At 43.8% G+C, this 144,179-nt stretch overlaps 1 protein-coding gene across 2 annotated transcripts; it reads left to right on the top strand.

Moving 5' to 3' along the window:
• Positions 1 to 53,168: 53,168 nt before the first annotated feature.
• CACUL1 (CDK2 associated cullin domain 1) lies at positions 53,169 to 118,305 on the top strand. Of its 2 annotated transcripts, XM_047759876.1 has the most exons (9): positions 53,171 to 53,813; positions 71,331 to 71,457; positions 72,308 to 72,410; positions 92,000 to 92,095; positions 94,319 to 94,421; positions 97,371 to 97,460; positions 104,817 to 104,955; positions 112,844 to 112,887; positions 113,309 to 118,305. In XM_047759876.1, exons 1-9 carry the CDS (start codon positions 53,447 to 53,449, stop codon positions 113,347 to 113,349), a joined length of 1,110 nt encoding a protein of 369 aa, XP_047615832.1. In that variant the 5' UTR covers positions 53,171 to 53,446; the 3' UTR covers positions 113,350 to 118,305. The 2 variants fall into 2 exon arrangements, with proteins under 2 accessions (XP_047615834.1, XP_047615832.1); XM_047759878.1 differs by lacking the exons at positions 104,817 to 104,955; positions 112,844 to 112,887; positions 113,309 to 118,305 and adding an exon at positions 97,737 to 97,935 and having other exon boundaries at positions 53,169 to 53,813.
• Positions 118,306 to 144,179: the final 25,874 nt, after the last annotated feature.

Raw genomic sequence — 144,179 nt, 5'->3', positions numbered from 1 at the left:
ACAGGCCGTTGTTGCTTGCTGCCCAGCTTGGCCTCCACATTCTAGGAAAGGGGGTGTCCATAGCAGGTCTCCAAGGTCAGCAGCCACACTTGGGGGGTGGGGGGTCTGTCTCTGTCCTCCTGGGAACCTATCATTCAGGAGTTCCCACTGTGGGGCAGTGGGATTGGAGGTGTCTCTGTGGCACTAGGACACAGGCTCAATCTCCAGCCTGGCACGGTGGATTAAAAGGATCGGTGTTGCTGTACCTTTGGCATGGATCTGATCCCTGGCCCGGGGAACTCCATGTGCCTTGGGGCAGCCAAAAAATCTATAGCTCAAACACATCACTTGAGGGCCCGCACCACTGGCATATGGAAGTTCCCGGGCCAGGGATTGAACCCATGCCGCAGCAGTAACCAGAGCCAGGTTCTTAACCTGCTATGCTACTAAGGGAACTCCTGACCTCAGCTGTTTTGCTTTCCATCTCATAGAGGAAGGTGTTTCAGGGCTGACAGGAGGGTTCCACTGTGATCAGAGACCTGGCTGCTTCTGTCTTTCGGCTTCACCATTGCTAGAGAGTAGCTTTCATCCTCAAGTCTGCCTCTGCTCCAAAGTGATTGTTGGGGCGCCAGCCATCACACCTATATTCCAAGCAGGAATCTCCTCCAAAGAGGAAGAAGGAAGAGCAAAAATGTGCATCTCAGCTTTCTGTTCTTTGTGGCTATCATACCCAGTAACCTCTGCTCATATTTCATTGACCAGCACTTAGTCACTCAGGGGCAAGTGAGGTTGAGAAATGTAGTTTCTAGCCGGGCACATTGCGGCCCTGAATTAAACAAGAGTTCTGTTTCTAAGGAAGAACGGGAGAATAAATCCTGATAGGGAACCAGCAATTTCTGCCTCTCATAGCATGGCAGTCAAGGCCTTGAGTAAACTTTCAGAGCCAGTGAGTTCATCTCTTGCTGCCTTGCACGCCTGGCTCACGCATCAGAGGACGTGGAAAGTCGGTATTTGGCTCTGTAAGGCTTGCGGGCTCTGACTTGGATAACCAGCACCTGAGCCAAACCCGAGCATCCTGCCTCCCTGCTCAGCATTCCTGCCGCTTCCAGGGCAGCACTTGGAAACCCGCATGAAGGGCAGAGATGCTAAGGGCTCCTATTCTGTTCCCCAGTGAGTAGGGCTGTCTCCACGGATGCTGTGGGTGCCTTTGTGATTCATCCTTTCGGCTGGGCAACCTCACAAATCACATATCGGGTCTAATTTTTAAAGCTGTTTTCATGACTGGTTTTCCACTGAATCCCCTAGAGCTAACAATATATAATCAGTTTTCCTTAACAAATGACCTCCTTTAACTTCATTAGTTCATAATTAATTTGCTAGCATGTAGCAAGATAATTAACACTCCTGATTAGAGACAGGCAAAAGAAGGAACCTCTGGTTTTTTTTTTCTTGGCTAAGGCAAATATTGATTAAAATCCGAGCTGTTTTCTAATTTTCCTTACAATTTAATTCATTGAAGGTGGTGGTTGGTGATTTGTAGGTTTTGTTTAAAACATTAAAGTGGAGGCGAGATGAATGGGTCTTGCCACAGCATTTTATTACCTACTCAGGCTTTGGATACTTTTGCTTTCTTTTCCTCTGATATAAAGACATGAAACCAGAGCATCAAGTGGCGGTTGAATTATGTTTAATGGATGCTTAAATAGCTGGAGAGACTTAGCTTGTCAGGAGGGGAAGAGGAGCGGAGGGGAGGGGAGGGCTGGGTGGGGAGAATGGAGAGGGCCGCAGGGCCCAAGACTGACCATCCGGATCACGAGCACAGTCTTCTTGAGTGGTCTGGTCCTTGTAGTTTATGACGCCCTTTCACTCCTGGATCTCACTTGTCCCCACACAGCTGTAGGATGGGGATGGCGAGGAGGGTCGCACCTCCAGAGGCCTCAGCATCCCTGATCCATAAACAGGCCCAGAGAAGTGAGGCCTGTTAAGCAAGTGGTCCCGAACCTGGAATTGCTCCCTCTGCAGGCCAAACCTGAGTCTTCCTCTCCTTGGTGAAGATGGCTGCAACTATTGGCTGATTCTGGGGTCTTTTTCTGTGTTTGTTTTTATTTTTTTTTTAATTTTTATTTTGCTTTCTCAGGGCCACGCCTGTGGCATATGGAAGTTCCCAGCCTAGGGGTCGAATTAGAGCTGCAGCTGCCAGCCTATGCCACAGCCACAGCAATGCAGGATCCTTGACCCACTGAGTGAGGCCAGGGATCAAACCTGCATTCTCATGGATACTAGTTGGGTTCCTCACCCACTAAGCCACAACAGGAACTCCTATCTGGGCTTTTTATATTTTGGCTGCACCTGCGCATTATCAGAGAGTTAAGCCTGGTGCTAGGCCACCAGCTTCATGGAGCTCACACTCTCAAGCCCCTGCACTCTGTGCCCTGGTGGGTTCCACTCCCACCAGGCCCTGCATCAGGGCTCACTAACCTCTGTCTCAAGCTTACTCCCAGCCTGGCCCTGTGCTGCTCGTGTTTTATGCACTATTTAATCCTTACAACCTGGTGAAATGGGTGTTATTGTTATCTCCGTTTTTACTGACGAGGAAATTGGGGCTTAGAGAGGGAGTAACTACTCCAAAGTCACAAGGCTGTAGTGGCAGATTTGGTTGGAGTCCTGGCTGGATGGTTCCTGGGCTCTTAAGACAGAATCCCAGATTCCCCAGGAAGAGAAATGCTTGGATCGGGACGTCCCCTACCCAAGGTCTGCTTGCTTGGCCTGCCCCAGCCAGGGTTTCCTGGGACAGGGCGGGGGAAGGGAGAAAGTGCAGTGCGGGTGTGGCTTGGGAACGCCTGGATGTGAGTGGCTCCGGTGGGGAGGGCGGGCGGCATAGGAAGGAAGCGAGGAATCTCCTCGCTAGGTCTTGTCAGGCGGGCAGACCCTGCCAAGGAAAACAGGGGTGCTCTCACTTTGGTCCCTTGCACCCTTTTGGTGTGTGTATGCTTTTTTAGGGCTGCACCTGCAGCATATGAAAGTTCCCAGGCTAGGGGTCAAATCTGAGCTACAGCTGAGGGCCTATGCCAGAGCCACAGCCATGCCAGATCTGAGCCAGATCTGCAACCTACACCGAAGCTCATGGCAACGCTGGATCCTTCACCCACTGAGTGAGGCCAGGGATCAAACCTGCATCCTCATGGATACTAGTTAGGTTCCTAACCGTTCCGCTGAGCCACGACAGGAATTTCTGTACCCTCCCAATCTTAAACAAAGAACTCCCTCAGGGCTTTGGGCTCCTCTTCTGAGTCTCTGGAGGTGGAGCCTTTCCCTGGGGGCAGAGTGGGTGTGCTCAGAGGCGCTAGGGTTTGGGGCTCAGGCCATGGCCCTTGCATGGGAAGGCAGCTTTCTGAGCAGCCCCTCCCCCCAGCCCAAGAAGCACAGCAAAACTTGGGGGGAGGAAAGCTTGGGGCAGGAGGTGGGCAGTGCAGGGGTAGCTAGATCCTGTCCCCACCCCAGGCTGGGGCCATGAATAGCACGCTAAGGGAATCCGGCCAGAACCCAGCCCACAGCGAGGTGAGAACCGGAATGGCAGCTAATTCTAAAGGCTGTGATTTATAATTTATCCCCAGCTCCTTCTAGAAAGGACTGGCGGCTGCCTTCCAGGGGATTTGTAAATGTGGGTTTTGCTTTGATGAAGCTAAGGGGATTTCAGGTGGCCCCTCGGGTTAGTTTTTACTGAATTAAGACCATCTGTGAGACCAGTCCCTGTGCGTTAACTTCTCTGTGCTCATGGCACTGCTGTGGAGTCAGAATGGTTATCTCCCTGTGACAGATGGGGAAACTGAGGCTCAGAGGGTGAAGCATCTTGCCTAAGGTCTCACACCTGGGGAAGGCAGGATTCCAACCCAGGTCTGTTTGATTTGGGCGGCATCCAAGACTGTTTCGTGGAAGCAGATAGTGATACAATTTAAAAGCCAACCGAAATCTCTTGCCTGCAGCCATTTGAGGCATGCCCCAGGTCTGCACGTTACCTAGAGGGTTCTAGCCACCCACTGAACACTGGCCCCATATTTCCCCGGGACCATTTCCACCCAAAACACGGGTCTTGGCTAGTCCTGAAAGCGCTGTCTCTTGTTATGTAGAATAAGGAGAGAGGGGGTGAGATTTGGCAGTTTGTACACTTCTTGTACCCACAGGCCCAGCCCTAAGGAGAGCTCCCACCCACCTCTGCATTCAGAGTCAACTGTAGAGATTGAGGTCCTTAAGAACATAGCTCTGGGAGTTCCCTTCGTGGCTCAGTGGTTAACGAATCCGACTAGGAACCATGAGGTTTCGGGTTCAATCCCTGGCCTTGCTTAGTGGGTTAAGGATCTGGTGTTGCTGTGAGCTGTGTTGTAAGGCCAGTGGCTAAGAAAAAGAACGTAGCTCTGAAGTCAGGTTGCCTGGTTCTGAGGATGGCTCTGCCATCGCAAAACACCCCAGTCTGAGCAGCTTAAACAACAGAAATGTGTTCTCCCCCAGTTCTGGAGGCTGGTTGTCCAAGATCAAGTGTTAGCAGGATTGGTCTCTTCTCAGGCCTCCGTCCTTGGCCTGCAGAGGGCCAGCTTCTCCCTGTGTCCATGTGGTCTTTTCTCAACGAATCCCTGCTCTCCCCTCCTCTTCTAAGGACATCAGTCCTGTTGGGTTCGTGCTCTACCCAGGTGACCTCATTGTACTTTGTTTATCCCTTTAAAGGGGCTCTCTCCAAATACAGTCACATGTAGGCTCCAGAGTATGAATTTTGGAGGACACCCTTCCGGTCATCATAGGTGGACATAGGCGTGTGCCTCCCTAAGCCTTAATTTCTTCATCTGCAGCATGAGGTTCATAAAGCACCCGTTCCCTGGGTTTTTGAGGGGTTCCATGAGGTGCAGCCTGGGGACAGTGATGGGATTATAGTAAGTGCTCAGCCTGTTGGGTATCTCCCCCTCACCATCAGCTTCATCATCACCATCCCCGCTCCTTCATCTGCGTCCGCCTAGAGGTCCGCTGGTTTCAGACCTCTGGGCTCTGCTTGTCATTTGTGGTTCAAGGTTGGATCAGAGCTGCAAGGATCTTGACCTTTGATACTAACTGCTGATTTTACAAAGGAGGAAACTGAGGCCAAGCTAGTGGTTCATCTGAAATCAGAATGTTGGTAGCCTGTCACCTGGCTTGGTGTTCTTGAACCATTTCAGTGACCAGGATGGGCCAGGAGAAGAAAACCCCAGCAACACCACCCTGTTGGGGCCACCCACGGAGTAAGTGGACAATTCAGTTAGTTATACCCCCTCAGTATCTTAAGGACTGCTTGCCTCATGTCTTAACAGAGTACCAGCTACGTAGCGAATGAATAAAAGCCATTAATTACCAATCCCTACTTATGGGTTCCCAGCTCAGCCCCTCTCTATAAACCCCGCATCCCAGCTCCTGGTGTGATGACATCAAATCCTTCCAAGGGCGGCCTAACATTTCCTTGCTTCATCCCATCCAGGCATCTGTGTCTCCCTGGGAATTTGGATAGAAGTATTCATAAGCCACCAGGCCTCAGTCAGAAGGGCATGGTGACTCACTTGTTTTGACAGTATAGTATCTCTAGTTAAAAATAATGCAGAAGCTAAAAACCAAAAATCCCAATAAGGCCTGGTAGCTCGGCTGGTTTCCAACCCAACATCCACTCCCACCATCTTCCCTCCAACAGAATCCCAGCTGTGCTCAGGCCTGGGGTGCTGTGTACTCAGTGGGGGTCAGCCTGGAGCCCAGCTCTCGCCTCTTTGCTTTAGGGCTGAGCATGTGACCCTGTTCTGACCAGTGGGACTTAGGGAAGTTTCCTGAGGACTTGATTTGGATGAGAAGCCTCCTTGCCCCATCATTGGGTCTTGGGAGATAACTGTTTGGAGAAGAGATGCCTGGCAGCTGTCTTGCATCCAGGAAGGGGAGATGAATACTTTAGACTCTCAGAGGATGTGACCTGGAGCCCAGATATCACAGAGCCATGAGCCCATCCTGGAATCACCTATGCCCAGGTTTCTCCTTATGTATTGTTTAAGCCAGGCTTCCTTAGGTGTTACTTGCAGCCGAAACCATCCCAACTGAAGCTGGGTTGGTGGCAACACCCATGGCCAGGTGTAGTGAAGGGAAAACCTCCATTCCCTCTCGGGGATGGAGGTGGTTGTAAGGATGCTAGATACAGTTCTCAGTCTTGCTGTCTCGACTGGTGGTCAGGTGGTCCTCTCACACCTCCCCCTTCCTGTTCCTCCCTTCCCTACCTTTGTGCTCCCTGCTCATTGGCTTCCCAGGGCTGTTTCTCCACTGCCATCCACACATCCTATTTCTGGACTTCACTTTTACATGCAGATCCAATAAGCAGCTACTGAAGAGGACACATGTTCCAGACCATAGATGCCCTACCCTGGACCCCTCCCCATACAGGGTCTGATTTCCGGGCACCTGAGCAGGCATGGCTGTTACTGCATTTCACAGGTGGGAAGGTGTTGCTGAGTGAGCCGAGCGGCTGGCTCCGAGGTCCTGCAGCCAGGTGTCTAACCCAGACTTCTGGCATTGCCCCCCAAGGCCTCTTTCTGCTGGTTTCCCCCTGTAAGACAGGGTGGGGCTGGCAACGTAATCACGAAGGCTTGGGTCCCAGCGTGAGGCTAAGCAGCTTCAGCTATGGCTGGGCTTGGGCTCTGGGGCCACCAACATGCGTTTGTCTGATGGATTCAGGGATTTGCTGGGAGAGAGGTCACCTGAGGGAGAGGGAATCAGGAAGACAGAATCAGCCCAGTGCTGACCGTGACACAGGGGAGGGGTTATGGGGACCAGGGCAAGCCTGAGCACAGCTGGGGAATCAGCAATCCCTGAGGCGGGGGCATAGCCACCAAGGGTGAGGAGATATTGAGATGCAGCTTGGGGGCCTGTGGGACCAAGAAGGACCCTGGGTGGGAAGAGAGGCCTCGGCATGGCACGGGTGGCAGGCCAGGGCTGGGAAGAGACTGACACACAGGGTCTGTCCCCAGCTAAGGGAGCTGTGCACAAGGGCTGTGTGAGCCTCACCCTACACCTTCGTAATTTGCCTTGGAGGAAAGCCAGAGGTGGCCGCTCCAGCTGGATTCCTCGTCCAGGAACCTGTAGTCCACAGGTGGCCTGCTGCCTGCTTTTGTGTGGCCTGTGAACCAGGAATGGTGTTTACATTTTTAAGTGGTTCAATTGTAAATATTTTTACAGGTACCTACACAATACACTCAATTTTGCCTCTTGGGCTGACTCTAAAGCCTGAACTATTTACTTACTATCCAGGTCTTTTTTTATTTTATTTTATTTATTTTATTTAATTTTTTCTTTTTAGGGCTTCACCCACGGCATATGGAGATTCCCAGGCTAGGGGTTGAATTGGAGCTATAGCCACTGGCCTACACCACAGCCACAGCAACGCGGGATCCTTAACCCACTGAGCGAGGCCAGGGATTGAACCTGCAACCTCATGGTTCCTAGGTGGATTTGTTTCTGCTGCGCCACGATGGGAACTCCTACTATCCAGGTCTTTACAAAGTCAGCTGGCCCCTGGAGTGGTCTGTCTTTAGAGTCCAGCCTTGGGGGCCGTCGGCTGCCAGTGGAGAGACCTGGCCTTTTCAGAGTCTTGGCCCTGGGATGCTGGCCGTCCTTGGCCTTGGGCTCAGTGTACCCATGTGCCCTCCATGTTTTTTTCTGAGGCCCCCCCCAAGCACAGAGGGGTAGGTGTGGGACAGGGTACCAAGCCCTAAGAGCAAAGCCCATGGCTCCATCCTTCCACCAAAGCCTCTCCAGGGCCATCTGCAAGAGGAAGCTTCTGGAGGCTGCTCTTCCTGGGGGCAGGTGTGTTCCCGCCAACTGAGCAGCATCTTGCTGATAAAACCTAATGAGCTGCATTTAACAACACCTTCCTGCCATGTGGCTTCCTCCCGGGGCTGCCCATCTGTTGGCCCCGGGAGGCCACTCTCCAAGCAGCTGAAACCCTCCCTCGTCATAGAATCAGGAGAGAGCTCGGGTCCCCGGGGGCCAGGCCTAGCACATGGGCCAGCAAATCTCTGTGCTTAGCCTGTGCCAGCTCCTGGCCACCCTCCAGGCTCTCAACGACACTGCCAGATGGTGGCTAACGGAGGGTGAAAATCTCCCTTGGAAGGTCTGGGCACGGAGCAGTGGGGGGAGGCCAGCCAAACAGAAGGCCCCCTGACTGCGGCCGTGGGGAGGGCTCCAGGTGTGGCTTGCCTATGCCCAGGCAAAGTCGCTTTTATTCCTGACCCCTTGCCAGCTGCCCTTGCTTTCCTCTCCTTGTCACTGGACCCAGGGACCTGCCAGTGGGACACCTACACATTGCAAAGGACAAGCGAAGCAAGGTGTCGGAAGATGTGTGCAGTCCACGGCTGGGCCAGGGTGTTCCGGGAGGGCACTGCTCTGTGGCCTCTTACCTCCTGGTGTCAAGGGCTGGGAACATCACACATCTAGGAATTCTGCAGCTCATCCCCACCCCCCCGCCCCCAGCAGCAGGCTGGGCTGTTTAGGTGAAACAGTTTGACCTAACCTCTCAGGGCTGTGACCGCCATTCACTTCATCCTCTGATGGCTTCAAGCATCGGGCTAGAGAGGTCAGTTCACAAACTAGTCCAGTCCCCGCTCTGGGCCCTTGTCTTCTCCCTCCAGATTCACCCCCAGTCCCTTTTGGCTGGAGGACCAGGTGGGTGAGACCAGATGACAGAACAGGGCTGAGTGAGGATAGATCCAGCTCCACATGATGGAAAAAATATCATCGTAAAAAATTCCAAGCCAGAGTTCCCATTGTGGCTCATTGGAAACGAACCTGACTAGTATCCATGAGGATGTGGGTTCAATCCCTGGCCTCACTCAGTGGGTTAAGGATCTGGCATTGCCATGAGCTGTGGTGTAGATCACAGATGCAGGTCAGATCTGGTGTTGCTGTGGCTGTGGTGTAGGCTCGTAGCTGTAGCTCTGATTCGATTCCTTGATTGGGAACCTCCATATGCCACAGCTGTGGCCCTAAAAAAAAAAAAAAAAAAATCCAAGCTGATGTTAGGATGCCTGTCTTCCTGGGGGAGTGAGAGGCATCCTTCCCAACTGCGTGAGGATAAGGATAAGGACAGATACCACATGGGGACGGAGAAAGGCAGAGACCGCAGGTGATGGTATGGTCCTCTGAGAAGGTGCTGTGGGGGACCTGCGAAGGGATTCTGGGCTGTTTGGAGCTGGAGAAAGCTGGGCTCCTTTGCGTGATGAGGGGGAGGGGGCAGTTTTTGTTTTGTTTTTTCAAGTTGCAGGAGAACAAGCAACAGAAGGTGCTGACACCCAGGCTGGTGACATGGCTGAGGTTCTATTTGCGAGCAAGCCTGTCTAAGATTGAAACTTGTTTTGTGAGTCCCTCTGCCTTTACTGTTTCCAAACCCCCAGGGTGAACTGCTGCCCTCTTAAGGCCTGAGTGGGTCTGTGCCCCTGTGGCTTCGAGGGGGTGGGGGCACTTGGGCACAAAGAACCAGCCACAGAATGTAGTGTAGAAGACAAACATTTGAGGAAGGCAGGGACTAGAGCCCAGCGACCATGGGGATATAAGGCTTTAGGGGTCTGGGGCTGGGATGGGGGAGAGGGTTTGGGGCCATGCTGTCTGGATTTTAGGGGCAGAGGGAGCCCCAATGACACCTTGGTTATATCAAAACAGTGAGTGGGTGACAGTTTTGCTCTGCTGGATGCTGACCCCCTTTTTCTGGCCGCTTTCCAGCCAATCCCACCATCTCCCCCCCCCCTAGCTTTTGAAGCCCAGAGATGAGTTCACAGCCCAGGTCTCTGCTTGAATGGGCACCAGCCCTCCCTTCTGGGCTTGAGGGAGGAGCTGGGGCTTTTAAATGTTTCTTTTATTCTGCTTGTTTTATTTCAATGTTTGGGGAGTGAATGGCAGGATTTAAAAACCCAAAGTCTTTTAGCTTTAAGGCAATAGGGGCAGAAATCAGGCTTGGGTGAGCTCCAGCCTCTCGTAGACCCAGGACCCCTGCAGAGGAGGAAATGGTTCTGGAAAAAGACCTTCCCCAGGGAGCCTGAAAGCACTGTCAGCCTGGGCCTGAAAGTGAGGTGGGGGTCAGAGAGGCTGGCTGTGGCCGTGGGGTTCTTAGCTACTGGAGGCTTGGTGCTTTCTGTCTGTGGAAGGTCCTTCCTGACCAGGATGTCAAGAGCTGAAGAAGGTGTAGCCAGAGGCACCCCTGCAGTGATGTCAGAACCTGGGTTCTTGTTCATGGAGCTGCAGAATGAACTTCTAGAACACACAGGCATCAAGCAAGCAAAGTCTTTATTACAAGAAAGCAAACAGCTCCCAGGACAGCTGGGAGGGGGAAGAAGAGCACCCCCCCCCCGTCCTATAGGGGTTTTTATCCCTTGAAGATGGTGAATATCAATGTGGGGTCAAGAAAGATGTGATTTTGTCCCATTGGCCTTGTCCAGTTACTTGTATCAGTCCTTGTCCAGTAGGGGCCTTAGAGGTGGAAATGTCCCGTAAGTTTTGTGGTTTCTTTGCCCTGCTCTTCCTTAGACTGACAGTCACCACTGCTCTCATTCCTCTTCTATCAGTTGAGCAGTGGGTTAGAGATTGACGTCCATCTGGGCGAGGCTCACTCCCTGTAGTAAACAAGGCCTTGTGGGGATGTTACTCCCTGGAGCCCTTAAGCCACAAATGTTCATCAATGGCCCTATCAAAGAAGGCATGGAAGTCCATGCTCCTACACGGACTACCTGAGTTCGTATTCTGCCTCAGAGGGAGCCAGGCCTGTTGGGGAGCCCAGGCTGCACTCCTCTGGGGAGGCAGGGTGAGGGCGAACTATGCTGAACAGGGTGGGGCACAGGCTATATTTTCTAGAGATGGCCCCACAAACACACACCTTACCCCACGCTCTTCTTACTGTGTGATGCCGACCCTCTGTTACATAGTGTGACCTGTGTGCTCCTCCACTGAACCCAGGCAGACACTGGTAACTGCCTCTGCCCATCGAGGGTGGTGGAGTGACTTCTGAGGCTAAGTCATAAAAGGTAATCCAGCTTCTGCCTGGTTCTCTCTCTTGGGACGTGAAGAGCCGAGCCCTGAGCCTCCAGGTCAGAGATTGATATTTATTTATTTTCTTTTTAGGGCCACACCCAAGGCCTATGGAAGTTCCCAGGCTAGGGGTCAAATTGGAGCTGCAGCTGCCAGCCTACACCACAGCCACAGCAACACCAGATCCAGGCCACATCTGCAACCTACATCGTAGCGCTCGGCAATGCTGGATCCTTAACCCACTGAGTGAGGCCAGGGATCAAATCTGAGTCCTCATGGATACTAGTCAGGTTCCTAACCTGCTGAGCCACAATGGGAACGCCTCTGAGACGTTAGTGGTGCTGAAGCTGCCATGCTGGAGAGGCCACATGGAGATACTGTATCCGGTCAGAAAAGCCTGAGCTGCTGCAGGAGCCCAGCCCAGTCAGTCATGAGAGAGAGGGTCGTTTGATGTCTCCAGCCCCAGCCTTTAAATTGCTGTCACCCAACAGAGCAACATGAGCCATTCCTGCTGAGTCCTGCCAAGACTACAGCTTCATGTGCAAAAGAAATATGTTGCTATATTCAGCCATGAAATTTTGAGGTGTTTGTTATGCAGCCATACTGACTGATACAGGGGTAGGAGGAGAGTATTCCCACTACCAAGCAGCCATTTCACCAGCTATTTCACTGGCATGAACTCACTCAATTCTTGCAACAGAAGAGCAGGCACCACGGCTAAGCCCTGCTTTAGATGTAGACACCGAGAGACCTCAGAAATCAGTAACGCCACCAAAGACACACCCCTGTGGGAGATGACCAGGACTGGAGCCCAGGGCTGACACAGAGCCTAAGCTTTTATCCATGGTGGTGCCTCTGTGTTCTGGAATTCTCACCCCAGCTCTGTTATGAGCTGACCTACCAGCCTGGGACAAACCCTGTCCCCTCATCTCTGGAAGAAAAGACCCCCAGCCCGGACCTTGTACCTCTGGCCTTGCCCGACCCCTTTCTTTTGACGTGTGAGGCTGGCTTATGTGGGCCTCCAAACTTAGGCCTCTTGAGGCCAGGGGAGCTGGACACATAAGTATGTATGGGAGCGGGGACAGCAACAGGGCCAAGGGGGGAAAGCCTGTGCTCTGGAGCAAAGAGATTTTGTGTGTGTGTGTTGGGGGGGGTGATAGGAAATATTAGCGTCTTTTTCTATTTTCATCCTTTGCCATGTATAAGCACTGCTCTAAGGGCTTTACAAGTATTCATTTAATTGTCATAACAGCGCTATGAGGTAGATACTATCCCCCTGTGTGCTGTACAGAAACGGAGACCAAGGCATAGAGTGGCTACTGAATTTGCTGAAATTATCTGGCTGGTGAGGGCTGGGACTGGGATTTGAACCTCAGCAATTTGGCAAAAGAATCCCACGTGACAGGTCATGAAAACTGCTCCCTGAGGCCTGACACTACTCACTGTCCCCTCAGGGTGGTGACTGCACCTGTCAGAGGGCGGGGAGGAGAGCAGGCAGGATGGGGCAGAGTGAGAAGCAAGCTGTGATTCGGCTTCACAGGAAACCTCTGCTGACTCGCGGGGAGTTCTGGGCTGGGATGACCCTCGAGGGCTGTTCCAATTTGGGGTGAGAGGGCCAGACCTTTATGCCCCCATGTCCACTGGCCATTGGATGTGAACTGTATGGGTGAGGAGGTGTCACCCTGGGGAGGCACTAGTTTCAGCTGAGCCCCCCCACCCTCCAGGATGCTGCCCGCTGAGAGCGGTCCTGGATTCTGATTCGTCCTTTCTTTCTCAAGAGGAATGTCACAGCCTCCCTCACAGGGTGGGCGGGGGTGGGGGGGCAGGACCTCTGTGAGAAGGTGCTCTTTGAAGAGAGGTGATCAGAAGGGCTGCAGGCCTGGAGCAGACGAGGGGAGGGGCTGGTGGTGGCAGAGGCTTAAGCCGTGGCAGGGAGCAAGTCATTCAAGGGCCTTGCAGCCAAGGATGTGGCCTTTCCTCCCGAGTGAGAGGGAGTTCTGAGCAGAGGAGGACACAATCTGACTTCAGATCGAGGGCTGGCCCTCACGGCTCCTGGGAGGACAGGCAGCGGGAGGCAAAAAGGAAGTCCAGCCAAGAGCCTACACTTGGTGGGTAGGATGAGTTGGACCCGAGGTGTGGCAGAAGACAGGGCTCTGGACCAAGATTTGGCCTCACTCACTTGGAAGAATGGACTTGGCCATTACGAGATGGGGACCCACAGAGAGGGGAGTTTGGATTGGGGGCGGAATCGGCTAAAGTTTCACCCCCTTACCTTCCCAGGACTCCATCCCTTCCGTGGGTGCTCCTGGGGGCCATACTCAGCGGAGCTCCCGCAGCTGAGACTCTGGAGGCTCCTGGAAGGTGGGACCGTGTCTGTTTCTATATTGTAGTGACTGTGGGATGGGTGCAAGGATAAACGGATTCGGGAAGGTCCGGGTGGAAGTGACGCTTGGCCCAGCTCAGGATGAGGCAGTAGCATCTTCTGGGCTTCCTGACTTCAGCTGGTGGGGGTGGGACGGGGAGAGTGAGTTCTCAGAGGTGCTGGTCTGACCAGGTCTATGCAGCGTTTTCTTTCCTCTTTGCTCTATCGTCCCTTGATCAAATCTCCTGGAGAAGGAACACAGGGAGACAGGGCTGCCACTGCGAGGAGTGAATCCAGCCCCCAGGTTCTCTCTGTGAGCAGCCTGCTTGCACACACAACGAGGGGAAAGAGGTCTGAATGGTCCCCTGAGAGAGCATTCCCATCTGAACAGGCTCACAGTCTCCACGGCGCCCGTTGCCATGGCAAACAGCCATTTACAGAGAGCCAAGCAGATCTTTCCAGAACCCCTGCCCCACTGGTTACCCTGTGATCAGCACAGTGAACAGGCTCCGCTTTGAAGATGCCAAGTCTCTAACCTGAATGGGAGCTCGGTGTGTGCCCTCCCCTTTGGTGGGCATGCGCCCTTGCTGCTTTGTACCTGGCAAAAGCTTTCCCTTCACCCGCTGTTCTGGGAGAAGGAAGCGTGATGCTCAGATGCTCACAGCCCCTTGGCCTTAGAAAAGAGCGTTCCTGTCTGTGCTGATGAGGCTGGATCCTTCGTCTGAGCTGTTGTTGAAGGCCAGTCCTGAGCTAGGTTTCCTTCTGGACCTCGCGTGTCACCATACCAAACACTCAGGAGCAACTGACTGGTCAGAGATTGAGGCTGGGTTATTGTTTTGTGGGGCCATCCAGAAGGTCTCGCTTTTGGGGGGCTACTGGGTGGATGGAAGGAGGTATAGTACATCAAGTGTTTAGCACAGGGCCTGGCCCAGGGAGGAGCAAAATGCATGCTGGCCTTGTTTCTTATTCTCATTCCCCTCCATGCACTCGCCTCTGCGCTCTCTTTCCCCCCAAAGTACTCCAGAAACTTAAAAGAAATCCTAGAGAGCTTCCTGTAAGTAAGCGATGTTCATACAACCAAAGCAGGATGTATGTGTTTTCCATTAAAATGATGAACCCTATTTCTAGAGTATCTACTGTGTGCCAGGCATGGTCTATATTCTTATTGCAACCCTTTAAAGTTGTTTTTTTGTTTTTCGTTTTTTTTGGGGGGGGGCCGCACCTGCGGCATATGGAGGTTCCTAGGCTAGGGGTCGAATTGGAGCTATATCTGCTGGCCTACGCCACAGCCACAGCAATGCAGGATCTGAGCTGCGTCTCCAACCTACACCACAGCTCACAGCAATGCTGGATCCTTAACCCACTGAGCGAGGCCAGGGTTCAAACCTGTGTCCTCGAGGATGCTAGTCGGATTTGTTAACCTATGAGCCATGACGGGAACTCCCCTTTAAAGTTTTATCATCCCTGTTTTTCAGAAGAGGAAATTTAGATGTGACTGAGAGAAATTAAGTAACTTTCCCAAGATCACACAGGTTATTTGAACTTGGGAAGGTTGATTCCAGAGTTTGGGCATTTAACCCACATGTGATACTTTTTTGCTATCATATTTGTGATTGTATTTGCTTTGGGCCTCTTCTCAGCTGCCTTCATCCCATCCTCCTGCTCTGGTTCCCCTGAGCAGCAGTGCCTGCCTTCGATAGATGGGCACTTCTTGCCTCTGCTCCCTTTCGGCTCCTCTCTGCCCTCAGTAAGGCAACGGCCACTTATCCAGCCACTGGACCACACCTTCCAGTCCACTGGATGAAGATGGAAAGAGAAGGGAATGAAAGGAGATGAGCTCAAGTGTGAGCTGGACCGGGGCTGCAGCCATGGGGTTGACAGGCTCATGGGCAGGGAGAAAGTCCCAGGGCCAAGGCGAATGGGGCAGGTGTGGTCACCCTTCAGCTTCCCAGAGCTTGGTGGCAAGCTCTGGGAAGTCTGGGAAGCACGCTCCAGCCTCTAGGGAAGGGGCTGGAAAAATTCAAGCTGAGCCTTAGATCCCCAGCTCAGCAGACTAAGGGGAACCGGAGCTGGGCTTGAGGTTTGTGGGGCGATGGACCTCTGGGAAGGCCAGCTGAGGTAGGAACCTTGTTCCCCAGGCTGGGCCAGCCCATGGTTCCTGTGCAGGCTTCTGACCCCCAGGGGGACCTGGCTAGGCCCATGTGCCGTAGAGCTTCACCCCCCAGGTACTGGCATTACTTAGGTTGTCAAGACCTTTGCTGCCCATCCGGATGGTCTCAGACCTGGGTAGTGCCAGGTCTGCAGGTGGGCACAGGTGTTCCAGCTTGGGGAGTGAGGAGGAAAAAAAATCAAAGTGAGAAAAGGTGAAGATGGTACCTCTCAGACCCCATCTCTCCTGGTTGCACAGAGCATCCCCTCCCCAACTCACCATCCAGAGCCCCACACTCCCAAGACCTTCTCTCTCTCTCTCTCTCTCTCTTTTTTTAAATCTTTTGTCTTTTAAGGGCCACACCCACGGCATATGGAAGTTCCCGGGCTAGGGATTGAATCGGAGCTACAGCTGCTGGCCTACACTACAGCTATAGCAACATGGGATCCAAGCCTCATCTTTGACCTACGCCACAGCTCATGGCAGTGCTGGATCCTTAAGCCACTGAGCGAGGTCAGGGATTGAACCCACATTCTCATGGTTCCTAGTTGAGTTTGTTAACCACTGAGCCATGAAGGGAACTCCCCCAAGATCTTCTCTTCAGGCACACTTAGGGATGGTGGCACTTAGGAAAGAAGAACCTGATAACTTAAAAAAAAATTTATTATAGTTGATTTACAATGTTCTGTCAATTTCTGCAGTATAGCAAAGTGACCCAGTCATACATATACACACATTCTTTTTCTCATATTCTCTGTCTGTAAGTCTGTTTCATTTCTGCAAATAGGCTCCTCTGTGCCATATTTTAGATTCCACATATAAATGTATCATATAAGAACCTGATAACTGGATTGCAGGACTTTATACTAAAGTGTTAATGACTACTTCTTTTTAGAGAAAGGGCCTAAGAACCTCAAAGAAGCCCCTCCTTGGTGTTGACTCAGTAGGGGGATACCGTACATGCCCTGATCGCTTCCTGAGTGCTTGTCCTATAGTTCTGACCTGTTGTGAATTCACTTGGCTCTCCCAGACTGAGAGTCTGGCCATGGACAAAACCCCAGGGACAGAAGAGGGAGGCTACTCCTCAGTGGCTGTCTGGCTCCCATGGGTGGCATTCATTATCCCGAAACCCACAGCTGGGTGTCAGCCATGCCATCCTTTGCCCACAGCCGTGAATGCCTCTCCGCTCTGCCAGCTTCATGCTACCTCATGACTGCTGCCACCTGCTCAAGAAGATGGAGGCCTGGAGTTCCCATCATGGCTCAGTGGTAATGAACCCGACTAGTATCCATGAGGACATGGGTTCAATCCCTGGTCTCGCTCAGTGGGTTAAGGACCTGGCGTTGCTATGGCTGTAGTGAAGTCCGGCAGCTATAGCTCCTATTCAACTCTTGGCCCAGGAACTTCCATATGCTGGAGGTGAGGCCCCAAAAAGACAAAAGAAAAAAAAAAAAAGGATGGAGGCCTGTGGTCATCCAGGCAGGTGTGTGAAGTGGAGGCACAGACTGGGGGTGACAAAGCAAAGGTGGCCCTTGCAGACGGGCTGGAGCTGGTTTGGGGCTCTGGGAAGGATGGATGCCCCAACCCAGCCCGCTGGTAGGTTGCAGCTGCTGCTCTGACCTCCTTGCCTTTTCCTCTTCACCCCGTTCCTGGAAACCTCTCCCCTTGGGGCCACCAGACATGTGGTGCACGGGCGCCTGGGACTGTCCTGTAGCTCTTCTGCTCCCACTCCCTGCCCTCCATGGGTGCCAGGGGAGGCTCCCAAGTCTCTGCTGAGTCCTGTGCTGACTCTGCCTTCTGTCATTTTTTATTTTTTAGCCACACCTGCAGCATGTGGAAGTTCCTGGACCAGGAATCAAACCCACGCCACAGCAGTGACCTGAGCCACTGCAGTGACAATGCCAGATCCTTAACCCACTGCACTGTAAGGGAACTCTGCCTTCGGTCTTTAGCCTGATGCTATCATCATGATTTCCATCCCGGCTGTTACCAAGGAAGGAAGAGGAGGTAGAGAAAGTGGAGGGGGAGGAGGAGGAAGGGGGGGGGGTTAAGGAAGAAGAGAAGGAGGGGTCATTGGCTCACAGGGGACACTCCCTCCTGTGGAACTGTGGAACTAGAGTGACCAACCATTTCAGTTTGCCTGGGATCAAAGAGGTTCCTGGGAGGTGGAACTTGGAGTTTTTAAACTTAGAAAGTCCTTGGCAAGCTGGCACCAGTTGGTCACCCTCTGTGGAAAGCCAGGGTTGAATAGGGCCGGAGGCAGTACCTGGCTGTTCTGGAACAGAACCTGCCTCCCCTGCTCTCCCGAGCCTCTCTGGGAATGCAGCTTTGCAGTCACTTGGCCGCGTGAACCTGGGTGTGGCTCCTGGGAATGAAGTCTCTGTTTGCCTCTGCACTCAGAGTTCCTCTGGTGAATTCCATGTTCCAAGAACTGGTATGCTTGGAACCTTGGCAATGCCCTGAGAACCAGATGTCTGCATTTCTCTGGCACCATCCCATTCCTTGGGTCCCAGAGCCTATCCCTGAGAGCTGAAGGTCCAAACCAGAGAAGCAGATGCACTGTCAGGTTCAAGGGTGGGGCGGGAAGCGAAGAGGTCAAGGACTTCTAAGAGCAGGAGACAAAGCCAGTCAGGAGTTGAGAAGATCCAGAAGGAATACTGTTGATCCTGTGGTCCACGAGAGGGTGGGCTTTGTTAGAGGACAAGAATAAATGGGCAGACAGCCCTCGCCAGACATCACATGTCACCCCCTCACACTGGGCAACATGGTTGGACTTCCGGAAGGCACGCAGTCTGAGCGACGATGGCGAATGTTGGCTGCGTGCCAGCACTGTGCTCGACCACGCGTAGGTAGGCTGCAGAACTGAATTCCATGAATGCAAGCTTCATGAGGCAGAGAGCCTGCTCATCCTTTTCATTCCTGTTTTCTGAGCACCAGATAACACTAGCGGACACTTACTGAGTGCTTATTATGTGCCAGGCATTGTTCTAAGACATTTTAAAAGGCAGCTTTAGTGAGATATAATCCATATACCGTACAATTCACCAATTTAAATGTACAGTGGCTCTTAGTATATTCACAGAGTTGTGCAACCATTACCACCGTCAATTTTAGAACATTTTCACTACCCTAAAAAGAAACCGCGCACCCCCTAGCCGTCCCTCCTCATTCTCCCTCCCCCGCCAAGGCATCTACTAATCCACTTTCTGTCTCTTTAGATTCCTCTGTTCTGGACATGGCATATAAATGGAATCATGTAATATCTGATTTTTCATGACTGGATTCTTCCACTTAGCATAATGTTCTCAAGGCTGATCCTTATTGTAGTATCTGTCAGGACTTCATTCCTCTCTATTGCTGGATAATCTTCTATTGTGTGGATATATCACATTTTATTTATCCATTCATCAGATGGACATTTGGGTTTTTTCTCCTTTTTGGCTGTTATGAACATGTGTGGTTTTGTGTTCTCATTCCTTGTTCTCAGAAACTGCTATATATACATAATTTAATCCTTAAAACCCTACAAGATAGGTAATATTATCCCTAAGGCTCAGAGAGGTTAATTACCTTGCCCAAGGTTACACAGCTTGCCAGTGTTGGAGCTGAGACAGGTAGAGGCAGTCTTGCCCCAGAGCCTGAGCCCACAACCACTCTGCTCTATGACCGGGAAGAATGCCTGGCACATCCAATAAGTATTTACGGAATGAATGGCTAAGTTAGACTGGGGCTGTGCTCTCCAGAGACTCATAATGTGGTTGCCTTCTTGCAGACAGCTCCTAATTAATCTCTGCAATACTCTCGGGGTTGGCAATAGGGAGAGGAGGACGTTGGCAGGAGTCAGCTGTTAAAAAGTTGAATGTGGTTGCTGCCAATTTTGTATAGGGTCCCTTTTGGCCGGGGCTGAGGCTGCAGATTCCCAAGGGAGAGAAGAGCCAGCATAGGGGCCTAGAAGTCTCAAGAAGTTACAGAAAACTTCCTCTTTAGAGAGGCAAACAGGAAATCTGCTTTTTTGGTGGTTGTTTTTTTTTTAAGTGAGTGATACTGAAGTTCATTTGTGTGCCTGAGGTCCCAGACTGCCTGTTCCATGTTACCTGTCACCAGATGACCAGGAGGGCTGATTCTGGGGTGGGCAGCTGAGCTGAATCCTCTAGAACAGCCACTAGCAGGCAAATGCAGAAGTGCAAAGCCAGAGAGGTGGACATCCTCATCCCAGCTCCGGGTGAGCCGGGAGCTGATTCTTAGTGACAAAGACCCTGGCAGACCACGTTCCACGGAGCCCCGTCCTGCTACCCTGCTGCATCCTCAGCAAGGCCAGCACCAAGGACCTTGCTCACCAAGCTCCTTTCTGCCTTTTGTACCAGCACCCACTCTTGGCTGTCCTCCACCTCTCCTGCCACTACAGCATTCTGGGTCCCAGCCTCTTCTCTCTTCCTGCACAAGCCCAATTGTCTTGTGATCCCAATGTTTGCTCAAGCTGTTTGTTCTGTCTGGAATGGCCCCCCTGGATTATTCAAGTTCCAGATAAATTCCTGCCTCCTCCGGGAAGCGTTCCCAGTCACTCTGGCCATAAAGAATCTTTCCCTCCCTCCATGAAGCCTGCTACTGCCCCCCCCCAGCACTTCTCCCTGGTCTGCAGTGGGGAGAATTATTTATGTTTGTCTTCTTCCTGGGGGGCAGGGGTGAAATTGCATTTGTGTCTGCTCTTTCCCCAGGCCCAGCATAGTGTCAGCTCATAGTAGGTGTTCAGTAGATGAGTTGCTGGACTGAGCTGGCCACCTCCAGTGAAGAGTTTGCCCTCATGTGGCCCACGTTCACAGACGGCCAGGTGTCCTCATGCCTGTTTTGTCTAATTCTGGCACAAGGACACATCCCCCTGTGGGGAACGTGGTTTATTCTAGACTCAATGATAAAGGAAAAGCATACCATGAAAGAAAATGCTACAAATATTTGATTGGAATTTTTACGATAGAAGGTAAAATGAGAAAAAGAATATGAGAAAAAGAATTTTGCTGTACAGCAAAAAAAAAAAAATTGACAGAACATTGTAAATCAACTATGCTTTAAAAGAATTAAAGAAAACTTTTGGAAGTCACTGCTTTTTATTTTGGTAATTTTTATTTATTTATTTATTTATTTTTTGCTCCACCCATGGCATGTGGAAGTTCCTGGGGCAGGGATTGAACCTGAGCCACAGCAGTGACAATGCCGAGTCACTCATTGCCAGGCCACTAGGGAACTCCTGGTTGGAATTTAAAAACATTTTTTAACCTCTCAGAATTAGGGCCACTGCTATCCAGCATGATGGCTTGTGAAAATCAGAAAAAAGGACTCCTTTTTTTTCTGGATAAATACAACCTTGTGCCAGGGCACATAGCTGGATTTCATTCCTCACTTATCCGCTTGGCCAGGTGCCCTTGTTGCAGTGCACAATCTGCCCAACCGTAGAGAGCCATTTGGGCCAAAACTACTTATATGTGTATGTCTTTTGTGCCACTTATATACAGTTACTTTCATACATGTGTTCACATTTATAAAAGCAAAGGACTGCCTACATACAGTATTTCCTGTTCACTTACTCTTCAAGTTATACAACTTGTCCTATCTTCGAGACATCCCTAGAAAAACTGAGAAAGCTGGGCTATGAGGCTAACTATGAAAATAGCTTGCAGGGTGGTGCTCTACGTCTTAGATTTGCATTCGTATCTCCTTTCTTCAGCAGTTCTCCTGCCATTTTAGCTCTGGAGCCATTCTTCATCTTGTTTCCTAGTTATTTGTTAATCTTTTCTTCCTTCTACTGGATTGTCAACTCTCTGAAGACAAGAACCATCTGTCTTATTTGTCTCTTTATTTCCAGCAAATAGCACAGAGACCTGAGGGAGTTTGCTGGTTGCGCTTTGATAGAAAACGAAAAGAACTTCTGGGATCATTATTGTCATAATACGGAAGATTTTTTTTTTTCTTTTTCTTTTTTTTTTTTAGGGCTGTACCTATAGCATATGAAAGTTCCCAGGCTAGGGGTTGAATAAAACCTGTAGCTGCCTGTCTGCACCACAGCCATAGCAATGCCAGATCCAGGCCACGTCTGCAACCTACACCACAGCTCACGGTAGTGCCGGATCCTTAACTCACTGAGTGGGGCCAGGGATTGAACCCATGTCCTCATGGATACTAGTTGTGTTCATTACCACGGAGCCACAACAGGGGCTCCCTAGAAGAATTGATGCATTTTCCTCAGGTACTTGCATCTCTGGACTCTTGCAGCCTTTGGGGCATAAGCAACCCTTGGCTGACGGACTTGCTTCACTTTCTTCTTCCTTCCAGTGGCTGATGGGAAGAGCCTTGCTTGCGGATGATGGAAGATGATTAAGTATCAGATCTTCCTTAGGACTGAGTCATGGCTTCTCAAAAGGATTGCATTCAGGGGCATCTAGGTTCCAGCTTTTTCTGTGAACAGGGGCTCTGGATGTTTTCTTTAGTTGGTTCCTTTCCAGCTTCTCCAAGGAGCTCAGGCTGAGCTTTGGGGTTAGCCAGATGAGAGGAGAGGTCAGGGGTGGGAAGAAAGAAGTAGAACCCACAGTGTCTGTCTGTGTGACAGGCATCTGGGCAGCGGCACAAGCAGTGGGAAGCAATGGACACGTCCTTTTAATCAAGGAATGGGAGCGTTCCCGTCGTGGCACAGCGGAAACGAATCCGACTAGGAACCATGAGGTTGCGGGTTCGATCCCTGGCCTTGCTCAGTGGGTTAAGGATCTGGCATTGCTGTGAGCTGTGGTGTAGCTCACAGACAAGTCTCGGATCCCGTGTTGCTGTCTCTGTGGCGAAGGCCAGCAGCAACAGCTCCGATTGGACTCCTAGCCTGGGAACCTCCATATGCCATGAGTGTGGTCCTAAAAAAAGACACACACACAAAAAAAGTGAAGGCGTAATTAAGGAACGAGTCTGGGATCCACATACGAAAGCCATGGAACCGGGCTCAGTTTGTCACATGATGGAGCCACATCGGTCCAGATGTTTCCCCAAAGACGAGAGAGGTGTTTATTTCCCTGATGTTGGAAATCTGGTGATTGTTTTATGTTGGAAAAGCAATAACTGCTCCGGTACACTCCCTGATTTCCTGAAGACTTTGATTGTTTTTAGGATATTATGAGAAGAGTAAGAGCCCACGCCGGCTCCTTCTAAGCTTTGTTTTATGCCACAGACCCCGAGGTCACGTGTTTCCGCCTCTCCCCCAATAGAACGTCGCCCGTTTTGGCTTAATGCCTTTGCTCTTGACATTGTCCCTCTCTCGCCCTCTTCCTCCCACCTCCCAGTCAGGAATAAAGCCCACCTCTTCAGGAAACGGAGTGCTGGCTCCCAGAGTGGGGAGATGAATTTGCAACACACAGATAAACATCACGTAGGGGTTTCAGGTGAGAACCGCTTTGAAAAGTGACTCTCTCCTTAAACTCTGCCAGGAGGACTGTGACCCGTGTTGCCTTTCTCAGACTTCTGGACCATTTCCTCTCAGGCCTCACCTTCCTCTTCTCTAAAGCAGGCAGGAACTCACTGCCATGGGAGTTCCACTGTGGCTCAGCGGGAACAAACCCAGCTAGTGTCCATGAGGATGCGGGTTCCATCCCTGGCCTCCATCAGCGGGTCAGGGATCTGGCATTGCTGTGTGCTGTGGTGTAGGTTTCAGATTTGGCTCGGAACCCTTGTTGCAGTGGCTGTGGTGTGGCCCAGCAGCTCTAGCTCCAATGTGACTTCTAGACTGGGAACTTCATATGCCGAGGGTGTGGCCCTAAAAAGACCAGGGAAAAAAAAAAAAGGAACTCAATGTCACATACAGCTGTGCTACTCAAAATGCAGTTCTGGGACCGGCCTTGTAAGAAATGCACACACATCTCAGGCACCTCCCCAGAACTGCTGCATCAGAGCCTGTGTTTTAACAGCACCCCCAGATGATTCATTGTACACAGAAGGTTAAGAAGAGCTCTTCTGAAGCCCCTTCTGGCTATAAAGCTTTATGATTCCCTAGGAAGGTATCCAGTAACAACAGCCAAAATATATGGAGCCTTCACCTTGTGCCAGGGCCTCTCCCAGGAGTTCGGCTCCTTCCCGGCACGAGCTGGAGGCAGGGGCAGTCAGGATGCTTATTTTACAGGAGAGGAAGCCAAGTCTTGGCTCAGAGAAGCTGGGCTCCTCGTCTGAGGTCACCCAGCTAATTGAAGACAGGTGAATCCAAAATCTGCTGGGCCTGGAATTCCTGTTGTGGCTCAGTGGTTAACGAACCTGACCAGCATCCGTGAGGACGCATGTTCCATCCCTGGCCTTGCTCAGTGGGTTAAGGATCCTGTGTTGCTGTGGCTGTGGCGTTGCCCAGCGGCTGCAGCTCTGATTGGACCCCTAGCCTGGGAACCTCCATATGCTGCATGTGTGGCCCTAAAAAAAAAAAAAAGACAAAATTGGGTGGGCCTGACTTCAACCACCCCTCGTGCAGCATCGCCCCAGGGGTCAGGCAGAGCTTCAGAGAGGAATTGATAGTTGAATTGTGCATTGCCGGATGAGGAGGACTTTGCCGGGGAATGAGTGAGAGAGGGATTCCAGGGGACAAAAAGAGCAAGGGCAGCGGCTCCGGGGCAGGGGAAAGCTTGACAAGTCCGGAGAGTGGCCTGAAGTCTTATATTAACAAAATGAACAATAATTTGGCCTGAGCTAGTTTCTGCCGAGCACAGCACGGGAAAGTTTCCCAAATTATCAGCAAGTTTAGTTGAAATCTAATGACATTTTAATGTGTTTTCTAAAGGTGCTGTCTACTGAAGTAGAATCTGTCATACTGAGCAAATGTATCACATGCTTATTGTGCTGGAGAAAGAACATTCTTGTGGGCTGAATTTGCTCTTTATAATTCAGCTGCCACGGCTTTAAATGTGTCAGGTTCACCCTGGCCACGTTGCAGTATGAGCCCCTGGGAGTCTCTCTTTGGAAGGAGGGACCATCACCAAGGAAACCGAATGCTTGTGGAAATTCATCCTGCATTTACCTGTCAGCCCAAGGTTCTGAAGTTGTCCTCAAGGGGTCCTCACATCCCTGGGCAGATGTGACAGTCGTCACGTAGTGAGGTCAGAAGCCCTTTCATAACATATAGCAGCCATGGTGAAACCCCTTAAAGTCAAATTTTGGAGGCAGCTCTAGGAGCCAACATTTTTTAAGCCCATCTTTAAAGGTTTTGTGAGAGGATGAATCACTTGATAAAAACATAAGAAAAAAGGAAGATCCACACATGTGTTTTTTTTAACTTGGATTTTCCTTTTTTAAATTTTATGGCCATCCTTGTGGCATATGTAAGTTCCCGGAATCTGAGCCTCATCAGCGGCAAATCCAGATGCTTTCACCCACTGCAATGGGCCAGGGATCGTACCTGCACCTCTGCAGTGACCCATGCTGCTGCAGTTGGACCCTTAACCCACTGTGCTACATCGGGAACTCTTGGATTTTCCTTTTCTGAGGAAGCATCTGGATCAGAAGGGACTGAGTTGTAAGGAGGAGAAACGGTAGGGAAATGAGGCCTAAATAACAAGGACACGCGACAAGTAGCCACGAGTTAGGGCAGCACCAAGGCTTGCGATGGGATGGCTCCTTGGTGACATCTGTGATGCAGGCTCCTTCCAATCTGTCCTCTTCAACATGTTGGTTTGTCCTGTTGGCAGCTCCCCTCATGGTCCCAGGTTTAAGGCTTTAAAGGCATAAAAATAGGTAGGGTCATCTCAGGAGTTTCTCATAGAGGAGAGAAGGCTTCTGGAAAGCCCCCACCAGCCTTCTCACATTTCTTTGGCCATAACTGTGTTATATGCTCTCTCCTAAATCAGTCACCAGCAAACTACAGTTGGCTTAGATTAATTGAGACTTGCCCCTTGAGGTTGAAGAGGACACCTTTTCTGAGCGCTGATCTTGGCTGGGCAGAAAGTGAACTCCTATAAAATCAAATCAAAGCTCTGCAGGACTTTGCCTGTGGTGCAGTGGGTTAGGGCTCCAGTGTTGGTTCTGCAGTGGCTCAGGTTGTTGCTGTGGCGCAGGTTTGATCCCTGGCCTGGGAACTTCCAGTGCCACAGGCATGGTCAAAAAAAAAAAAAAAAAAAGAAAAAGAAAAAAAAAGAAAGAAAGAAATCAAAGCTCTGCCAGAGGGAATGGATTTAGGTAGCAACCATTAGAATTTGCTATTAATAATCACATAGTCATGGTAATGAAAAATTTCTTGAAATTCTAAAATCAAGGGATGAAAGAGTCAACGATTGGTATGAAAGTGCTGCATAACAAACAATCACAAAGTTTCAGAGGCATCAGAAATATTTTTTAACTGATTGTGAGTCAGCTAGTGGTTGTCTCAGCTAGAGTGTGTTTGGCTGGGGGTAGCTCAATGCCACCTGACTCTCATCCTCTTCTTTTGATCAGCAGACTCTATTGAGCATGTTCTTCTCACAGAGGTGACAGAGGGGAAAGTGCCCAAGCCCGGGAGAGCAAGCCTCTGCTTGCATCATATCTGTTAATATCCCATTGGCCAAAGCAGGTCACATGGCCAAATTCAACCTCATGGGGCTGCACCCATTTGGTAGGAGGTGCTGCAGAGTCAAATGGCTGAGGAAGGGCGACAAAATGATGCAATCTACCACGAGAAGAAAAAAAAAAGTTGTCAAAAGAAAATTACAGGCAACGTTAACAACATTCTTGTTTTTTTTTTTTTTGGTCTTTTTGTCTCTTTTTTGTTGTTGTTGTTGCTATTTCTTGGGCTGCTCCCACGGCATATGGAGGTTTCCAGGCCAGGGTTCGAATCGGAGCTGTAGCCACCGGCCTACGCCAGAACCACAGCAACGTGGGATCCGAGCCACGTCTGCGACCTACACCACCACAGCTCACGGCAACACCGGATCGTCAACCCACTGAGCAAGGGCAGGGACTGAACCCGCAACCTCATGGTTCCTAGTTGGATTCGTTAACCACTGCGTCACGACGGGAACGCCACATTCTTGTTTTTAAACTGCATTTGAGGAGTTCCCTGGTGGCTTAGTGGTTAAGGATCTTGCATTGCCACTGCTGTGGCTTGGGTCACTGCTGTGGCATGGGTTTGATCCATGGCTGTGGAACTTTTGCATGCCGAGGGTGTGGCCAAAAACAAAAAGGAAAACAAGCATGCAATTTAAAGATACAAAGTATTTCTTTAGACTATAAAAGATTTGGGAGAGGAGTTCTCAGTGGTTAACGAATCCAACTAGGAACCATGAGGTTGTAGGTTCGATCCCTGGCCTTGCTCAATGGGTTAAGGATCCGGTGTTGCCGTGAGCTGTGGTGTAGGTCACAGACGCGGATCGGATCCCACGTTGCTGTGGCTCTGATTAGACCCCTAGCCTGGGAATCTCCATATGCCGCGGGAATGGCCCCAGAAAAGACAAAAAGACCAAAAAAAAAAAAAAAAGATTTGGGGGACATTCAGGTGAATAAACCGAAAAGCATGTTTTTCTGGTGATTGACACCCCTATCTGTGGTTGTATTAACATCACCTATCAGGGTATCAGTTTCTGAAGAGCTAACTGCTCCCGTTGCTCCCTCTCCCTCGCTTAAAAAGCAAAACCTATAAACAAACTTATGGTTGCCAAGTAAGAAAGGGTGGGGGAGGAATAAATTAGGAGTTTGGGATTAACATACACACACTGTACTGTATAAAATCGATAACCAACAAGGACCTACTGTATGGCATAGAGAAGGAACTAGACTCAATATTTTGTAACAACCTATAAGGGAAAAGAATCTGAAAAAAATAGGTATGTATGTATGTATCACTGAATAGCTTTGCTGTATTTCCTTTTTTAAAATTTTTAAGTGAGAACTGCAACTTTTTAAATTTAAATTTTGATTTATTTATTTAGCTGTATTCCTGAAACTAACACAACATTCTAAATGAACTATACTTAAAAAAAAAAAAAAAAAAGCAAGAGTTCCCATTGTGGCTCAGCCATAATGAACCTGACCAGTATCCATGAGAATGCAGGTTTGATCCCTGGCCCCACTCAGTGGGTTAAGGATCCAGCGCTTCCTTGAGCTGTGGCGTAGGTCGCAGAGGCAGCTCGGATCCTGCGTTTCTCTGGCCCTGGTGTAGGCCAGCAGGTTCAGCTCCAATTTGACCCCTAGCCTGGGAACTTCCACATGCTATGGGTGTGGGCCTTAAAAAAAAAAAAAAAATCAAGAAGCAAAACCTCTGTAGTCCATACTGAGGAAATAAAAGAAGTCCACTTAAATGAAAACAAAGAAAACAAGCTGTTTATTTAGAGCCAAACTCAAAGGCAGGCAGGGGAGTGGGGAAGCTTCCCAGTGAAGAAAGAAAACTTCAGGTCTGCCCTGATTGGAAAATGTTGCTCCGGGAAGCTGGGGGCCGGTAACTAGAAAGGGGGGGATTCCGTGGCACTGGTTTAACCGAGCAGGGGCAGGGGAGCAGGGGCAAATAACAGGGAAGCTGGGAGGCAATGACCCCATCCTGACCTTCACCGGCAGGTTCCTGCAGAGGCGGCGATGTGGCTTTCTGGGCAGCCTGCTGCAGAGGTTGTGGTCAGAGTTTACGGTCCTCTTTGATCTGAACTTTGTCCGTTTGTGTCTCTCAAGACCCCTCGGAGAAAGTCCCACTCCTCAGCGTGGGGTAAAGAGCCCTTCACTTTCCCCAAGACATCTCCCGACACCCGTGATGCCCAGTGTCCCCACCCCTCATCCCCACCCTCTGTGAGACACACGGCTCCAGCCTCAGCAACCCAGCCTCTGCCGAGCCTCCACCCCGTCCTCCCAGAACCCAGCACGTCTTCCTCGGGCCACATCTCCACCGCTTTACTCCTGTGCAGGGAGGTCCCCTCAAGAGCCCCCACCCCACCCCGTACATTTTCTCCAGCTTTTCTTCCACCTCATCTGGCTCTTCCCCACACAGAATGACTTGTTTCCTCTTCTGTGTCCTCCAAATAATTTGCATAAATATTTATTAGGATGGGGATTATGCAAAAGGCCTGGGAGCCCTCCGACTCCTCCCCTATGCAGTGAATACCTCCAAGGCAAGCACTGGGCTCTAAGTTTGCCCAGAATAGGACTTTGCTGAGAGTGGGCTCATGGAAAGGAGGGAGGAAAGGTGGAGAGCAAGCGAGGGAAGGTCACAGGTAGGGTTGACAGATAAAATGCAGGATCCTCGGGTAAACTTAAATTTCAGATAATTAAAAAATATATTGCATGTTTAGTATTAATTAATTTATTTATTTTGCTTTTTAGGGCACATCCGCGGCATATGGAGGTCCAGTCAGAGCTATAGCTGCCAGCCTATGCCACAGCCACAGCAACATCCGATCTGAGCTGAGTCTGTGACCTACACCACAGCTCATGGCAACAGCGCATTCTTAACCCACTGAGCGAGCCCAGGGATTGAACCCATAACCTCACGGTTCCTAGTCAGATTTGTTTCCACTGTGCTATGACGGGAACTCCAGATATTGCATTTTTAGTAGATTTTAAAATATCACATGAGACACACTAAAAAACTACTCATTGTCTATCCAAAATACAAATTCGGCTGGCCATCCTGCATCCCTATTTGCTAAATACAGCAACCCTAATAGTAGAGCCACTACCTAGTTAAGCTTGAAGGTGCATTGGCTGGGAGGCCAAGAGGCCGTCTCCCCCCTCCATTCCCTTCTCTGTTGGCAAGAGCACTGCCCTGGGGCTTTGCTATTGTGCCTGCTGATAAAACCCCAGTGGCTGGCTCCTTTCTCGGAAATGAGACACCAGGCTGGTAGTTCTCGAGAGAATGCCTGGAAAAGCCTGAGAGGAGAAAAAGTGCATAGAAATGGTGGTGGAAACACAGCAAGAAGGAGCCTTAATGGTCCTTAAAGGGCAAGAAATTGCTTTTCCAAGTTGCAGGCATTTCCTTCACATCAGAAGACACGGGTTAAGTATGAACGACGAGGCGTACGTGCTGCTTTGCCGGGGGAAACGTTCTGTGAAGAAGCATTGTGTTCCCAGAAGCTCTGCGGGGCCTTGAGGGACGGAGAGACGGAAGCTGGTCCACACGGTGCCCTGAGTCTCCTCCTGGGCCCCACTGCACCGGGCAGAACTCTGGGGGAGGATGTGTACCTTGGGTTTAATGATGACCTTCCAAACCTGCACAAGGGGACCTTATTTGGAAACGGGGTCTTTGCAGATGTCATTAAGGGCTTGAGATGAGATCATCCTGAATTATCTGGGCACTGGCCCCACATCTGACGCAAGATGTCCTAGTAAAGGACACACTGAGGAGCAGACACACGGAGGAAAAGGCCCTGTGATGACACCGCAGAGTGACCTCGCAGAGTGACGCCAGCCGCGGAGGCTGACAACCCTGCAAGGAGGAGGAGTCAAGGGATCATTCTGCCTGGAGCCTCTAGAGACAGCAGGGCCCTGTCCACACCTTGCTTTCTGATTCCAACCCTCCCGAATTTTTGAGACAGTACATTTCTGCTGTTTTAAGCCATCGTGTTTGGGCATAAGGCATTGTTTTAAATCTTAATATTGTGTGTGAACCCTCCTATTTGTCTCTGACAAAGAAAACCAGTGGTCTCCAAGTGGGGCACTCAACACAATGGCAAATGGGCAAAAATGAAACATTGGGAATGAAAAAAAGAACACAGTTATCCTTTCTGAACCTTTTCAGGTTCAGATTGGCAGCAGGCGCTTCCCTCCGTGGGTATGTCAGAAGGTCCTGTGTCACCCATGGCACAGGTCGGTCCTTCAAGGGCTCCGCAGGGAGGGGCCAATGGAGGGAACCTCACCCGTGTGTATTTCCTCCCTGGGGAATGTGGGCCATTACGGTCAACATGCACTTGGATAAGTGGATTACAAATCACATCATTTAGTTTTAGCTCATCTCTACGAAATAGAAAAATGGTTTTAGTAGAGAGATTGAGGATTAAAGGTAATACCACTAGTACAAGACTGGGTAAAAAACAGGAAATGAGCTGATGGGGCTAGGATGAACTGTGTTAGCACAATGTCAGGGAAAAACGAGGTCTGCTAAGTCATCAGTCCCCTTGCCCCTAAAACAAAAACTACCAAGAAACTTGAAAGGTGGATTTATACTGACTGTATTAATGATGAAACTCACCCTTCGGGTATATTGTGCCTGGGATATTGGTTATTAATAGTATGGAGTCATGAAAACTAACACTCAAAATATTACTTTTCGCCTTTAATTCATCTAAATTTTCTGCTTAATGGAATGTGTGTATAATGAATACATAAATATGCATATATTAGAGAGGCAAAATTTTAAAAAATCAGGGATTGCTATGGACTGAATTGTGGCTCCCAATTCATAAATTGAAGCCCTAACCCCCAACATGCCTGGATTTGGAGTTAGGGCTTTTAGAAGGTAATTAAGATTAAATGAGGGCATGAGGATGGAGTTGGATGGCCTTAGACGAGGAGGAGGAGACCCCTCTCTCTCCTTCTCTTTCTCCCCCCTCCATTCCCACCCCCCACCCCCCACCCATGCATAAGCACAGTCGGTAAGCTGGAAAGAGAGCTCTCACTGGAACCAATTGTGATGGCATATTCTGATTTCAGACTTCCAGCCTCTAACCGTGAGAAATAAATGTCTGTTGCTGAAGCTCCCATCTGAGATATTCTGTTGTGGCAGCCCAAGCTGACTATTACGAGGCTGTGCGATCGAAGATCACGGAAGTACAGAATATGGGGGTCCCCTGTATTCCTTCTCTGATTCCTTATCATCAATTCTTTTTTCCTCTGGAAAGTGGGGATGGCTCAGCACGGTTGACTATGGCAGCGATAGCCCCCATTTGTTCCTGTGTCCCTCATTCCACATCCTTGGGCCGTCCCCTCCCATACAGACTCTGGCTTTGGCCTTGTGACTTGCTTTGGCCGCAGGAACGACAGCAAAGGTGTCACAGGCAGAGGCTGGGAAAGTGCTGGTGAGTTGGGGCTTGCCTTCTCCCTTCCCGTGGGGCCTTCCGACGCCTAGGGAACACGGCTACCGGTAGCTTCCTGGAGGCTGAGACACCACAGGGAGAGGAGACCCCAGGCTGGCCCAGACCAGAAGCACTTCCCAGATAACCCAGAGTCATGAGAAAGTAGAAAGAGGGTATCGCCGGAAGTCACTGAGTGTGGGAGTGGTTTGTGTCACCGCAAAAGCTTAGTGATGCGAAGGTGTAGGTAGGTCACAGGGCCTTTTCCCATGGTTGCCTTGTGTTGCAGTCTAAAACATGGATGGCCACCAGATGAGAGGCCTTTTAACAGTCCTTCCAGCTTTGTTACTTGTCTTTGCATTTCCAGAGCCTGGAAGAGAGCTTCACACATATTAGATGCGCCAAAATATTTCTGGTGCGAAGAAGGTGGGTCAGAGCAAACACATGTTCAATATTTCCTCAATGTGTTTACGGGGATTCTTTTACTTACTCCTTCCCCCAGCACGGGGTAGGTACTGTGATCACCACATCCATTTTAAGATGGAGCAACCAAGGCTTAGGGAGGTTAAGGAACTTGTGCAAGTTGGACAGCTGGAAACAGCTGAGAAGGCTTCGATCTCTCCCCTAGGTCCGCCTTCAGAGTACCCACTTAGGTTCTATGTGATACCTCCAATTCTAGATGGCCTGTCTTTCCACCCTGCATGAAATTCCCAGGAGAAAAGCCAGAAAGGGAATTGTCAGCATCCCTCTGTTACTTAAGGTGTCCTCAGCACATACAACCAGCCCCTCCTGGCACATGGTGATGGATCGGGTCTGATTGCTTAGCTCTGAGAACCAGGTTGCTCGGGATGATGACAGCTGTGGGCTCGGTGAGTCCTGCCTGATGGAAAAGAGGTCACCCACGGAGGCCGTGAGGAGTGAAAGACACACAGCCCAGGAGCTGGCGGTTTCTGACGCCATTACCTGGGAGGGGCGCCAGGGTACCGTTCTAGCTTGGGCTCAATGAGAACTAACTGATGCCAATTGCCTTCCCTGGGACCCAGGTGGTGCCCATTAGGCAAAGGGACAAAGCCAGCTCAGTGGCGGACCTGTGCCAGGCAGGGTCTGCAGCCAGTCGCTATCCCTGCTGGCAGTCTGTCCATCTTCCCTCTCTGCAACCTCGGATGGACTGAAAAGGTGCAGAACAGATTATCCTGGTAGGAGCTGTGCATGGGCTGCATGGGGTGGGCCTGGTCTTGGGCTTTGCTGAGGGCAGGCTCCCCCGCTGCCCCCACCCCTGAGGGGAGCAGGGGTGGAAGCTTCCAGGTAAGGACTACAGTAGAAACTAGCGAGTATGCTCCAAGCATTAACACGAGGTGTGTGAGGGAATGATTTCCTAGTCCCCAGGGCTCCCACACACTGTTCTTCTCTGTTACAGGAAACTGTTGACTGTGATTATTTTGTTTGCTTTCTTTATCCTCTCTCCCTCATTGGACTTCAAGCTCCAGGAGCGTGGAGGCTGTTTTTTGCTCTGCGGGATCTCCAGCATAATGTCAGGCAGGTGGTGGATGGTCAGTGAAAAGGTGCTGGTGAACTCAAGACAGACATTACTGGTCTTAGTAAAACAGGAAACTGAAGTTCAGAAATGTTGGGCAACCTGCTCAAGGTTACACAGCTGGGGTATCTTTGAAACCAAATTCTAACCTAGACTTTGGAACCCGTGAGGTTTTTCTAAAGTACGAGACAGATCGCTCCGTGGCTGGAGCGATCGCTTAAGTACCACACAAACATGTTTAAAAAATATCAAATCATAATGCAAATGTCATTTCCTTTCCATTTATCTTTCAATCCTGATTGTCTCGAGAAAAGAATTTTTCTAATAAAGAGTGGGCTCAAGCTTAGAGCCAAACTATCAACATGAAATTTGGCTGTAAGAGAAAGAAAGCTTAAAAAGATTGGTTAAACATGATAAGGTATTTCTGATGTAAAGAGACCCAAATAGCCTGGGATTGGAAAGGCAGTCTGTGATTGTGAGGAATCCAGACTTATCCTGCTCTCTGTTGCTCTGGTAACTTTACCATATAGTGTCTACTTCATAGCCCAAAATAGTTGCTGTAGCTCCAGCCATCATGTCCACCTTCTAGCCATCAGGAAATAGGGAAGATCCTGCCCCTTTCTTTAACGGCCACTTCCTAGAAGTCACTTTGTATTCCTTTGGCCACTGGAGAATTTAAGGAGGAAGGAGGGTGAGGAGGAATCAATAATTTTATTCTTATGGAGCCTGGCTTTTACAATGTTCATGAGCTCAATGCAATTAGCAGAGCTTCCAAACCTGGAAGCTTTGATCAAAAGATCAAGAAGTGCTTGATTGTGGGACAGGCTATAAACTGGGACGTGTCCTGTGGCTCTGGGCCCGAGACTGATGAGGGAGTCACTATGATGGGCTATGTGGGGGAGGGAGGGCTGCTTCTTTGTCATTCTACCTTCCAAGCCCAGTGAAGGGGAGAGTTTTCAGAAGAATCCCTTGTAGGGACTGGCGGTGCACCCAGGAGGAGGAACCTGCCACTCTATCCTGATCAGATAGTGCTGAGTCCTGGGACATGCTGATCTTCAGGTGAGCCTCACTGAGCAGGGGAGAAGAGGGCTGGGCTGAAACAACAGGGCTAGAGCAGCACTTGTTTACCCACCTGTGCCCTGAACACCCACCTGTGTGAGTTTCCCAGGCGCTCAGGGGACACAGTGGGAGGTGGCTGCCTCCAGGCAGAAGGACCCCAGCAGCAAGAGGCTGTGGGTGTAACTGCCCGTGGAGGCAGCTTGGGTGTGTGGTGGAATGGAACCGGACCTCATCTAGTCTGCTCACCTGAAGGTCTGAGAACCAGGCTGATTCAATGATCACACTGATGACTCCACAAGCAGCTGCAAGGCTGAGGAGGGAGATGGACTATCATAAAAATTCAGAGCCCTCCCTGTGTACCAGGAACCCAACTAAGCACACTGCTTGGAGCTAAGCAGTTTGCTTACATTGCCTTATTATTATTATTTTTTTAGTATACCATTTGCAAGAACTCCGAGGTAGGTATGATTATTCTACCCATTTTGTAGATGAAAACATTTAGGCTCCGACATAGTAAATTATTTGTCTAAGACCTCAGGCAAAATAATGCATGGAGGAGGCACCTGCCAGGTTCTGACCTGGGCATGAAACGCTTCGCCCTGCACAGATGAGATAAACACACACTAGAAAGGGAACCAGCCACACAAGGCATAATTCCAGGTGACAGATGGGAGTGCACTGTGCACAACTGAAGATTTCAGAGGCAACAAAGAAGCCAGTGAGGTCTGGATAGTCAGGAATAAGGGCTGGACTGTCTCCAGGGTGGAGCCAGGCCTGGAAGATGAGAAGTAAGTAGAAGATGGTTGTCTCTGGTGCAGAGCCTGGCACAGTGGCCTGGAGGGAAGCAGAGACCACAGACCAGATGGGCCCTGGATGGGGAAGTGGAGCTAGTACGTGCCTTGGCTCCTCATGGCAAACATGGACCGTCATCGTAGCACAGGGAGAGACAAATGGAGCCTGGGGACGTGAGTTTTTCTGGAAACAAATATCAAACACATAGCAAAACTAGAGGTTTCACAAGCAACATATCTAAACATCGTAACTCAGTGCAGAACTGAAATAGAAAAAGTTCTCTGCCTACATCTTTGGGACGACCCCACTGACTGTCACTCAGGGACCCATGTATTCTCTGCCCTCCTCGCTTGCTATGCCTCTGATTGTTTGCACAAGGTTTGCATGTACTTAGTTTTCTGTCTCCAAAGTCCATGACAGCTCAGTAGCCTTATAAAAAGAAATTCTTCTTTTGCCCCATTGAGTGCGAGTGGTTTCTGACCCCGACAGTCAACATATCCCAGTTTAGAAGAGAAATGATGAATCTGGCTTCTGACACAGACCAGTTGGGGTGGATCATATAGGATGGACTCTAGTAAGAAGCTGGAATTTAAGAGATGGAACTTGGAGTTCCCATTGTGGCTCAGTGGGTTAAGAATCCGACTAGCATCATGAGGATGCAGGTTGATCCCTGGTCTCACTCAGTGGGTTAAAGGATCTGGTGCTGCCTTGAGCTGTGGTATAGACCAGCAGCTGAAGCTCTGATTTGACTCCTAGCCTGGGAACTTCCATATGCCACAGGTGTGGCCCTCAAAAGACAAAAAAGAGAGAGGGAGAGATGGAACTTGAGGAATTCCCTTGGGGACAGTGGGTTAAGGATCCGGCATTGTCACTGCAGTGGCTTGAGTTGCTGCTGTGATGTGGGTTCAATCCCTGGCCTAGGAACTTCTGCATTCTGCAGATGCAGCTTAAAAAAAAAAAAAAAAAAGGAACTTAAGCAATATATTAGTTAAGATAATGCCAGATGCTGGGATAGATAAACCTTAGTGGTTTGACACAAGAGATGTTTGTTTCCTGTTGACTCCATGGTGTGTGGGCATTCCTGGTCAGGCAGCCCTCACTAGGGACCCAATCCCTCCCTCCTGTGGTTCCTCCCTCCAGGACAACTTTGGGGTCCACCGAGTGGGCTGAGCCTGCGGGGAAGGACCTCTGCCCAGATGCCCAAAAGTCCCTCCCATTCACTTGCCTCATCAGTTGCGCGATCCCACCAAAATGGAAGAGGGCTGACGCTGTGGAAAACGGTACAGTGGTTCCTCAAAAAATAACAGAGTGACCACACGACCCAGCAATTCCACTTCTAGGTATTTACCGAAAAGAACAGACAATAGGTGTTCAAATACGGGCCCACGAATGTCCCATAGCAGCATTATGCACAATAGCCAAAAGGCGGAAACAGCCCAAATGTCAATCGACTGATACACGAAGTGTGGAAAATCCATAAATAGACTAGTATTCAGTCATAAAAAGGCATGGAGTACCGACACAGGCTACCCCACGGATGAACCTGGAAAACATTACACAAAGTCGAAGAGGTCACCTTTTGACACAAAAGGCCGCCTACTGAATGATTCTTTTCATAGGATATATCCAGAGTAGGTAAATCTATAGAGAAAAAAAGCAGTTGGTGGATGCCAAGAGCTGGAAAGAGAAGGAGGAATGGGGTGTAATTGCTTAATAGGTAGAGTTTTCTTTTTTTTTCTTTTTTTTTTTGCGGGGCCGGGGGGTGGGCTGCTCCTGGGGCATATGGAGATTCCCAGGCTAGGGGTCAAATCGGAGTTACTGCTGCCGGCCTGCACCACAGCCACAGCAACGCTAGATCCCAGCTGCATCTGCGACCTGCACCACAGCGCATGGCAACGCCAGATCCTTAACCCACTGAGCAAGGCCAGGGATTGAACCTGCGTCCTCATGGATACTAGTTGGATTTGTTTCCGTTGTGCCATGATGGCAACTCCCAGGGTTTTCTTTTGAGGGGATGAAAATGTTTTGGAACTTGATAAGGGCCATGGCTGCATGACACTGAATGTACCAAAGTGCCACTACATGGTACCTTGAAAAACAATTAATTGTATTTATATGAATTTCGCCTCAAAAAAAAAAAAAAAAATGCAAGGGGGCTGGGAACCGCCATCCCTGGCGGCTGCTCCCCAGTGATATCACCACATTCCGGAAGGCACTGCGTATCCTTGGTGACCAGCTAAACATCTGTGTGTACTCTTCCACCCCTTGCCCCAGAATACACTCATTTCCTCCCCAAAGGAGGTAATCTGGAGACCCCTCAGGTCCTTGTGCCCAGCTCGGAGCTGGGGATGTGCAGTCTTCTCTTGAGTCTGGACATGGCTTGTGCTTTAGGGACATAGAAGCTCAAGGGCAAGTTAGCAGGATCCCTCCACCCTCACATCCAATACACAGAGGCAGAGCAGAAACAGCAGGAGGACCGTTCAAACTTGTATTCAGAAAGGGGGAGGCTGGCAGACCAGAGCAGCCCCTGGCCCCTGAAACTGTGAGCTCCTGCTGAGCAGGCACTGAAGAGGCAGGCCCATGGGTGGGGAAGTTCCTTTATTAGGCGCCATTTGATTTCTGGGAGAAGCTCCCTAGTCCATTGTTTTCTATGGCTGACTCCACCCTCTGGGAGATTTCTCCTTGATCCTTATCTACTGGGCCACATCCAAAGTGGATGTCGGGGAGTTTGCCCTACTTAGAGGCTGTGCAGCTTGCACAAGGCAACTTCCTGCCTGTGCGGTCCCCAGGGCTGTTTAATGTTTGAACAGTCAAAATTCTTGCTAGTTGGGGCCTGACATTTCTTTGGCAATAAAACACCTAAAAATTGTAGTGGACTTACTAGACACACACAAAAAAGTGCAGTGTGTGTGATTTTAGTTACATGATGTTCAAGAACAGGCAGAATGAATTCTTGATGACACTTCACATTGGATTAGAATCCTACAGATAAGAAGACTCAGAGGGGGTAAGGGGCTCCCCTGAAGTCGCACAGCCCATTTGAGCAGAGTCAGGACTAGAACCCAGGTCTCCAAACTAACAGCACAGGGAACTCCCTTTCACACTTGGCTCTCATAGGGAATGAAGAGACACAGCAGTTTTGAAACGCAGCCTTTTCTTTTGGTTGCTTTTAATTAGCGTATATGAAATACACTGCCAATCTAATTTAATTATAATTAGGTAACCAGAAGGCTGATTATGTTGTAAATTTAGATTAAAGAGCTGTTGTTTTCAATTAGCTTTGATTGTAAAGTGCTTTGACACTTTTCTGGGCCTCAAGGATAGTTCATTACATAACTTCCCACTTATTCATTTGCATTTTGCCCACAAGTCTGGGGTGCTGGTAATGGGACTAAAATTCCTAGGGCATCCCCAGTCTGGTGCAGATTTGGACCTGGTACCCAACTGATGCCAAGGGCCACCAGATACACTGATGACACTGGGCTAGTGTATCAGGGTGACTTCAGCTGCATGTAATGGAAGATCCAACCAAAAGAAGTTGGACCTCAAGAGGACTCAAAGTCTGACATGATAAGAAATCTGAAGGTAAGGCAGTTCCAGGGTTAATTTCCTTTCAAAACACCCAGGCTCATTCCATCCTCCGGCCCTATTAACTTAGGCATGTTGTTTTCTGACCTCAGGCCTGTGGTTGTGTTGACAGTTGCTGCAACTCCAAGCTTCCTCCCTGTCCCTAGAAGAGGACATGCCTTCCTTATCCCTTAAGCCTCCAGTAGATTTATCATGACCCCGTGGCCAAGATTGCAGCCCAGGCCCATTTCTAGGTCAACCACTGTTCCGGAAGAATCACTGTGATTGGCTTGGGTAAGTCGAGATTCATTCTGTAGCACCCAAGGTTGCCTGATGCCTGCCAGCAATTTAGTAGTCCTGTGGGGATTTAGTAGTCCAGCTTGGCCACACCCTAGGCACATCTGGCTGAACCCAGCCTGGGTCTACAATACTATGATCAAAGCAGTGTAGCTGCAAATCTTTGCTTCTTGACTTTCCATCACGTGTCTACCATTGCTGTAATCCTGAGAGCCAAGCTTTAGCATTGCTTGTAGGTGATGCTGGGGATATAAGGCCGAGTGAGGCAGGGAAAAACGGTGGAAGAGAGCGGTTATAGACAATGATGGAGGAGGCAAGGTGACTGGAAGATGAGAGAGAGGTGTTCACGGCTGTGAGGGTGGCTGAGCTGCCCTGCTTGCCTCGGGGGGTGGCGGGGGGCAGCATTGAGAACTCTGCCTTGGGAAGAGGGTATCAGAGAGAATGGGACTGGCCCTCCGCCCCTCAGGAAATGTGTCCAGCAGTCCTCTGAGGTGGGATTGTCTGTCGGATCCAAACTCGACTTATTCTGCCGCCCCAGGCTGCCTGTCTCTCCCTGTCAAGCCTCCGGAGTGATGCTTCAGTGGTCACCTTGGAGACATGCAGCTCCAGGAAAGAGGTTTCCATTTTGAATCTCTGCTGACGGCACAGGCAGCCTCCGCTTCCCCACAAAACATGTTCCTCAAGATGTTGGGAGGCCTGCATGCATGAAGCTGAACAATGGACCCACAGTTATAAATGGCTGTTCCATTCTCAGAAAGCTAAACATGTTATAAAACCTTCCAGCACAATCGTCCTTTATAACACTCTCTTGGACAATATCTTGTGGCCTTTTGAACTTTGTTCTTTTGTTTTGCAATTAAACACGTGAGTGACTGGCTGACGTCCAGTGATTGGCCAGGAGGGGTTGCACTCTTGGTGGCAGGACTAATGGTTTCCATCTGTGTTTAAATGGGATTACCTTTACAGCTTTCTGAAAATCACTGGTATCCGTTTATCCAGTTTTCCATTTTATACCCATTTTTTACAAAACAATAAGGCAAAACCATGGAATTTTCATAAACATATACTGTTGACCATATAATGAAAGGGACTGACCCAAACTGACCAGTTGGCTGACAAGAGGCACCATGGTGCCAAAGCTGGAAATGTTTGGGTTTAGAGGAGAAAAGGCAATTTGGGGTATAATGTGTGAAAGTGCCGTTTGTGTGCGAAACAGATGGCGTTGAGGCCTATTTTGTCTGTCCCTTCTTAAACATGACAAGATAGATGTCAGCTTCTGCCAAATGATCAGTGTGGCCTTTAAAAGGCACTGGCCCCTGCCCAGGGCTAATCCATTGAGAACAGTGGCCCCAAGATCGCGAAGCATCTTGGTCCAGCCGCCTGGAATGCCGATGAGAATTGCTTGGATTGATTGGCCATGAAGAGCCAGGTGTTTCGTGCTCACTGCTGCCAGCCACGTTCATGCCCGTGGTGCCTGCCAGTGCTGGCTGATGGCGGAGAGCCAGGCCTGAGTTTCAGTCCCAGGAAGGACCTCACTTCCAGGCCACAGCTGAACTATGCGAGGCCCAGGTGTTCACTCCTGCTAGGACTCCATCGGGACTGGATCCACTGGATCTTTCAACACCCTTTCATCACCCTAAGGGCAAGTGATAACTTTTAATACACTGCTTAATTCTCATCTCCAAACTTCTCTGTAATCTTCTCCCCTGACACCAGCCTTCACCCCTTTCCTCCCTTTCATAAGCCCTTTTCACTGTGGCTTCAAGAACACTTGCTCCACGATCAGCACATTCTTTTTAATTTTTAAAAAACAACAACAAAAAAATATTTTGTTAATGGCTGAGGGGCATGTGGAAGTTCCCAGGCCAGGAACTGAATCCGAGCTGCAGTTGCAACCACTCCACAGCAAAGACAGATCCTTTAACCCACCGCATTGGGCTGGGGATCAAACTCGTGCCTCTACAGCCACCCAAGCTGCTACTGTTGGATTCTTGCCTCTTTTTTTTTTTTTAGGGAAGTTCCTAGGCGAGGGGTCGAATTGGAGCTACCGCTGCCGGCCTACACCACAGCCACAGCAATGCCAGATCCAAGCTGCATCTGCGACCTACACCACAGCTCATGGCAACGCCAGGACCTTAACCCACTGAGCGAGGCCAGGGGTTGTACCCACGTCCTCATGAACACTAGTCAGGCTCGTTACTGCTGAGCCACAATGGGAACCTCTGCAGTCGGATTCTTAACCCACTGTACCACAGCAGGAACTCAGCACATTCTTCAAATATTTGCTCCAGGTCTTGCCTTAACCCAGATTGAGCTATCTAAGTGTAGCTGCCATGGGACCTCTCAAAGGGCCATATTTCTTGTCTCCGATGGGGAGGTGGCTTTGGTGTCCTTGTTCAGTTCCATTCCTTCCCTTGCCTCTTCCAAGCTCACACCACTGGAGTTCCCTACTCACCTCCTCAAAGGGACCACCTCCTGGTCATTATCTCCCTCCTCTCGTGCGTTTCCAGATCACCTTTCTCTCCGCGGGAGCTCCTGCCATCATTCCCATGAGGAAACATCCACTCTGCGTGGATGGCCTGGCAGCCCTCTGGCCTCCTACATCGCTGGCCTCCTCGCCAGGCCCAGTTCTAATATTTGCTGTAGGAATATCATTTCTATGTTATACATCCAGCCAACAAAATATTACATAATAATATTTATTATTGTTAATTAAATAATAATAAGAATTATAATATTTGGGCCACATCTGTGGCATATGAACGTTCCTGGGCCAGGTGTTGAATCAGAGCGGCAGCCATCAGCCTACGCCACAGCCACAGCAACAGCCACACCAGATCCCAGCTGCATCTGCATCCTATGTTGCAGCTTGTGGCAACACTGGATCCTTTTTTTTTTTCTTTTTTCTTTTTTTTTCTTTTTTTTTACAGAATAAAATACATACATTTACACACAATTACATTCACACAGATTATTATAACATGGATCTTAAGAAACAGATTAAGGGACTCCCACTGGAGAAGTGGAATGGAAAATATGCTGAGACAAATAGGAAATTTATTCTATACTCTATCCCAATTTTATGGCTTTCATCTTTACTACTTAGTTTTACCTATTACATTTCAATTTTTCTTTAAAAATTAGTGTTATATTAAATTGGTATATTATGCAACTTAAATTTATAAAGAAGGAAGCCTTATATACCATTAAATATTTTATATAGCATAGTAAAAAGAATAACTTAACTGGTAAGCATAACAAAAATAATACACCCTCTGAAAATAAGTAAAATATAAAATGCATAAGTTGGTTAAAAAACAGTGTAACTATATAAATATGTCCTCACAATTTGTTCCATCTCATTGATTCTTCAATAAAGGCATTACACCATTCTAGGTGATGTGATAAACAAGACATTATAGACTTTACATTGTACCATGGAGAGAAATGGTTATTAATCATACAATTGTAGAACTGTATTATTTAATTGTACAGTGGCATTATTTAATTATAATTATCATAAGTTCTTTGATGGAGAGGAAATCAGAATCAGATCTAAGAAGACGTCAGCATTCCAAGAATGATGTCAAATGACCCCCTTCATGGTGGATTATGCACTTATTTACTATGAGATATATTTCTTCTCCAGAGATTCCTTGTTTGTGTATCAATTATAGATTTTCGGTTTGCAGTTATTCTGAAGTTTTGATGTAAGAGTCTATATGTGTATGAGATTGTTTTAAGTTGTTGTTCTCTTAATTGCAAGTTCATCTCCGGTGTCCCGCATTTGTACCCACCTCTTCTCATGATTTTTGATTTTGATGGTATAATTGTGCATGGATGATTTCATATCTTTACTGTATATATACCTTTCCTGGTGAGCCTCGTCATTTGTGGAATTTTTGTTTCCTGTTGCTGATCTTTTCTTTCCTGCCTAGAGAAGTTCCTTTAGTATTTGTTGTAAGGCTGGTTTAGTGTTGCTGAATTCTCTCAGCTTTTGCTTATCTGAGGTTTTGATTTCTCCTTCAAATCTGAGAGCCTTGCTGGGTAGAGTATTCTTGGTTGGAGGTTTTTTCCTTTGTCACGTTGAGTATATCATGCCACTCCTTTCTGGCCTGCAGAGTTTCTGCTGAAAAATCTGCTGATAACCTTATTGGGGTTCCCTTGTATGTTACTTGTTTCTTTTCCCTAGCTGCTTTCAAGATTTTCTCTTTGTCTTTAATTTTGGTCAGTTTGATTAATATGTGTCTTAGGGTGTTCCTCCTTGGGTTTATTTTATATGGTACTTGCTGTGCTTCCTGGATTTGAGTGAGTGGTTCCTTTCCCATGTTAGGGAAATTTTTGGCTATTATCTCTTGGAATATTTTTTCTGTCTCCTTCTCTCTCTCTCCTCCTTCTGGCACCCCTATAATAAGGATGTTGGTGCGTTTCACGTTGTCCCAGAGTTCTCTGAGACTCTCTTCATTTGTTTTCAATCTTTTTTCTCTTTTCTGTTCTGCATCCGTAATTTCTTCTAATCTGTCCTCCACCTCGCTTATTCGTTCTTCTGCCTCCTGTATTCTGCTGTTAGCTGCTTCTAGTGAATTTTTTATTTCAGTTATTGTATTTTGCATCTCTTCTTGTTTAAGTTTTATATCTTGTATCTCTTTGGTCAGTGTTTCCTGTAAGTTATCCATCTTTGCCTCCAGTTTATTTCCAATGTCTTGCATCATCTTCAGCGTCGACAGTCTAAAGTCTTTCCTGGAGGCTAAGAATCTCCTCATTGCTTAGCTGATTTTCTGGGGTTTTTCCTTTCTCCCTCATCTGAGTTATCATTCTCTGTCTTTTCATTTTTATAGGTTTTTGGTGTGGTGACTTTTTATAGATAATAGAGCTGTAGCCTCTCTTACTTCTGGTGTCTGCCCTCCTTGTGGCTGAAGTCAGTATGGGGGGCTTGCTGTAGGCTTCCTGATGGGAGGGACTGATGCCTGCCCCCTGGTAGGTGGAGCCGATTCTGATCCCTCTGGTGGGTGGGGCTTAGTTTCTGGATGGGATTAGAGGCAGCTGTGTGCCTGAGGGGTCTTTAGGTAGCCTGATTACTGAGGGGCGGGGCTGTGATCCCACCTGGATTGTTTTTTGCCCTGGGGCTTCTCAGTACTGACTGGGGTGGGGCCAGATTTTCCCAAAATGGCCCCCTCCAGAGAAAGGCAGCTGCTGAATATTCCCGAGAGCTTTGCCTTCAATGTCCTTCCCTCACAACAAGCCACATTCACCCCTGTTTTCCCATGATGTCCTCCAAGAATTGCAGTCAGGTTTGACCTAGGTTCCTGTGGAGACCTCGCCCTGCCCTGGGACCTAGTGCACGTGACAGTCTGTGTGTGCCTTTTAAGAATGGGGTCTCCGTTTCCCCCAGTCCTGTGGAGCTCCTGCACACAAGCCCCGATGGCCTTCAATGCCAGATGATTCAGGGGCTCTTTCTCCCAGTGACAGATCCCAGCATGTGAGGGTTTGATGTGGGGCTCAGAACTCTCACTCCTGTATGTGAGTCTCTTTGAGCCAGTTAGTTTTCAGTCTGTAGAGCTTCCCACCCGGGAGGTATGGGGTTGTTTATATCACGAAATCACCCCTCCTACCTGTGGATGTGGCCTCCTCTTTTTCTTCTGGAGTAAGGTATGGGTTTCCGGTCCATTTGGGTGAAGAGCGCTCAGTCTTTAGTTGTGAATTTTGTTGTTTTTAGGAGAGAAGTTGAGCTCCAGTCCTTCTATTCCGCCATCTTAATCCCCCACACTGGATCTTTAATCCACTGATCAAGGCCAGGGATTGAACCCGCATCCTCATGGATACTATGTCAAGTTCTTAACCTGCTGAGTCACAGTGGGAACTCCCCATCCTCCTTCCTTGATAAAACATACCTCTATATGATCAGATTAAAAAATGTATAAAGTTATGGTAAAATTTCAAAGATGACTGAATTTTACCTATGTTTGCATGTGTATGGGTGTTCTTTCCATGAGCTTATTATTTGGATAAGAAATAAAATCAACTTATACATAATTCATAGATTATTTTTATTCCATAAAAGTTAATTTTCTTGCCTTCACTTAAATGACTAATTATGTTGTTGTAATCAAGACTTTCACATAATTTGTGTTTTATTGAGAGTAATGACAAGTTAGACAAACTTCTGGGGACAATGTGGTGCTTAGGGTGTTTTTCACTAGTTTCAAAATGAAGAAACTATGTTTGGATGAGGTTGGAGTAACTGGAATTGTCAGTTAAATTCTTAAAGCAGTACTTAGATTGGAAATGAACCAAGAGCCTAGTACATCAGGTTTATGTGATCATGATATATCATGAGTTTACTATATCATGTTTAATACATAATGTTTTTTTTTTTTTTTTTGCTTTTTAAGGATGCACCTGTGACATATAGAAGTTCCTAGGCTAGAGGTTGAAACAGAGCTGCAGCTTCCAGCCTACACCACAGCCACAGCAATGTGGGATCCAAGCCACCTTTGCAACCTACACCACAGCTCATGGCAATGCCAGATCCTTTAACCCACTGAGTGAGGCCAGAGATTGAACCTGTCTCCTCACAGATACTGGTTGAGTTCATTGCCACTGAGCCACAATGGGAACTCCTTTTTTTTTTCTTTCTTTTTTTCTTTTTTTGTTTAATATATAACATTTCGATGGGGTTAGGTTGTATGTGATTAATTAGTCAGAAAATAGAACAAATTATTTTAATTTCATCATGAAAATTCCTTTCACCAAAATGTTTGTTTCTTAAAAGCAAGACCAAGATTCATACATTATTTTGAAGTATTTTCCTTTCAATTTATTCAATATTGAGATAGAATAAGAAAACTGACAACAGTGGTATGTTATTCAATTTGTTAAAATCTTTCTTCAGATTACATTTTGATCCATAATGGCCAAAAATCATCTCTATAGAAACCAGTTTGGGGAAATTTTATACTAGGCTCTTTATAGTCATGCAAACATTTTTGTTTCCTTTAAAATTGTCTTTAAAAATTAAAATATTAGTGCTTTAAAAAAATGACATACACAAACAACTCTGTATGATTTTCTTTTGTAAGCAGCAATTCATACCAAATACCTGTGGACTGTTCAAATACAAATACAAAAATAATTTAATTTTCCGTTAAAGACTACAATTCACTTGTATTTGAAGATCTTCTATTGTTTCACTTAACTTTTCAAGTGCTTCTCATCTATCTTGTCCAAATTAAATCGAATTGCTTTAACATAGCGAATCGCTCCAAGACCATGAATTAAAACATGAAAATGGACACTTGGCACAACTGGGAAATGTTACTTTGTTATGCAAGAATCTATCACATTAATGCCAAGTGGAAAGGGTTTCAGGAGTTAATTAATTTGTCTTCACTTTCAGTTAAGTGCTTCTGTTGCCCAGATGCTCCCTGCAAGCTGAAATGTCATTATCTCATGTGCTAGTGGTAGACACCACCCAGAAACCTTCATGGCATCCAGAAGCTATTGGTTGTTGTTCGGAGGATGTGCAGAAGCAATACTGAATTGCTCATTCAAACATTCTACCTTTTGGTTCTCATCTGTCCTGCTGGGTTCTTAATCAAGAATAGACATCCTTGCAGTAGCTCTTCAGCTTCATGGAGACCTCTCATCCATAAACAGCTCTCCCTTCTCTCTAGCCATCTGCCCCATCTGTCTTTATTTTCTTACCCAGCTTGGCGTCCATGGCTGATTCACTTTCATCACTAGTCCAACTCACCTTCCACTGCCTGCAGCTGATAAAAACCACAGCTTTTGATGAATGTGATCAAAAATAGCAGAGCAGTTGCGTCCTCCTTGAAACCTTTCTTTCGCTCCCCTTCCATGTTTAATCCGTCAAGTCCTGTCCATTCAAACACTGAAATAAACCTGCAGTCTACCACTTCTTCCTAGGGCCATTATCATCCCCTAGGCCAAGCCACCAACACCTCTTGCCTGAAGTCTTGTCTTAACTCCGTAATTGGTCTCTCTTTCCACTTTTTCCTTCCCTTGGGGCAGTGAGCTGCTCCTGTACAATGTCACTCTCGTCGTCAGCACTTCCTTACCTCTTTTCCATTCAAACAGAAACACAGAATCCTCAACAGCCCTTACAAGGACATGCAGAATCTGGTCATTTCCTGCCTTTCCTCCAGGCGCCATAGCCTTTTCTCTCTCCTTCATTCCACCAGAGGGCCATTACCTTTCTTCGGGTGCCCAGATGACGTCAAACGCCTGCTGCCTGGGAAGTTTCCTCCTTGGCTTGTTGATTAACTTCTCTTTCTTTCTTTTCTTTTTAGGGCCACATCTGTGACATATGGAAGGTCCCAGGTCAGGGGTCAAATTGGAGTGGCAGCTGAGGCCTATACCACAGCCACAGCAACACCAGATCTGCGCCGCATCTGCCACCTCCACCACAGCTCATGCCAACACCAGATCCTTAACCCACGGAGCGAGGCCAGGGATCGAATCCACATCCTCACGGACACTGTCAGGTTCTTAACCTGCTGAGCCACAACAGGAACTCCGTATCCTTTTACCTTGGCAGACATATACTTTTTCAGGATGATTCTCCTTGGTCGCCCAAGGAAAAATAATTTTCTCCGTTATGCCCTCTCACAGTGCCTAGTATTTTCCTTTTTGGTGCATGTTAACCTTTGGTTCCTGTGGTTGTTTAAATCTTAACACTTCAGAGGAATGGAAACTCCATGAGGGGCAAAACCCTTTTTTGTTTATTCTTTTTTTCTTCCTCTCTTTTCAGCTGCACCCTTGGCATATGAGAGTTCCTGGCCCAGGAATTGAATCTGAGCTGGAACTATGACCTATGCCACAGCTGCAGCAACGTCGGATCCTTAACCCACTGAGCCAGGCTGGGGATTGACCTGGCACCACCAGAGAGACAAGCCAACTCATTGACGCACTGCGCCGCATCGGGAACCCCTGTTTTTTCCTGTAGCCCCAGCACAGTGCCTGAACACAGAAATATTTGCGAATGGCTGCGTGAAAGGAATAGGCCAGCAACAGGGTACTGGTTGGAAAAGGTTTTTTCTTACGGTCCCCTTCAGCCTACTGTCCTTTCCTTCAGCTCCTAAATTCATCTGGTTTACAGAAAGAATCTGCATCATTATCTGTTTCCCTGCCTGGATGGAATTTAGGATTCAGATGCTACGATGTAAAAAGAAGGAACAAAATCCAGCATGGAAAGAAATATGGCAAAGAGAATACTCCCCCGAGTGGCTACACATCTCCACTGTAAGCAGTAATCTCAGTGTGCAGCTATTGAGGCTTGAGTTATTGACATGCCTCTAATCCTCTTACTTTCTAATCAAGATCATTTCAATAGCTTTGCCTTTAGACTTCCAATTGCATTATGCGTTCACAAGTCATTTCTTTGTCCAATGCTATATTGGTACCATTATAATCTCCTAGGGATTAAAAAAAGTATTCATTCTTCTTTATCCTAATATAGTTTATCAAAGTTTTGTTTTAAAGTTTTCCGTGCTAATGGCTTTGTGAAATTAATAGTAAATTTAACATAAAATAGCAATTAAAGTAAATAATCTGTAGGTCTGTATGTTGTCTACCACAAACTTGTCTGATTCAATTAGTTCTTACTTGACTACTTAGAAGCTTGTATAGTTTGTGAATTTTTTCATATAATTTTTCTTCTTGTATTTCCATTTACTCACCTCTGAGCAATTTTATCCTTTTCCAATGCAAGAATTAGGAGAGTAGGATAGATGAAGAGATGTAAAAATGGCAATAATATGCTTTGCTTTCTCTTAGAGAAAAATGCATCTTATCATACAGGTTATTTTTCTTGGCCACAGCCACAGCACGCAGAAGTTCCTAGGCCAGGGTTTGAATCAGCTCCACAGCAGTGACAAGGCCAGATCCTTATCCTGCTGAACCACCGGACAACTTCCTGGTTATGTTTTACGAGTTGACTAAGGAAAAAAGGACTATTGATAACAAGTAGATTTAAGGTTGTCATGCATTTATTCATTCAAAAATAAACAACTTCAATGAAATATTTTGTGGGAAAAGTGACATTAAGGTACTTATAACCATTTAGGAGTTCCCTTCATGGCTCAGTGGTTAACAAACCCGACTAGGATCCATGAGGTTGTGGGTTCAATCCCTAGCCTCACTCAGTGGGTTAAGGATTAGGCGTTGCCATGAGCTGTGGTGTAGGCTGGCAGCTACAGCTCTGATTTGATCCCTAGCCTGGGAACCTCCATATGCTGCAGTGTGGCCCTAAAAAGAAAAAGAAAAAGAAAAAAAAAATTCAAAGATTAATTTTTAGTGTTAAGGTCTCTGTGCCACTGTTCCAAGTTTTAACTATTTTAGACAGTCAGCTACATATTTATTTTGTAGTTATGTCATCCTTCTTTTCTCTTTTGGCTGTGCCTGCAGTGTGTGGAAGTTCCTGGCCCAGGGATTGAACCCGTGCCACAGCAGCAACCCAGGCCACTGCCTTGACAAGGCCAGATACTTAACCCACTGCACCAGAGGAGAACTCCTAATTATGTCTTTCTGGGTTCAAATCAGTATATACACAACTTTCCATAAATACATTGATTAGGGAAGTATTTACGAAGGGGAGGGAGTGGAGCAGTTGAGATGAGCTTATGTAATGGCTAGGCTCCAGGGATTAAGTACTTGGGCCTGTAATGGGCATTGTTGCCTACCTAGCACTCATTTCAACCTCCCAACTGGACCAGTTTTTGTTCTTGTATCCCACTCTGAGTACCAAGGGTGGGCCTCACTTTCCAGTAAATGCCTCTGGAATGTGGGTCTAAATATCATGTAAATTGGTTTAGGAATGAGTCATTGAGACATTGAGCAGTTTGCTGAGGGCTTCTGGGAAAGAACTTGCTCACAATTGACAGCTATCAGAAGTCACAGGCCCTCTTCTCCTGGACTTTGTTGTCAGCAGCCTGAGGACGAAGCTCGGAGGAGAGGAGTTTGGGTCAAATAACAAGACAGACAACAGAGCTGGAGCCCCTACTGAACCATTTTCTTTCACTTTTGCCCTTGCTAGACCTTATCAGTCTGTGATCCAATGAATAGCCTTGAGCTTTTAAGCAATTTTTACTTGAGATTTCTGTTTCTGGAGGCCAAAATAAACATTTTAATGCACAGAATACCAATTTATACTTTCTGAAGGTTGTTTTTTATTTTTTAACCTTTAAGGTTAGGAATGTTTTTTGGATTATAAAAATAATACATGCTCACTGTACCGAGTATGGAAAAGACTGAATGATACAAAGAAGATACAAGCCATCTATAAGCCCATTAGTTAATGTTTTGAATTTGTTTTCTCTTTACATAAACAAATGTTTTGTTTTGAATTTGTCTTCTCTTTATATAAGCAAATTTACATATGTATTTTACATATATGTGCACACATAGGTAAAATATATATGTACATACATTTGTATGTATATATGTATACATATATATACACACATACACACACACATATATATCCTGCTTTAGTGAAACTCATAGCTAGTGGAAAATAAAGATAAACAAACCAAAGAGCCAAACAAATAGATTAGAATCTGAGACTATGGAAGGTTGTAATAATAATTATTAACCTGTTATAACTGTCCAGTGTTGGGTCAATATTTGCTAGTAATGTCATTTCCCATCTCCACATCCCAGAACAAACCACCAAAGATTTTAAGTTAATACCTACTGAAATATATTAAGCTTTCAAGTGTAATATAATAAAGTCTCATAATGTCCATAAAATCAACCAGTTATCAACATGTTCATTTGTTTCCCTTCAGTAGGTGGTGCTGCTTCTTATTTATGGCAAGATGCACCCTGTCGGTAATTGCTTTGGCTCAATCATCATTAGATTTTCTCCGTAATGGTTTGTTTAACCAATTACAGCTAAAATGAATGTCTCATATTGATCATTTTGGCAGCATACATGTCAAGGGTTCAGTGTTCACCAGTATGCTGTGTAAAAACCCCTGGATTACCAGATGGAAGTGATATTTCTGGGATAGTACCAATCTCTTCAGTTCTAAATGTTTCCTAATTTCTATTATGATTTTCTGACCCATGAGTTGATTGGAAGAGTAGAAATATGGGGGTTTACTGTCTGTTGGTTACTGATTTCTAACAACTACAGAGAATGTGGTTGCTATGGCACCAATCCTTAGACACACATTGAGAGACTTGCTTTATGACCCAGTGTGTTCAGTTTTTGTTAACGTTTCACATATTCTTGATAAGAATATATGTTCTGCAGTTGTTGAGTGCAGTGTTCTGTATGTATTCATTAAACTGAGCTTGGGTAATTGTATTATTTAAATCCTCTAGTCCCCTAAAGATTTTTTGGTCCCTTTGACCTATGTATTAGTTTCTTGTGGCTGCTGTAACAAATTAACACAAATGGGTGGCTTTACACAGCAGAAAGGTATTCACTCACAGATCTGGAAGCTAGAAGTCTGAAATAAAGGCATTAGAAGGACTGCCTTCTCTCTGGAGGCTCTAGGTCTCATCCGGCTTCGGGAGGCTGTTGGTGTTTGGGGTGGGAGTGTGGCTGCATCACTCCACCTCTGCTTCTGTGGTCACATTGCCTCCTCCTCCTCTTCTGCTTCTCTTCTGTCTCAGAGCTCCCTCCTCTTTCCTCTAATAAGGATGCTTGTCATTGCTTTTATGGACCACTTGGATGATCCAAGATCTCCTCAAGATCTTTTAAACTTTTATTAATTAAAAAAATTGTAGTTTATTTACAATGTTGTGTTAATTTTTGCTGTGAGAATCTTTAATCACATCTGAGAAAGACCTTGTTTCCAAATGAAGTAAAATTCACAGTTCCAGGGATTGAGACATAAACATATCTTTTGGGGAGCTACTATTCAACCCACTGCCAACTATTAAATATGTAAAAACCACCTACTCTGACAGTAGATCTTTCTTTTGTCAAATTTCGCTTCATGTATTTTATGACCATGTTATTAGAGAGATATTTATGACTCTTGTACCTTCCTTGCGTACTGAGTTTTTTTTAATCTAGTTATACCCACTCACCCACCTAGAAAGTCTATGGATGACAAACTATCAGGTTGTTCATCTGAAAAAGACTATAATTGGTCATTCTGCTTCCTTTTCTTGCTGGGCATAGAATTCTCAGGTTACATTTTTGTCTCCTTAGCATTTCATTCAATAGTTTTTTACTTGAAAAAAAATTTTTTTTCTTTTCATATTCACCAAATGTCCCAAGGCCAGAGAATTAGTATAGTTCCAAGCCCGGATAATTAAAAAAAGTGTGCTGATTCCAAAATTTTGTCATTAAATAATATGAGGGCGTATTGTCTGAAGTTAAATCATAAGCGATTGCTATAAATGTTTCATTAAGTATTTTGCAGAATATATGGGGAAAATATGTGTAGAGAAGCTGAATCAAATGGGGACACTGAAGTCTATCACAGACAATTTCTCAGTGGCTGAAGTAATTCTTCACAGTAATTACATATCTGTGGAAATAAAAGACATGCTTAAATGTAATAAAGGGTTTTTCTAGGAAACCTTATCACCAGCAATGAGAATGATTTCCACAATAAACAATTACAACCTATATTGTCATATAATATACAGCTATTGCTATAATTTGAGAATTCAGAGAAATCAAAGAAATTACAATAGTTACATAGTCTTTATCTGTCCTTCAAGACTCTCATAACCTCAAATTCATAGTGAGATTTGTGACCAGCATACGGAGAGTGGTTTTGGTAAATTTTTTGGCCTCAGGTACGCAGAGTTAAGGAACTTAAAAAAATCCACTAATAGCCCAAACGCATTAATTTTTTTTAGCCACCCTGCTGTTTCGGTTGTCACTCTTATTTTGAGGGTTTGGATCACTTGGGCTGAGGCCTGGGAGCAAAGGCCGCCCAGGCCAGACCCATCCGTTTTATAGCGCGAGACCCCGAGCCTCTAATGGCCTGCGAGCTCCGTAGTCAAGCAAAGGCCGGGCTGCGAGGCCCTTCGCGGTGCGAAGGCCCGGCATTTCGGGAGAGCCAAAGAAAAACACCACCAAGACGCTGAGCCTGGGTTACACGAACCAGCGGGGAGTTTCTGGGCGCATCTTCAGTAGCCAGTTGTACCCCCCGTCGTCCAGGTAACCAAACTGAGAACGCGCGTGCGCAGCCAAACTCCTCTATCACGTGAGGGTAGGCCGGGGGCGGGGGCGGGGGCAGCGAATCCTCCTCCTGACTGGTCTCCCAGTCACTCTCTGCGCGTGGCCAGCAGAGGCTCTACTGCTTGGAGGTGGCGCACACCGCCCGCCCCTTTTTGCTTAGCTTTCTCGCGGTTGGTTCCTCGCGCCACGTGCCTTCCTGGGCCGCTCCCCCAGCTGCCCTTTCCAACTGCCTGTTGGAAGCTGCTGTAAAATGTCGTGAGGGGCGCTGCCGCTTTACGGCTGCCTCTCCCCAGACTGAGCCCGGGAGCGACCGACCACCGCGGTCAGCGCTGTCTGTAAGAGTCGGCCCGGTGGAGACGGAGAGCCCCGGTGCGCTGCTGCCCTCCCTGCCGTGCACGTTCCGGCCCTCGGCGATGTGAGCTCGAGGAGGCTGCGGTGCCCCCCCCCCCCGGCCGGGGTTGAGACAGGCGGCAGGTGCCTGTGAGGCAGGCGGGTGCTGGGGGCCTGCAGGATGGAGGAAAGCATGGAAGAGGAGGAGGGGGGCAGCTACGAGGCGATGATGGACGACCAGAACCACAACAACTGGGAGGCCGCCGTGGACGGCTTCCGGCAGCCCCCGCCACCCCCGCCGCCCCCCTCTTCGATCCCAGCTCCTGCCCGAGAGCCTCCGGGGGGTCAGCTGCTGACGATGCCTGCGGTCTCCGTGGACAGGAAAGGCCCCAAGGAGGGGCTCCCGATGGGGCCTCCGCCACCGCCGGAGGCCAATGGGGTGATCATGATGTTGAAGAGCTGCGACGCGGCCGCCGCCGTGGCTAAGGCGGCCCCCGCCCCCACCCCCAGCTCCACCATCAACATCAACACCTCCACCTCCAAGTTCTGTGAGTCCAGCCTTTCGCCAGCAGCCTTAGCTTTTCTCCTCCCTGCTCGGACGTCGAACCCACCCCCTCGGCCAGCCCCGCTTCCTTTGTTTCAGGCCTGGGTCTCTCCTCTCCTCCCCGACTCCCTCCCCCATTCGCTTGGTGTCTGCGGCCAGCTCTGAAGCGGCCCTGGCTTCTTGTATTACCTGGCTTAGAGGAGCAGTCTGTGCACACTGCCCCAAGTTCTCCTACAAACGCGATCGTATCACAACTGGCTATCTCTCAACGTTAGGAAGCTCTTTTCTTCTCCATTCTCCCTTAAGTTTCACTTTCAAACAAGAAAGGAAAATAAGGCTGCCTTAATTTCGTTAGGGAGAGGCCTTCATTCGTCTTTTGCAGCCAGAGGAAAAAGAAACCTGGCGACTTGTGTTCCTGTGCTTTTAGCCAGTCTGCGTTAAACAAGTCAGAAATTAGAAAGTTGACCTGTTCTACACTTCGTTCTTCCTCCAGTGTACGCCTTCTGCATCCTGCTAGGGAAATGTAGGAGTTGCTTCTTGAGTAACACCAGTGCAGCGGGAGCTGCGACATCAGTTTTGAAGTTAATAATGTATAAAATTACTTTTTCAAAGCCTACACTGGTAAGAATAAGCCATTCGGTGTGTGACCAAGTCCAAGGTTATGTAGAATGTTGAACTTTATGTTAGTGATCTGCCTTAACTCTCAGTTGCAGGCAGAAGATTTAGGACCAAACTCTGTTTTGTAACTGAAACTGTCTTCAGCCAGGATGTATGCTTCCACAGCTAGGAAAAAGAGTGCTTTTGCTTTTTAAGTGGGGTTTTTTGGAGGGTAGTGGTTGTGAAAATAGACCGTCACAGCCAGATTTTTCTCTCCTATTAATAATGCAAGTTTTGAATGACATCTGGTAAAGCAACTGGAGATTTCATTTCTAGTTACTAATTTTATCAAGCTGAACCACTAATTGTCCAATTAGCTGTGCAGAGAAAATAGCTGCCTTACACATTTTTTTTTTTTGAACAAGCACTTAATTTTATTTGCCTTTGAGATACTGCTTTAGACAAAAACACTCATGTAGGTATGATTGGTAAGATTTGTAATGATTGTATCATAGTTTGTCTGTTGAAGGCTCAGTGGTGAAACCAGACCAGGGATAGAGTGGCAGGACAGCTTATCTAAATGCTGGAGGAAGCTTGCTTTAGTGCTTCAACAAAGTTCTTTTGAATAGTTCTAGAAAACATCATAAAGCTAAGAGCAGAAATTAGTAAAATTAGGAACAAAGATTTGCCAAACCAAAATATTGGGGTTTTTTTGAAGATTAATAAGCTAAACAGACCTCTGATTTAAAAAAAAAGATGCATATGAAATAAGTGATAAATGGGAAATTACTACAAACATGATACGTTTAAAAAAGGATTTTAGGAGTTGCTATAGGTTTATAAATTTGAAAGCCTTAGGGGAAATGTATAAATTCTTAGAAAACTACAAACCAAGAAAGTTGGTATCAGAAGAAATAGATAGCTTCAGCTGACTAATAAATATTTAATAAACTGAAATGGTAAAACCTCCTCTCTCAAAAACTCTGGATAGAGGTAATCTTACAAGTGAATTGCACTGAACTTTTAAACAACAATTCCTTTTTACAAGTTGTTCTGGGAAATAGAAAAGAGAGAGAGGCGCCAAGCTCATTTTATGAAGTTAGTGAAATCTTGAATCCCAAACTAGGTCAGGTCCATAGGAAGAAATTATACATCTGTTCAGTTATTAGCATAAATAGGAAAATCCTACACAAAATACTAGCTCATCAAATCCCACAGTGTGTTAAAAGAATCATGATCTGTAGGGTTTGTTTTACAAATCCTAAGTAAATATGGTTCAACATTTATTTATCTGTTAATGTAATTTACCTCCTTAATAGATTAAAGGAGAAAAATCATTATTTTGAAACCATAAAATAATTTGATAGAAGCTAGCACCCATGTATGATAAAAACTCTCCACAAGCTTAGAATACAAGATAACTGGAAAATGGTCGTTACCGAAAATCTCCAGCAAATAATAAGTACCTAATAGAGAAGCTTGAGGTACATTTACTTTAAGATCAGTAGCAAGATAAGGATGCCCTCCACCTCTGTTACTGTTTAACATGGTAAGAAAGTCCTAACACTATAGAAGTGAAAAATAAAGGACAGGAAGGGAAGTAATAAAACTGATGATTTTCAGATAATAGCACTTACCTAGGTGAACCATTAGAAACAGGAGAAACTGTTAGAACTAGTAAGAGTTTGGCAGAGTTGGATTTAAGATCAATTTGAATTAGTAGCATTTACTACACTAGCAATAATCAACTAGTAAAGGTAATCAAAAGTAAGTACTGTGTACGATAATAGCAACATTATAGTCTCTAGGAATTAACTTGCAAGTACTTCAGATCTTTAAGGAGAAAACTTCAATAACGATCTAGAAAGGGATGTGAAAAAGTGGGAAAACTTTCCATGCCCCTGGGATAAGATTGTTTATTGTCATAAGAATGTTAGTTTTCTCCATTTTAATCTACACATTTGATTAAACTGCCATCAAAATTCCATGTGGTTTGTCTGACAAGCAGTAATCTAGATCTAAAATTTATATGGCAGGTGGGATAAGGTCTGAATAGCTAGCTAAATCAGTCCTGAAGATTTGCTTTGGGGGGGGCTTGCCTTATCAGGAGTTAAGATACTATTTCAAGACTATAGTAATACTAGTATAAGTGCAAGAACATAAAAATAGACTAAGGGAACAAATTGGCCTGTATATGTTCAGGACTTAAGATTCTGGGTGCATCATAAATCACCAGAGAGGAGTTCCTGTCATGTCTGAGTGGTTAATGAACCCGACTAGTATCCATGAGGATTCGGGTTTGATCCCTGGCCTTGCTCAGTGGGTTAAGGATCTGGCATTGCTGTGAGCTGTGGTGTAGGTCATGGAGGTGGCTTGGATCCTGTGTTGCTGTGGCTGTGGCTGTGGTGTAGGCTAGTGGCTGTGGTGTAGGCCAGTGGCTACAGCTCCGGTTTGACCCCTAGCCTGGGAACCTCCATATGCCACAGGTGTAGCCCTAAAAGACACCCCCCCCCCAAAGGAGTCATATTGCTAGGAAGAATGGCTCAGTGTATGGAGAAGAAAACAAATGTAACACCACAGATAGGATGAAATGTGGATCATTAAAGGTCTAAATGTGAAAGGACAAGGTTTTTTTTTTTTTTTTTTTTTGTCATTTTGCCTTTACCTGGGCCGCTCCCGCGGCATATGGAGGTTCCCAGGCTAGGGGTCTAACCGGAGCTGTAGCCACCGGCCTACACCACAGCCACAGCAACACAGGATCCAAGCTGAGTCTGCCACCCACACCACAGCTCATGGCAATGCCGGATCCTTAACCCACTGATCAAGGCCAGGGATCGAACCCGAAACCTCATGGTTCCTAGTCGGATTCGTTAACCCCTGCGCCACGACGGAACTCCAGGACAAGTTTTGAAATTAATGGAAGGCTGTGTTGAAGAAGCCCTTTCTCCGGGGGCAGGGAAGGACTTCTTAAAGCTCCTAAAGCTTATAAAGGTGAAAAAGTAACGACTTTGTTTATGTAAAAAGCAAAGATTTTCATTCAGCCCAAAGACAGGTGAAAGAATTAGAGAAGATATTTGCAGTGCTTAAAATTGCTAAGTGATTTGGCTTTGAATTTATTCAGATTTTGTCTGCAAAAATACTTTACGTTCATTTTCTAAGGATATTTTTGCTGGATGAAGAGTTCTAGATTGACAGTCTTGTTTTTTCTTGTTTTTTTTTTTTTTCCCCCCCAGCACTTTATTTATTTATTTATTTTGTCTTTTTGCCTTTTCTAGGGCCGCTCTCAAGGCATATGGAGGTTCCCAGGCTAGGGGTCAAATCAGAGCTGTAGCTGCTGGCCTATGCCAGAGCCACAGCAACTTGGGATCTGAGCCACGTCTGCAACCCACACCACAGCTCACGGCAATGCCGGATCCTTAACCTACTGAGCAAGGCCAGGGATCGAACCCGCAACCTCATGGTTCCTAGTCAGATTCGTTAACCACTGAGCCATGATGGGAACTCCTTTCATCACTTTAAAGATGTCTTTGCATTGTCTTCTGGTGTACATTAATTCTCTTTATTTATTATAATAAATGCCTGAATAGTCTTATTTTTGTGTGTCTTGATGTAATGTGTCCTTTTTTGTGGCTGCTTTTTACTTTATCTTTCACTAAATCAAATTTAATTTGATTGTGATGTTTTTCGGGAGGGTAGGGTTTTCTTTGTGTTTATTCTTTTTAGTGTTCTTTGGGTTTCTTGGATTTTTGGGTTCTAGAATTTGTTAAATTTGGACCATTATCATTTATTATATATACTTTCAGAATTACTGTCCCATGCCCTTCAGTTACACATATGTTAGGGCCACTCGTTATTGTATACTAAGTCATGAGGCTCTGTTCATTATCTTTTTCAGTTTTTTGGCAACCCTCCCCCCTCCCCCCTGCCCCCAGCTTTAGTTCAGATAGTTTCTTTTGCTGCATTGTCTTTGTTGTGTAATCTGTCTTAGTCAGCAAGAGTTCTGTTTCTAACATAGGCTGTCATTGAGTTCAGGTTGTGATTAACTGAGATAATTAATTGTTGGCTTCTTGAGATAGTACAATGAATAAAGAATCTTCAGTAAGTGTATTCCTTTTGATAGCTTAAGTCTTATGTAAAGTTATGTGTCAGTCTTTGGACTTCTTAGTCTTCCAAAAGTGCACATAAGCACAACTCAGAGACATTATGGATTCAGCTCTAGACTACTGCAATAAAGTGACTATTGCAGTAAAGTGAATCACACAAATTTTTTGTTTCCTAGTGCATGTAAAAGTTATGTTTAGGGAGTTTCTGTCATGGCTCAGTGGATTATGAACCCGACGAGTATCCATGAGGATGCAGGTTCGAGCCTTGGCCTTGCTTAGTGGCGTGAGCTGTGGTGTAGGTCTCAGACGCAGTTTGGATCTGGCGTTGCTGTGGCTGTGGTGTAGGCTGGCAGCTAGCTTCAGCTCTGATTCATCCCCTAGCCTGGGAACTTCCATATGCTGCAAGTGCAGCCCTGAAAAACAAAACAAAACAAAAAAAAAGAAAACAGTTATGTTTATACTGTAGTGTAGTCTGATAAATGTGTAGTAGCATTATGCCTGAAAAAAACAAACAATGAACATACCTTAGTTAAAAAATACTTTATTGCCAAAAACTGCTAAATATCTGAGCCTTTAGCAGGCCATAATCTTTTTGTTGGTGGAGGGTTTGAAATATTTTGAGAAGTACTGAAATGTGAGAGGTGGGAAGTGAGCAAATGCTGTTGGAAAAATGGTGCCGATAGACTTGTTTGACTCAGAGTTGCAGTAAAACTTCAGTTTGTAAAAAGCCCAATATCTGCACAAATAAAGAGCAGTAAAATGAGGTGGGAAGTCATCCCTTTGGAATATAAGCTGGCTCCTGTCTGTTTAGATTTGATGCTTATTCCTTGGGGAAATTTGATTTAGTTGGGGGTTTAGAGGCGGTGAAAGCTGCATGTCTTCCCTTGCAAGGTTCCAGGTAATTTTATGGCACGGGCTTCAGTCAAGTAAAGATTAGTAGCTTCATCTTGGGGAGGAAGGGTAAAGGTTAAAGATTAGCTTCGTATTGGGAAGGCTCAGTGAGTTTTGTGAGGTCACGGTTCTCAGATTGATCAAATTCTATCAAACTGACCCCATTTCAGGTCTCAGGGTCTTACTGTTTTACAATCAGTGCCCTGTAACTTAAGAGGTCTGTCTAGGCTTTGAATTATTTATATACTAATTCTGTAAAATACAGGGAGCAGTCTGTTTCTGATTTTTACCTCTAAGGATTAGGAGGTTCTTTTATGCAGTCATGGATGCTCCTTGGTTCTGTTTACTGAGCTAATTCTTTTTTTTTTTTTTTTGTCTTTTGTCTTTTTAGGGCTACACCTGCAGCATATGGAGGTTCCCAGGCTAGGGGTCAAATCGGAGCTACAGCTGCTGGCCTACACCACAGCCACAGCAACTCAGGATCCAAGCCACATCTGCAACCTACATTCACAGCAATGCTGGATCCTTAACCCACTGAGCAAGGCCGGGGATTGAACCTGCATCCTCATGGTTCTTGGTCAGATTTGTTTCCTCTGCGCCACGATGGGAACTCCATGAGCTAGTTATTTTCTTAAAGTTTTCCACCTGTCATTAGAATCAGCCCACTCCACAATCCTTGTCTTTCTCGTTTCCATCATAATGGCCATAGCAGTGTGCTATGTTGTTTTCTTCAAGAGGAACTTTATTTCCAGTATCTATAGGAGATAACTTAAGTAATTCTTTGTTGCTACATGCCATGTACTATTCATATTATGTTATCTGATGGTGGCAATGTCATCACTGGCTTTAAATCAGCTAGATTGGAAAACCGTAGCCAGCTTCCTACCTTTTAAGAGTCTGTGTCCTGGGGGTCCCCGTTGTGGCTCAGCAGTTTAAGGACCCGGCATTATCTCTGAGGATGTGAGTTTGATACCTGGCCTTGCTCAGTGGGTTAAGGATCCAGCATTGCTGCAAGCTGTGGCATAGGTCACAGGTGCAGCTCAGATCTGGTGTGGCTGTGGCGTAGGCCTCAGCTGCAGCTCTGATTCTGCCCTTGGCCTGGGAACTTCCATATGCCATGGGTGTAGCTATAAAAAGAAAGAAAGAAAAAAAATAGTCTGTGTCCTGTAACTGCTCCAGTACCAAATACTTGATCGTTACAGTTCAGTGCAAGGAAACACTCTAGGTCTCTAAAGCAACAGGAGATGATAGCAGAAATTGAATCCTTTAGAAATTGTTGGAAAGATTAAAAGCATAGAAGTCAGTGAGTTTGCTCCATTCAAACTGATTCCAGAAGGCAGGCTGTTGCTGCTGCTGCTACCATCACAACTGCCTCCCTCATCTTTGAAGTTGGTGACTAGACACTGGCACTTGGAGTTGGTGCTCACAAACTCTGACATGTCTAACCTTACTTTCCAGAACCATCAGCAGCAGTGGTCTGTCCTTTGCCTGACTTTGATGTGCCAAGTCTCATTCACATGTATCTCATTGATAGAATGTAATTTGGGAGGTGCGTTAGTCAGCTCTGTGATAATAACCACCAAATTTCAGGAGCTTATGGAACACCAAAGGCTTTTTTCTTGCTCGTATTACGTTAGTGCTGGCAGTTGGCTGTGGCTCTTCACATGTCATCTCACTTGGAAGAGCAGTGTCTTTCTGGGTCCTGTCACTCTTGGAAGAGGCAAGGAGGAGAGAGTGGACAGCAACACGCAAATGACTTTGAAAGCTTCTGCGCAGATGTAGCATATGTCACATCTGTTTACACTGCAGATATGTTAGACTAGAACAATGCCCTGTGGGGATGCGGGCAGGTGAGACTGGAGTATGAGGATAAAAAGCAGTGGATGGATGGGAGGAAGGAGGGGTGGGAGGGATCCTGCCTTGACTGATGTTGCAGTGCCACAGTCTCTGGAGAATTATGAACCTTGTGCACCCAAAGCTTCTCCACATGAACATAAACTTTAGAGTATATTTTTAATTGAACTCAGCAAGATTATTCTGTTTCTAAGTTAATGATTCAAAAGTATGTTAAAATCAACTTTTGGGAGTTCCCGTTGTGGCTCAGTGGTAACAAACCTGACTAGTATTCGTCCTGGAAGACAGGCTAGGCTTCCTGTGGCTGTCTCCCTGGCCTGGGTGTGGGGATGCTGGCCTGCTGGTGGGTGGGTAAGCCTCCAGTGCTAATTAATGAGGGGGAGGATCCCAAAATGGCACTTGCCAGCTGCCTTATCTCAGTAGAACAAGCTCCCCCAAACGGCTACTGTCAGCATCTCTATCCTCAGGGGGAGTTGCCGTTTCTTGCTGCCTCTCCAGGAGATTCTCCAAGATCAGCAAGTGGGTCTCACCCAGGCCCCTTTCGGTCTGCTTCAGTGCTGAGATTTGGCATCTGTGAGATTGGGCGAGTGCCCTTTAAAAGCAGAGTCTCTGTTTCCTGTAGCCCTCCAGCGGCTCTGCTGAACTTAAGCCCCACTGGTTTTCAAAGCCAGATGTTCTAGGGGCTCATCTTCCTGGTGCAGGAGCCCTGGGCTGGGGAGCGTGATGTGGGGCTCAGAACCTTGTGGAGAAACCTCTGTGATTTCAATATTCTTCCCATTTGTGGGTTGCTGACCAGGGGGTGTGGGTCCTGACTATACCACTTCTCCACCCCTGCTGCTCATCTCGTTGTGGTTCCTCCTTTGTGTATGTAGTTGTGGGATATCTTTTCTGCTACTTTTTAGGCTGTTCTTATAGATAGGTGTAATTTTAGTGTGTCCATGGGAGGAAGAGTGAGTTCAGGGTTTTCCCGCTGCACCATCTTGGCCACCTCACTTCATGTCTTCCTTTTTTTGGGTGTATTCCCGTGTGTGTGTGTGTGTGTGTGTGTGTGTGTGTAAAACATACCTTCTAGCAGCCTCTTGAGAAAATGTGCGTGGATAATAGTTTCAGGTCTTGCATCTGTAAAAATGCTGTGTTTACACTTGATTGACAGTTTGGGTAGAGAATTCTTACCTAAATAATTTTCAAAGTGTTGCTTCATTGACTTTAAGCTTGCAGTGTTATAATGAAGAATTCAGGTACCGTTTTAATTCTTGTTATTTTACATTTGGCCTTTTTTTCCATTGAGAAAGTTATTGGTATGTTTTCTTAGATTAATGAATCAATGTTTTTCTTCCTTAATATTTTTCGTATTTTCCCTTTTCTCTGGAATTATTGATAGTCAAATATTGAACTTCTTGTTTTGATCTTCTGAGTCCATTAACTATCTTTTTCTGTATTCTGTGTCTCCTAGTGTTCTAGGAAAGTTTCTTGATTTCTTTTTTTCTGTAGGTTTTTTGTGTTTTTTGTTTGCTTGTTTGTTTGTTTTAGGGCCCCACCGGTGGCTTATGGAAGTTCCCAGGCTAGGGGTTGAATTGGAGCTTAGCTGCCAGCCTACATCACAGCTCACAGCAATGCCGGATCCTTAACCCACCGAGCAAGGCCAGGGATCGAACCTGCGTCCTCATGGATGCTAGTCAGATTTGTTGCTGCTGAGCCACAACGGGAACTCCTCTTTAGGATTTTTAGTAAAGGCTATATTTTTCATCTTAAGAGCGCTTGGATTGCTTCTTTTTCATAACTTTAATTTTTATCTTCATCAGGCATTGTAATTATAGGATTTTTTTTGTCTTTTGTCTTTGTTGTTGTTGTTGTTGTTGTTGCTATTTCTTGGGCGGCTCCCGCGGCATATGGAGGTTCCCAGGCTAGGGGTCTAATCGGAGCTGTAGCCACCGGCCTACGCCAGAGCCACAGCAACGCGGGATCCGAGCCGCTTCTGCAACCTACACCACAGCTCATGGCAACGCCGGATCGTCAACCCACTGAGCAAGGGCAGGGACCGAACCCGCAACCTCATGGTTCCTAGTCGGATTCGTTAACCACTGCGCCATGACGGGAACTCCAAGGATTTTTAAAAAGTTTTCTTTTATTAATTATCTTTGCCTTTATCTTAGCAATTTTTGTTTTGATCTCTCCTGTCTGAGACTTTGCAAATCTTGGTGATCTTTAGCTGTCTATTCATATTTGAAAGTGAAAAAGACTAATTGGTAGTTCTGTGTTTACAAGGGATCTTGCCAAGTTTAAGTGTTGGGCTTCACTTTGGGCTAATTGGATGCAGAGCTGCTGTTTTCTGGGGGACCTGCCAAATAATGGTATGTGAAGTCTTTTCTGTGGGACTGTTCAGTTTCTCTAAGGAAGGATGTTCTTCCATTCTGGGAGAATCTTAGAGGTGGGTAGGTGGGGCAGGAAGTAACGACGTTTCTCCAGGCCGATGGCATTCCAGAATTAAAGGAGCAAGGTTAGATGTTTGAGCATTTCTTGTTTTGACTTTTGACTTTTTCTTAAATCTGCCAGCCCTGCTTCACACCTTCCCACCTACCCTGTATCTCTGTCTTAGAGTCCAAACCTTTATCTTGCAGTTTCAGTGCCAATGACCCTTCTCTTCTCTGTCTCTCTCTCTCTTTTTTTTTTTTTTTTGCTGTTTAGTCTGTGGACTTGCAATCAATCTTCACCCTTTCTACACCATCTACCAACTCTCTGCTACTAACCCTCTCTTGCAGTATCCTGTCCTCAGCTGCTGAATTTCTCAGGGTCCTGCAGGGCAAGAGAGCTCACCTGTTGGTGTTTCCACCTCAGAACACACCGCACTGTGCTTTGCAGTTAATGTTCCTGGTCTTCGTGCTAGGGAGGGTTTGACTTGTTTTACATCTTCCAGCAAATAACAGAATTTAAAAACTATAGCAGACCTGCAGTTAGTTTGCATGGTTTGGGCCTATGTAATCTTAATTGAACAGATACTTTCTATGTGAATATTGTGAGATTTTGGATTAGTTGGAGTTGGAGCCATTAATGGATGTTTTGATAGCACTTGACCTTTTCATATATGTACTTCCCTAACATGTTCCTTTGGGGAACTGTGTTGCAGGCTCGAGTGTGATATTGTAATTGTAGAATAAGGTTGTGCAGTAACTATTCGAAAGTAATGTAGATTTCAGTCTTGTCTGTAGACCACTGCAGTTACTTTCCTTTTTTTCAAGGTAGTGATGAAATTTCTATTTTATTATATTTCCTCTCATTGAGAAAGGATTTTTAAGCAGTAAAATAAAGAATATGTTTTCTATGCAAGTTATACACTGTTTGGGGGAAAGAAAGCGTCATTTGAAGCAAGGCAAACAAAGCAGGTTATACAGTTTCATATAGTTCAGTCAAGCCTTATCTAGACCAAAATATTATCTAGTCATTTGTTTATATGAGTGTAACTTAATGTTTATGTGGATGTAACAACATTACAAAGAATTACTTTTGTTTTGTGTTTTTGGCTGCGCATGCAGAAGTTCCCAGACCAGGGACTGAACCCAAGCCACGGCACTGACAATACTGAATCCTTAACCCCTGGACCACCAGGGAACTCCCAGCATGACTTCTTAATGATCATAGTAGACATTTTATATTGTCCATGGTGTTTAAATTGAATTGCACAAACCACAAATCCTAAAACTTAGAAACTTCCCAGACATGTGCAGTTTAGAACCTAAAACTTAGAAACTTCCCAGACATGTGCAGTTTAGAACCTAAAACTTAGAAACTCCCTGTAGAGCCTGCAGCTTTTAAAAGGTGTTAGCTTACTTGGAAAACATTTGCCTCATTAAGCCTTACCATTAGCTGTCGTCTTTTACTGGTGAATCAAAACATACCTGAATAGGTGGTATAGGTTTTGTTTTTTACCTCCTAATGTAGAAAAGAATATTTGAGGATTTGATAATTTCCTTTGCCACGTTTTCCCGTCTGGGGCAGTTCTTAAGTGAACAGCTCAGTAGTATTATTTCCTTTGCCAGGATCAAGTTATTTTCCTTTTGAGAGAAATAAATAATGGGATTTTTTTTTAAATAAAGAGTCAAACTCCTATTTATTAGGCGACATTACCTTATTCTGATTCTCCTCTTCCACTCTGACTAATCTCTTTCTTTATTCCCAAAGGCTTCTCCCCATTCTGCAGGCTTTATTCTGGCCGTCTGCTTCTCTCTGTCCATTACTTGAAAGATTTCAGACATCCTCTCGTGCTGGAGGGAGAAGAATATTCTACCAGGTGGTAATATTTTGGATCACACAGATTTACTAGATTGTCACTGATAGATGGACACACTGTGGCAACAAGAAGTCATAATTTTTCTCTTAGATCATCACATACACTGGCCCAAGTTAAAAAGAAAGCCCAGAGCTTTTTTCTCTGAGTCCATCTGTCAGATTATCTAATTGTAATTGTAATTATAATTAATCTAAAAAGTCATTATGTTTGAGACATAATGTAGCCTGTTACATTTGGCTTAATCACTTATTTTGTAATTGCCAATACTGTATTCTTCTTAAGGAGCCAGTTCTTAATGAAAGTGGCTTTTTTGGTCGGGAGAAGGGACGTGAAATAGTAGAACTTTAATGCTCTTTGGACATGAAAACAATTCCTAGCTGCCCTTTAAAAATTTTTCTTTGCTACATTGACATCTTTATTTGATGCTTGAGTTGAGCTTGTTCTGAACAAACAACCATGTGCTAACAGTTGAGAAGAGGAGCACCTGTGACACCTGGCTCTCCTGTGCTGAAAGGCAGCATGAGGCGGTGGTTCTCCAGCTAGCAGCAGGAATCACCTAGAGGGCGCAGGTGGATTTCTGTGTCACCCTTCCCCGCTTTTCTGATTCCATAGGTCTGGATTCGGTCTGACAGTTTGCATTTACAAGTTAACAAGTTTCCAGGGGGTGCTGTTGCTCTTTTGGGTAGCACATTTTGAGAGCCACTGATGGAAAGTAATGATCAGTCCTTGCAGTAGACCAAGTATGAATTAATAACACCTGCTATAATTTCTGACTATCCTCCCCTTACAAACAAATAACAAGAAGAAAATTCAAAAGGTATATCCAGTAGGATTTGCCTGGTTTGCTTACCATGTGTGAAATCAAATATACTTCAGTTTTCTATTCCAGAACACTAATAAGTTGTGTGCTTTAGGTTGTTTTTCTATTAAGCATTTATTTTGACTTTGATTAAATTAATTTACTTCACATACATTATTGAATACCTGCTTCGTGCTAGTTTGCAGTTGGGGCTCTAGCACTGAATCCTTTCTCTAAGGGGCTTATGTCTAGTTTGAGGGAGATTGATAATAAACACAGAATATGTCAAGTGTTGATAAGTTCCTTGGATAACAAAGTATGAGGGTTGAACATATTTCTTCCTGCCTGATTTGAATTACATATCTTTACTAGTTTCTCATTTATTAGCAACCTGATACTATTTCCTGAACCTTAGATTCCAACTATTCTGTATGTTTCAGATTTTATTTCACTTTACCTTAGTAAAGATCAGTCGAACTACTTTCTCAATAGCACTGAGGCTGTACGGGCTTCTAAGTATTCATCTTCGAAGTATGAGTTTCTAGGTTTAAGCCTTGTGGCATGGTGTTTTGAGGCCAACATGTGGGTTTTTAAGTTTTATTTATTCAGTGGTTTCATTTTTGTTTAGGCTCCATGCTTTGTATTTCTCTTGGTTAGTCTGGACTTTTTTGTGGGCAAAATTGAAAGCATTTGATTACGTTTCTCTAAAAGAAAATCTAGTGTTAAAATTCAAGACTATACACACACAACACACACACATGCACACGCGCGCGCGCACACACACATGCGCGCTCATTCTGAGGCTGTATGTGTCAAATGTTAAATAAACCAAACAGCTACAAATTTTGTTTTAAATACAGATTAGGTTGAGATTAGCAAAGAATGAAATATAAAGTCTTCTAGTTTTGTCATTTTGGGTGTTGACTGCAGATTGGTATGAAAAGCCTTCATGACCTTTGATTAGAGTGTATGTATGCCAACTAGTGCTCATTCTTCCAACTCCCTGTAGCTCTGCAGCTCTGGTTTTCCTTTCTGCTTTCCTTTGCTTTGCTACTGTGGTGAAGATAGGTGGTTTCCTGAGAAGAAAGTTACGTTAGCTAACTGTTCAAGCTGCTGCACCAGACTATTCTAGACTGGGTGGCTCATTTATTTCTCACAGTTTTGGAGGCGGGGAAGTCCGAGGTCAAGGTGCTGGCAGATTTGGAGTCTGGGGAGAGAGCCTGCTTCCTGGCCCATAGAAGGCCATCTTCTCTCTGGCCGTCTTCGCACATGGCAGAGGAGGTGAGGGAGCTCTCTGGAGACACGATCTGTTCATGAGGGCTCCTGGCCCATGACCTAATCCCTCCCAAAGGCTCCGCCTCCTGATGCCATCTCCTTGGGGGTTAGGATTTCAACACAAGTCTTGGGGGGACATAAACATTCACTCCGTAATAGCTAGCATGTAAATGAACTGGTTTCCTCTTGGTTGGTTTTTCAAGCAAAATACCTGGGGAAATAGATATAGTTTCTTTTTAGATGTGGAAATAGGATTTAAGATTTTCTTTCTTTTTTTTTTGCTTTTTAGGGCTGTACCCGCGGCATATGGAGGTTCCTAGGCTGGGGGTCGAATCAGCTGTAGCTGCTGGCCTGCACCACAGCCACAGCAACGCAGGATCCAAGCCACATCTGTGACCTACACCGCAGCTCACGGCAATGCAGATCCTTAACTCACTCAGCAAGGCCAGGGATTGAACCTGCCTCCTCACATTCCTAGTCGGATTCATTTCCGATGTGCCACGGTAGGAACTCCCTGGATTTAAGATTTTCTGCTGTGACTCTTGCTGTTTTCATTTTGGTTTGACAGTCTCATTTCAAAAATACTTAAAAGCAGGGCTTTTTTTTTTTTTTTTTTTTTTTAATGTCACATGAAAGATACCTGAGAGGCATCAGAAATCACTGCTTCTGTAGTGGAACTTCATTCTGTTCTTACAGCTACAGGACTTCCCATCACAGGGTCTTTTCTTGTTGTGATTAGCCGAAGTGTGAGACCTTCAGCCAGTCCAGCTGCAGCACAGGGTGTACGTCGTTGAACCAAAGAGTCCAGGAGCTTGTGGATTGGCATGTTCATTCTTGGCTTTCAAACTTGAAGTTTTCTTTCTGAATAACTTCTTTAATTCCCAGCTTTTGGTGTAGAGCAGGTGAATGATGTGGTTTAGGTGATAAACACTGATGGGAGATTCAATAACCTAGAATCATATAGTGAGAAAGCTATTTTCAATTTTTTTTTCTTAATTCTTCTAAAAGCAGAAAGGTGGCATTTTGGAGCTAGTGTGCAACATGTCTCAACATGTGCTGATTTCCTTTTTTCACAGAGAAAGCGAGCTTCACTCAGAACCTTTGGAGGCAGTAGGACCTTGCTAGAATTTAATAACACTGTGTTTATTTCTGTATTGCAAATGACACTGCTTTTTAGTTTTTGATCAATTCTTTTTTTTTTTTTAAGAGCAAGTAGTTTTAAGCACAAGGGGGTGATTCTAGGTAGCACCTGCAGGAGGGTGGAGAGGTGAAATTGGGATGGTAAGGAAGCCAGTGAAGAAGTCACCACTGCAACTGGAGTGTAATCCCTGTGGGGACTTTGGGAGTCAGTGCAGCACCCTCAAGAGTAAAGGGAGATGCCGGGGTATTTACACCCCATTCTCATTGGTCATTACTTGATGGTGGCTCCTGGGGATGTTAATTCTCCAGAATTTTCAATCTTCTCCTCCTTCAGGCAGAGCAGCCAGAGACAACACTGTGGCAAATAATGGTAGGTGTTGACAACGGCCTCTGTGGACAGAGCAAATGGGTGGCGGTACCAACAGTTGCAGCTACACTCCCAAGCATGCTAAGCATCCTCTACATCCTCCTTATGTTAATCAACAGCAACTCCATTCTTTGGTGCTCAGGCTAGACCTTGAGAGTCATCTTTGACTCTTCTCCCACACCTCACATCCAGACTGTCAGCAAACCATGTTGGCTCTACCTTCATATGTATTCAGAATCTGACCTTTCCTCTTGCCCTCACAGCCAACACCTAGTCCAACCCTCCCATCATCTCACAGCCTTCTAACTTGGTTTATTCTTAATACAGTGGCTGGAATGATCCCTAGAAAACTAAGTCAGATTACATCACTTGTCTGCCCCAAACTCTCCACCTGTCCTCATCTCATTCAGAGTGAAAGGCAAAGTCTTTATGATACCCAAGAGGCCCTCCAGGATCTGGCCCCCTTCTACTGTTTGTGTGTGTGTCTGTGTGCACACATGTACAGTTCTTTCTGTTTTTAGCCTTATATGTGGTCAAAACAGTCCTTCCCTCCCCCCCCCCTTTTTTAAAGTGCAGGTTATGTGATTTGTTTGTAAATTAGGTTCATTTGTCACAGTTTGCATTCCATCTTTACCACTATATCCTGGTTGATTTTTTTTCCCATACAGTGAAGATACTCTTTCTAGTCAATAGTTCTGTTGGTTTTGACACATGCATGGAGTGGGGTATCTGCTAGCACGGTTCCGTACACAACAGTTGGTTGTCCTGAACGTTCCCTCCTGCTGCCCTGTGTGGCTAGCCCTTTCCACCTTCCAGTCCTTGGCAACTGCGGATCTGCTTTACTCCCTGTGGTCTTGCCTTTATTATAAATACGTGACAGTCTTATGATATGTAAACTTTTGGTCTGATTCTTTGACTTAGCAGAATACATTAAGATTATTCCATGTTGTGTAAATCAATAGTTCACTCTTCAAGAGTCCTTTAAATATATTTAAGCAAAAAAAAGGTGAATCGATTTAAAGACAGTATTAAACAAGCACAGTAGAGGTGGCACAGATATGAGAAGCATCTTGAACCTGAATGACTCAAATTTGGAAATGAATGATGGGATAGATGTTAGTTTAAGGCTTTTTTGCTTTACCTGGTACCTCTGCCAGTGCTTATCTGTGTGCTCTAACGGCCGAGGGGAAGTCAACCTTCTGCTTCCCAGTTTCTGGCCAAATAACCAGTAAAATGACTGATCCTAGTAGTTGTTAAATCCTGTTGTGAATCATGAGACACCGGGTATCTTAGGTGCTTTTTTTGGTAGCTCTTTTTAACATTAACATGTCATTGCTGTGAAGCACCCATCACCCCTGGATTTCACAGTTGTTCGGACAAGCTGTTATAAATGCTTTATTAAACATATAGTGAAGGAATGAGAGCTAACCGTTAGGAATGAGGTGAGCCTTCAGTGTAAGGCTCCAGTTCATTGGTTTTTTTTCTGTTGAGCTTTCTAAAGCGTAGGATAGTGAGAGCCTGAATCAGAGCTGTGCTCATGCTGGGAGGTACAGGTGGTGCCATAAACTCTGCTGGTTTCTAGCGCCTTCTTTTGTTACTGGAGCATTAGGATTTTAATTTCCATAGTCCTTTCCTTAGGTAGATTTCCCCAGGGGTTTCTGTAAAGATTGGTTGGGAATCTGGGATTGGTTGGTCCAGAATTTCATTGTGGTTCATGAATAGATCATCTTGTCACATCACTGACAGTATACACCGAGGGTCAGTGCTTAAGGATGCTCCACTGAGAACAGAAGCCACGGGAAAGGGAACCAGTGATAATCTCTTGCTTTGTTTTTATTTTTAAAGATGGACAGAGGCCTAGTAATTCCTTTTTAAGTCATAATTACTGGCTGCTTAAAAATCCCTGATCAGGCTGTTTTTTTAAAAACCGAAACTAGGATAATAATTGAGTTGTGTTTAGATGATAGAGTGTTAGTGTGAAGTCAAGAGTAAATGGAAGGAGGACTTCCCGTGTGGCTCACAACCTAACTCCTCGGCGTTGCTTCTGCAGTGGCTGTGGCTCGACCCCTGGCCTGGGAACTTCCATATGCCACAGGTGCGGCCCCTTGTTTAAAAAAAAGAGTAAAGGAAAGGAATTTGCATGATTGCTGTGGTTTGTGTGTATTTTCCATGTGGCACATAGTAATATTAATTTTACTTTTTATTTTTAGTAATGAATGTTATAACTATTGAAGATTATAAGAGCACATACTGGCCAAAATTGGATGGTGCCATAGATCAGCTTTTAACTCAGAGTCCTGGTGACTATATCCCCATATCCTATGAACAGATATACAGGTAAGTCAAGATTTAATTTGCTTGGGTTTGAGGTTCATGGCAACTTCAATTATGACAGTAATATATGCGTTTAATATAAAATACATATGTGAGGCTCTGTAAGTTATTTACATGTTATACACTTGTGGAGTGGGGGTTTGATGTTGCTTCAAAGTTGGTTTTCAGATCAAGATAGTGTTAATTCCACCAGAGCCTGCCACCCCTGCCATACACAGTGCAGAAATGATGGAGGTCAGTGAAAAAGCCAAAAAATACGTAGTTTTAGTCTCACAGGGAGACACTGACTTAAACTGGTGGTGTTTGTGACACACAGTTCTGTCTTTGGTTATTTTGTTTCCCAGCTCCTGGTAAATGGAAGCAGCAAGTTAGTGAGGAACTGGGGTGGGATGTGAGATCAGTCCAGTCACAAAAGGAGGAAGTGACAACCGCGTTGTTCTGCACCCAGTGATGCTCAAAAAGGTTACATTGCAAACGTTTCTGTGAGTTAGAAACCTTGTGCTGATTCTCCTTCTCTCTTTTTATTTTTACATCCGTTAAAGTGAGAGAGAAACTGGTTTATAGTTATCAGAGTCAGACTCTCAGATTATCACCTACTCTTGGATTATCTGGTACTGATAAAATATGTAATGGAGTACTCAAAAAGATTATTTGTAGCTGGTGATAAGGTCTCTTCCAGCTGAATACTGATTGGGGCCGGATGTTTTTTTATTTTAGAGTTTTGATTGGTCACTTTTTTAGGCCTGAATTATTTGACCAGGGGCAGTTTATGGAGAATATGCTTTAACCTTACCTTGAATTAAGTCCTCCATCGTTAACTTGGTTTTTCTCTCCCCCCCCCATCTCCCTACAGTTGTGTGTATAAATGTGTATGCCAGCAGCACTCGGAACAGATGTATAGTGATCTGATTAAAAAGATAACTAATCACTTAGAAAGAGTCTCAAAGGAGCTGCAGGTAAAGAACTGATTGTATTGATTTTTGCTTCTTTAGGACTTTCTGGCTGGTTGGATTTCGCTTGTATAGTGTACCTTTGGAGGCTTGTTAATTTGATCATGATATAAACTTATAAATATTTTATAGACGAGTATTGATCACATCATATTTAGAATAGATTATTTGAAAGTTTTACATAAATTGGACATCTTTAGATTGATATATTTCTGACTTTAATTCCATTTATTATCTGTCAGTGTTTATTTAAAACCTTATTTGTTTTAATTTTAGCATTTGGTGACTTTTATAGTATAAATATGTGTATGTTTTAATTTTTTTCATGGAATTTTAAAAATTATTAGTTTTGAAGTGTTATTTGCCTACCAGTTTCTCATATTAGTGAATATAAACAACTGACATCAGCATTTTGTTGAGAAATCCTCAGCAGATGCAGTTTGGGGCAAGTTGTGGAAAATATTTTAAGGAGGTACCTGGCCTCTTGATCCCACTCCACCCCTCCTCACCTCAGGAAAGTTTCCGGTGCTTAAAGGTCAGGCACTGCCTTTGTGCTGGGGCCACATCACATTTTGGTTGTGGATTAACTGTGTGGCGGAGTCACTCAGATGCAGATCAGCAGGCTCCACATCACAGCTAGGAGGAGCTCCAGCAATTCTGCAATATCCATTTTCGAGCCAGTGCTGGCTCGCTCGATGGACATTGTTCCTCGCTTACCTTGTGGTCTGAGATAGCTTAGTTCTGTCTACCCCCAAATAGTTGGCACACTAAGTATCTTAAAATTTTTTTTATTTTTTAATTATAGCAGAGCTGAGTTTATCATTGCCAAATATATCTTTTCCTGTAAGTTGTTTAGTATAAATTGTTTTCACCTTTTTGCCATTAAATACAAAATCTTTATTCATTTAACAAACATATTATTAGTGCTAGGCATTGTATACAGATTATAGATGAAACTAAGATTTGTGTATTATAGCTTTGAATGATTTACTTAATTCTTGACTACCCTCTCCCTGAATCCTCACGTCAATTTGCTGCCAAATCCCATTTACTTTCTGTTTCTCTCTTGGCTCTGGTCCACTTGCCACCACCCCAGTCCAGGCCACATCATCGCAGATGTTTTACTAAAATGCTCATCTTAGTTGGTGCTCTGCTTCTAGTCTTAACACATCTGACTTATTCTTGCGTTTCAGTCGGAATGACTGTTGCTGAAGTACGGCTCTGATAATCATATTCCTATTAGCATAAAGTCTAAACTTCTTAATGTGGTTTAGGAAGCCTTGCGTTGTCGGACTCTGGCTTCTTTCTGCAGCCTAGTGTCTTACCCTTCTGCTCCTGCAAAGTGCTGAACTTATTTCAGTTCCTTGAACTTTATATGTACTATCTCGTATTTTGGCTTTTGCCATGTTAACTTGACTGCCTGCGACTTTTTTCCTTTTCCTCTGCTCCCTTATTTTTTTGGTCACTGTGAACATTTAGGCTGCAGCCGAGACGTCATTTGTTTTGGGAAACATTCTGATACCTTCCCCAAGTCTGGGCTTGGGAGCCCCTCATCTGTGCTTCTGTAACACCCAGTACGTGGCAGTTCACTGTGTATTGCAGTTTCTGGTTTAGCCGTGCCCCTCCCCCGAGCCCCTGGCCCGCCCCCCGCCGACCCCAGGACTGTGTTCAGAGGGGGCAGAGGAACACGTCTGTCTTTATCAACGTGTCGTTAGTCCCTTGCCCCAGATCTGACCCATGCTAAGCATTACTTGTTGAGTGAAATGTATATTGAATGAATGTTTATGATAAATATTTGCTGTCTTTTGCATAGTGAAGTTTTTCTAGTAGAAATCTGACTTTGATCATGTTTTTTAACCTCAAACCAAGGTGGCTTTTGGGGTGCAGGATATGCCAGAGATTTCATTAGATCAGCAAAGAACTCACCTCAAAAAGGATTGTTTTATTTACACGGTTTTGCTGTTATTGAACTGATACTAAATATTCTTCTAAAACAGAAGGCAAACCATTTCATTTCCAATTATAAGGACAAAATACATTACCTGTCTTGCTTATAAGAGTTACTATAGGAGTTCCCGTCGTGGTGCAGCGGAAATGAATCCGACTGGGAACCATGTGCGGGTTCTATCCCTGGCCTCGCTCAGTGGGTCGGGGATCCAGCGTTGCCATAAGCTGTGGTGTAGGTCGCAGACGAGGCTCGGATCTGGTGTTGCTGTGGCTTTGGCCAGCAGCTGTAGCTCCAATTGGACCCCTAGCCTGGGAACCTCCATATGCTGTGGGTGCAGCCCCCAAAAAGCAAAGAAAAAGTTACTATAAAATGTGAATTAGATATTTTATAGTATGTTTTCCTCTTGTGCTTTGCCTTCACATATGTCATTAATTTGACTGATGGAATTGTGATTTGCTAAATTCATTTGTCATGTTGCAGTTTCTGTTTGATTAGATTTTTTCTTAGTTTTGTGAGCACTGTAAGACTACTTTTCATTCTTACAGTTAGAATATTATTATGAAATATTTGTAAAGTTACAGGGTACTATAATATTGTATTATCAAGCTCCATCTAATTCGTGGTTTTGCAAGGCCACTTGGCTACATTCTCTGGTATGAGTTTGCTTGACCAATTATCAGTAATGCAGAGGTAACCTATTACTTGCCCAGGACAGCCTGTGCAGGGTACTAATACTTGGGAATCACTGAGGTTCAGAGAGAAGTGTCTAAGGTTTGGGAGACTGACCCTGGTCAATGTGTATACACCTCTCCTTTATTTGTTATCGTGAATGCGGGACAGTTCATTATACCTTGCTTTATTGATATACCTCAGTTTACTTAGCCACTTTTTAATGGATGAATATTTAGGTTGCTTCCAATGTTTGGCTTAATAGGTCTAGAGTGAATAATCAATCTTGTAAGTTTTATCACACTTCACTTTATTGTGTTTTTTACAAATTAAAGGTTTATGGTAACCTTGTGACAGGCAAGTCTTGTTTGCTTGCTTCATGTCCCTGTCATATTTTGGTAATTCTCGAAATATTTTGAAGTTTTTCATTATGATATTTGTTAGGGTAATCTGTGACCATTGATCTTTGATGTCACCACTGTGATTTCTGAAGGCTCAGATGATGGTTAGCATTTTTTAACAAGAAAGTATCTTAAAATTTAAGTATATACATTGTTTTTTTTTAGCCAGAATGCTATTGCACACTTACTATACTACAGGGTAAACGTAACTTTTATGTGTATTGGGAAACCAAAAAAAATTCATATGACTCGATTTCTTTTTTGGGGGGTGGGGACTGCACTCACTCGCCATGTGAAAGTTCCTGGGCCAGAGATTGAACCCAAGCCACAGCAGTGACGATGCCAGATCCTTAACTGCTAGGCTACCAGGGAACTCCTTGATTTCTTGATATTTGCTTTACTGTGGTCTGCAGCTGAACCTGCAATATCTCCACGGCGTGCCTGTCATTTGTTGTGTCCATATTGAGGTTCCCAAAAGTTTTCCCAAGTTACATGCTCATGTTACTTACATGTTACTTACATGTTTTCTACATATCAGAACGTGTTCTTGCACCATTACTAGTCCAGTGTTAGGAAACTAAAGGATTTTTGCTTTATATTAATATAGGCTCTGGTGTCAACTCTGCCACTTAGCAGCCTCTTGATTAAACATGCCAATATCATCTTGTAAATTTTCTCAGCATTAAAATGAAGTTTGCTCTACCGAAATACCTGGTTTCTTTAAGCTAAAAAGTTCTAAGATTTTTTTTTTTCTACTGCTTTCTGTGTGGCAAATGCTTCTTCATTCTTTTCTCAGGCTTAAACTCATTTGTGTTCACCTCTGTAAAATCTGCCTAGAACTCTTGCACTCCTCTCAAAACAAAACAGCGCTTTTGGGACTTTTTCTTCTGTGTTTTCATAGCTCTTGGCAATAAAAACTCTATTAGAGCAGTGATTGTGTTGTATTGTTTCTGTCCCTGTCTGGCCGCTGCCTCACAGGTCTGTCCTCCCTTGAGGGCAGGAACTGTCTTGTTTGTCTTTTTGTCTTTAGTTCCGGGCACAATTACAGCTCAGCAGATGTTTGTTAAGTGAATGCTCAGCATCAAACTTGATCTATACCTGTGGGAAGAGTAGCATAATTAGCCTTATATGACCACTACTCTTTGTGTCTCTGGACACTTAGGCATTTTATTAACTTATTCAGTGTTACGACTATGTGGCGTAATCCTGGTGAAATCTCTATAGAGACTTTAAAGGCAGTTCTCATTCGGGAACAGTTTTACTTGGGTGGTGTGTTTTGTTGCAGCTCTGATTTTGGTAATGAAATACTGTTGTTATGAGCTAAAACAAGAGTGTGGGGTGATTTACATTTAGCAGATAATCAGAAATTTGGTGTTGGGGCTGATAAATCAGTGAGTTGGACCTTTACGACATTGGCCTTTCAAGGGCATCTTAAAATAGCTACCGGTTTGTATAGTTTACACGTTGGAGGGACTTAGTGTCTCTATCAAAAGCTATATCCTTTGAGGGATTGACGAGTGTATGAAATAATGTTTCTTCTCTGGTTATTGATTTAAAGCTAGAGAAGACTGGTTTTAGAGATTTAAAAAGATTATTTTAATTTGTTTTTTCTTTGGCCACGCCCATGGCACATGAAAGTTCCCAGGCCATGCCATAGCAGTGACAACAAGTCAGATCCTTTAACAGCTAGGGCACTAGGGAACTCCTATTTTAATTTGTTGAACCTGGATGTTTTTATGTAGCAGCTTAATCTAACTTGCTTCCTCTTTAAAAAAAAAAACACACATTTTTTTTTTCATTTTGGAAACAGTGACTTTTCCAGTACTTTGGTCACTTAAAAAAACCTCTTTTGTTGTTAAATTTATTAAACCACTTAAATAGCTAAACACACTTAGTATTCTGCTTACTATTGTGATTTATTGCGTGTATAGCTTATACTTGTTAGTTACTATTGAATTGTTTGAACTGTAACATATATTTTGCCTTAGCTTTTTTTTTAAAACATTCTCCCCATTTGTGCTTAACTTCTCTGTTCTTTAAATGTGATAGTGAACATCTCTATTTTATTTTCCTTTTTCCATGTCTCCAAAGCCTCAAAATGTGAATTTCCAGTTTTGATTTTTTGATATACCAATGAATGGAAAGATGGCTGTAGAGAGAAAATTGGCTTATTAGTTTGGTAAATGATACTCTGTTAGTTTTGGAAAATTCTGTTGGAACTTTCAGCAATTGCTCTGCTTGTGTTGAGGGCTCAAACCTGGTTTTCCAAATGCCTGTTGTACATTTCAACTTGGATTCCTTCTTGTGGATACTTCATATTCATGTCTAAATCTAAATTCCTCTTCTTTTGAATCAATTTTACTTGAGATTTCATAATCACCTTTGACTCCCTTTTTTCCCCCTTACCTCTTATTTCCAGGTGAGAGTCAGGGTTGATGGAATATCGTAATCCCACTTGCTTCTGTCCCCTTTCATTCCCATTGCTCTCATCCTCTTCGGTGTCATTACTGGCTCGTGCCCACACTAGTGCAGTACTCTCTTAACTGGTTTGCCTTTTTATAGTATGTTCTTTTGACTCTTTGAAAAAATGTTAATTTGATGGATTTACTTTTCTTGTTCAGAAACCTTAAAGACTCCCTGCTGCTTTTCTCAGTCACAGTTGATTTCTTGGTCAGTATTTAAAAAAAACTGAGCTGGTTGATTGGTTGCAGGGATTCCTAGTGGGGAAGCTAATATAGCTAATGCTTTCCTATAGAAGTATGCAAGGTACTCTGGGAGGTACAGCCTTAAACATATTGATAAGACTAGATGATTTTAGATCAGCTCTCCTGCTGAGAACAATTTAAAAATTGGACCAAGAAGCTAATAAACAAGCGAAGAATTATAGGACCAAGATCTGGGAAAAGGAGGACATGCAGAGACTAGCATTTGAGCCATTTCTCTACTAGGAGCATTTATTTATTCTGGAAGGAGGCCAGTAGGCTGAGAAATTTAATAGAGCTTTGATGGATTTATGAGGGCAGGTTGGTAAAAATTAGAGCTCAGGTCCCATCAAACCTAAAGGATCACATCCCAGGTATAGTAAGAATAAGTTATAGATCAGCTTGATGTTGCCAGCACCTGATTCCTTATTGGATTTAGAAGGTCTGGATTTGCTAGTTCCTCTAGTTGCTTACCAGAGTAAAAGTCAATTCTCTCTGGAGAAAGAACATTATCCTAGATGTCAAATTGTTCCCATAGTTTTTCATAAACAGTGTCTGGTGTTCAGTCAGAACTATCTAGTCGTATTAGGAGATAAGGCAATCATATAACCAAGAGAAGTGGTGAAATACATTTTTGGTAAAAATTGGGCAAATTTATCACCAGTTGTCTCTCACTTTAAAGAAATACTGGCGTGTTTTTCACGTAGAAAGAAAATTTCCCTAGATGAAAACTTAAGAGAATCAGTAGGAATGAAGGAAAACAGAGGAGATAAATAAGCAAGTATAGAATAATAATGATAATATCTTACAGAGTATAATATAAATAATCAAAACACATGACAGTTGCATGGAAGGTGGAAGGGGGTAAATGGATTTAGAGTGTTCTTAGGAGTTCCTGTTGTGTCTCAGTGGGTTAAGATCCCACTGAGGATATGGATTCAATCCCTGGCCTTGCTCAGTGGGTTAAGGATCCAGCGTTGCTGCGACTGCAGTGTAGGTCGCAGATGCGGCTCAGATCCATGTTGCTGTGCCTGTGGTGTAGGCTGGCAGTTGCAGCTCCGATTCTACCCCTAGCCTGGGGACTTCCATATGCTGCAGGCATGACCCTAAAATAAAATAAAATAAGGTTTTCAGAGGCCCTTGTGTTGTTGAGGAAGAGGTGAAAGTACTAATTTGTTTTAGACTATGATAAGTCAAGGATGCAGTCTGTAATCCTGGGGTAATGACTACAAGAATAATAAAGTGTAATTAATAAAGTAATAGAGAAAATGGAATAGTTTGAAAATAAAGAAGTCAAGAAAGGATAGAGAAGGTTACAGAGAACAGATGGGACAAGTAGAAAAGAAATAGATAATAAATTTAAATTTCAGGCTGTCAGTTATTATATGAAATGTTAAAGACAAAATGCATTAAAAAAGTAAATAATTATTGGACTGAATGACATTCTCTACCTTACTAAATGCTGCTAACATGAGACACATCTAAAATGTGAGACAGAAAGACTGCAAGCAAATGATAGAAAAAGATATATCGTACAAATGTTAGCCAAAAAGAAAAACTATATTGCTATATAGCTATTACAGAAAGTAGATTCAGAGCAAGAAGTATTATTGGATATAAAGAGTACTTTTTATTGTAACAAAATATTCGGTTACTAGGAAGATAATAATTCTAAATTTGTATCCACCCAATAACATAGCCAGGAAAATTAACAGACCCAAAAGGAGAAACAGACATCTCCACTGTCACAGTGAGAAGTTAGCACATCAATGGCTTTAGCATTTATCTCAAGAAATTAGAAAAAAGAAAGAGAAATGAAAACCAAAGAAAGAATTAGATCACCATCTCTGCCAGTAGACTTTTGGAAAATAAGAAATATTCAGGGAACTATGGTACAAAGCAGAGTAATGAAAGTGCTGTGTCAGACTCCATGGTCATAGCCAGATGGAGAAATGAAGAGGAAGGTGGCATTAAAAATATGTCATGAAGAATGGATAGATGTTTGGGGAGGGGGTGTTTTGAGCTGAGAGGACTTCATAAGTAAAGGGAGTCTTTGGAGAGGTTTGGGTAACAAGGAGTGGTCCTATGTGGGCAGAGTGTAAGGTATTAGGGGAAGATTGGGAGATAAGGATGAAGAAGGCAGATTGGAGTCAAACTGTAGATGCCCTTAATGGCAGGGTTGCATTTTAGGAAGCAGTGGGGTAAGAGGATACAAGATGGATTGGAGTAGGAAAGAATGAGATGTGATTGCAGTAGACTAGGTGAATTACGGGTCCACAGCCCCTTATCTGTAATTCCAGAATACAAAAAAAAAAAAAAAAACTTTGAAAAGGAAAGTTTTTGCCCTCTAAGTTTGGCACCAAAACTCATTTAGAGTAAAACTTCATTTACACTCATGTGAGGAACTTAGTGGGAACATTCAGAAACATCTCTGTTGGTATTGCCAATCTCTGCTGGGCATTTTATATAGTATATGGTATATCTGAACCTCAAAAGCTTTGAGTTATGGCACATCTGGCCCCAGGAATCGTGGATGAGAAGGTTCGGACCTTTTGGCAATGAAAGGTAGAAATGGGTGCTGGGGGCACATTGACAGTATAGATAAGACAGTGACTAGTTGGAAGAGAGATGAGATGAGAGGACTGAAAAATACCATTTTGGTTTCAGTGGACGTGTTAGAAGTTGATAGAAGGGACTTGAGAGAGGGAAGGAGAATGATAGTTTTAGATGTTTAGTTTGGCTAACGTTTACTGAATGTCCATGTGCCAGGCATTGTGCTAGATGCAAAGGGTACAGCCATAAATAAGATGTGTATATTCTCTGTACTATTTAGGAGAAAGGTGTAATGACCATTTTAATATACTGGAATGTGATGAGTAGTAGGATGGAGATATGAAATGAGTCACAAGTCTTCCTAATTTTCTCTTGTGAAATGTCTCAAATTTATCTCCTGCCACTTCCCTAGTTTAGGTCCTTATGCATACTTGCCTGAACAATAGGAAAAGATTTCTAGTATATGTCTTGGTCCTACACCTTCCCTCAATCCATTTTGTTTATTTTTCAGACTTATTATATTGTTCTTCTTTTTTTTTGGCTTTTGAGGTCATGCTCAAAATACTGGGTATGGGAGTTCCCACGCTGGGGATCGAATCAGAGCTGTAGCTGCCAGTCTACGCCACAGCCACTGCAACGCCAAATCCAAGCTGCATCTGCAGCCTGCACCACAGCTCACGGCAATGCTGGATCCTTAACCCACTAATCGAGGCCAGGGATCGAACCTGCATCCTCTTAGATACTAGTTGGGTTCTTAACCCCCCGAGCCACAACAGGAATTCCTCATTTTTTTAACCTTTTGACCCTCATACTCCTTAACAAGGATTTCAAGGCTCTACAACTGAACTCAGCAAGATAACAGTATTTTGTGTAACAGTTTTTTGCTTTTTAAATTTAAATGAGGGGGTGTCTTTTCATCGTTGTGTGTTTTCTCACTGGGTTTCTTTTGCCACATTTCTTTCCTCGCTTCCCTTTCTGCAGAGGAGGCATTCTGTTTGTCTGCTAGGGTTTGCCCAGCTTTTTAACTTCTCTTTGCTGCCGTAGCACTTTATGTTGCTGCCAGTCCTTAGTTTAGCACTTGGCCTGTATTTTGTTACCAGCAGGATGTCGCTTTTACAACACTAGGAGCTTGAGGGCAAGAATCCTGATTTACTAGCATTGGTTTCTCTTGGCCTGTTGTAGTCTTGACTAAAGTACTCAGATAAATATGCTGGTCATAACGCTATTGACCAGAGGTTTCTAATTTTCTACTTTCTGGGTACATGCTTGCTAGGGGTGTATTTCTCTATCTCACTGAAGCTAGACTTGGCCAAGTGCTTTGGCCTGTGGATCGAGAGAGAGAGTGAACTGTGTTTGGTGAGGTGTGTACCTGTATGGAAAGATCTGAAGCCTTTAAGATCAGCTGTGCAATCTTCCGCGTTTCTCCTTCTCTCCCGAGTGTTCTAGATGGTAGCGGCTCCTTTAACCTGGGTCCCCGAGTATAACATGGAGCAGACTCTCAGGGTGGGCATGTGACATGGAGAAAGAAGGCTTTGCTATGTGTATTTTTTCCTTTTTTAAAACACATTCCAAAAAAATTATTATTTTGTCTTTTTGCTTTTTCCAGGGCCGCACCCACAGCATATGGAGGTTCCCAGGCTAGAGGTCTAATCGGAGCTGCAGCCGCCGGCCTGTGCCAGAGCCACAGCAACGTGGGATCCGAGCCGCATCTGCAACCTACACCACAGCTCACAGCAACTCTGGATCCTTAACCCACCGAGCAAGGCCAGGGACCGAACCCTCAACCTCATGGTTCCTAGTCGGATTCGTTAACCACTGTGCCACGATGGAAACTCAGTAAAGAATTACTGTTTTTTGTTGAGATACAATTCACATACCCAAACATTCACCTTTTTAAAGTGGGTGACTCAGTAGTTTTTAGTATAGTCACAAAGTTGTGCAGCATCGTCACTGATTTCAGAACATTTTTGTCACCCCAGAAGGAACCCAGTGCTCACTAACAGTCGCTCCCTCATCTCTCCTCTTCTCAGCCACCGGCAACAACCTATCTACTTTCTGTCTCTGCAGATTTTCCAATTCTAGACACATCACAGAAATGGAATTAGTCAGTATGTGGCTTTTTGTATCTGGCTCATTTCGCATGTTTTCAAGGTTTATTCATGTGAATAGCATGGTGCGTCATTACTTTTTTATGGTTGAGTAACATTTCATGGTATGGTTATACCGAATTTTGTTTATCCAAGCTCCTGTTATGTTAAGTCACTGAGATTTGGGGGGGGGGTATTTTTTGGACGAATACAGTAAGTACTTGAATTGACAATATTTAAAATATTTGGAGAGCTGAATTTAATGGATATAATATCCTTCACTCTTAACACTGTTTTAAGTGAAACTTCCACATTTTGATTATTGTGTACATCTAAATCCATTAGAGCAGTTGGGAGGCATTTTCTTTCCACATACTGTTGATAAACATGTTGTATATATTAATACACTATATTGAATTGAGAGTGTATTTTTTCTTTGGCAAGTCAAAATATTCTTTTTTCTTTTTTGCTTTTTTCTCCCCCAGGGCTGCACCTGTGGCATATGGAAGTTCCCAGGCTAGGGGTCAAATTGGAGCTGCACAAGTCAAATTGGAGCTGCAGCTGCAGGCTGTGTCACAGCCATGGTAACACCAGATCCAAGCTGCATCTGCGGCCTACACCCCACAGCTCCTTAACCCACTGAGCGAGGCCGGCATCGAACCCGCTGCCTCATGGTTCCTAGTCGGATTCGCTTCTGCCATGACGGGAACTCTCTTTGATTTCTTTTAAGCTAACTATATCTTGGTTGAGTTAAATATAATTTGACTCTCAAACCAATTAATAATGGAAATTAATAGAAACAAATCATAATCAGTCAACATTGCTTAACTTTGATTCACTCTTCACAGATCCCAGATTACCTATGAAAGCTTTATTTCCAGACTGCCAACAAACAGAACCAGATTTTCTTTGTTTAAATCAGAGCAAAGATTGGTTTGCCATTTGTGTTTTGTCCAGTGGGTGGCAGCATAACTCAACTAGTTGTATGCAGTCATATGATGTATATTTTTTAAAGGCTATAATTTTTATATCTGTTGAATTACAAAATGTTTAAAAAAACTTTCATTCTCCTCAAATAATGCTGTTTACTCCTTGATAGAGTAAGGAAGATTTTAGATAATAAGAATATTACCTGTTAGCCTTTCTACATAGATTTCAAGTAAATATCACTGCCAACTGGTAGGTAACTCTTCACATATGTATTCTACAGAAAGTTTTTCTGAATAAGTTATTTGATGACCTATTTTGAAATCCAAACTAGAACTTAAAGCAGTTGTTATAGCAAAGTTGTTCTTGTCTCAGAGAATTTGCCAGTGAGACACCTTAACCTCAGTCAGTCTATAGGCTTCCATTGAGACCATATATCTGATGTTTACTATTACCCTTTGAGGGCAGGGTCTGTGGTTTCTTTTCTTGTGTCCTCATAGGGCTTAACATAATGCCAGGCCCCAGGCAGAGATTCAGTAAAAGTACTTACTAGTTGATGAAAGTAAAAAAAATGTTTGTCTTATAGCTGAGAATACTAGAACCATCTACTTAATTCCAGTTAAAACAGCATCCTGAACTCGGGAAAATGGAATTTGTGATGAGCAGGGGAGTCAAATCACTTAAATAACAAAGTTATTTACAGTTGTATATTGTCACTGTGTACAGAGTACTTTTATAAATAACCTTTTTGTTTTGAGACAGATTTATGTACTTAAATTGGGAAAGATAAGGAAAAGAGTTTCCTTTAAAAGCAAAAAGGGATAAGTGGTAATTTTTGCTCAGTGTTAAAAGAGATGAGGTGTATAGGAAGTTGAGAAGTCATCTTAGTCCAGCAGACTTCTTTGGGTGTTTTCTTTTTTTAATTTTTAAATATGTAATTATTTTTAATCTTTTTACAATTACCTGTGTGATTTTTTAAAAAAATTTTATTGTATAGTTGACTTACAATATTGTGTTAGTTTCAGGTGTATAGCAAAGTGAATCAGTTGTACAGACACATATCCATTCCTTTTCAAATTCTTTTCCCATATAAGTTATTACAGAGTATTGAGTAGATTTCTCTGTGCTACACAGTAGGTCCTTGATACTTCATTATTTTATGTATAATAGTGTTCATATGTTAATGTCAACCTCCTGATTTATCCCTCTCCAGGTGTTTCCCTTTGGTAACCATAAGTTTGGTTGCAAAATCTTGAGTCAATTCTGTTTTTGTGAAAAAGTTCTTTTGTATCATTTTTATTGGATTTCACATATTAGTGATTTCGTATGATGTTTGACTGACTTCACTTAGTATGATAATTTCTAGGTCCGTTCATGTTGCTGCAAATGGCATTATTTTGTTCTTCTCTGTGGCTGAGTAGTAGTCCATTATATATAGGTGCCACATACTCTTCATCCATTCCTCTGTTTATGGACATTTAAGTTGCTTCCATGTCTTGGCTGTTGTGAATCATGCTGTAATGAACATTGGTGGATATTTTCTTTATTAAGTAATCTTTGAACCTTTGAAATTGTTCTTTGTTACCTAGTCAGTAGAAAGCTAAGATTAGAACCTAAATTTCTCTCATTGTCTTGTGGCTAAGCTAAAGCAATCCAGGATCACAGAGGCTGGACTTTAATTCAGTTAACTGTTCAATTCCAAAGAGTATTTGGAAAATAGGAAAGTCTTATTTTAGAAATAAATGAAGACATTTCCATATAATAGTAATAATAATAATAAACTCAGTTAACTTTGAGAGTTAAGAGACCTTAGAGAGAAAAGCCTTGTACTGTCTGTTAGACTTACTTTGACTTCTTTATTGTTGCTTTTAATTAGAAAATAATTCTTACTGCTCCTATTAGGAGGATCTAGTATGTATGGTATAGCTTTTAATAGCTTCCAATATTCACTTACCTCTGCATAACTTAACATTTTTTTAAAAAATATTTTACTATGGAAAGAACATCTGTACAGCAGGAATGGGAATGGATGAGAATGTAATGTCAGATTATATATATATATTTGTCTATTTGGGAAGAAACTCCATTTTTTTTTGTAGCACCTCTGTCACCTCAGGTGTAATTAGCATTGCTTCTGGAGCCCTGATTAACCTTTGTTTTAGCAGTTTGGTATTGCTCTGGAAAGTCACAGCATAACCTGGCTAGATTAAAAGCATATTCCATGCTATCCATTTTTGCTAAAGTTAGTCTAGTAGGGGCAGATTTTTTTTTAAAATAGGGATTTCTGGAATTCCCTTGTGGCGCAGCGAATTAAGGATCTGGTGTTGTCACTGCAGTGGCTTGGCTTGCTGCTGTGGCACATGTTCAGTCCCTGGCCCACGAACTTCCATGTGCTGCAGGTGTGGCCAAAAAAAAAAGGGAATTTCTGATTTGATTCAGAAAATAATATTAAGAGAGCGTTCAGGTCCATTTGTATGGTTTCCAAAAAATGCCAAAACCACACTTGGTAATAAAGAAATAAATGTTAAAGGATTATGAAGGAACTATTTGAAAATTTTTGGCATTTCCATTTGACTTTAAAAAAACCCAAAAAACAAAAAACAGGGAGTTCCTGTTGTGGTGCAGCAGAAACAAATCTGACTAGTATCCATGAGGATGTAGGTTCGATCCCTGGCCTTGTTCAATGGATCGGGGATCTGGCATTGCCATGAGCTGTGGTGTAGGTTGTAGACGCTGCTCGGGTCTGTTCTTGCTATGGCTGTGGTGTAGGCCTGCAGCTGTAGCTCTGATTCGACTCCTAGTCTGGGATCTTCCATGTGCTGCAGGTGCGACCCTAAAAAGAGGGTTGGTGGTGGGGGGGGACACCTTTTCATTTGTCTGCTTAAATTCCTCACATTTTTTTGCATGTTGCGTGCCTTTTCTCCCAGATCATTATATGCATTAATCATAGTTATTTTAAAGTCTCTGTCCAATAGTTCCGACTTGTGGGCATCTCTGCTTCTGGGCTGTTGGGTATTTAACACTTGACTGGTTATGTTTTCTTGTTTTTTTGGTGTTTTTAATTGAGTGCTGGACATCGTATAAAGAGACAACAGTAGAGGCTGACATATTTATGCTTAGTACCTGGCACGCCACTCTTCTGTCAGGCTGTTAGTGTGAGGAATTGAGTCAGTCCTATCAGTGTTGAGTTGGGTTTGAGTTTTATGAGAAAAGATTAGCAACAAGCTATCAATAAGGGAACTGGTTAAATAAATACTACATCTAAACATTGTACTTATAAGAATAAATTTCTTTAAAGGTGGTTTGAGGACCTCTAAAGATCCCTGAAATCCTTTCAGGGGGTCTGGAAAGTCAAAACTGGTTTTCTGCTATTAGTAGGATCTTTTTTCCCTTTTTCGCTATGTTGGTATTTGTTCTGATTGCACGGAAGCAAAGGTCGGTAAAACTGTTTGATGCCTCAGTTTCACACAGAGCAGAAAACAAAAGCATTTCACTTAAGAATGTCCTAGTTGAAGCAGTGAAAGGTATTAGTTTTATTAAACTGTGATCTTCAGTATACTTTAAAAAAATGTTCTTTGTGAAGAAATGGGAAGATGTATATACTGAAGCAACAATAACTGTTTTGAGAAATAGCGCTTGTGTGGTAATATGAGTTTTGAGTTAAAATACCTGTTTTTTTCCCCTATACAATACAATATTTGGAAGAATGTCTGACTGACAAACTATGGGTATTTAGACTGATATTTAATAGACATTTTCTGAAAAATGAAAGAAGTGTGTCAATTCAAGGAAAATAATGGCCAGTATTTGTTGCCAGTGATAAAATTTGAGCTTTGAAATGAAAATTAGAATTTTGGAAAACCTGTATCTACCATGGTGACCTTGATAACATCCCAGTACTTAAAAATATTCTTCTGATGTGATAGGTGGTGATATTAACATTTTTTTTTCTTTTTGATGTTGTGTAGTGAAAGGTGTCATCATTTGGAAGATCTCTGTAACTCAGTATTTTCCAAATGACAGTTTATAATGCTATAAAATGTATGTGTAAAGCACTGATTCATAGTAGAAGGGCAATAGGTTTTAGTGTAATGGAGTGCAAAGAATTCATTGATAGTTTTAGATTTCAAGTCAGCTAACCTTTAAGAAACTACCACTTGTCAAGTTTCTTTTTTTTAAATTTTTTTTTCACTTGTCAAGTTTCAAAGAAAAGTATTCACAATTATTTGAAAAGGCTATTAAAATATGTTTTCCTTTTCTGCCTGCATCTCTTGTGAAAGTAAATTTTCTTCATTTACTTTAACTAAAACAGCACATCACAACTGATTCAGTGCAGAGGCAGATGTGCGAATCCAGCTGCTCTGTTAAGGTAGAGACTTACAAAACTGTAAAACAATACCACCCTTCTTACCAATTTTTTGCGGGAAAATATATTTACTTATATGTAACTATGGTTTATAATATAAAATAGTTAAATGTATTTTAACATTAAAAGTGAGAAAATGTGATTAGTTTGTCAACAAACATTTTTAATTTCTAATAAGGTAAATATTAATAGATGTAACCTACATTATAAATAAAAGCTTTTGGGGATTTTCAGTTATTTTTAAAAGTATTAAAGGTTCCTGAGACCAAGATGTTTGAGAATCACTAGAATGACACAGTCTCCAAGACACATTGTTAAGAAAAGTACATATAGATTGGTATGATTTTAAGTTAATATTCATGTAAAAAGATTATAGATGGGATATTTATTTTCTTGTATATACGTAAAATTCTTCCAGAAGGACATAAAGGAATTACAAGGGTTGGTTCAGCAAGGAAGGAATGAAAAGTAAACTCTTTAAACTCTTGAGCTCATTTGTATTTTGAATGCATTACTCATAGTAAAAAGAAGGACTTAAAATATCACTACCAGCTGTATTGCAAATTTCAGGGAATCTAAGTCTGCTATGAAAAGTTGGAGCAGATTTAGAATAATGGTTGTGTTTCTGGTGACATGCTTTTTTTCTTATTTGGGAAGAAAATTAAGCTTGCTTATGTTAAGAATGAAAAATTTAATTTAATGTCCAAGCCAAATACATTCTGGTGAAATTACATAAATCAAATAGGTAGCAATTTCCCCTGATAGTGCCCAAAGTATACTGAACCTAAGTTTTAAGGAGGAACAATTTAATTTTTTTTTTTTTTTAACCAACGGTTATTTTTAAGTTCCTAGTAAAGAGGTTGGATTTATTTTAGAAGACTTAGAATGTGTAGTCTGTCATTTAAGAGATTTTGAATAAGTGCTGCATGAAATGTGGAAGTACAACTAAGTAGACTTTGGTTCTGACATTTGATTGGATGCAAAAAGTGCTTTTTAATCCTCATAAGCTTTGAGGCTTCGGGAATTCTGAAAAGAATAACTAAGGAGTTCAATTTTATTTATACTTTCTGCTGTTAAGTGTAACTTTTGATCAGTGTTCATAGTTTTAACTTTTAGATTAAATGTCCTTTAATGAAAAGGGAGAATTATTTTAATGCAGAAACTCTTCAGATTTTCTTTTTTCTTATAATACTTCTAAAATTTATTTCTTTGAATACTGAAATATAATTTCTAGAGTTCTTTGAAGCAGTTTAGAGAAGGATATAACATGAAATTCTGTTCATTATAGTAAAAGGTTTGCCCATAATGTGGAGCCATTTCCACCAGTTCTTTAGTTATTAACAAAGAATGCCTTTAGTAATGTTACTGGATTTTTCTGAAGCATTAGACAAATGGGTAGTTAATTCAGAAAGGAGTTTACTTACTGCTTCCATATACATGTGTAATAGTTGACATTTTTAAACGCGCTCACATTACTTTCTTTGATTCTCCACACATCTTGGAAGTGGCACAGTTAGTATTTTTCTTATTTTTATGTGTATGGAAATTGGAATTCAGAGGGCTAAATGAATTGCCTTATGTCATATAACCTTGTTAAATAGCAAAATAGCAATTTAGATTTGAGTGTGGCTAGATTCAAGATTTAGATTTAAACAATGGATATTGAAGCAAGACTCTCCTAAATGCCAAAAGAAAAAAAAAAAAAGGCATTTCTTTACCTACTGTGTTCCAGGTTTTGTGGTTTGCTCTAGATACCCAAAGATAGCACACAGACCTGGCCCTCCAGTGGCTGAAAGTTTAGCGGCAGAAACCACCCAGGGACAAGTGAATAAGTGCAGTGGTGCCCTCTTAAAGGGCTGTGTATCTCACTTTTGAGGAAGTGTCAGGTCTTGAAGGATGAATAGGAGAAGTTAGCCAGGGTGAGTCTGGGACTGTTAGTAGTTCCTAGTGATTGCTGTGCTGGGCTACATGTGAGAGGAGCAGGATGTGAAAGCAGAGAGGTAGGTGGTGTGCCCTGAAGTTGAAACCGAACTTTCTTTTTGAAGGTTTTACAGTGCTAAAAAAGGAATGGAAATAGATGGAACGACTCGGTTTGAACAAGATTTGAGTCTCAGTTCTTGAGCTTATTAGCTGTGGGACTGTGGTCAAGTGACTAAATATTTCTGAGCCCCAGTTGCCTCAGATGTAAAATGGGAATAACATTTAATTTATTGCAGTAGGAGGACTAAGAAAAATGTGAAAAGAAGCACCTAGTGGCCAAACCTGATGCAAGAACTCAGTAATGGAAGATGAATTAGAAGTAAGGACAGCTCCCTACACATACTCTAAGCTTCTAAGTAGAACTGAAAAAAATGAATTAAATCTTATTTTAAAATATTATCGGACTGTTTGGGCATTTCTAAAACAGTTTAGCTGAAATGGTTTTATAACTTCAATGTTTAAATTTAATATTTTGGAGTCTTTTCAGTGGGGCGTTTCTTTATATCCTTGTTTGAAAGCCAGACTTTGTGTATGATATGGCTGTCAGGTTATGAGGTTGTTACAAGTTAGCCCTAGTGTAGAGTCAGTTTTGTTGGCTTGATGTCTTGTGCCAAGCCCATTCCTCCACCTCTCTTGCCCAGGAATGAATTCACAGCTGGAAAGACCTGGATCTGTCATCTCTTAAACACTATAATTTTAGGCAAATCCTTAAATTGTAGGCAAACACATTTGTGTGTTTCTTCTATAGGAAAATGGCACCTAATTAATGTAGCTTTAGAGAATAAAATTAAATAGTACATGGGTGCATTTGTAAAACGCATTAATCTACTTGGGCTGCTGTAACAAAATACTACAAACTGAGTGGTTTAAACAACAGGAATTTGTCTCCGTTCTGGAGGCTAGGAAGTCCAAAAATAATGATATCAGCTGATTTGGTGCCTGATGAGAGGTCTTCCTGGCTTGTAGACAGCCATTCTCTTTATGTGTGCTCCCTCACGTGGCCTTTCCTCTGAGTGTGCTCTGGGGGAGGGGAGGGAGAGGAAGGGAAGGAGAATGTGCCCCCAGTGGGTGTCTTTTCTTATAAGGACACTAATCCTCTAGGATCAGGACTCTACCCTTACAAACTCATTTTGCCTTAATTACTTCCTTACTCTAAATGCAGCTGCACTGTTAGGGCTTCAGCATATGAACTTGTGTGTGTGACACACAAACACACACACATTCATTCCACAACATGCAGTACAATTGGAAGTTTTTTCCTTTGATGGCTGTATGACATGGTATGTGGTAACAATGAGTTAAATGCCAATCATGTATTATATTTAACTGCTCTCCAGAGCTGCATGTGTGTATAGACCGTTTGAATGCTACTTCCTAGCCAATAACGTTTATAATCCGTTAGCTACAGGGGTGGTTTATAACCGAGTTATATTACTGTGCTTACAGTAGTTATAAGATATCAGCAGACTTTCTTGTAGTGTGTTAAGTCCATACCACAGTCAGAATATTACTGTGCTTACGGTAATTATAAGATATCAGCAGACTTTCTTGTTGTGTGTTAAGTCTATACCACTTCCTTGATTTTTCCCCACCTTCCAGACCCTAATGTGGTTTGGTTCCCATAGTAAATGTCTATGGTTCAGTGATAATTTTAAAAATCGTATCATTTATCTTGATTGTGAATTCACCTTTTTATTTTTTAACAGAGCAGGGCTTTTAACTAATGTGGTAAGGTTACACATTTTAAAGACAGCTAAATCAGACCTCAGTTTTGCATAGCAGATTTTGGAGCAAAGATAGAAGTCTTAACTAAACTTCAAGATACAGGCCTCTTCCTTTTCTTTTTTGTGAATTTCAATATGAATTTTGATTGACTTGTAAGTCTGTTGGCATTTTAGATTGTGCTGGAAGATCTTCATACCGAGTTTCCCAGGATGATCACGTTTATGCTCTTTCTCACAGGCCAGCCCTCCAGACCTTTATATTGAAAGATTTAATCTAGCTCTTGGACAATATATGGGAGCATTGCAGAGCATTGTGCCTCTTTTCATATATATGGTAAGTTAGGTCTCTTTCCCCTTTCTAGATACCTTGGTTTATTGGTTTAAGTGCAGATAAATGTGTAAAGTTAAGCATATTCTATTATTCTTTCACTATGTATTGTGTTAGAAATGGAAATTAATCTATTTCAGCAATGTTTGATAGTGTTGCCATAGAAGACTTATTTAGACTTTTACTATTTTAAAATTTCATAAATGCCATTGCTGAAATAGACAATTAGGCATTAATTATTTCAGCAGTCGCTCAATTAGCATTTATTATATTTCTGCCCATGTGGAAGATACTGTACTTGGAAAATAAAGATATGTAAGAAAGATTTCTTCACAAAGTAGAAAGTTAAGACATGTATCTAAAAACATGATGTATAACAAATGCCCAGTAAGTTATCCCATAAAACGTAGAACAATAAAATCTGATTTCATTGTGGTGATCATTTGAAGACTTGTGCCATGAGTATAATTTGTTATCTGTTGTCTTTGTTGACTAGTCATTTCCCCTCCTCTTTTAATATATAAAGTTATGAGACCTTTTTTTTTTTTTTTTGGTCTCTTTTGCCTTTTCTAGGGCCGCTCCATGGCATATGGAGGTTCGCAGCCTAGGGGTCTAATCGGAGCTGTAGCCACCGTCCAACACCACAGCTCACTGCAACGCCGGATCCTTAACCCACTGAGCGAGGCCAGGGATCGAACCCCCAACCTCATGGTTCCTAGTCGGATTCGTTAACCGCTGAGCCGCCACAACGGGAACTTCAAAGTTATGAGATCTTAATGTTAGTGTTTCTCTTGAATGGAAGAGCCCTTATTAACCATTGTTACAATTTCTCTGTTGATTAGATTTGCAGAGCCTACATTCTGTAGCACAGAGATGGCCGTATGTGTGATGCCAGTCTTCAAAATGACTTATTCTCTTTAAGATACACTTTACTGAAAAAAAACAAGACAGAATATTGGAAAGAATCTGTGTTATCAGTGGGGAACTACTATTTAAATAATTTATGTAGGATATTTACGGTAGAGAAATAGGCAGCTAAAAATAATGACATGTCTATATATTTTAGAGAAAAATCTTTTCAGGATACAATGTTAGGTGAAAAGGCAAGATGTAAAGCAGCGTGTGTTGTATTTCCTCATTATCAAGTGTTTTCTTCTTTATTTGGGGGAAAAAAATCCCCAAAATGCAAGCAACATTTTAGAAAGAATATACAAAAGTTTTCGCAGTGTAGAATGGGACAGAAGGTGTGCTGCGGGAGACTTCTTTTTATTGCATACCCTTTTGCATAGTTTTATAATTATGTGCATGTTATTTTTATAACTTTTTAGAGAGGAAAAAAAAATGTTAAGAATTGAGAGTGACAGTGAGCAACTTAACATTCCTCTTTGGATTTTATATTTTCCACTCCTGTGCATTGAGTTAACACTTAAACATGAACGAAGTCAATCTTTTTTGACTTGCCTGTCCTTCTCATTAGGATGCTTTTGACTGCAAGAAACAGAAAACCTGATTCAAAATGATTTAAACAAATAAAGAAAAGTATTATCTCTTGTAAAAAAAAAAAAAAAAAAAAACCTCCAAAAATAAGACAGTCTCTAGGGTTGGTCGAATTCGTGGTTCAACAGTGTTAATCAGAGCTTTGGGTTTTTTTTTTTTTTTTCCCTCGGCTTTACACATCTGCTTAATTTGTTCTCATGGTGTAAGATGACTCAGATACCTGTCATTCAAGCCTAGGTTCCCTTAGTCTGTTTGGGCTACCTTGGGTCCCTTGGCTACTGTTGAACCAAAGAGCATCCCTAATGAATGCCATAATAAGCTGAATGATCTAGACTCGTCATTGCAGTGGAGTGTAGGTTGGCAAGTCAACCAGTGCATGTCAGCCTGGTGCTGCCTCTAGATGATGATATAGTTGTTTAAAAGGGGATATTAAGTGCCTGTCATACAAGTGTGGTCCATTACATCCAGGTCTAGTTAATGTTGGGTATCTCCCCATGTTATTTGGAGTGTATGGTTAATAGCATTTTATCTTCATGTGATTTTAACCCTGTTATAGGAAGACTGTAACTAATAGTGATGGGACTTTTGTTTTCTGATGTTGAGTTTTTATGTTTTCATTCATGCCTTTATGAATAGTTTCTTAAAATAATTTATTTTTTAGTGCTTAAGTTCCTTAGACAAATCATTTTCCCCTAATTGATGCACAGAAAAATAATTTATTGTCTTTATCAGAATAAGTTTTACATCGAAACCAAGCTGAACAGAGACTTAAAAGATGACCTTATAAAGCTGTTTACGGAACATGTTGCGGAAAAGCACATTTACAGCCTAATGCGTAAGTAATTCAACTTAGAAGGATGAGATAATGCTAGCAATGATTTTTTTTTTGGGGGGGGTGGATCAGAGAGCATTGGCATCTAAACCCTGATGTTGACATCTGAATCATAGAGCAAGTGTTGAAGTCCAGTTTATAGCGAGAGATACTGAAGAACTGAAAATGTGACTTGAAGGTCACCCAGTGAGCTGGGAGCAGCTAGGTCGTTGGACAGTGCTTTCATATCTGGCATGATACTTGCTGCTTTTTTTTCCCCCTCTGACATTGAGGGAAATATTAAGGAGTTCAGCCCTCACTTTGTTACTGGTGATTCTAGAAAGAGCACAGTGTTAATATCTGAAATTGTAGCACAGAATCCTCTGTTTCCTTATTTGTATTTTTTTTTTTAAAAAGGTATATATATCACAGTTAAGCTTGTGAGAAAGTAAGTCCTAAATTAAATAAAGCTTAGGAGAATTAAACATATGTAAAGTACCTAGCACCTATTAAATCCTTAATAAGTATTTTCTTCCTCTCTCAAGCTACTACTGTTCCCTTAAATTCTCATTTCTTTTTCCTTAGAAGGGGAGTTCAACTAGGAAATCTTTCAAAGACTGTTTTCTACAAAGAGTTTTAAGTGAAGAGGATTTTAGTGAAATGTTAAATAAAACTTTTCAACTTTAGTAAGCTTTTGTTACTGAATGTAATTATTTCTAATTCATCCCAAATTAACTTATATACATTTTATGTGTAACTTAATCAGTGAATTTATCATTTCTTTATAGCTATCAAATTTGACATAGGTGGTTATAGTTGTGTGGAGGTTGTTTGTAAATGTATATATTTGCCCACATAATGAACTTGAAGGGTTAGTGGAAACAAGACTTATTTAGTAAAGTCCAAAACAGTTGCTCAAAAGGTAGGAAGATGGGTTAATAGAGATAGAGCCCCAGTTTGAGGTACATGTTGAATTTAGAGAGAACCTTGAGTAGATAAGACTCTAAGAACCTAAAATTGAGAATTTCAATTTTTAAACATTGTGTATTAAATAAAACAAGATTTTTTTGGATTGCCTAACATTTGTCATCCTTAAAATCTCTGTGCCATTCAAAATTATAACTATCTATTGATGATAAAATCAGAGGGATAAACTTTGGCCTCCATATTGTAAATTCATATGTAACTCATATTGTATGTTTGAAACTACAGAAACGCCAAGTGAGATGGTGTTTCCATTTTTATTTTTAAAAACCTTTTAAAATTTATTTCTTTTTAATTTTTAAACAAAATTTATTGGAAGAATTTTGATACAATTGTTTATTCTTTTTAAATACATCTGAGGTTAAGCAAAATACGTACATGAATGTCTTCAGGTAGAAAAAAGTGAAATGGAGTTCCCGTCGTGGTGCAGTGGTTAACGAATCCGACTAGGAACCATGAGGTTGCGGGTTCGGTCCCTGCCCTTGCTCAGTGGGTTGACGATCCGGCGTTGCCGTGAGCTGTGGTGTAGGTTGCAGACGCGGCTCGGATCCCGCGTTGCTGTGGCTCTGGCGTAGGTCGGTGGCTACAGCTCCGATTTGACCCCTAGCCTGGGAACCTCCATATGCCACGGGAGCGGCCCAAGAAATAGCAACAACAACAACAACAACAACAAAGACAAAAGACAAAAAAAAAGTGAAATGTACATTTATGGGTTTGTGGTTAGGCAAATCATAATTGCTCCCTTTAGCACATCCAAACCAAATTACACCATAGTTGTTGACATTCAGCCTAGTGTTGTACTCAAACATTTGCTTATAAATGTTTTGATGCCATAATCTTCAGCAAAGGAATCAAACCCAAATTCAAACTTGGCAATGTTTCAAAACCTTTAAAGACGGGAGGTAAAGTATTGGAGTGTCTAGAATATACTAAGAAGGGATTTGGCAATTTTTCATCCACAGTATTTCTAATATGAAAGACCCCATTCTGTTTATCGATCAATTTCACAAAAGTTGCAGCAAAATATCGTTTTGGCAGAAATATCACTGAACTTGCTGCTGTTAGAGGGGCGTTTCCTTTTTTTTTTTTAAAGCGTGGACAGAAGAAAACAGCTTATATAATTTTACAAGCCTGGCTTAGACCAAAATTATGCCAGGCTTTTGGGATATTTGCTTAGTAAATTATAGGTCTTTAAGAGATAAATTACAAATGGGCTGTTTTGAGTTAGTAGTATAGTGGATACTCCACTAAATGATGGAATTCATTTGTATCTGTTAATGATGCTATCTAGAGGAAGTATTCCTATCCATTTAAAAATATTTTAATAAGGTTTTAATAACCTAAAAGAAGACTGACTCTGTTGCCACGTTTAGTCAGGATCACGTGGTTACCAGAATCCTGAGCTCAGAAGGCATGAGACAGTGGTGGAATCTCTTGCCCTTACCTTTAGTAAGAAAGTAGTACATGCAGTTGTAACATTTAGGAACATGAGTTTCTGACTTCCATCTCACAGTTACTAGAATTACTAATAACATGTCTTTCAGAAAAAATTCCAAGAGCCTCATATTTGGTGATTTGGGGGAAATGGTTGAGGGGGTTAGAGAACATTTCATTCCCCAAACGCAGCTCTTTTGAATTGTGAACTTAATGGGAAGCACTTGTAGCTCTGTCACTAAGTGCCATGAATACTGTTGCTTTTAGAAAGCTTTGCTTTATTTTCAGAACCTCCGTGAATTGAATCATTTCTGGTAGTGTTTCAGCAGCCCCGAACATATTTACTTGTTAAATTGAACCTCTCCTGCACTGGATTGAAAAAAAAAAAAGGAATCTTTATAGTCTATAAACACTTGGTTTGTTGTCCTCTTAGGCTGTTCTTTTCTTGCCCTTGTTTAGCCTTCAGTCTTTGTGAGAAATGGTGATAGAAAGAGAAACATTGACAGTCAATAAATGTTACATCATTTTTTGGACCTGTTTTTTTCTTTTTTTCAGCTTTACTTTTAGAAGCCCAGTCAACACCATTTCAGGTCACACCTTCAACTATGGCAAATATTGTGAAAGGCCTATACACTCTCAGACCAGGTAAACATTCACCACTTCTTATAGGGGTTGGACTTGTTTGTTTATGGCAGTTCCAGCTCTATCTGAATGGATCCTGTTTCTTTGTGTTTTCTGAGGTCTAGAGGTATTTGGAATTGTTATAGCTAATTTACATTATGAAATGTAAACTCAGGACTCACTTGGAAATCTTACTGTACTTGTGAAAACCAAAATACAAGAAATAATTTGTAGGAGGCACTTTAGATAAAGTTGAATCTCATGTCTCTTTTTTTCATGAATCTCTCCTTCATTCTGCAGATGTGCACATTCACAGTTCCATCTTATTAGGGCTGTTAAATAATTTGCAAAAGGGATCTAAGGTGTTGGTAAGTGGCATAAGGGTATTTTGAGGAGAAAGAATAGCAGAACCAGAAATCAAAGATCACTGTATTCAAAAGCATGGTTTGTAAATTATCTTAATGTAACTGTTTTAGAATAAAAACCTTGTGCATTTAAAGGAATCTCAAGTTGTTTTTGTGTTTTTCTTCCTATTGGAAAGCCAGGACCTCAAACTCGTCATACAGTTATATACCCAGTTAAAAAATAGCCATAGGAGAGAGAGAGTATAGAAGTTCAGGGTAGAATAAAATTGTTCTTCAATCCAGAAGATTGAGGGGATGCTTTTTTTTTTTTTTTTTTTAAATGGCCACACCCATGGCATATGGAAGTTTCTGGGCCAGGGATTGCGTCTGAGCCTCAGCTGCAACCTATGCTGCAGCTGTGGCAACACCAGATCCTTTAACTCACTCACTGTACCAGGCCAGGGATTGAACCTGCACCTCTGCAGCGACCTAAGCTGCTGCATTTGAGGATTGAATGAAGTAAAATGTCCTCTAACGAGCTTAACATAATACTTGATAATGTAATAAGTGAGCTAATATTAACTGTTTTTACTACTGTCCAGCTGGATCCAGTGGTTATTTTATTTTAATTAATTGATCTCTTGACTTTTAGTTAATTTAGAAGATATGTCAGAATTTAGCTTGCTGAAGTGGAAACAAAGTTAAATGTGACATTAGGGGTCAGAAGTACTTTCTTAGGCTACTTTAAACAATGACTTCTGGAGAACTCATTTACTTAAATTTGGTTAGGTTCTTGCTCTAGTCTTCATAATTTTTGAACAAATTATTCCTATAAAGTAATTATATAAAATAACAGAAATGTTGCATATGTCCAGTGAACCGATGTTTTTCTTTTCCTAGTTTCTTAGAATTTTTTAAATTACTTGATGAATTTTATTACATTAATAGTTGTACAACTGTCATCACAACCAAATTTTGTAGCATTTCCATCCCAAACCCCCAGTGCATCCCTTCACCCCCCCCAGCCTGTCTCATTTGGAAACTGTAAGTTTTCAAAATCTGTGAGTCAGTATCTGTTCTTCTTTAAGTTCCCATCTTTTTGTGTCATCTTTGATTTCTTTCATCAGTGTCTTATAGTTTTCAGAGAACAGGTCTTTTGTCTCTGTAAGTAGGTTTATTCCTAAGTATTCTAATTTTTTTTGATACAATTGTAAATGGGATCGTTTCCCTAATTTCTCTTTCTGATCTTTTCGTTGTTAGTATATAGAAATGCCGTTGATTTCTGTATATTAATTTTGTGTTTGCGACTTTGCCAAATTCATTGATGAGCTCTTAGTTTTCAGGTAGAGTCTTTAGGATTTTCTAGGTATAGTATCATGTCATCTGCAAATAGCGATAGTTTTACTTATTCTCTTCCAATTTGGATTCCTTTTATTACTTTTTCTTCTCTGATTGCTGTGGCTGGGACTTCCAAAACTATGTTGAATAGTAGTGGCATGAGCAGACATCCTTGTCTTGTTCCTGATCTCAGCAGGAATTCTTTCAGCTTTTCACCATTGAGAATGATGTTAGTTCTGTGTTTGCCATATATGGCCTTTATCATGTTGAGGTAGGTTCCGGTTATGCCCACTTTCTGAAGGGTTTTTATCAGAAATGGGTGTTGGATTTTGTCAAAGGTTTTTTCCGCGTCTATTGAGAGGCTCATACGGTTTTTATTCTTCAGTTTGTTAATGTGGTGTATCACACTGATTGATTTGCGGATATTGAAGAACCCTTGCATCCCTGGGATAAATCCCACTTGATCCTGATGTACAATCCTTTTAATGTATTGTTGGATGCAGTTTGCTAGTATTTGGTTGAGGATTTTTGCATCGATGTTCATCAGTGAAATTGGCCTATAGTTTTCTTTTTTTTGTGTGGAATCTTTGTCTGGTTTTGGTACCAGGGTGATGGTGGCCTCATAGAATGAATTTGGGAGTATCCCTTCCTCTGCAATTTTTTGAAATAGTTTCAGAAGGAGAGATGTTAGCTCTTCTGTAAATGTTTGATAGAATTTGCCTGTGAAGCCATCTGGTCCTGGACTTTTGCTTGTTGGAAGCTTTTTAATCACAGTTTCAACTTCAGTTCTTGTGATGGGTCCATTCATCTTTTCTATTTCATCTTGGTTTAGTCTTGGAAGATTGTACTTTTCTAAGAATTTGTCCATTTCTTGTAGGGTTTCCATTTTATTGGCATATAGTTGCATAGAGTAGTCTCTTATGATCCTTTGTATTTCTGTGATGTCCGTTGTTACTTCTCCTTTTTCATTTCTAATTTTATTGAGTTGAGTCCTCTCGTTTTTTCTTGATAAGTCTGGCTAGGGGTTTATCAATTTTGTTGATCTTTTCAAAGAACCAGCTTTTCGTTTCATTGATCTTTTCTATGGTTTTCTTTGTTTCTATGTCATTGATTTCTGCTCTGATCTTTATGATTTCTTTCCTTCTACTAACTTTAGGTCTTGTCTGTTCTTCTCTCTCGAGCTGCTTTAGATGTAAAGTTAGCTTGTTTATTTGGGCTTTTTCTTGTTTCCTGAGGTGGGCTTGTATTGCTATAAACTTCCCTCTTTGGACTGCTTTTGCTGCATCCCATAGGTTTTGGAGTATTGTATTTTTGTTGTCATTTGCTTTTAGGTATTAAATTTCCTCTTTGATTTCTTCAGTGATCTATTGGTTGTTTAGTAGCATGTTGTTTAGACTCCACGTGTTTGTGTTTTTTTCAGTTTTTTTCTTGTTGATTTCCAGTCTTGTAGCGTTGTGGTCAGAAAAGATGCTTGATGTGATTTCAATTTTCTTAAAGTTACCGAGGCTTGATTTATGGCCCAGAATGTGATCAGTCCTAGAGAATGTCCCCTGTGCACTTGAGAAGAATGTGTATTCTGCTGCTTTTGAATGGAATATCCTATAAAATATTAAGTCCATCTGGTCTAATGCTTCATTTAGGACCTGTGTTTGCTTGTTGATTTTCTATCTGGATGATCTGTCCATTGCTGTAAGCAGGGTGTTAAAAGTCCCCCACTATTATTGTGTTACTGTCAATTTCTCCTTTTAAGGTTGTTAGCAGTTGCCTTAAATATTGAGGTGATCCTATGTTGGGTGCATATATATTCACAATTGTTATATCTTCTTCTTGGATTGATCCTTTGATCATTATGTAATGTCCTTCCTTGTGTCTTATAATATTCTTTAATTTAAGGTATATTTTATCTGATATGAGTATTGCTGTTCCAGCTTTCTTTTGATTCCTGTTCGCATGGAATATTTTCTTCCATCCTCTCACTTTGAATTTGTATGTGTCCCTAGAAGTGAAGTGGGTCTCTGGAAGATAGCATATATGTGGATCTTGTTTTTGTATCCATTCAGCCAGTCTTTGTCTTCTGGTTGGGGTGTTTAGTCCATTAACATTTAAGGTAATTATTGATATGTATGTTCTTACTGCCATTTTATTAATTGCTTTGGATTTGTTTTTGTTGCTCTTTTTTCTTCCCTTTTTCTCTTGTTCTCTCCTCTTCTGGTTTGATGACTATCTTTAGTGTTGTATTGGAGTTGATTTTTCTTATTTGTGTGTGTACCAATTGTAGAGTTTTGGTTTTCAGTTACCCTGAAGTTTTGATATAGGAGTCTATACAAGATTGTTTTACGTTGTTGGTCTCTTAATTGCAAGTGCATCTCCAGTGTCCTGCATTTGTACCCTCCTCTTCTCATGATTTCTGATTTTGATAGCATATTTGTGTGTGGATGATTTCTTCCCTTTACCGTATACATGCCTTTACTGGTAAGCCTTGTCATTTGTGGTATTTTTGTTTCTGGTTGTGGCCTTTTCTTTTCTGCCTAGAGAAGTTCCTTTAGTTTTTGTTGCGAAGCTGGCTTAGTGTTGCTGAATTCTCTTAGCTTTTGAATTGTCTGTAAAGCTTTTGATTTCTCCTTCAAATCTGAATGAGAGCCTTGATGGGTAGAGTAATCTTGGTTGGAGGTTTTTTCCTTTCATCATGTTAAGTATATCGTGCCACTCCCTTCTGGCCTGCAGAGTTTCTGCTGAAAGATCTGCCATAACCTTATTGGGGTTCCCTTGTATGTTATTTGTTTCTTTTCCCTAGCTGCTTTCAAGATTTTCTCTTTGTCTTTAATTTTGGTCAGTTTGATTAATATGTGTCTTAGGGTATTCCTCCTTGGGTTTATTTTATATGGTACTCGTTGTGCTTCCTAGATTTGAGTGAGTTGTTCCTTTTCCATGTTAGGGAAGTTTTCAGCTTTTATCTCTAAATATTTTTTCTGTCCCTTTCTCTCTCCTCCTTTGGCACCTCTATAATACTGATGTTTGCGTGTTTAACCTTGTCCCAGAGTTCTCTGAGACTCTCTTCATTTCTTTTCAATCATTTTTCTCTTTTTTGTTCCACATCAGTGATTCCCATTAGTCTGTAATTTCTTAGAATTTTGAATAGCATATTACAGAATGTGTTGAAAGTGGCTCATGAATTTTTTTTCAGTGCTGGGTTATGAATGATTGTTTTATTTTGGAAGATACCCAAGTGCAGTATGACAAATTTCTAAATTCTGCCTCCCAAGTGGGTAGTCTTATCAGCTCTGGCTTTTATCATAAATAACACAATTGTAGAGTAAAACTAGTCACTAAGGGTCGAAAAACTTATAGGTACATGTTTATCTAAATGCTATTTTATCCAGGTTTGAGCACTTGTAATAGGTTTCATACTACTTGTGAGGAGAATTCTGTATTTGGGAATTGTCCTTTTGAAAAGGTGAATTTTATCATAGACTAACCTTCTGTTGCCCCAGTATTTCCTGAGATACTATTAAACGTATTTTGACATTTACTTGTCTTGCCAGTACCCATTGTGTTCCTGGTTTGTTAAAGCACTTTTATTCACCTGAAAGATTAAAGTTCAAATATTTTAAAAGTTGAATTTTAAATGTTAATCTTTCTTTCATTGTAGTACTTTGTTTTCTTTCTTTTTTCTTTTTATAGCCGCACATGCAGCATTTGGAAGTTCCTGGACTAGGAGTCAAATTGGAGCTGCACCTACTGGCCTGCACCACAACACCAGATCTGAGCCACATCTGTGACCTATACCACAGCTTGCAGCAACACCAGATACGTAACCCACTGAACAAGGCCAGGAATTGAACCCACATCCTCACAAAGACAATGTTGGGTCCTCAATCTGCTGAGCTACAATAGGAAGTCCATTTTGCAATAGTTCTTGAGTGCTGATTTTTATATAATGGGTGCATCTTAATCATCCCTAAAAGTTTTAAATCGTAGATTCCTGGGCCCTAATCCTTGGAGATTCTGATAGCAGTTACCATTTTATATGTGTTTCTCTTCAGTCTTTAGAAGCTTAGTCTAGGTGTACTTCCTGCCATCTCATCCTACCATCCTTCAGTTAATGTACACATTTTTCTTTGTTTCTTCATTTTTATTGTAATGGTTCCCTAAAGTTCCATAAAATATCAAACTACTTTGACTCCTTGCCAGCTCTGATTGATGCTTGAGTGGTTCCCCAGGACACTGAATTGAGACTCTTTCTAAGGCCATATTTGAGCTGAGCTAGGAGAGACACTGTTGAGAACATGTTGACATGAGTTTGTATAAGGGGTGAGTGGATTGGTCTTAGTGGTCTTTACGTCCCCCCCCCCCTTTTTTTACCCTGTCTCTGTTATTGTTGAACATTTTTTTTTTTAACTTAGCAATGACCCAACATTGCATAGCATTAAATGCATTTTTCTTCAGATTTAGAATTATTTATTTAGATTACAATTTTTAAAGTGAGCTTGCTGGATTAAATAGAGCATTGAAACATTTTATGGTTTTTGAAGTGTATCTACACAAGATGTTTTCAAAAAGGGGAAATTTGAAAGGGCTGAATCAAAAGAATCCCAAAGGGCATACGGGTGGTCATTATTATTTGTATTTAGTGTTCATTGAGTGGGGGGAAGAGTGTATGTTTGCTTTAGCTTGAGTTTTTCTGAATATTAACAAAGCTATTCTGTTTATTTTTTTCTTGTAAATTATTCATTCCTGTCTTTAACCCATTTATCAAGTCTTACTGATTTGTTAAAATGCTTTATAATAAAGATACTAATTCATCTTTGTCATGTCTGTTGCAAATTTTTTCCTTAGACTTCTCTGTCTTATTTTGATGGGTGAACATTTATTTTTCTATAGATTATTTGCTTGATCTTTTATCATTTTATTATTTTGATAACCATTTAATTCTCTTTTCTTTTGTTGTTATGTATGTTTAATTTGCTATAATTCAGGATGGGTCAAAGTAGGTTTATATTTTAAAAGTACTTACCAGTTCTCTCTCTCACCCTCTCCTCATTTTTGTGGTATTTCTTTTTTTATATGTCTGCTGATTACCACATGTACTTGTCTTAATTAATGCTTTAGAGAGCTAAGTACTTTCCACCAAACTTTTTCCCTCCATGTTCCCTCCCACTCAGAAATCTTTATTTCGCTCATGTTTTCTTCCATATTTAGCTCTAACAATTTTCATTAAATTTTGTGAAATCAGCAAAATGTAAAAATATTCACTTTCTGTAAATTCTATGTAGAAAGGAAATTTAACCTCTTTTATTGGGAGAGAGTGCACTAATTTTTTTCCCCATTTTAAGTTTGGTTTAGTAGTTATTCTTATTCTTTTTGTTTGTTTTTGATCTTTTTAGGGCTGCACCTGCAGCATGTGGAGGTTCCCAGGCTGGAGGTCCAGTCGGAGCTGCAGCTGCCAGCCTACACCACAGCCACAGCAATGTGGGATCCAAGCTGCATCTGAAATCTACACCACAGTGCATAGCAACGCCAGATCCCCAACCCACTGAGCGAGGCCAGGGATTGAACCTGCCCTCATTGATACCAGTTGGGTTCGCTAACCGCTGAGCCACAATGGGAACTCCTATTCTTATTTTTTGAGAAAAAACTTTTCTATTTAACTTAATTTGCCTATATGGTTTACTTAATGAATCTTTTCCTTCCCTCACAGAGTGGGTTCAGATGGCTCCGACTCTATTTTCTAAATTTATTCCAAACATTCTCCCCCGGGCGGTGGAATCTGAACTTTCTGAATATGCTGCTCAAGATCAGAAACTTCAAAGAGAACTTATACAGAATGGTTTTACAAGGCAAGTTTTCTTTTCCTTTGGTGACAAAATATGTCCATTCCCTCAGGTCAGTTTGGCTTGGCTGGGGAGGGATGCTGGGGATCCTAGAATGGCAGATGCTGTCCAAGAGTCAAGGCTGTGCTTCTGGGAGAGCGGTGTGTGGAAATGTTGGAGCTGGGCCTTGATTTTATGGAAGTTGCCCTTTGCTTCGGTGGACTTTGAAGACAGGGCTTTTCTGTGGGTGGGCAGTTGGGCTGGTCATCTCTAGGAGGTCTTCCAGATTGTTCTGCACATTTGTAAACCTTGTAGAAATGCCATGACCAGTTTTAATGTACTTTTATGACTAAAGTAGCAAATGACTCGTTTTTTGACTAACTGGTAAAGAGGGTTTAGATTCTGTTGTTCATATTTTCACTTTTCTCCTAAATTCTAGTTGTTTCTTCTTTAAAAAGTAGAATATCACTTACATATGTTCACAAAATTTGCCTCTTTTGGTTTTGATAGAAACACTGCTAATTTTTCTAAAATTTGAATTCAATATCATGATTTTCTCCTGGAAAATCTCTCAAAGTGCATATTTTCAACTGTGTATGAGAAAACAGCCTTTATGTCACCAGATCATGAAGATACAGTAGTACTTTATATTTTCATAATCCTTACCCTCTTCTTAGCACTTCATGTATCTTCTTTTACTTGAATCCCTCACATTAAAGGAAGAAAGTAGTGGAGAGGAAAACCCCTGAGTTCCTCATAGAGGCACAGTTGTGAGTTGGCTCCTGGCTAGGGCAGGGGATGGAGACTCTTCTCTAGGTTCCAAGGTCAAGCTCTGTCTCATAGTACCAGTCTTGATACAAGGTCACTTTTTCTAAGTCTCTAGTTTCAGCACAGGTTAGGACAGAAGGCAGATAATTTGTTCTTTATTGACCCACAGATTGGCGTTTATCCCGTTTTTGTCCTGGTGACATCTGTATTCATGTGGTACAGGGGCACTGAATAATGCACTGGTCATTACCCCCTCAGTGGCAGCTCACACTGGAAAAGCTCCGTGAGCCATCATGGGGAAGCTGTGTAGACAGGCCTGGTAACCCTTCCTTTCCTGTGGCAGGCTAGAGGAAGAAAAGGCCAGTGGGAGATTCTAGATAGAATCCAGCCAGTTTTTTCTCCCTGACACCCAGTGATCAAGTGTTTCTTGACATCAGTCGTAATAGTTCTAACTGGTGTTATTTTCATACACAGAATGAGGCCATTTAATGCCATAGTAGTTTTACTTACTCCTTTTTGAAAAGCTGATGTATGTTTATATGGTTTTTAAAAAATGATACAAAAATACACACTGAAAAGTCTTATTCTTACCTGTCTCCATCTGCTCTCAGCCATTAGGTAAGCATTTTTAGTAGTTTCTTTTAAACAATTTTTTAAAAATTGAAGTTGAGTTGATTTACAATGTTGTGTTAATTTCTGCTGTGCAGCAAAGTTACTCACTTTTTACACACACACACACACACACACACACATCTTTGTCATATTCTTTTCCATTATGGTTTATCACAGGGTACTGAGTTGTAGTTCCATGTGCTGTGCAGTAGGACCCTGTTGTTTATGTAATAGTTTGCATCTGCTAATCCCAAACCCCAGTCCTTCCCTCCCTCACCCCTTTTTCCCCTTAGCAACCACAAGTCTGTTTTCTTTATCTGTGAGACTTTCTGTTTTGTAGACACATCATTTGTGTTGTATTTTAGAGTCTACGTATAACTGATATCATATGGTATTTGTCTTTCTCTTTCTAACTTCACTTAGTATGATAATCTCAGGGTCCATCCATGTTGCTGCAAATGGCATTATTTCATTCTTTTTTATGGCTGAGTAATATTCCATTGTATATATGTACCACATCTTCTTTATCCATTTATCCATTCATCTGTTGATGGACATTTAGGTTGTTCTCATGTCTTGGCTATTGTGAATAATGTTGCTATGAACATAGGGGTGCATTTATCTTTTTGAATTACAGTTTTGTCGACATGTATACCCAGGAGTGGGATTGCTAGATCATATGGTAGTACTATTTTTAGTTTTCTGAGGCTCCTCCATAACATTTTCTATAGTGGTTGCACCACTTTGCATTCCCACCAACAGTATAGGAGGGTTCCTTTTTCTCCATTCTGACCTGTGTGAGGTGATGTACCTCATTGTAGTTTTGATTTGCATTTCTCTAGTATTTATTAGTTTCTTATGATTCCCTCCAGTGCTTATACAGATATAAGCAAAGACAGTGTATGTTCTTATTTTTATTCCTTTCCTGCACATTCTGTTGTGTAGATATACTGTAACTTCTTGAACCAGTCCTCTGTAGATGGCACCCTGAATTGAATTATTTCCAGTCTTCTGCTGTTACAGAGAATGCTGCATGCATAATTTTGTACCTGTTGTCAGTATGTTTGGAGAGTTAATTCCCTTAAGTTAGATTGCTAGGTTAAGAGTAAATGTAGTGATAATTTTGATTAATATTGCCAAATTATTCTCCGTAGGGAATTGTGCCATTTTGTATATCGACTGGCAAAGCTTAAAAGTGCCTTTCTTCAACAACAACAACAATAACAACAACAACAAAAAGACAAAAAAAAAGGGGGAGTTCCCGTCGTGGCGCAGTGGTTAACGAATCCGACTAGGAACCATGAGGTTGCGGGTTCGGTCCCTGCCCTTGCTCAGTGGGTTGACGATCCGGCGTTGCCGTGAGCTGTGGTGTAGGATCCCGCGTTGCTGTGGCTCTGGTGTAGGCCGGTGGCTACAGCTCCGATTCAACCCCTAGCCTGGGAACCTCCATATGCCGCGGGAAGCGGCCCAAGAAATAGCAACAACAACAATAACAACAACAACAAAAAGACAAAAAAAAATGCCTTTCTTTGTAGCCTTGCCTATGGAGTATATTTGTTCCACTTTTGTCAGTCTGGCAGGTGAAAAAGAATTACTCAGAGTTGGTTTCATTTGTGTTCCTCTCCCTTTCTCTCTCTCGCTCTCTCTCTCTCTTTTTTTTTTTTTTTTTTTTATGGCCACACCTGTGGCATATGGAAATTTCCAGGCCAGGGATTGAATCCAAGTTGCAGCAACACTGAATCTTTTAACCCACCTCGCCAGGCTGGGTATTGAACCCTCATCTGCACAGCAACCTGAGCTGCTGCAGTTGGATTCTTAACCTGTGTCGCAGTGGGAACTCCTAATTTGTGTTTCTCTTACTGTCAGTGAGGCTGAACATGTTTTTGTATGTTTGTATTTCTTCCCCTGTAAATTGCCTGTTTTTGGTGGTTTTTTGGCTCATTTTTCTATTTGATTCTTAGTCTTTTTTTCATTTCTAGGAGCTCTTTCTGTAATGAAGAGATTGTTTGCCCAAGATGAGACAGTTTTGTCTTGACTTTCCTTATGGTGGCCTTTCTGTTTTATTTTAGGTCATGCAAAAGTTTTTTATTTCACGTAGCTAACTTTATCGGTTTTTTTTTTTTATGGCTTATGCATTTTGCATTATAGTTAAAAGTTTTTCCTTAAATGTTTTTAAGTAGATGCAGAATGAAGTGAGTAATGCCTTTTATGTGTTTTTCCTAGGCTCACCATAATTTTGGAGTCGTTTATGCTTTTATTCGTGTTTTATTTGAGTATTTTAATTTTAGAGATGAGCTTATTGACGCCTTTAACAAGTAAACAGCCTTCTTTATTTCTGTGAATCAGTGTAGGGAGAGCTCTTATAGATTTCTCTCTCAACAGCCTGAATTCACCTTCCAGCACAGTGTGTAGAACTCTTTAAGCATGACTGGAGATCTTTTCCTAATCCTGATTTTGGAACTGGAATAAGAGAACAGGATGCAGACTCTTTGGTGTGGTGGCTCTTATGGAAAACTTCCTTGAGCTGAGATGAGGCACTGACTCCGTAAATTGTCTCATGTAACATTGCCTTTGAACATGAAGGACTAACTAGGCGCTATTCTGCTAAGGCCAAGTCGGTCATATTCAAGGAAATGCAGTGGATTTTTCGTGTTAAGGGAATTTTTGTTTCTCTTAGTAGAATTCTTTCATATGGAATTTATTTAATTTTTTAAAATTATTTTATTTCAAAATGGGATGGATTTTTTTTTTTTTTTTTTTGCTTTTTAGGGCCTCACCCACGTCATATGGAGATTCACAGGCTAGGGGTGGGATTGGAGCTATGGCCAGAGCAATGCCAGATCCAAGCCGTGTCTGTGACTTGCACAATAGCTCACAGCAACGCCGGATCCTTAATCCACTGAGCGATTGAACCCACAACCTCATGGTTCCTATTCAGATTTGTTTCCACTGCACCACAACGGAAATTCCTCATATGGAATTTAAATGCTGGTATTCCAAAAGGTGATAAAGTGAAAACGTTTTATTTTACTAACTGAATTGGGCCAATTTACTGTGAGGATTAAAGTCTGCCTCATGACTTATTCTGGCAGGTGCTTTGCGCAGAGTAGGCACTGCTTTAATTGACATTCTGGACTCTCCACCTCACTGTTGGGCTGGATCAGCAGGAGGATCAGAAAGGTGTGCAGACACCATACACTTAGCAGCTGAGGGAAGGTCTGCCTGTGCTTCCAGCTCTTGTGTGTGGACCTTCTCTGTTCTGCCTTGCCAAACCGGATGCTGCCTTTGCTTATTATTTTTTTTGGAAGAAATGGAAATGATGTCCACTGATGCAAAAATATGGTATAAACTATCTAACAAAAATTCTGTTACTGGCTCTCCTGAGATGAGCAGTCAGTTCATGGTTTGTGTCTAGCCAGTCACGTAATTCCGGTTCAGCTTTGCAAGCTGTTTTTTCATTTAGAGCTGTGTTCCATTTACATGATGGAGGGAGTCCTGAATAAGTAGCACACACAGAATGTACTGGGATGGCACAGAGAAAGTCTTTGGAGTGTTTTGAAATGCTATGTGAATATAGTGAAATAGATCCTCTTTTGCAGCTAGTGGACGGATTCTCATTTCAGCTGGAGTTTATGTGAAACATCTTTAGGTGCATGGAAATACAGTGTGGACTTACTTCAAAGCTGGAAGTAACATACAGCTGAGAACAACGTTTTCTTTTTATGTGTTGCCTGCATAATTGAATTGATTATGGGGGGGCAGGCTGGTGTCCGTTATTGTCAAAGATAACATTATGGAGGACGGGCTCATTTGGGAACTCCTAACACGCAGGCCTTGAGGTGGACCGTCCTCATTGAAACCAGTCTCGAAGCAGGCACTAAATAGCTTTTAAAGAGCAAGTGAACTGTTTTTGCTGAGTGATTGTTACCTGGATTTCTGGACCAAAATAGAACCTTGTTATTTTTGCATGTTCATTTTTTTTTTTTTTTAAATTGGGGAATGGCAATGAAGGCTGTCTATAGAGGCTGATATAATATCTTCTAGATATAAGATCCATCCTCTTGCTTCCTTTTTAATCAGCATGAACATACTCGTTTCATTAACATTTGGGGAATGCTCCTGTGATGATACTAGTCTAAGATCCTCACTGGCTTTGGCTAGACACTGTGCTAACAGTGGAGTGTTTACAAAGTGGCCTTAGGGCGGTCTGTGTAGAGCTCTTTAGGCTGTCTAAAGCCAGCTCTCACTAAATGTTCTGTATGTTTTTCTCTAAATGCTCAGCCTAGAGAAAACCCTTCAGAGGCCATTTGGTGTGTTCTCTTCCTGCCAGCCATTAGGCCTTCTTACCCAGCCCAGCAAGAGGCTTCTGTCCTGGTCTTGAGCATAACCAGAGAAGGAGAGTGGGAAACTTTGGTTAATCTAGAAGATAAAGCAAAAGCGTGAAACAATTACTCGAGCTTGTATTTTTAATCCATCTGTAGAAGCTATTTATAAATTATTCACTAATTTGTTAATTCAGCAAATATTTAGTATTTTCTACTATGTGCTAGACATTGCTATAGGTACTGGGTGAACAAAGAGAGGCAGAGTTCATCTTTCTCTGGAGCTTATGCTCTGCTGTTGGGAGATAATAACAAGCGTATAAACAGATTCTTTCAAAATAATAATAAATGCTAGGAAGGAAATGAAACAGAGTGTGAGATCGAGGGTGTGTGACCAGGGCATGTGAGGGGCTGTTCTAGCTAGCTGGGTGCTGCAATGCCTCTGGGGGGCGAATTCCTGCTCTCTGGTACCCAGACAGCCCTGTGGTTGACTCCGGGGAAGAGGGTTGCAGGCAGAGAAAATAGTAAGTGCAGAAGTGCTGACTTGTCCAAGGGACAGAAAGCCCAGAGTGGCTTAAGAATAGTGAGCAGAGGCAGAAAATGAGCGTGGAGGGCTAGGCAGAGGCCATATCTCACAGGGCTGGGAAAATGAATTTGAATTGATTTTTTTTTTTTTAACTGTAATGGAAAGCCACTGAAAGGGCTTTAATCAGAGGCGTGAAATAATCTTATTTATGCTTTTACATAAGATTGCTCTGGTTCTTGACTGCACTAATAAGAAGACTCTTAACAGTTGTGCCGGGGAGAGGTGATAATGGCTTGGATTGGGATTGTAGCCGTGGAGTTGAGAAGTGGATGATTCTGGATAATGTTTGGGGACACAACACCCCAAAGTGAAGGAAAGAGAGAACTCAAGGATGAGCTAGGATTGTGGCTCATTGAGTGATTGGGTGGATGGCGGTACGACTTATTGAGGAGGATTGAGGAAGTTGTGAGGGTGGAGGGCGTTCTGGCCGTGGTAAATTTGCAGTATTTTGACGTCTTCCAAGTGGCTTACGAACTGAAGTGTGTAGGGAGGAAAAATCGGAGCTGGAGATAGAAATCTGGGAGCCACTGGCATATGGAAAGTATTTCAAGTCATAGGACTGGTATGACCACTGTCCTAGACTAGGGAGAACATGATATACATGGAACCAGTGACCCAGGACAGAAGGTTGGGCAGAGCTAGAAGTGTTTCAGGAAGGGAGAGCTCAACTGTGTAAATGCTGCTAAGAGACCCAGGAAGAAAAAGCTAGTCATTTTAGTCATTTGTATGGATTATTGTCTGAAAAAGTGGAGAAACAAAAATAGGATGTAATTACAGGTAGCATTGGACTTAATCAGACCTCTATTTTCTTATCTCTAAAGTGTAACTAGAATGTCTGTGGGTGTTTGAAGAAGAACCAGTTACCATCTGTAAAAGTTCACGTTCTTTCACGTACATTAAGATTCTGAGATTTTTCTTTTTTTTTCTTTTTCTTTTTTTAACCTTTCAGGGCTACACCCACGGCATATGGAGGTTCCCAGGCTAGGGGTCAAATTGGAGCTGTAGTAGCTGGCGTACACCACAGCCACAGCAACGCAGAATCTGAGCCGAGTCTGCCTGCGACCTACACCACAGCCCATGGCACTGCTGGATCCTTAACCCACTGAGCGAGGCCAGGGATCAAACCTGCAACCTCATGGCTCCTAATCGGATTTGTTTCCACTGTGCCAAGACGGGAACTCCAAGGTTCTGAGATTTTTCAAAAGCTTTAAAAAACAGTTTTGGCCCCATAAGCTTTTAGGGGAAGAGTTTGAATTATTCTGTTTCTTATTAGAAATTTGCTCTGTTATATGCAGGTCACCAGAGATGGTGATAGTGGAGCCCAAATTTATCATCAAAGACATTTTAATCTGAACCAGTTTCTAGACCCCTAAGTAAACCATCTTCATAGATAATCCTGCCTTCACTTAATAGCTTTATATATGTAAAAGATAGCACCTTTTAGGTAAGAATATTCAGGTTATAAGTGACTCAACTCTAGTTTAAGTTTAGTGTTTGTTTTAAAATAGGTTGTTAGACTTGAAATAGTCCCTCTACTTCCATTATCAGTTATACCAGTTCATTGCTCCTGCTTTGGTGTGTGAAGATGTCAGTCAGCTCTGTTGACTCCCTCTTTTCCTGTCCCCAGAGGTGACCAGTCCCGGAAGAGAGCTGGGGATGAGCTGGCTTATAGTAAGTAACGATGCTCCTTACCGTCTTTGGTGGGTCTGGGATGTAAAGCAGCCACTGGCTTTCATGGTGTCCACAGGGTTCTTGACGGTGGTCTCCTAGGGGACTGGGTGTGGTCAAGGTCCAACTGCTCTGCAAGCTGTGGCAGCTTGGAAGTCCAGTTGGTGGTGGTAGTTCTCAGGCAGTTGACAAGAGGCTGCCCGTTCTTCAGTCTCCACTAGAAGGCGATAAGGATCCAGACTCGATTCCTGATGCTCCGGTCCCCTTTCATGTCTTTCAAAACCACATGGTTTTGTGATTTTTTTTTTTTTCCTTGATCTCCTTTTGGCTTGGGAGAGGGGTGAGAAATATGTGTTCACCAAACAGATTCCTACGGTTATCAAATGCTCTTGATACTTTTTCCTCTTCTGATGTTTTTTCTCAGACAGCTCATCAGCATGTGCAAGTTCCAGAGGGTACAGATAGTGAATGTATTGAATGTGCTCTGCTTTTGGAAACGAGGACACACTGGAGCTGCAGAGACTGTACTCAGAGCACAGCGAGGTCCTGCAGACACTCAGGAGCTCCGTCACAAAGCTGTTCTTGGAAGAGGATGTTGGACTTCTTACATTGGTTTGTAATTAAAAAAAAAACAAAAAAACTAACAAACAAAAACAAAACAAAAAAATTGTTGCTGCTAGACTTGGGGATGATTTTGAAATGGGACAATCTTCTAATGAGTTTATATACAGATTCCGTGAGGAACAAGCGGCATGAAGAGTGACCATTGCTAAGTGAGATCCGGCAGCCAAAATCAGCAGCTTCCTCCAAAAATATAAGAGCAGAAGAATCTTTGTTTGTTTGATTGTTTTTACAGCACTTGTTTTGTTCATTTGTGGACTTGGCACTTTGGCATATTGGTTTCATACATCAGGATATCTTTTGCTTTAAAATCAAGCAGATCATTTCAGCATAGTATTTTTCACCCATAACCAAAACAAACCCCTTTAGAAGAGTTGGTTTTTGTTCAGCATCAGAAGGTCTTGTTAGAGGAAAATGCCAACCCTGCTTTTGATATCACTTGTCCCCCCCACCCCTGTCAGTTCACAACTCTTTTCTACTCTGTGCCTTGAGCTTTGTGCACTTTGCAGCTCTGTGACCATGTTGTCAAACTCACAAATGCTTCCCGAAAAAGCTTACAGTTTCCCAGACCAACCCACTAAGGTGTCAGGTGTGACTTCATGGCCAGATACTGAATACGTGGGAAAATAGAACCGTATTGCACGTGGGTCAGATTTCCTCCTGCCTCACTGTGGCATATTCTTGTTAATGTTGGGGACCAACTCGTAGAGGACATTTCCATTCCCTCTGTCACCTAACATGATCTCAACAGCTGCTGTAGTGTTGGCATCATGCTAGTTTATGGCTGGGTGGTACTTTAGCACTAAAGCTCCTTTTTTTTTTCTTTTAATATTGTTGTGAATTACCCAAATGGTAAAAGCTGGTTCCTGTGATGCTCTAGGAAGCAGATACGGTTATTAAATCTGAATATAATCAATGGTGTGGGATTCCTGATCCTTTTCCTTTTAAATGGGTAAGTACTTAAAAAAAGTCTGCAGTCTGCATTTTTTAAAACATTATATTTGAGTATAATAAGAAGTAGCACTGCTGTTTTTAAGGATCTCTTCTGGCTATGGCAAAGCTATATTTTCTGTTTTCATATACCCACAGTGCTATTCAGCTTCTTATAAAAGACTCTAAAACTTACTCTAAGTTGATTTTGAAAGGCAAATAAAAATAGATGTGGTAAGGGAAAAACATTTTTTTCTTCTCAGTTTTGCTTAAATCCCAATTAAGCATATGCTTGACTCTCTTTGGCTGTGTCCGCACCAATATTTACCTCTTCGAAGAACAAGGGGCAGAAAAACGAAGACAGACATATCAGGGATGTTATCACACTTCCAATTTGCTAGGTTTTCATAGAGCTGCCTCTCCCGGTTCACTGTCCTTCCTGGGGAAGCAGGCTGCATAGGAGAGTTAGAAGTGTGGTTAAGGAGCAGCTGTGTCATCCAATAGATGTCCTCTGTTTGTAAGATTATCATTCGCAGAAATACAAGTAATGGTTGTCAGGTTTATTTTTTTAAGTACTTATCAACCAGGGTTGGTGGATTTTGAAGAGGACTTTGAATTGGGCTCGTTTAACTTTGTGATGAGTGTCTTGGATTGTGTTGATAAACACTGAATTACTGTGAGAATTTATACAGGCTCTCACTGTGCCCTGTACAGTTTGATTTGCTACACCAGTAACATTCTAATATCAAGGAAGAATTCCATTTTATCATGAAGTTCAGATTTTACTTTACTCAGTGGAATGCTTTCTGCAGGCTTATAAATAACACCTGCAACTGAACTCTTTCTTGAGCAGTTTTAATAATATTTCTGAAAGGAATAAAATTGGAATGTTTCTTTAAATCTGGATGAATTCTTCAGTATCCTAATAATGTAGCCAAATGCTTTTTCTGGGAAGAGGTATGCTTCTTTGGCCAGCAACAGAACTTTCCCTGTAAAAGCGTTGTATTATGATGTGAATTGGCATTAAAATCTTTGGATACTTTTTGCATTATTAAGTTAATGGAGAAATATTTTATATTGTCTTTTTATTATTATGTACGTGATAACAAAAAGTGGACAGAGTAAAGTTTGTGGGATTTAGTTTCTCTGTCAGTTTTTGCACAGTGGCTGCAGCTCACCCTGGGTGAGGACTCTGTGGTGCAAAGCACTGTAGAAAGAAGACACACTTTCTCCCAGTGCGTGTGACCGGGTCACTACTCATCTTGGCCCCTTGAGGTACATTGCAGTATGAAGAACCTACTCTTCAAGTCGATACTGACCTTGCTTATTTAATTGGGATGCTTAACAAAATTCCTAGTTTGCAACATGAGAGGAAATAAGATTTGCTTCCATTTTGTATTGACTAAGCACGGTTCACCTGAAAGTATTTTCTTTTTGTGTTTACCTGTGTTCTTCTTGCCAGTACAGTGTAAAGTTTCTCCACCTCAGTTAAACTCTGGCTCTTTGTGGGGCCCCCAAAATGTTGGAGACAGAAAGTTGTAAAGCAGGTTGATTGTCCCGTGAGTCCACACATGCAGTTGGTTTGGCCGAACCGACCAGTGTGTGGATGTGCAGCCTCAAACGAGACCCTCCAGAGAAAGCCAGTTCGCTCATCGTGGGATGATGACGTGTTAACATCAGTAGATGGTGGTGGTTTTGAGAGGTGGTACTTATTTTTAAGGTTGGCCTTAAGCTTCGGTTAAGTGTCATCTCATGTCCTCTCTTGTCACAGCTGCACCTTAACCTGCTTTGTTTTCTGTGGACCTGGTGTTGTGCCTCTTAACCTGCTAGTTTTTAGCTAGAGTTAGCAGAAACACAAACCTGGATGCATGAGTTGTGCATTATTAAATTTTGTGGAAAAGCTGTTTTTTTTTTTCTGACCCTTTTACAAAGTTTGAGGCATTTCCCCTCCCTTCCCTTGGGGATGGGATGCAAGCCGATTTGTGAGTGTGATTGTGGAGAGTGGATGCCGTGGTCGTTAACACTGCAGGTGCATCTCCGGCGCTACAGCCCTATAAAGCTGTCACTCCCCTCGCTGTACGCCATGCTTTCTGTCAGGTTGCAAATTTGCACACGTAAAGAATTCCTCAGGAAGAGTTTGCACATACATCACCTCGCAATATTCTGTACTGATGGAACGAGGGATTTGAAAGGGTTTTAGCACAAAAAGAGAACTTCAGTGATGGTCTGTGCACATGTACTAGCGAAGATATTGGTGATCTCGCAAACACGATTGGTTTCAGGAGTTAAAAAGTTAGTAGGAGTATCGTAGAAGGTTTAATCTCCCAGGGTAACCCTTAATTAAACAAGGGTGTTTAATCTCCCAGGGTAACCCTTCCAGATTTTGTCATCTTCTCTTTGAGACTGGCTCTGTTTTCTTCTGTTTTTTTCCTGTTGTATTGCAGTTCATTATTTCCATGATTATTTATGCAAGAGACATTGCCCTCGAGCTAATATTCAGTTGTCTAATAAGCAGCTATTATTAGATAATTGAACATTCTTTTATGAATATACACTAATTTAAGATATTAAAAACCTTTACAATTAAAAAGCAAAACAGAACACCTACGTTAGTTATCCAGTTATTGTTTGGATGTTTTTTAAATGGTGTCTCATTGAGCTTCAGAGTATTATGTTTACTTTAATCCAGGTTTAGGGCTCTTAAGGGGGCTTTAATATGTAAGATCAGAATATGAATCCCTTGACTGACCCCTAGAAGAGGTTTATAAGGCCTTTTTTGTTTGTGTTGACTGTTTTCAATAAGATTGCATAAGATGAAGTTCATGTTTATCAGAAGTTAGAGTAGAGGTCACAGGAGTTCATGGAGAAATGGCTTTCCTATTACTTTCATTACTTTGTTGAAATTTGCCCCAGTTTCTGGCCACCAGGTTATTTGAAAGGACCCTTGTTCTTTTTAAGGGAAATGCCTCCTCTTCTGTCCCCGCTGTTTACTAAGTAAGTCATTGATACTTTCTCATCTCCACCGGCCGAAACCCTATTTTAAGCCTCTTTTCAGAGCCAAGTGGCACAAGTACATGTACCGTTTCTGCTTATGTTGGTGGAGTGGCTGTGGGAGATCTTTTAAAAATGCTAATCAGAGGTACATCCTTAAAGGACCCTAATATATATTGTACCCCTGCTGACTGGAAATTATCTTTTTTTCTGGTTGGATTGCATTGTTTAGAGAAATGTTAATGGCTTACAATTCTGGGAAATTTATAGCATGGCTCTGGAGTGAATTCTGCGGTTTGAAAAAAATAAATATTTTGTATTGATTCTCACATGTCATTTCAATGTCGTGACTGTACTAAATGCAATAAGACTGTGGATATTCTCTTAGAAGGGTATGTTTTGTTAAACAGAAAGCAATTTAATTGCCCTCATTAGTCCAGTTTGTCAGTATTACAGCCATGCAATTCAGGAGAAACTATTCAGATACGATGTTGTGGGGAACTCGGGCTGGAGACAGGAACGCTTATCAGTAAATGGGAGGTCAAATGCAGACAAGAGGCTTTTGCCACCCACCAGTGTAGCCAGAGCAAGGATGAAGCAATGAAGTCTAGTCCGTGGTGGTGCTTGTTTGTGGGAAGCATGGTGGAGCTTAGAACAGGGTGTTCTGTATGGCAACTCTTTGATTAATCCAAGAAAAACAAATGGTGGATAAAACTGTTGTTGACTGGGGCTTCAAAGCCACTTGACTTTGGCTCTGACCTTTAAATGGATTTTGAATCACTCCTTCTGTATTAGGGTGTATACCATCACTCTAAAACATTGTGGTTAATGAAATAAATCTTGTACAGATGTCCTTGGCCTTGTTATGTTGATACCTGGTGTACTGGAACTTTATTATAATACTGAACATAGGGTTTTTCTACAGTACATTCATGCCTCCTAAATAGTTAACCACACTCGATGTCCTGCCACGGTCAGTTAGCCCACAGGGCGAGTGTGCGTCTTAACCTCTGTACCAGTGATTAACAAAACTCTGTGTGTGTGTGTGTGTGTGTGTGTGTGTGTGTGTGTGTGTACTGTATATATGTAGGTACATATTCTATATATATGTATGGTATATTTACGTGTGTGTGTACAACATATATGTAGGTACATATTCTATATATATGTATAGTATATATGCATATATGTGTGTGTATATATTTTTTTCTTTTTTTAAACACTGGTGTATTGTGGACCTTTAATCAAAACTTTCTGACTTGGGTTTTTTTGCATTGATTATATTGTGCTTTTTAAAAATAACCCTATGTGTTTTCTTGATTACATCCCCTAGATTTTTTGTAGTCTTACTTTACAGTTTTAGTTTTTCTTGCTTTCTCTTTGCAGTCATTCTCAAAATGCCCGTTCTTATCCTTGTCTTTTTTGTAGCCTGAGCTGTGTTGTAGTGTTACCTCCTTTTTGATTACCATACACAGTAAGATTCAGCGACTTTATCTTTGCTTTTTCTCTGCATTTAAGTCACCTGATATTTTCCTTCAGCTTTTTCCCCCAGCCAAGTAGAGAGCTATTTAAATTCTCCTCCTTCTCTTAGCAATTAAAAAAATTTTTTTTTTCTACTAGAGTCAGTTCTTTATGTGTGTTTAATTTATTTTCGCTGTTGGCCTGTTTCTCAAAAATCTAAAATTTTAAAACATTTTGAATTTTAAACAACATGATATAGTAGAAAGAATATCATACATAGGATCTCAGAGCTAAAGCTTAAGTCTCTTAGCTAGTTGTATGTTCTTGGGTAGGTTTTTTTCCTGAACCTCAGTTTCCCTGTATTCATACTAAAAATCCTCTCCCCACACCACATATGACAATGGACTTAAATTTGCCAGATAGATATAACAGTTCTAAACTTCTTGATTACTCACCTAAGTCACTAATAATATACCTCAAAATATAAAAAGAAAAGGCCACAGCTACAGGAGAAGTAGATTAATCTACCAATATAAGAGGCACTTTCATACCTTAATAGAGAATGCCGGAGTTCACACCATGGCATGGTGGGTTAAGAATCCAGCTGTAGCAACTCAGGATCTTGGATCTCTGTGGAGGCATGGGTTCGAACACTGCTCGGCACAGTGGGTTAAAGGATCTGGAGTCACTACAGCTGTGGCGTTAGGTTGCAGCTGTGGCTCGGATTCAATCCCTGGCCTGGGAACTTCCATATACCTCAGTGAGGTCATAAAAAGATAAAAAAAGATCTTGCAGAAGACAGAATCTTTATAATCATTAAGGGTATAGAAGATTTAAATAGCACAGCTAATAAATTTGATCTGATAGGCATATATATCCCCTCGCACCCTCCAATAAGAAAAACATTTCTTCCAAACCAAGTCTAACATATTTAAAGTACAACAAATGATGGTGAAATTGGATTTATCTCAGGAATGCAAATTGGTTAATACTAGGAAATCAATTAATGTGACTCATCTATTAAGATTGCCTATGAAAATCCAAAGAATACAAGGCAAATTACAAGACTTAGGCGTTCATCAAGGTTGCTGGAACAAAATCAGTATGTAAATGTCAATTACATTTTCATGCAGTAGTCAGTCATAAGCAGTAATTATTGATTTTAAATTTTTAAAACGTAAGAAATAGAATTTACAGTAGGAACAAAAAAGTTATAAAGTACCTAAATATCTTAATGAAAGGTGTATAAGCCTTTTAGTGAGAAAATGATTATTTATTTTTTAATTTTTTGTCTTTTTTAGGGCCACATCTGCAGCATATAGAAGTACCCAGGCTAGGGTTCAAATCAGAGCTGCAGCTGCCGGCCTGTACCACAGCCACAGCAACTTGGGATCTGAGCCGAGTCTGCAACCTACACCACAGCTCATGGCAGTGCCGGATCCTTAACCCACTGAGCAAGGCCAGGGATCAAACCTGTGTCCTCATGGATACTAGTTGGGTTCACTAACTGCTGAGCCACAATGGGAACTCTCAGAAAATGATAATTTATTAAAAGCACCTTTGTTGACCCAGATAAATGGAGAGACTGTGTAAGATGATCATTTAGGTCTCAACTCTTTTTCCAGATTTATTAATAGGTTAAAGCAATTCCAATAAAAATAACCCAGTGGTACTTGTCAAGCTGATCCTAACATATAAATGGAAGAGCAAAGGACCAAAGCTATCCAAGGTATTCCTAAAAAATGCATGAGAGGAGCTAGCATTGCCAAAGTAGAAAACTTTAGTAGAAAATACTGTGAGTGAATGAAACAGCATGGAGCTGACACAGAGGTTTTAAGTAGATGAATGGACAAGAATGAAGAGCTCAGAAGCTGACCCACTCATGTGTGGGAATCCAGTTTCTTAAAAGGTAGTCATTGAAGACCAGTGGGGAGGAGGATGGGTTATTTAATTAAATGGGGCTTCAGTAATTCTTCATAAAGGGGGAAAAAAAAAAAAGGCCAAGTCCCAAGTGTATTAAAGATTTACTGGATTACAGTTAAAACTATAAATCTTGGAAGACAGTATAGAAGGATATTTTTATAACCTTGGGGAAGGGAAGGATTTTGTAAACGAGAGAATGTGCAAGCCATTACCTAAAATATAAATAATTCGGCTGCATTGAGATACTTTTATTTACCAGAACCTGCCACGGAGTGAAAAAATAAGCCTACCCTGGAACAAGACACAGATAATCTCAATATATACATAACTGTTTAAAAAAAAAAAAAAAAAAACACCTGAGTGCAAATCAGAGCAACAACAGCAGAAAACAACTCAGGAGAGAAATGGGCAAAAAACACAAGTATTTCACAAAAAAACAAATGGCCCATAAAGATGAAAAAATGTCTAACCTTATTAGTAGTCCGGAATCGCATATTGAGACCATAAAGAAATAGTTTCCTAGCCACCAAATTTAAAAGTCTGCAAACGGGGAAGGGATAAATAAGGAGTCTGGGATTAGGTGATACAAACTACTATGTATGAAACAACAAGGTCCTACTATCCTAAATAGCACAGGGAGCCATATTCAGTATCCTGTAATAAACCATAATGGAAAAGAATATGAAAAAGAATGTTTATATCCGAATCACTTTGTCGTATGCCAGAAACTAACACAGCATTGTAAATCAACTATATTTTAATTGAAAAAATAATAATAAAGGGAAAAGAAAATACCACATATTGGAGAGATTATGACAACGGGAACTTGTATCTGTTACTCTTGGTGCTGCCACTCTGGAAAACAGTATTATCTCGTTAAGTTGAACAGGCATATCTTAGAGTCCAGGCTTTATGCTTTTAAAGAAACTCATGTCAGATGTATATACCCTAGAAACATATCCAGGAATGGTCACAGCAGTATTATTTGTCATCACCAAAAAGGAGAGAGAGAGCGTGAGCCACTTGCCCATCTACGGTAAAATGTATGAATGTGTGTGCGTGCAGTGGGACATGTAAGTGCACCGTAGAGCTTTGTATGTCAACGTGGGTGAATCTCAGAAATCATGTTGAGTTAAAGAAGCAAGGCAGAAGAGTACTGTCAGCCTGGGTACCTTTATATAAAATTCACATCTAGGGAGTTCCTTGGTGGCTCAGTGGGTTAAGAATTCAGCATTGTCACTGCTGTGGCTCAGGTCACTACTATGGCACGGGTTCAGTCCCTGGCCTGGGAACTTCTGCATGTTACGGGTGTGGCCAAAAAAACCGTTCACAGCCATAAAAGAGTATATTGTTTACAGATTCATAAATAGTAAAGTGGTAAAAGGAAAAGAATTTTCAAGGTCATGGTTTCCTTGGGGATGAGGTGGGAGGAAGGAAGAACCGAGAGGAACAAGATGGGGCTTATACGCATTTGGGAATAGGAATATTTTGACCATGGTAAACCCAGCAGTTCTTGACCTAATATCTAAATTCAGCAAAAAGCCAGTCCAAGTACCGAAGAGTGTTTTAAATATAAATTAGAAATTGGCATGGAGGTATAGGCTGATGAAAATAGAACCTTTATTGAAAGGGGGAAAAGGAGAGGAACTCGCTATACCAAAAAAGTCTCCAAAAAATTGCAATTAAATTTTCACACTGACACGTTGATGGAAAATAGTTTAAAATAGACTCAAATGCTTTTAAGAATTTTGAGGATATTAAAGGTAGTTTGTTGAAATGATTCTGACCGTGATGGATTATTCAATAAAAAATGCTGATATAACTGGAGAAAATTCAATTGATTCTCGTCATACTATTCGCCAAAAAGAAATTCCAGATGGACTGAAAATGAAAAAAGTAAGTTATAAAGCTAGAAGACAATGCAGTTAATCTTTTCTGCAGGTCGCAGCAGTTTGTTCTAAGGATGTAAGCCGTGGCCTAATCCAATCACCTGCCTTCGTTCTTGAGAGTACCACCCCAGTGTGTGCATATACATATTCATATACACACACACATGTTTTTCTTCGTCTTTTTAGGGCTGCACCCGCAGCATAGGGAGGTTCCCAAGCTTGGGGTCTAATTGAAGCTGTAGCTGCCGGCTTACGCCAGAGCCACAGCAATGCCAGATCTGAGCTGCGTCTGCGACTTAGATGATAGTTCATGGCAATGCCAGATCCTCAACCCACCGAGGCCAGGGATTGAACCCACAACCTCATGGTTCCTATTCAGATTCATTCCCTCTGCGCCACGACGGGAACTCCATGTATATACATGTATATTTTAAAATGAATGTCTGTGTACTAATACACCTAAGACAAAAAAGGAAAAAGATGAAAATGTTTTAAAATACTTTGTGTGTATGTGGTTTAAAAAAAAAAAGTTTAGCTTATTCTAAAATCTAGTAAGAACCATATGATTAAAAATGCTCCATTACGGAGTTCCTGCCATGGTGCAGCAGGTTAAGAATCTGACTGCAGCAGCCCAGGTCTCTGTGGAGGTACAGGTTCAACCTCTGGCCTGGCACAGTGGGTTAAAAGGATCTGGCATCACCACAGCTGTGGTATAGGTTAAAGCTGTGGCTCATATGCGATTCCTGGCCTGACAACTTCTGTATGCTGTGGGATAAAAAACAAGGCAGTGTCTTGATTTTAAGGTAAGTTAATTTTGATGCTAGGCTTTAATGGCCATTGTAGCTGAAAAAGGCACTTCATTCAGATCTGTGGATCCAGATAACTGTGCTTTCTGAAAAATAATACTCAGTTTTCAGTTTCATCCACTAGTCTTATAAAAAAAAAAGTATATGATGAAATCTCCATGTTTCTCACTGTCACTAACTTGTTCTTGCTCAATAATTGTACGTGTGCTCTATTGTTAACGAATGGGCTCATAACCTACTGTGGAGTTCCTGCTGTGGCACAGTGGGTTAAGAATCCAACTGCAGTGGCTTGGGTTGCTTTGGAAGCATGCGTTCCATCCCCAACCTGCAGTGGGTTAAAGGATCTGACATTGCCATAGCCATGGCATAGGTCAAAGCTGCAGCTCAGATTCAATCCTTGGCCTGGGAACTTCCCACATATCATGGGTTGGGCCATAAAAATTAAAAAAAAAAAAAAAAGAAAAGAAAAAGAAAAGAAACCTGCCCCTCCCCTCAGTAAATCACCTACTGAAACTCACTTTTGGATTTTAGATTCAAGTTTCAGTGTGCGCTTAGGAGAGTTTTTATAAGTGACATTTTGAGACAGCATGTTTTCATAAAGCTGGAAACATGTCTAACCATTTTGAGATGCTCTTAACATGAATTTCTCTAGGAAAAATAGCTACTCTCTTACTCATTGTATAGCATGTTTTCATAAAGCTGGAAACATGTCTAACCATTTTGAGATGCTCTTAACATGAATTTCTCTAGGAAAAATAGCTACTCTCTTACTCATTGTATATCATCTTTACGTTGAAGGGTTGGGGTTTTTTTGTTTTCGGTTTTTAAAAATACTTTCTTTATTGTCTATTACTGACAAGCACTTGTCACCAGAAGAAGGGTTGGCAAATTTCAGAAATTTGTATTTTTATCAATAAAAAATATATAGCATCTTTAATATTGGCAGTACTTTTATGAATATTGCTATAAGATAACCAGCAAATCTCTTTGGGGAATTAAATTTCTCCATCTCATAAAACACTATAAATGTGCCCTCATGTAAGATAATAAAATCTAAGCCCAGTTGCCTTGGAGGAGCACACAAGCTACAAGTTTTCTGGAAAAGAGTGGCACCAGCATTGTGGAGTCCCACTGTTCCTTTTAGCATCCCGTGTGAGTGTGTGTGTGTGTGTGTGTGTGTGTGTGAGAGAGAGACCTGACCCCTTACATGTACACTACATATTAAGTACAGGGAAAGCTTCCTTACTCTTTAAAGCATGTATAACTCCTGTTTTCTTCCTGCACCTCTGCGGACCATCCTGTTTGCTCTGGAGACCACTAGCTTTAACATCAAGGGAAATTTATTATCTCCTGAGTTAAGTCTCAAGCTCGGGCAGTTCCAGGGTCCAAACTCCAGCCGCTCATTGACAACATCAAGGTCTCAGCGTTCTGCTCTGCCAGCGCTGTCCTCATGTTGCTTGCCCCAGCATCCTCACTTGGCTGCCGCAGTCGTCAGAGAAGACACTATCCACTTGAGAAGAAGGTCTCTGTTCTCTAGCATCAGGAAACTGCAGAAGCCCACCAGCATAGTGCCCAACCTCACCTTGCACGGGGGAAGTTGGCTACACAACCGTGCCCGGACTAACAACGGGAGAGAACGGGACCACCACGGTAGACCTCGGCTCAGCAGGTCTCATCTCTTGGGGCTGTGGCTGGGCTGCACCTCCCAGTGGCCTCGGGAGGAGGCGATACCTGAATAGAGCCAGGTCTGGGTTAGGAAGGCAGAGGGAAGGGTGGTGGTTGGTCACTGTTGGTCACCAGAGTCTGCTGCACAGGACGGAGCCTCTGGGCGGTGGCAAGTAAAACCAACCCCATGACTCCTAAGTCAGCTTTGTTTTCCACACATGTACACAAATACCTACCAGCTCTACTGCTTCTTCGCAATAACTGATGGAACTGATGTGCTTTTGTTTGAAAGTCACGATGGTCCAGATCTAGAATCTATAGTAAAGAGTAGCACACCCCTAACTGAAATAGTCAGGGAGCTGTAAGTCAAAACTGAGAAGAGCGTGACCCAGGGAGGTCCCTTTGTGGCTCAGCAGTAATGAATCCGTCTCATATCCATGAGGATGCGGCTTTGATCCTGGGCCTCCCTCAGTGGGTTAAGGATCCAGCGTTGCTGTGAGCTGTGGTGCAGGTCGCAGGGGCAGCTCGGATCCTACTGTGTCTGTGGCATAGGCTGGCAGCTGTGACTCCGATTCGACCCCATCCCAGAAAGTTCTATATGCTGAGGGTGTGGCCATGAAAAGAAAAAAAGGCGGTGGGGAGAAAGACACAGAGAAGGTGGAAATCAAGAGGTGTATTGTGAGGAGAAAAATGGTGGCTGCATATGCCTGGAGCATCCTCTAGAAAGGGGGTTCTCATGGAGCAGCCTATAAAGCTAGCAGCCAAAGGACAGGAACTCCTTGTGTGTGCAGAATCCTGCCTGTCCCCTCGATGCCCCGCCCCTAGCTCATGGCTCTGCCCAGGTGCTAATAGGGTGAGGCCTTAGCTGGACTGGGTGCGTGAGTCCCACTTATTAGGTTTCCCGAATTTTCCTGGGGCCTGTGAAATGGGAATAATTCCGCCGGAAGGAAAGAACACACTGCAAGGAAATTGATTTTTTTGTTTCACTTTTTTTTCGTTGAAATGTAAGTCCTGTACAATATTATATGATTACAGGTAGACAGCGTAGTGATTCACAGTTTTAAAGGTTATACTCCATGTAGTTATTATATAATATTGGCCATATTCCCTGTGCTTTACAATAGGCCCTTGTAGCTTATTTCATCCCTAATAGTTAGTATCTTAGACTGCTGCCCCTCCCCGGACCCTCCGCTTCCCCTCTCCCTACTGGTCATTACTAGCCTGTCCTTTCTCCTGCTTCATTTTCATTATATTTACTAGTTTTTTGATCCCACGTTTCAGTGATGTCATGAAGTGTTTTTCTTTCTCTGACTAATTTCACTTAGCATAATATTCTGTCCCAAGCAGTTAAGACTCAGAGCTGAGGAAGTTCCCTTCGTGGCTCAGTGGTTGACAAACCCGACTAGGATCCATGAGGATGAGGGTTCGATCCCTGGCCTCCCTCAGTGGGTTACGGATCTGGTGTTGCCGTGGCTGTGGTGTAGGCCGGCAGCTGTAGCTCCTATTGGACCCCTAGCCTGGGGACTTCAACATGCTGCAAGTGCGGCCCTAAAAAGCAAAAAAAAAAAAAAAAAAAAGACTGAGAGCTGAGCTTCAGCCAACATGCTTGTTAGTTGCTCCAGTCAAGCCAACCAGAGTCTCCCAGGTACAGAAGAGGCCCGGGTGGAGTCAGGAGATCCTTTCTCTAATCCTAGAGACCACTTGCCAGATAAAATGACTCCTTTTAGGGAAGTTGATTCCCAGTTGTTCTTTCTGCCCCAAGACCTGCCACTAAGACTAGTTGGTTTTCAGGCTGCTGTTTTGTGGAGATAAAATCATGTCCTAAGCGAAGGCTTGGCTTCCTGTGGGCAATGGGTATCGGATGTGGGCATTGCATAGTTGAACAAAGAGTTCAATGGCTTTTTTTTTTTTTTTTTTTGCCATACCTGCAGCATTCACAAGTTCCCAGGGTCAGGGATCAAACCCGAACCACGGCAGTGACCCAAGCCACTGCGGTAACGAGGCCATATCCTTAACCTGCAAGGCCACCAGGGAACTCTAAAGTTCAACAGCTTTAACAAAAAGGAAGTTTAATACAAGAATTCAGGGCTGGGGCTGAATCCGACTCAACATCCCTTGAATTTAATTTTATTTCTCAAGAGCCTGGTGCAGCCTCTCTGATTTGGACAGTGGTACCCAGCACAGGCTTGGAGAAGCATTCCTGGCTTGGAGTATAGACGGCTTGGTGAGGAGAGGGCTCCTCCCTGTGAGATTTTGTGCCATGGATGACACAAAATGTTATTGTTTTTACCAACTACGAGATGAAACACATTAAAGCAGCGATCAGAAAGAGCTGGGTCTGATTCTTGCTTATCCTTCCTACAAGGTAATAGAAAGGAGATTCAGGCCTGCAGTATTGTGGGAGGAAAGAAATGGTACAGAGATTTGAAGAGCTGTCATGCATACCCAGGAAATGTTCTATCTCAGAGAAAAAGAGAATGGTGTTCTGTTTGGTTTTGTGTGGTTAGGTGAAGTGGATTTCAGGATGATAAGTTGCAGAATATGCATAAAGTAGAACACGATGCAGTAATAAAAGAACACCTGTTACAGCAATATCGCAACGGAATCTCACAGATGGAGCAATGACTGAGGGAGAGAAGCTGCTAGCCATGGGAAAGCACACACACTGCTCAAGGGTGTGAGAACTCAAGGGTGTGAAATTCCAGCACAGGAGAAATGAAACTGTGGCAATGGAGGCCAGAATACTGGTACTGAAAATCCCCCGTGGCACAGCTGGTTAAGGATCTGGTGTTGTCCCTGCTGTGGTTCAGATCACTGCTGTGGCCTGGGTTCAGGCCCTTGCCTGGGAACTTCCATATGCTGCAGGTGTGGCCAAAAAAAAAAAAAAAAAGGAATACTGGGGACCTGGTTAGGGTGTGCGGGAGGGACAGGTGTAGGTACAAACTTAGGAAGGGGTATGAAGGATCCTGCTGGGGTGTTAAAATGTTCCAAATATATTATATTTGCACAAGTATATGTATGTATATATATATATATATATTTGCGGACATATCTGTAAAACTCCACTGATTGATGCCCTTAAGATTTGTGTGTGTATCTACACCTCAATAAACATTTAAGCGGGAAAAAGAAGATGATTTCTTGGGCTTGTGGTATATTATCTGGGGTAAGAGTTTGGCAGAGATTGGCACCCACTACCCAGGGCAGCAGCTGAGAGTTGGGAGGTGAGAGGGCGGGCTTCTCCTGAGAGCGTGTTTAATTTTAGGTGCGCGACTGACCGAATTCCCGGGTCTCGCTGGAAAGAATGTGGAAGTCCAAAGCCTTGGACAGTAAGGGCTACTACATCTTCCTTACAGAAGAGTTCCAATAATAAACCTAGAAGGAACAGGAGAAACTGAAAACCCATTAGAAAACCCCAGTGATAATTGCTGTAGGCAAGATCCACCGAGGAATGCTAAATCAGCGGGCAGAAGTTGTTTAAGGAGAAATAGGATCATTGCATCAACTCAAAGTTATCCCACCCCCAAAATAATGATTCGTATGGTGGTTTTAACATAAGTATACGAATACTTTGATACTGCTGCCTCCAGGAAGTGGAGCTCCATTTTCCTCCCCCTGGGTGTGGGCTGGAACCCGTGGCTTCTCTCGGAGTATGGAAAGGGGAAATACTATTTTTGCCACAGAGAAACCTGGGAGCAGCATCTGAACCAAGTGGTCATGGTTCCCTTCCCGGTGATGAGCCATCTTACTATCCTACCCCCCACCCCTACCCCCAGGATGCCCTGAGAAGGACACTCTGCCTCTGTGACATTTTTTCCCAAATCCATAAGCTCAGCCTATACCCGAGAAAACATCAGACAAATCCAGAGTGGAGGACTTCTTCCAGGACACCTGACGGCTTCTCATCGAAGGTGTCAGGGTCATGAAAAGCCAGAGGAGACCAAAAAGCTGTCACAGGGAAACATGGCTGCAGAGTCCTAGTGACGAAATGCAATGTGGGATCCTGTGATTGAAAAAGGGTGTGAGGGTGTCCCCATTGTGGCTCAGTGGCTTAAAGACCGGATGTCGTCTCTGTGAGGATGTGGGAACGATCCCCGGCCTCGTTTAGTGGTTAAGGACCCAACATTGCCGCAGGCTGCAATGTAGGTCACAGATGCTGCTCGGATCTCGTGTGGCTGTGGCTGTGGCTGTGTTGCAGGCCGGCAGCTGCTGCTCTGATGTGACCCTGGCCTGGGAATTTCCATATGCCACGGGCGCAGCCCTGAAAAGAAAAGAAAAAGGGTAGGAGTGGAGAAACTGGATAACTCCAGTTAAAATCTGCAGCTGGTTAATAGTATTGCACTGATGATGTTTTCTTAGTTTTGATAAATGTACTATAATTATTGTAAGTTTTTAATTCTAGGGGAAACTGGGGGAAAGATTTGCAGAAACACTGCACTATCTTTGAAGCTCTTCCATATGCAAATCTAAAACTATCTCCCCAAGAGGGTTTTTTTTTTTTTTTTAATCCCATGGGTTTCTCAGAGAGTTATACGATGTGAAATAACAGTTCTTGCAGGAATCTGTGCTTCTAATTCCTCTTTTAGAAGCCATAGAGAGAGCCACGGTAATACCAGTGGGCATGTGGCTTTTGGGGCTGGTGGCTCATTTCATAAAAAGCTCTGTCATAAAGTCTTTTTTTGCGATGAGTTAAATGTTCATGTTCAAGTCGAAGCGTTAACAAGCTGTCACATGAGTCACTTGCGTTTCATTCGTGGCGTCCCCTTGCTGGCATTGAAGACACATGTTGGCTTCCGATCAGGGTTAGAGAACTGGATTGACACTGAGAAAATGTCATCGAAACCCATCGGAGGAACCTTTTTTTTTTAATGTCTTTTTGCCATTTCTTGGGCCACTCCGGCGGCACATGGAGGTTCCCAGGCTAGGGGTCAAATCGGAGCTATAGCCGCCAGCCTACGCTAGAGCCACAGCAATGCAGGATCCGAGCCGTGTCTGCAATCTACACCACAGCTCACGGCAACGCTGGATCCTTAACCCACTGAGCAAGGCCAGGGATCGAACCCGCAACCTCATCGTTCCTAGTTGGATTCGCTATCCACTGAGCCACGACGGGAACGCCGAGAAAACTTTTGACCGAGGGGCAGTTGAAGTCCTTAGCACCAGGTATCCAAGCTGGGGGTCACTGCTGGACACAAAGGGGCCCCTCTCTCTGGCTTCCTCGCACCCCTCTGCTCTTAGAATTCCCAAGGATAACCTGGTTAGAGTCCGGACCCCAAGTTCCCACAGACCTAGAATCCTCAAGTCTACTGAAACGCATGCTAAATCCAGCTTCTCCAAGGTGGCAGAGTGAAGTGGGGGCAGCACTAAGGAACTACAAGTACAGCAAGAAGATGAAAGGCATCAGACCCATCTGCTGATACAGGAGAGGGGATCCCAGAGAGGAAAGCAGGCACGAAAGGGCTCTCTGTGGTGCGGTGCCATCTTACTGGGGGGCCTTGGACAGAGAAATGGGAAAATTCAGGTGAGAGGCAGGTGCTCTGAGGAAAGCAGGATGTATAAGCATTTTGAAGAGTCAAGACTGACAGTCACATTAGGCCCTCTTGGGCCAGGGCCCGGGGTGGGCCGTCATGGGCAGGAGACTCAGGGAGGCGAGCAGGCAAGGGCAGAGCTGGGTCAAGGCCTGGGACTTTTTAGAGGCCATCTGGTCCTGTAGAGAGAATATTAACTCAGGGATGCCCTTGAGGTGAGTAGCGGCGTGTCCTCCAGGCTGTGCGTCCTGGGCCAGGTCACTTCAGCTCTCTGAGCGTCTGTTTCTTCTGCTGTAAATCTTGCCTTCACTTTTTCCATGGCTGAGAGGTTTCTCAACCTTCAGGTCTCAGAATAGCAATTTCCGCTACCGTTACTGCTTCCACTGTTACGTTTACCCAGACATCCCCGCGTGCCTGGCACTGTGGGAAGCACGCAATGCCTGCCTCAACTGACACTCATGAAAGTTCTTTTTCCTGTGAAAAAGCTGGACCTCCCAGACCTGAAGTGACCTGTCCATGGTCCCCCAGCTGTCACCCAGGAGCTGGTCTTTAGTGATCGCACACTGGTTTATGTAAGGGTTTCAAGATGAAACTGTAGGGATTTCCCATCATGGCTCGGTGGTAATGAATCTGACTGGTATCCAGTCTTTTTCAGTGGGTTAAGGATCTGGCATTGCCATGAGTTGTGGTGTGGGTTGCATACACAGCTTGGATCCCATGTTGCTGTTGCTGTGGCTGTGGTGTAGGCCAGCAGCTACAGCTCCAATTTGACCCCTAGCCTAGGAACCCCCAAAAGCTGTGGGTGTGGCCCTAAACACACACAAAAAAGATGTAATCGTGACACAGTTGGTACAGAGGAGAAGGGGGTGCCTGGCAGATGCTCACCTCTGCCTGCAGCAGCACAGTAAGGCGCGCTCCTCTGCGGCTCAGCTGCCCAGATGGCAGAGGTGTCCAAGCAGCGTGAACTCAGCCTCCTGGTGACCCGACAGTGTCATTGTGACCTTTCAGGCCAGCAGCATTCTTTCCCCCCTAAGCTCTGAGTGGCTTCAGACAGAGCCCCATCCAAGCGTCCCTGAATTCGGGAAGACCAGACTTTGGGGGCACACAGAAAGAAAGGTGCCTGACAGTCCCATCAGGGGTGGGCTCTCTCAGCAGGACCAGAGACGCCCCAAGCCAAAATGACTGTCCGATCAGCACAACCAGAAAACACAGCCGAGTGGCTAATCATTGCTCTTTGGAGGAAGAGAGATGTAGGCCAAGGTCAGATGTATTAAAGGGAAGCTGAACCCTGTTGTAGGGAAAGCTTGTCCTAGAATCTGGATTCAGCTGGGAATTTTGGCTGCACTATCAGTTTACGAGGCAAGTCACTGAACCCACTCTGACCTCCAGTCTCTTCCTCTGTGAAACAAAGAGACTGGCCCATGGTCGTGCACACCCTGGTTTGGCTTTGCTCAGCTTCCATTCTCCTTTATGCAATTTATTTCAGGGAATTGCTCCTTCCTGTTCAACACAGGGTTTGGACGGTGCTGGTGAAGGTGTGGTGCCTTCCTCAGCCTTTGGATGGATATGCTACCTGAGCCAATCAGCTCGTTCCCCAGGAGCTAGAATTGTGAGTGGAGCCAATTGAAACCCGAAAGAGCCTGGGTGGGCGGACCCTTCCCAAGAGTGGAGATCCTGGGGACTGAGCTGGGGTTCTGGCTGCTGAAATCCCGGAGCTGCTGAATCCTTGTCCTCCCGAAGCCTGGCTCTGCCTTCCACTGCGTGACTACCTTTCCATCATCGTTTTTTGCTTGTTTGCTTTTTCTTTTTCATTCTGGACCTTTATCTCTCTGCGAAAAGGAAAAAAAAAAAAAAAAGGGAATAAAATAACAACGGTATAGATGACACAAAAAGCCACTGAGGGGAAGGTAGGGAGGTGAAGAGGTAGATGGGGGAGGGGGGTCCCCATTACAGCAGCAGGAGCTGGTGACCTGAGATGCTCACATCTCTCCCCTGCTGCAGGTGGGAGTGGCATCTTCCTCCCAGGGGCACTGCCCTGTCCCACCTAATCCCCCCTCTCCCCTGCCCCTTGGGAGGTGGACGGTGAGAAGTCGGATCCCCAAGCTGGGGAGAGGATGAACTCCTGGGGGAAGGGACATGAGGTCTGACCATGTACAGGGAGTGACAGCCAAAGCCCCCCACTGTCTTCTTGCAGATGGGACTTGGGGGTGGGAGGGTGGACACCAGAGGCTGGCAGTGGCTCCTCATCCAGCATCATGATGAAAAGTGAAGGTCAGTGTTTGCTACTTGCAGTCCAAGTGCCCCAACTATGACCCCCAGAAGCTCTCTTAGGTGCTCTTGCTTCTGTGTGATCCCTTCCCCCTAAAGGGAGTCTTTGTCACCCACTTTGCAGCTTTTCTGCAAACAAAGTGATGAACAAATAAATTAATGCATTTAAAAGATGGGGATAATTATTTCCTCCTCTGAAGAGAAACGGGAGATATCTCAGTTGATGGCAAACCCAAGGTTCCCAGGATGAAATAACTGGGCATGCAGTCCCTAAGAGGCCCCATCCTTGGTCACCCACCTGCTGGGAAACCCAGGTGTCAGTTCATCCAGCCCAGGTCCGGGCACCATGCATCTCATAGCCCTGGTCAGCGCTGTTTAATGAACTGCAAAACACTTGCAGCCACGGCTCTCCTCTGGCTGACCATTTGTAAATTGCTTTTGCCCTGGTGTCTGACAGAGTGAAAAACGCATTTTCAATCTCCAGGCAGCCGTAGGTGTATTTCTAGCACAGCATTGCCGGGCTTCCAGGGGTGACCAGACATCCTGGGCGCTGGGTCCCCGGGGCTTTGGGAGGACAGGTGATATCCTGGGAGAGTGGGAGCCCAGGCAGGAGACGGTGTCATTTGTCGACCATTGCCACTCCCCACCTTAGGCTCTAATGGCCCTCTCGTCCCCTGCCAGGTGAGATCTGCATGGTGACCCCCCCACCCCTGCCCCCACCCCGGCTCTGGCCTCATTGTATCTGAGCAGGATGCTGAATGGAAGCCTCAGTATTTGTTCTCTAAGTGAGGCCATTTAGGAAGAAGCCCCCATTGTCCCCCCTTATTAGCAAGCCCTTGCTTTGTGCCAAGCACTGTGCCAGGCACTCTGCCCATTTTGTGTTACATGTCCTCACCCCGCCCTGTGAGGTTGGTGCCACTCTTATTTCCTCTGCTGTCCACGTGAGGCTCAGTCCTAGGTCCTGACTGGTGCTGTCTGACTCTAGGGTGGCTTCTCTACGGTGGCCCAGCTGGAGATAAATTCCCATCTATAGATTCACTGGGGGTTGTGTTCGGAGTGGGGCTATAAGAACAGCTTGCTCTTGACGCGTCTGCAAGCTCTCATTTTTCCTGATACTCTGGCAGTTAATGCTGCCCAAGATGCCACAGAGCTGGTTGCCAAATTAAGAGATGATCATAATGAGGTTCAAGTTAACCCAGACGCAAAAATCTGAAATGGATTCGCCGTGACTTGGTCAATGGTAAACCTCAAGACAACAAGCAAGCTGGGGTGTTTGAACCAACCACAGTTTAAGTTAGGAGTCTGAAATTTGCAGCTGAAACTGCAATCACCATTCTTTGAATTAACAATAGTATTTAGTCACAACCAGAAAGCAACGACTCCAAGCATGGAGGTTATGAAGATGCTGTTCACTCTGGAGCCCTCGATAACTGATCTGATTTCTTTTATTTATAACAATGTTAGATCCAATTTCCTTGTACCTGAAGTGTTATGCATTAAAGTATAATACCATGTACTTTAATGTATAATACCGGCAAAAAAAAAAAAAAAAGTGGGGCTAGTAATAGCCCTGAGGAAACGGATAGCACCTGTGATTAGTGAATTGAAATGATTTTTTTTCTTTAAGGGAAAGCAGTGACCTCGTAGTAAGTGCTGAAAACAGCAGCAGTTATTATCCTACTGTCTAGCCAAAGCCCATTACTCAAGTTGCATTTTAACTTTCTCTTCTTTGGGCTAAAATTAGATTCTTATTTTCTTTTAACTCAATAAACAGCCACAAGCTGGTGTTGCCTCTACAGATGAGATTAGACAATCTCCATGGTTATCTGAGGCGTCTCCATCTTGGTAGGATCTGTGCCTTGGCGTCCAAGGCTGTGGCGCCATAAGGACAGCCTTGTGTAAAACCAGCAGCTTTCAATTCTTGAGCTTGACCATCGTCAGACTGTGATTGAAGCACATTGTATACACTGTGTCACTTAAATCCCCAAGGCAGGAATTCCCGTCGTGGCTCAGTGGTTAATGAGTCAGACTAGGAACCACGAGGTTGCAGGTTCGATCCCTGGCCTTGCTTAGCGGGTTAAGGATCCGGCATTGCCATGAGCTGTAGTGTAGGTCACAGACGATGCTTGGATCTGCCGTTGCTGTGGCTCTGGAGTAGGCTGGTGGCTATAGCTCCGATTCGACCCCTAGCCTGGGAACCTCCATATGCCACAGGAGTGGCCCTAGAAATGGCAAAAAGACAAAAAAAAAAAAAAGAAAAAAAAAGAAAAAAATCCCCAAGGCAGTCTTGGAGGGAGTGACCAATATTGTCAGCCCCATTTTACAAATGGGGTAAATGGGGTTCAGACAAATTCAATAACTTATTCAAAGTTCCTCTTCTGCTAGGACACACAGCTGTGGTCCAGCCTGGGTCTGTCCCCGGAGGCTGTGCTCTCAGTCCCGGGCCACATGGCAGACCCCAGCTTAGGAATGAGGCTCTGAGCCACTTCGGCATTTCAGGACCCTTCCTAGAAAACCTATCATTTCCCCTCAACCCCAGTGCTGCTCAGATAGGCTCATTCAGCAGGTAGGATGCTATTAACTCCCCATGGCCCCCTTGGCTGTCTCATTCTGCTTTAACTGGCCCTCCTGAGCAGTTAAAGATGTGATTCACAAAACAGAGGATGAGTTAGCACTTAACCGCAGGGTGGGCAGGCAGCCTCTTCCCAAGCCAGGGGTCTGGTGGGCGGCGAAGGGCGTGATCTGGGCTCTGCCCCAGGATGGAAGGTCGGTTGGCTTAGGGCTGGGAGCAGAGCTGGAGGGCTTAGCGCTGAGATTCAGAGAGGTACCCAGGGTCACGTCGCTGGTGGGGGGCAGAGCCAAGATGGCCAGACCCCAAGTGGAACTCCACCTGAATTGTCCCATACTGTCCACACAGCCAAGGACCCCAGACCAGTGGACGTCCTGCTTCATGAAGATGCCCCTGGGCTGAGACTCTGCCTGCCAGGTGTGCATCGACTTCACCTGAAAGAGCTGCCAGAGCCTGAGCCCCTTTACCTCTAGAGCCTTCTACCTGCCTCCCAACAAATCAAGGCCTAGCCTTCACCCCTGGCCCCCACTACCTGCTCCCACCCTCAGCCCCCATTGCCCCTCCCAGCCATGGCAGCATTTCCCAGGCTTCCTTCTTCTTTTTCTTTTTGTTTTGTTTGTTTCTGTTCCTAATTGTTTATTTTTTAATAGTTATTTCCCCAATACAACTTTTTTTTTCTGCTGTACAGCATGGTGACCCAGTTACACATACATGTACACATTCTATTTTCTCACATTATCAGGCTCCATCATAAGTGACTAGACATAGTTCCCAGTGCTACACAGCAGGATCTCATTGCTCATCCATTCCAAAGGCAATAGTTTGTATCTATTAACCCAAGCTCCCCAACCACCCCACTTCCTCCCCCTCTCCATTGGCAACCACAAGTCTGTTCTCCAAGTCCATGATTTTCTTTTCTGTGGAAAGGTTCATTTGTGCCTTATATTAAATTCCAGATATAAGTGATATCATATGGTAATTTTCTTTCACTTTCTGGCTTACTTCACTCAGGATGAGAGTCTCTAGTTCCAACCATGTTGCTGCAAATGGCATTATTTTGTTCTTTTTTATGGCTGAGTAGTATTCCATTGTGTATATATACCACATCTTCCTAATCCAGTCATCTGTTGATGGACATTTAGGTTGTTCCCATGTCTTGGCTATTGTGAATAGAGCTGCAATGAACATGCGGGTGCATGTGTCTTTTTCAAGGAAAGTTTTGTCCGGATATATGCCCAAGAGTGGGATTGCTGGGTCATGTGGTAGTTCTATGTATAGTTTTCTAAGGTACCTCCATACTGTTCTCCATAGTGGTTGTACCAGCTTCCATTCCACACCCCCTCCAGCATTTGTTATTTGTGAACTTATTAATGACGGCCCTTCTGACTAGTGTGAGGTGGTATTTCATGGTAGTTTTGATTTGCATTTCTCTAATAATCAGGGACGTTGAGCATTTTTTTCATGTGCTTGTTGGCCATCTGTACATCCTCCTTGGAAAAATGTCTATGCAGGTCTTTTGCCCATTTTTCCATTGGGTTGTTGGCTTTTTTGCTATTGAGTTGTATAAGTTGCTTGTATCCCAGGCCTCCTTCTGACCCGACCTTGCTGGGGCCTTGGGCTTTCTCACTGGTGAGAAGAGGGGGCTCCTGGACTTTGGAGGGCAGAGCTGTCACTCAGGGGGATTGGCACTGCTTACCCCCCGACCCTACCCTGTCCCAAGATTCTGAGATGCAGGGTCCAGAAACCTGCATTGCAGCCTCACACTCCAGGTGACTTGGAGGCCGGTGGGGCCTACCCCACGTGGGGACACAGGCTACATCAAGTCTAAGGTTCTAACATCTGTGTTATCTGATTGAAGGCAACTCTTAAGTCATCTTTCAACTTTTCTCATCTAGGGCTAAAATTAGAGTTCCAGATTTAATTGCTCTTTTAATTGTTCTGTCACTGTGCCCTGAGTAGCCACACGGGTGCCAGGACCTGGGGGGTGATAGGTTCCCAGGTGGATGGAGACAAACCCCCCCGCCAAGTGTGGCTGTTGACCTTGGAGACCTGCTGTGGACACCCCCTTTCCTAGAATGTGGAGGCTGAGCTGGGCAGCAAGCAACAACAGCCTGTGGAAAACAACCACCTGCATAGATTAACCTCCCGCAAGGATTCACTGCCCTCTTGTCATGGGACTCGACCCCCTAACCCGCCCTTGACCTTCCCCTCCTTCTTCATCCTTCCTGCCCCACATTCCCGCCGTGAACTCCATCCAGCCACAGATTCCGAGCACAGGTCCTTTATAAGCCTGGCACCTCCTCACAGTCAGGGCTGGTGCCATCCTGAGCTCAGCCTGTGCCCCTCTGACGCCTTCATCAATCTCTGTTGCTTGACCACCTTGGCCTTGTGCGTTCCTCCCTCAGCAAACCTAACAGGGTTGGGGGCTGATGGGGCACACAGTGGTCCCTGTCCTCCTGTTGTAGGGTCACACACAGAGGCCTTGGAGGCAGCTAGAAGCCAAGCCCTTTGAGGGGGGCCCAGCACACAGAGCACACAGGTCCCATTTTGTGGAATTCAAAATCCCTTTCTCCCTGGGGGTTCTCAGCCTCTCCAGACGGGCATCCCGAGGGGGGCCTGGCCAAAGCCTCCCCCAGCAAGCCCCGTGAGCAGCTCAGCCCTGGGAGCCTGCTGTCTGCTGGCAGTAAGGGTGGAGTGATTACCCAGCTGGCTGGGGATGGATGGATGGATGGATAGATGGGGAGGGGGGCTGTGGTCTGGACCCCCACCCCCAGAACCCTCTGCAGTCAGGAGCTTTATTAATAGACATTAATGAGCATAAACAGGATTCTTGATTTCCTCAAATAAATGGGTTTCGAACGGTTACTCTGGCAACCAGGCCTGGCCCCATTCATTATCCAGGGAAGACGGCTGTGCTTGGCAGGATCTCTGTTCTTGCCCTTATATTTTGCAATGTGTGATTTGGGATGGGCAGAGCAGGGGATGGTGAGAGGAGGGTTGTTATTCAAGCGGCTCTGTTGCCCTCTCGGGAGGAGGCCAGTCCCCAGCGAGAAATAAGGCAGGTCTGGTGTGGACTCACTGGCCTCCAGGTTCTGGGCCAGCGGGCTCAGTGTCACCAGGGGCCTTGAATGCCAGCAGCAGGGGTTCTGACATTTGAAGACAACACGGGGATTGTCCATGGAGCGCCGACTCAGGACCCATCCTGCTGAGAGGATTTGAGGCCACCTGGCACGGGGAAGGGCCCTGGTGGGGACTCAGGATGCTTGGGCAGTCTCCCACGCTACCTACCGTCCACCTTTGGGGCTCCTTTGTTCTAAGGCTCCCAAGAGGAGTGTAGAGCAGGAACTAGGAAATGTGGACAACATCTATGGATCCTCCCTCCGGGCAGGACCCCAGGAACCCTGGGAAGGTGGCCTCTGGCTAGCAGAGCCTGGGTAGGCACCAAGCCACAGTACCAGCTGGGCTCTGGTTCTGCTGACCCAGCATAGACGATGAGATCTGACCAAAGTCAAAGCCCGTCAGGTGGAAACCAGGGTCAGGTGGCCTTTCCCCCTTGTTACAGCTGCCGCCACTTCTTGAGCACCATGGTACACAGCTTCTCCCTTTGCATGTATGATCTTGGCAGCTCTATGAGGCTCAGAGAGGTCAGGCACTGGTCCAAAGTGGCACAGCCAGCAAGCATGGTGAAACCCAGATGGCCTGGCTCTAGTATCCACATCCGTGAAGTTCATTGTTCATTCAGGAAAATCTTTGGGTTGTCTAATTTTTTGGCCACGCCCACAGCATGCAGACGTTCCCAGGCCAGGGGTGGAACCCCAGCCACAGCAGTGACGATGCTGAATCCTTAACCGCTAGGCCACCAGGGAACTCCAGCAATTATTTGTTGGGTGTCTATTTTGTGCCAGGTTCTGTCCTGGAAACCTGTGATAGTCCTAGAGCTTCTGAGCATATGTCCGAACACACTGGGCAGGTTGACAGTGTCTCTTTGCCGGCATCACTCACCCGCCGTGCAGAGAGCCAAGGCAGTTTGTGGAACACGGCAGATGAATGGTCTTCAAAGTCCTCCTGTCAGGCTCTGATGGGGAAATTGCAAGGGAAGAACTCGTTGCCACCCTCAGCTGCCCTCTGAGCCAGGCTGCCAGACAGGCAGGCAAACCAGCAGAGGCAGGTGTGTGGTCCCTGCAGAGCTGGATGAGTGGGCTTCTCGGCTGTTCTAGTGGAGCTTGTAAGCCTCCCCCAGGCAGTACTGGGGCTCTTGATAATGGGGCTGTTAAGGACGCTCATTGTCTGAGACTGACTCTTGCTTCTCCCTCCCCAGAACAGCCTCCCACTTGCCCAGCTCAGAACGGAACACAGAGGTGCTTGAGGTACAGGCTATTCCGGGAACAGGTGATCCCTAGAGCAGACTGCTCAACTTAACTCCTCCCCCTCCCTCCCCCATTCCTTCTCTTTCTGCGTCTCATTAGGTGTGCATCAGTTCATACTGAGCACAAATGAAATCTTAGCCATCATTAGCTTAATGATTCTTAGCCACCTTTCAGAATAGAAAGTATTAGGAAGCAATGAACTAGGTGCTGTCAGAGCAGTCATGTCCAAAACAGTAGCCACTCTTGGACACTATCTCGTGGACAGCGCTGGTCTGGAGACCACCTGGGCTGAAGAAATGACGGAGGGCTTGGTGGCGGAGGGAAGCCCAGTGTGGCGATGCAGTGCAGAGAGCAGGTGTGGCTACTGAGCCTGCATGTCTAAGGAGCCTGGAGTCACGGAGGGCTTCTGAGGCCAGGGAGCCCCACAGGGAGCACACCCACCCTGTGGGCTGTCAGGCACCTGTCACCTGCCACTTTGCACCTCCTTGTGCCCCTGGGTGACTCTCTGACATCTGTTGGCCAGACCAGGCACCTGGGAGGGCAAGGGTGCTTCCGTCTTCTTACTCTTTTTTCCTTAAAAAAATGTATTTTAGGCATTCCCGTCGTGGCTCAGTGGTTAACGAATCTGAATAGGAACCATGAAGTTGTGGGTTCAATCCCTGGCATTTCTCAGTGGGTTAAGGATCCAGCATTGCTGTGAGCTTGGTGTAGGTCTCAGACGCAGCTCGGATCCAGCATTGCTGTGGCTCTGGCATAGGCTGATGGCTACAGCTCCAATTAGACCCCTAGCCTGGGAACCTCCATATGCTGCAGGTGTGGAAAAAGACCAAAAAAAGTATTTTATTAAATTGTAAACATACATAATATTTACCATCTTACCCGTTTTTTTTTTTTTTCACCTTTTTATGGCCGCATCCGTGGCAGATGGAAATTCCCAGGTGAGGGGTCAAATTGGAGCTACAGCTGCTGGTCTATGCCACAGCCACAGCAAAGTGGGATCGGAGGCTTGTTTGTGACCTACACCATAGCTCACGGCAACGCAGGATCCCTGACCCACTGAGCGAGGGAGGGATCGAACTCGTATCCTCTGGATACTGGTCAGATTTGTTTCTGATGCACCATGATGGTTGACTCCACAGGGATCTCTGGAGCATAGGTGGCTCCCCAGAGGTACCTGAGGCACAGAGGTCGGAATTTTCTTCCCCATAATGACAGTCAATTCTTGACTGTCAGCTACTCCACCACCCTAACCTGGAGTGGGCATAACTTCCAAGGCCATATTTAGTGAGGAGGTAGCCCTCTCTGCAGGCAATTTTCTGAAGAAGAGTGGGCTAGGGGCACCAGCCTGGTAAAGGCGGTCAGGATGGAGGACCCCACTATCTCTTGAATCCCCCAACTGCACATCCCACTCATTAGGTATTTGTGAAAAACCCAGGAGGGGTTTCCCGGTGCTCACAAACAAGTCTGACCCCCTTGGGTACTAATGAGTTTGTGCATAGGATGCTTCTGTGGAGAGCAAACCCTCCATCACATATCATTTGTTCTAGGACCCACCTGCAGTCCTCTGGTGCCCAGTAGGTGCTGGGCTCTTGGAAGAAAAGTGAGGAGCATCCTTCTCCCCATTGGTATTTGTCTTGCCACCTGAACCCTAAGGTAGCATTGTGTGGGCCCGAATGTCTCAGGGGCCTTCAGGAGTTGCTTGCAACACTGAGTCCATGGGGTCCAGACACAGAGGTCCGAATGGGTGAGTATATACGTGTGTGTATATATAAATATGTACATATATATGTACACAGATATATGTACGTGTATATGTTTGTATATGCATGCATATATGTGTATATATTATGTGTGTATATGTGTATATGTATGTATATATGTACATGTATATGTGTGTATATATATGTAAGCATATATGTGTGTATATAATATACGTGTGTGTATATAATGTGTGTGTGTGTGTGTGTGTGTGTATGTGGGTAAATACACATTTTTTTTTTCTTATACTAACACTATGAGTATATTTTTTTTTGTTTTTTTTTTGTCTTTTTGCCTTTTCTCGGGCTGCTCTTGCAGCATATGGAAGTTCTCAGGCTAGGGATCTAATCGGAGCTGAAGCCCCCGGCCTACGCCAGAGCCACAGCAACGTGGGATCCAAGCCGCGTCTGCAACCTACACCACAGCTCACGGCAACGCCGGATCCTTAACCCACTGAGCAAGGCCAGGGATCGAACCCGCAACCTCACGGTTCCTAGTCGGATTCGTTAACCACCGCGCCACCAAGGGAACTCCTATGAGTATATTTTTAAGAAGAATACCCCACGCATGGACTCACCCTGTGAGTTCACCAGGCCTATAGTATGGAGAACAGATTCTTTGGGGATCTCTATGTAAGATTCTTCCATGTGTTCCCCTGTGGTGCAGCCTGTTGAGGCTCAGGCCATTGCTGTGGCACAGGTTCTATCCCTGGCCTGGGAACTTTCACATGCCATGGGTGTGGGCGATAAAAAAAAAAAAAAAGAAAAAAAGATACTTCCACATACAGATGAGGAACCTGAAGCCTGGAAGGGGAAAGCGACTAGCCCAGGATCACAGAGCCACCTAGTGTGATCAGGCTACTGATTCCTTGTCTAGGATGGTTCTCTGGAACTCAAGGTGGGGATGATCTGCAGACTTCTCAACAGATCTCCGCATCTCCCAGAGATAGGTTGGTAAATACATTTGAACCCTAGAAGGGGGCAGGCCCACAGGAAATGTGGACACATTTCTCCAGGCTCGTCCTGATCAGAGCTCAGTTCAATGAGTGCTAAGAGGACACCCAGTAATCCAGACATCTTGTAGGTTGTCCCTTTCTTACTCTTCCCTGCAACTCTAAGGCATAGCTGCTGTCCTTGGCTCCACTTGGCAGATAGGCACAAAGAAAAATAGGCACAGAGAGGTTAAGTAACTTGTCCTGGGTCACGCAGCTGGGAAGTGGTAGAGCTTGGTTTCCAGCACTGCTTGGGTTGACCCCTGAGACTTCTCCACTAACCATCAAGCTAAACAGTCTGTGATTGAAGGGCTGCTTTGAAGAATATTCCTTTTTTTTTTGTCTTTTTTTAGGGCCTCACCCACAGCATAGGGATGTTCCCAGGCTAGGGGTCAAGTCAGAGCTACAGCTGCCAGCCTGCGCCATGGCCACAGCAACACAGGTTCTAAGCCACATCTGTGACCTACACCACAGCTCACGGCAATGCTGGATCCTTAACTCACTGAATGAGGCCAGGGATCGAACACACAACCTCATGGTTCCTAGTCAGATTTGTGTCTGCTGCACCACCACGGGAACTCCTTGAAGCATACTCTTGAAGACAGTGGTTTTCAAAGTGTGGCCCCTGGACCAGCAGCATAGCATCATCAAAATGTGGTAGAAATGCAAACTTGGGCCTTATCCTAGAACCATAGATTCCGAAACTCTGGGGGTGGCACCAGCAGCCTGGGTTTTAAGAAGCCCTCCAGGTGATGCTGGGGTGCTAGAGCTTGAGAAGCACCTTCAGTATATTGGCTTTGAACTTGGTCATAGCTCTCAGCTCCAGCTCCCTCCCCTGGCCACACGCAGGACTCCCTCTCCCAGTCCAGCAGCCTTTCTCTTGCTCTGTCTGCTCCCTGATCTATGGCCTGAGAGTAGACCAGGAAGTAAGTGGTTAGTGAGGGCTGGTCCTGCCTCCCTCCCCCCTGCTGCTGGCCCCGCTCCTCGTTGGTTATCATTGATCTGCCGTCTGCAGCAGGTGCTTCTCAGACTGTTAACTTCCCAGTAATTAGTCCCATGGAAAGTGGTGTGGACAGAGATGCTGCTACTTGTTGAAAGAGATGCATCTCCCTGGCTGATGGTTTGTTGCGACTGTCAGCTTCAGATGACAGAAATCAGGCCCCCATGAGAGCATCTGCCACAGCTTGCAGCTTCCAGGTCCCCAGGGGAACGAGCGGGGAGGGGGAAGATGGAGAAATGTAACTCCCAGGCAGCTGTGGAGCTTGAAACCAGGGAGCCCAGACCCCTGGCCAATGAAATCAGACCCTCAGGCTGGCATCTGGGCACTGGTGGTTTTAGAAAGCTCCTCAGATGATTCTTTTTCCCCTTGGCTTTATGTAGGGGTTGAAGGTGACATATAACAGTTGCAAGGTTGAGGTGTACGAGATGATGGTTTGTGGCACGTATTCATTGCAAAGTGACAGCCACCATGGGGTTAGTTCACACCGCCGTTACCTCACATACTCACTGTCTTTTGTTGTGGTGCTGA

The sequence above is a fragment of the Phacochoerus africanus genome, chromosome 15 (genome assembly GCF_016906955.1).
Source record: "Phacochoerus africanus isolate WHEZ1 chromosome 15, ROS_Pafr_v1, whole genome shotgun sequence".
NCBI classification, from domain to species: domain Eukaryota; kingdom Metazoa; phylum Chordata; class Mammalia; order Artiodactyla; family Suidae; genus Phacochoerus; species Phacochoerus africanus.
This window is presented reverse-complemented; position numbering and strand designations above follow the sequence as displayed.

What these genes read in the sequence shown, in the direction of transcription:
- CACUL1 (XM_047759876.1), top strand. Translation starts at nt 53,447, where the DNA reads ATGGAGGAAAGCATGGAAGAGGAGGAGGGGGGCAGCTACGAGGCGATG. An exon ending in TCCTATGAACAGATATACAG is followed by an intron (nt 71,458 to 72,307) that starts GTAAGTCAAGAT and finishes ATCTCCCTACAG; the next exon opens with TTGTGTGTATAAATGTGTAT. An exon ending in TGCCTCTTTTCATATATATG is followed by an intron (nt 92,096 to 94,318) that starts GTAAGTTAGGTC and finishes TGTCTTTATCAG; the next exon opens with AATAAGTTTTACATCGAAAC.